Raw genomic sequence first — 144179 nt, 5'->3', positions numbered from 1 at the left:
GAAGGGGCACTCCTGCAATTTTAAAAATTGCCTAAGTAACCCCGTTGGCATTCCCCGGTCGGGGCGCCTCAGGCAGCAAGCAATAAACTTGTCCCACCGGAAAGCCCGGTGGCAAGGCCTGGGAGGGTGGACCTCCTAGGTATTACCCAGGCGGCGTACCTCAGTCCAACAGGTGCTGGGCCGGGAACCGGCCCAGCACCTGTTGGTCTGAGTGTCAAGTGACGAATCCTTGACGAGTACTACCCTGTCTCCCTGCAGCCGAAGCCGCTAGGAGACCTTCCCCATCAGACTCCTAATGGGGATATGAGACGAATGGATTCATCAATCATTTTTATAACCAACGGCTGTGCTAAACAACCAATGAAAACGTTTCATAATTATTATAAAAATTGTCGAATTTTGGATTCAATCAGTTTGCCGTTTACTACGTCACGGACCGCATTTAATTCTTGGCCACCATCTTGGTTACTGATCTGAACTACGCCGCCATCTTTGTTCAACACAATATCTCAGAACTTAAGAGTTTAACTACGCCACAGACCGCATTTGATTTTTGGCCGCCATCTTGGTTACTGATCTGAACTACGCCGCCATCTTTGTTCAACACAATATCTCAGAACTTAAGAGGTTAACTACGCCACGGACCGCATTTGATTCTTGGCCGCCATCTTGGTTACTGATCTGAACTACGCCGCCATCTTTGTTCAACACAATGTCTCAAAACTTAACAACAATCATTAGTATTTTTAGCACGTGATCGTGGTATATTTCCGGGAGTGACAGGTTATGTGTCTGTTTCTGCCGACCAGCATGTATTTATTGCAATAACAAAGGAGCGGTGATTAGCAACCGCAACAATCTATCTATTCTCTCTCTCTCTCTCTCTCTCTCTCTCTCTCTCTCTCTCTCTCTCTCTCTCTCTCTCTCTGCACAAATGGACTATCGCTTTGATGTTTTATGTGGCTATCTCTCTTCTTAAATAAACGGTTCTTATAAACTTACATTAGCCTCCGAGTGTTTATATACAAACGAACAAGGACCTGGGTTCACAACGAGAACATGGGTGTCTAAAAGATTTATACACAGGTATTTGAATGTTGGGGAGTCGGATGATTAAAACAATCTCCTTCTCCTGCAAAGAAAAGAAAAGTAAAACAACCAAATAAAATGAGATAAAGGGTTAGTAAGGCTTTTCCGACCTTCACTAATTATAGACCTTTCGGTCTTTTCCGGTTTCTCAGTACTGAAAACAAAAGAGTAAATCTCTACTTGGGAGTGGAGTTTTAAGTGGAAATAGAAAAAACAGATCAGAGATGAGGAATGGATTATGTCCTTGCGTGAGCCTTTTCTAGTCTCACACAAAAACACGCGTTCACATCTCAAGCCATATTACTTGTCATATACATACGCGCGCACATCCACACACGCACATATATTCACGTTCGCGTACATACACTCACATTCACGTGTATACACACACACGCTAACGTATGCACAAGTACGCACACATGGACAACGTCACTTCCCTTTCAAAGGAAATCCACACATGCGCAAAAGACCACCCGAAACAATTATAAAAGCAAGAGCAATAAGCAGCATCTTTCCAGCCGCCTCCCTTTCGGAGGCGCGCGCCCGTGCCTCACGCCACTTTCTACTATGTGGGGCAAAAAGCTAACAAACAGTACGTACATTTTATACGCTTTCTCTCTCTATGAACTGGATTGACATTCTCACTCTTTCTCTCTCTCTATCTACAACTTGTGCCGGAGAACACCTCCGCGTAGCTGACTGCTAACATAGCGCACAGCTTAACCCTCTATCTTTTTCTTTGTCTACACGCTGGACTATCATTCCCATTTCTACTATATTACTCACTTCTTTTCCCACGCGCGAACAAACGATAGTGACCCGAACGTGAGATGAACACACATTTCCTTTTCCTTCTATACTACAAGTCTCGCAACAAACGATGGTTACACCCGAACGCGGACATGAACACGTGTTATATCTAAAACATTCATTCTTTCAACAGTAAATAAACGACACATTTATCTTATTCAGCAATTGAGTTTTTGTTTCCTTCATTCCATTAGTTTCATTATTTTCTTTTGTAACGGGATTGGGATATATATATATATATATATATATATATATATATATATATATATATATATATATATATATATATATATATATATATATATATCCTAGTCCTCTCCTCTACATCCTCTACTCCAGATAATAAAAAATGAGTTGGAGAGGATGATGATAAAACAAATAAGCGAAATGGAGATATTGGAGAATTTCTAATACCAGAAAAAAAATAATAAAATAAAGAAATAAAGTTGGGACAGGATTCATTTTCTCAATTTGCTAAGAGTCTATTTCGAGCAGAGGAGGTTCCAGAAAGACTTGGGATCGTGTGTACAATGCCTAGACAGGGAACATGTACTTGTATCTGGCTCGTTGTTTTTTTTTTTTTTTTTAATGCACAAACCCATTATGTGTACCCATATGTTGCGTAGAACGCTTTAGGATACAATATTTTCTATCACGCCTAATTTAAGTCTTAAGCTGCTGCTTAGAAAATTAAATCAGAAGCTTAGTGTTAGAAGATCGTAACAAATATTTTGAAAAATGATTTATTATAATGTTTTGAAAAATAATATATTGGGGAACATGATTACAATAAATAAGTAGGGTATAATAACGACCCTGAAAAAATTTAAAACATCTGATACAAAAGGGGGTTCTAAAGCGGTTTAAAAATTGACTTGACACCGGTACGAGGAGACAACACAAACCGAAATGAAATCGCTTCAGATGAAAAAACTCGATAACACAATTCTCAGCAGTAACACACTTAGAAAATGTTTCAATCAAATTATTACCCTACAAAATAGTAATATCGGCCGTGAAAAGAAGAACTTTAAGTATCTGACGAGTGTTCTAAAAATGTTTCAAAATTAATTAACATTTAATACACAAGGAGACGATATGAAACGAGCGTAAAGTAAAAAAGTACCTATTTACTATGCCTCCCCACGGGACAGAGTTAGACACCAGGGTCGTTTTTTAACGTGGAGAAAAGGTACAAAAATAAAAATTGTCTCAGTCGTGAAGGATTTCTCCTCCACCGAAAGAGAACAAGAAAATGAAGTGCAGCATCTGAAGAACAGATACTACACTTTGATCTTGGCCTGAAGGCCAAGACTGATTGTAAACAAAAAAATAAAAAAGTATTTCAAGGTTTTTTGAAAATAGTCTGTTATTAAATTAATTATTACCCTACAATGAAGTAGGGTTTCAAAAATAAGTCTAATTAATGCAACAGGTTTGAACGATGATGGAAACCAGAGAGACGTGACTTTCTACACCGAGCGCACACTTACTTATTATAACTCTTCATACAACAACCGCTTGGCTTACATTTTCTATTCATCACAATTAATAATTAAATATTGCGTACAAATAATTTCTTACTGAACTACACAATTTGGGTTTATATTAGAGGTTAGTTAATTGAATAAATTTTGAGAAATACGTTATAATGATTAAAATAAATTAAATTTTTCTCTCTCATACCGCTAGTTAGAATAATGACCTTCACCTTTAATTCGAAAAAAGATAGGGATTGTCAATGCAACACGATTTGAATACGAGTGAGTCACACGTGATTTCGAGCAGTTGTCATAGCAACCGAGGGGTGGGATCTTTTAGCAAGCAAAGGGTCTTCTGTCCTTAAAAATCAGCCGGCAACCCTTTGCCGGAAAAATCTCCCAGAATTACCTCCTTTTTGAAAAGAGGTAGGTTTATTGCTGGTCGCCTGGGGCGCCTCTGTCGGGATGTGTCGACGGTTTCGTTGTTCGCTCATTTTTGAGTGCCAGTGAGAGAGAGAGAGAGAGAGAGAGAGGGAGAGGGTGCCCAATTCTATAGTCAGGGCCGGGTCAGGTAAGGGTAAGGGGTTACGACAGGCATCTTAGTCCTGGATTGGAATGAGATTTGATGAAGGGCAGGTTTTTGCATTTTAATGTATATAACTTCAAGTTTTGTTTTAAAGGTTTGTGTTAGTCCTTGTTTGGATTTGACACTGTATTTTCTGAGTAAAATATGGGTTTATGAGGACATTAAGTATTTTGTTCAGAAAATAGATTTGGGGTCATAACTTACGTATGATGAGTTGTAAGGGGGAGTTGGGTTTTTTTTTTTTTTTTTTACACAGTGATCACCACTTATCAAGGCCCGGAAGCCACTCAGGGATAAGGGTTATTGCAAGTACATTACGTTAGTGAGGAGATTTGATGAAGTGTTTAATTAGGGGGGCGGTTCATTAGGAATTTGTTAACATTAGACTTGAAGACATCCAAGTTGTAGTCCGGAGGGAAGCAGGCAGACGGAACAGAGTTCCACAGGCGTGCAGTTCTAAGAAAGAAGCTTTGTTCATGAAATCCGCGTTTTGATTTAGGCACAGATATAGAGTGGGGGAAATTTTTCACAGTGGATTCAGCTAGACGGGTGTTTTTCGTGAAAGATTGGCGAGGGGGGACCAGGGATTGGAGTTCAGACGAGCATCTGCCATGAAAATAACGATAAAACAAGGATAGGCTCGCAACGTCTCTTCTGTAGGAGAGGGGTTGCAGGGTAGAGAAAAGGGCATCCCCCACTAAACCACGAAGTCTATTTTGTACTTTGTCAAGGCAGGATAGGCTGTTTTTGGCAGCTCCTGCCCAGATATGGCAACAGTATTCCATCCTTGGCCGTGTATTTGTGTATTTTTAAGTTCCTTATAAATAACCATGTTTGAAGTCGCCGATAATTTGGGGAAGTTGGCAGTTTCCGATTTGGGGCATTATTGGCAGTGGTAAGTTTCGGCCTCCTAAAGCATGACGGTGACTGGGGCATAGGTCGAAACTCCTTTCCCTAACAAGAAAAAAAAAAAAAAACAAATAAAAAGCATCAGTAAATAGCAATAACTTGGGAACAAATTCTTAAACTTAAAATAATAAATTTTATTTAACTAGAAATAATTTATTTTTATGGGAGATATGTAAATTGTATTCTAATCCTGAATATTCACGATCTTCCATGAGCATGAAATTATGAAGATCCACTAATAACGCGGAGAAATGTGCACTTTTTATAAGACAAAAGTTCAGACTCATCCATCATTCAAGTGAAAAAAGAATATTTACATAATTGTAAGGGTACAACTGGAAATCTTTCTTGACTGAGGAAATCGTTATGATCAACATATTTTATGAATGAAGTGTACCAGGAGTTTTTGCACACAAAAAAAAACATTCATCCATTGTTGTTTTCATGAGCTTCATTAGTACAGGGATTGAGTAATTTGTCCATTTGTAGCCTGAACTTAACATTCTTAGCAGAGTAGTTTTTACGTCCTGTGATGGAGCACAACACATGTGATAATTTCGAACAGCGGCGAAGAAGCCTGCAAAAAACTGTCTGATAATCACGGAAACGTTATCTGGACGGGTTTGTTTTTAGCACGTCGGCCCTTTTATATTGGCTTTCTAGAATATTCTGACTCATTCACTGTCTACATACGCAAATAGACAAAAACATAGTCTCATGGATTTGTGTGTAAAAAAGATTGCAATAAAATTGCACTTCTACATGCCGACAGAACTGTGTGAGCAAAACCAAATTGTTCCTTAAACGAATAAATTCCGGCCAAAAAGATTCTTTTGATTAGGTGAAGAGCAACATCTATAGCAACATTTCAAAGGCCAGCAATGATCGAGATCTTTCTGACTCTCTCTTTTCTAATCTTGAGAACGTGGTGCAATAGGGAAAAAAGTGTCTGATTAATTTTAATGCATCTTAAACCAAGCTTCTCTCATTTTTTTTTTTTACATGGGGGACACCACTTATCAAGGCCCAGGAGCCACTCGGGGATAAGGGTTATTGTGTGTACAGTAATCAATGGGATAGTATCGTAGTAATAGTATTGGGGATTTGATAAGGTGTCATTACTTAAGGAGGCGGTTCATCAGGAATTTGTTTGTGTTGGACTTGAAGACATTTCATTTCATTTCATCATAATCACTCTGACCACCATCACGCCCCGATTGAAATGAATGGCTCTCAGCTTGGGCAAGCTCCATGTCTTGACAAGCTTCTAGGACTAACCTTCACTCCTAATCTGAAATAAAACACATACATCAAATCTGTTGCCAAGATAGCTGGAAAAATGGTGGGATCACTCTACCACTCCAGTAAGTATCTCACTTCCGATGCAATCCTCTATTTACATAAGAGCCAGCTACATCCTACAATAGAGTACTGTTGCCACATCTGGGCAGGAGCCGCTCGGCATGCCCTATCCAGCCTTGATAACATTCAAAATCGATTTCGAAACATAGTAGATCATGCCATTGTCTCTTCCCTGTAACTTCTTTTCCACAGAAGAGATGTTGCAAGCCTGTGTCTGCTTTATCGTTATTTTCATGTCAGGTGCTCAACAACTCTAATCTATGGTTCCCCCTTGCCAAACTTTCACAAAAAATACTCGACTAACTACAACCACTACAAACGATTTCTCCCACTCTCTATCTGTGCCTAAATCTAAATGTAGATTCTATGAACAAAGTTTCTTTACCAGAAATGCCTGCCAGTAGAACACTGTTCCACTGACCTATTTCAAAGTTGAATACAACAGGCTAGCCTTCAAATCCAATATAAACAAATTCTTGTTGAGCTGTCACCATAAATAATCAAATTTTACCCCATTTACATCATTAACGATTACTACACTACCATCTTACATTCATTAACCCTTATCCTTGAGTTGCCTTTGGCCCTTGATATGTGGCGACGCCCAAGTAAAAAGAAAATGAATAAGAAATTCAGAAATAATAAAAGTAGGTATAAAATATAAAGTATAAGGCAACAACCTTTGAAAAATGAAAATCAAAAAATAATGAAAAATATTAAAATTATAAATAATATAACTAGGAAAAAGGAGATACGTATACGAGATGAAAGAGTTTTTATCTATGGAACAACGTTTGTGATATTTACACAAAAGAAGAATGTTGGTCCGTAAGGGCTCCCCAACCCACTGTTAAGTGTAGACCTCCCACTGTTTTTTCAGGTAATCCAAAAACAAGTAAGTCGGTCTCCAAATGGTAGTGGGAGCAAAGTCGGATGTCAAAAATAAGAGAGATCGGGTTGGGGTGTGGGAATGCATGGTATCCTCCAAGACAAGGTTGGGGTGTGGGAATGCATGGTATCCTCTAAGACAAGGTTGGGGTGTGGGAATGCATGGTATCCTCCAAGACAAGGTTGGGGTGTGGGAATGCATGGTATCCTCTAAGACAAGGTTGGGGTGTGGGAATGCATGGTATCCTCTAAGACAAGGTTGGGGTGTGGGAATGCATGGTATCCTCCAAGACAAGGTTGGGGTGTGGGAATGCATGGTATCCTCTAAGACAAGGTTGGGATGTGGGAATGCATGGTATCCTCTAAGACAAGGTTGGGATGTGGGAATGCATGGTATCCTCCAAGACAAGGTTGGGGTGTGGGAATGCATGGTATCCTCCAAGACAAGGTTGGGGTGTGGGAATGCATGGTATCCTCCAAGACAAGGTTGGGGTGTGGGAATGCATGGTATCCTCTAAGACAAGGTTGGGGTGTGGGAATGCATTGTATCCTCCAAGACAAGGTTGGGGTGTGGGAATGCATGGTATCCTCTAAGACAAGGTTGGGGTGTGGGAATGCATGGTATCCTCTAAGACAAGGTTGGGGTGTGGGAATGCATGGTATCCTCCAAGACAAGGTTGGGGTGTGGGAATGCATGGTATCCTCTAAGACAAGGTTGGGGTGTGGGAATGCATGGTGTCCTCCAAGACAAGGTTGGGGTGTGGGAATGCATGGTATCCTCTAAGACAAGGTTGGGGTGTGGGAATGCATGGTATCCTCCAAGACAAGGTTGGGGTGTGGGAATGCATGGTATCCTCCAAGACAAGGTTGGGGTGTGGGAATGCATGGTATCCTCTAAGACAAGGTTGGGGTGTGGGAATGCATGGTATCCTCTAAGACGAGGTTGGGGTGTGGAAATGCATGGTATCCTCTAAGACAAGGTTGGGGTGTGGGAATGCATGGTATCCTCTAAGACAAGGTTGGGGTGTGGGAATGCATGGTATCCTCTAAGACAAGGTTGGGGTGTGGGAATGCATGGTATCCTCCAAGACAAGGTTGGGGTGTGGGAATGCATGGTATCCTCCAAGACAAGGTTGGGGTGTGGGAATGCATGGTATCCTCCAAGACAAGGTTGGGGTGTGGGAATGCATGGTATCCTCCAAGACAACAAGAGTGATCAAGAACAAAATAAAATGTGCAGAGTGGCCATCTTTGGAGGTTCTCTCATACCAAAAAATGAAACCGGTTCTAAACTGGTCATTACTTTCTATCCTCGGTCTTTCCATCCTCTTTGAGCTTTCACGACTTTGGTATAGCGCCAGTCTATACAGGCACTACAATTTTATTTTTATTTTGGGGGAAGGGTAGTTTACTTACAATTTTGCAGTTTCAGTTTTCTTGATTCCATGTGGGGTTCCGCTATCTTTTTATTTTGCTTCTATAACAGTTTCTATCTGGTATTTGTAGCTCATGTGGGTTAGTTTCCACATTCAAGTATTTTCCTTAAGATTCTAACCGTTTTGAACATTACCGTCTGTTGTTTACTCTCAGTCTCTCCCCATTGATTCCAATTTCTCATAGTCTTTTATCCATGCTCTTTGGTACTGTTCCTAGTGTTCCTACAATTATTTTTATTGTATTGATTTTCTCCATGTTGCATATTCTTTTTAGTTTTCTGGCAAGTTCTACATATTTGTTTTGTGTTTCTGCCTTCAATCTTTACCCGATTGTCTGCTAGAACAGTAAAATCTACAATTTGAGAGTCTCTTTCCTTATTGTTAATTGTGATGTCTGGTTTCCTTGCTTGGATGAGTTTATCTGTTTGTATCGCCATGTCCCAAAGGATTTTGTGGTTTTCGTTTTCCAGTACTGTCTTCGGTTTGTGCTTGTACCATTTGTCCGCATGTTTGAAGTGCAGTCATTTGCAGAACACCCAGTGTACTCACTTCTCCATGCAGTCACGCCTGCCCGTGTATTCTTTTTGAGTGTCTTCCTGGAGTTTACCATATTTGAGCTTTAATGTGGTTAGTTTTAATTGCATTGTTCTGTGCAGCTGTCAGTAGAGATTCTGTTTCTCTCTTCATGTGTTATTTTCTGTCCACGTTTTTTCGTGATTCTCTTCTGTTGTCATTCTTATGAATCGTCCGCGTAGCTCTTTCTCTTCCCACTTTTCTTTTCTTGTCTTTTCGTTCCTTGTTTCATCGCTTCCTGTATTGTATCTCTTGATGGTGTCCCTGGCTGGGGTGATCATTTTTTCTGTGTTCTGAGTTTTTCCAAACATGTTTGTGCCTTCTACAAATTCTTTTACACTTATTAGTCCTTTTCCCCTTCATTCCTTTCCACATCATCTTTCGGGTGTAATGCATTGTGTGTTAAATTATCAATGACTGTCAGTTTGCTAAGTGTTATCTTCCATGTGTTATACTATGGGACTCTAAAAAGGAATCTGTTGTGTAATGTGTATGTGAATATATTCCATAACGACGTACATGTCGAATAGTTGAGTTTTATATTTTATCTGTATATTCATGTACGTGTAATACGTGTATGTATATACGTCGTATCGTTTAGTTGATCGTCTATTGTGTATATTTAAACGTTTATGCAACAGTTTTAACAGGAAACGATTTATGTGGACGTATCAAAACAGTTGTAGACAAACAGTTCTTTTTAACAGGTGTAAATTACACAACACATACCTGAATTATTTACGAACATTTATTTTCATGATCCGGCCAGTATTTTCAGAGATTACACGTTTTTACATCTTGGCTGCCTGAAATGACACCGCTCTCTGCACAACGAAGAGACCCTTTTTAAGTCGTCCGTTCTCTCTGATGTCCAGCTAACAACTGTGTAGAATCTCCCCAAATCTACATTTTATCACGTGTCTCATTACATCTCTTCATTACGTGTCTCAGGCCAACAGCTGATGTAACCCCAATCTAGTTATTTGTTTATGCAAACCAAAATCATCTTTACATCTATTTTCAATTTTCACATTCCTTTTGCGATATTATTATATTATATGACAATAATTTTGCCCCAATTTGTTTATTTTTCTAATCATAATATTGATCCAGCGACCCATCGTCGCTCGAATCAACTAGTAATAATAATAATAATAATAATAATAATAATAATAATAATAATAATAATATTTTTACCCTTGGCCCTGCTTGCCACTGTTAACACAGATACTACGCTATGATTACAGCCCAAAGGGTCACAATATTACACATGTACCATATTTTCTTAAAGGTCGTATATCCTTTGTTCTCTAGGATAAATATTTAAAGTTATCTGCTCTTTGTTTCTTTCATTTGTTATAAATTTCTGTAAGGGGGGGGGCTACTTGCTTATATCTCTGTCCCTAATGTGAATAAAATGATTGCCTTGTGCATGTGTTGAAGAAAAATACGTCTATGTGGTTTTATTGAATTTATCTTCCGTTCTGAAGTGTCAAGTCTATTTAAAACAAGGTATGCTTTCATTTGATTGACTCTTGACTTTATAATAAATTATCACAGGTTATAAACCTAGACAACATCTCAAAGATAATAAACCATGTAGGACTTTAATTTTGGCCATCCTGAATCTTCGGTTGCGGTAGAAGTTTTGTAACCTGTAATAGCTATAGAAGCAAAACTTAGTAATCTAGTGTCAGTGAATGGTACAAATTATGCCAATTGGAAAATACAATGCAAAATGGCATTAATTAAAGATGGCTTGTAGAGTATTGTGAACTAAACAGAGGTTGTTCCTGAAAGAGGGACAGATGTGAATTCATATGCAAAATATTTATCAAGAAGGGGTGGTGCTTTAGCAACGATTATGCTCTCAGTGGAACTGCCACTGCTGTATCTAATTGAAGAATCCTGATGATGATGCAGTTGTGTGAAAGAAATTGGCTGATCAATTTCAAAAGAAAACGTGAGCTAACAAATTAGTGTTGAGGAGACAATTGTATTCTACTAAATTAAAAGAGGGGGACTCTGTTTACAAACAAATCAAACTGATGATGGAAATATTTGATAAGTTAGAAGTCTCATTGGTGATTCAATTGATGAGGAGGATAGAGTTGTGAATCTCCTGGCTACTCGACCAGATTCTTATAATATATTGGTGGCAGCACTCGAAGCAAGTCAGGATGTTCCCAAATGAGTGTTAATGACTGTATGAAGAAACCAAGGCTAAAGAAACGGAGAATAATGGTGCAGAATTGAAAGCAATACGTCAAAGCATCACATCAGCAAAAGGAGGCCCAAGTGTTATCGCTGTGGATAAAATGGATACATTAAACGTGACTATCGATTGTTTGGTGAAAATACAAAAGAGAGTCTCGAGTAGAATTATCCAAAAAAGGATATTTTCTTCACTAAGAAAATGTAGGATGACTTAAGCGACTCTAGGCTTTCGGGTAAATTTGAATACGTGTGTTAGAGAATGGATCAAAAGAGAGAGAGGGGGAGGTGTGTAAATTAGATTGAAACACGTTGACCGGAAGTCAGGATCAGCTGATCAGATTGTGTGTGAGTCACGTGATCAGGTTAGCTGAATCATGGAGATTTGGTTTGGGCTTATAAGGCGACGGACGCCATCAGAGACGTCTCTTCCCCTTCACTGGGGGGGGGACGCTGACGTGTGTAGAAACGAGACCAAGAGTACCACACAAGCCAGAGATTCACTTTCCATCTTCTGCGAGACACCTGGAAAGTGAAATAAAAACTATAAAACAAATTCATCGTATTAGAGTGAATGAACCTTCGTCCAAAACAGGTACCAGGTCTCCCCTCCAAGACACGAGATGTTCCAGATGGACCAACATCCAAGACGCAGAAAGTATGTTGAAAAATACATGTACCACACACACACACACACACACACACACACACACACACACACACACACACAACGGCATATGAACATATTATTTAATAGCCTGGACCACTAGACAATCACACACGATCCTCTTTATGATACAACAAATATATAATATACGTCATCTCTTCTAATCCCTTATTAGAGATAACAACGCAACACGTGTTCCCCGCCTAACTGTGGAACATGCAGTTCCGCCAAGTGTAACTTAATCTTAAGCCTCTTAGCTAACCGAGTGAGTGCTCCATCCCTCCCCGACTAGGAAGCCTTCAAGATCCCCACCTCCTCCTAACTCCAATTTTTTCTTTTCACCCCTCCCTCTAAATTTCACCGATCTTGGAGAGAAAGAAATCAATCACTAACCGCCCCCCCCATCTCTCACCTGCAAAATTTTCTTTTATCCATTTCGTCCCATCTAGAGGGCATCCCCACTTAGAGATTGTCCCGCAGGAGCGGAGGTTCGTCTACGAACCAAAGTGGAATGGGCAGTCTATCAACCAGACGGGGTTGGGAGGGTCCTACTAACCACTTTTGTATTTTTTCTTCCCCCACCTTCGACACAAATGAATTATTGTATTACCTTTATTGTTATCTTTTTTGTTTTTACACGTTAATAAAAAATGTTTTAAACAATTGGGTGCTAAGTAGGACGTCCCTCAGTACGAAAGGGTAAATGCGGTATTATGGTGGAAGATGATACTAGCTAAGAGAAACTTTTGTTTAGTTCTGGAGTGACAAGGATGACCAACGACTCCCATTTTTTCCCTCTTTTGAGTGGCCTTGTGCCTAAGTTTTTTGTTCAGTTTAATATCTCACAGGGTAGTATCTGTTCTTTAGATGATACACTTCCATTTTTTGTTCTCTTTCGATGGAGGAGGAGAAATCCTTCACGACTGAGACAATTTTAAATTTTTGTTCCTTTTCTCCACGTTAAAAAACGACCCTGGTGTCTAACTCTGTCCCGTGGGAGGGGGCATTGTAAACAGGGATTATTTTGTTATAATTTTTATACATTCTGCATTGTTGTCTGATGATAAAAAGAGCAAATCGATTGTGGATTCTGGTGCTACGTGTCACATGTGTTATGATGTGAAGAAATTCATTAATTACACAAAATTGGATCTAGCAGAGCGAATAATTCTTGGTGACGAATTCCTAGTCGACGTATTAAGAATAGAAACAACAGATAAAAGTGAGTGTATCAGATGGGAAACACCAAAGATGCAGGTTGTATGAGACTCTGCATGCATGCAGCAGTCCTGCTGTTTCTTTAACAGTTTTGGAGACCACAGTTCTCCAAATTGTAGAGCCGTGGTAATCTCGGGAAGACAAGTAAATATGGTAGTTCCTGTTGCTTTCCATTTTGATTTGGGGATGTATCTTCCTCCATGTTAAACCTGCCTCCAGATATCAACCTGGAAATTTCTACGACTCGGTGCGGTACATACAGCACCTAGCCTTTCTAAACGGTCACCCATCTGGTACTGGCCAGGCTCATTGTTTCTTTTTTTTTTTTTTTTACACGTAGGTCACCACTTATCAAGGCTCGGAAGCCACTCAGGGATAAGGGTTATTGCAAGTACAGTACGTGGAGATTTGATGAAGTGTTTACTTAAGGGGGCGGTTCATTAGGAATTTGTTAACGTTGGACTTGAACACATCCAAGTTGTAGTCAGGTGGGAAGCAGGCAGACGGAACAGAGTTCCACAGGCGTGCAGTTCTAAGAAAGAAGCTTTGTTCATGGAATCCACGTTTTGATTTAGGCACAGATAAAGAGTGGGGGAAATTTTTCACAGTGGATTCAGCTAGACGGGTGTTTTGAAAGATTGGCGAGGGGGGACCAGAGATTGGAGTTCAGACGAGCATCTGCCATGGGAATAACGATAAAACAAGGATAGATCGCAACGTCTCTTCTGTGAGAGAGAGGTTGCAGGGTAGAGAAAAGGGCATCACCCACTAAGCCACGAAGTCTATTAAGGCTCATTATTGCTTAACATAATTTATTAAGTGTTTATAAAACGACTGGAATCTAGAAAGGCACATTTACTGAGTCAAGTTGTTAACTTCTGGATGACAAGCAGAAAACAGTAACGAGAGGCTAAAAAATTGTAGAGAAATACATGAAGCAGCCATACAGTAACTACATGATCAACAGTGGAGATGTAGCGCAGCTGTTTTGGCGGCCTTGAAGCAAGGAATTTATAGAAGCTAGTCAGAGATCAACTAGTAACTAAGCATGACTATGATGTAACCATGCTGTTGATATAGTTGAGGAAAGAGGGGAAGGAAGGGAATTCCAGAGATAATCAGTTCAAAGAAAGAAGCTATAAAAGCAAAAATTTTTCCAGCCTCTACAGTGAAAGGGTGTGATTTTGCTGCAGAATCGTTGATGGGATACAAGTGCAGCAAGTTCATCAGAACATAATCCATAAGAGTACTTGCAAAAGAAGCACAAGGATGCACCACTAAGGCGATGTAAGAGATGCTGGATTTGGTTAGGTTTGCACTCTGTAAAAGAGAGAGAAAGCAATGATTCGGGCATCAGGTCAGATGTGGCAACAACACTCCACGCACAAGCGAATGGTGGTTTCAATTTACAACAGTATTTAACTAAGAAAGTTATTAACAAAAATTTACAGAAGAAAAATGTGTGAAGATTTGACTTGCATTTTTACTATAAACTCAAACTATGAGAGTCGTTTCAAAAGTAAAGCTTCTTAATTTTTTAACTCAAAAAGTTGGCAAGCTACGAAGATGGCACCATTAAAACGAGCAACCGTTTGTGCTCCAGAATTAATTTTTCTACATAGTCACCACCATTCTCAACGCCTTTTTTGCCAGGAATTCGATGATACTGCTCTGTTTCCGATGTACAACAGGGGTTGCTTTCTTAGAGTTTCATACCATCAATATCTGCAACAAAGTGATTAAACTTTCAGGTCATAAATGCATAAGTTCAGTCATCATAACAATGCAATTTTCAGTCCCGTCTGATCCATCTGGGCAATATAAAAAAATAGGAAGCATTACTTTTGGAACGCCCCTCGTATTATCTAAAATCCTTATGCTTCCTGAGTTATCACTTACTAAGGCCCAGGGGCCACTTGAGGGCAGGGGCTTAAGAGATCGTCGATTAGATGATGATCGCCACCTCAGAAGGAAACAATGATGAGAAAGGAGAGAAGATCAATTAAGAGGAAAGAAACTTTGTTCATGGAAGTTCCATTTAACCTTTGGTAAAGAGAGAGAGAAAAAATTTATTTGTTGTCATTGTTGTTGTTGAGCTTCATTCACTCATTTTCACAGGTATCAGATGATTATTGTTGGCATTCGTTTCCCCGATATCTTTCTAGTTAGAATTCTTTCTAGAAAGACATTGTGTAGTAACAGGCAGGACCATGTGAAGGTTGCCAACATTCCTAATTGAAAGTATTTCTGTGGAACGAACAGGATTTGAACTACGTTGTCAGTCTTTGTCGTTAACCACCTAGTCACCGTAACCCCTGCACTTGTTGTGGTAAAAGCTAGAAGAGTTCTCGTTGTGAATGTTCTGTCAGTAAAAGTAAAAAAAAAAAACACCTAATGAAAGTCTGTCATGCTTAAGTTGGAAATATCATTTTATTGGCCAATCATAAATCACATTTAATTTTGAAATACAATTTTCAGAAGTCTGCCATGCTTAAGTTTGAAATATGATTTTCATTGGCCGGTCATGCTTAAGTTTGAAATATGATTTTCATTGGCCGATCATAAATCACACTTAGTTTAAATATAATTTTCATCGCTTAACGTGTAGATTAAATTGACGCATCTTAAAAATGAATCAATTCTTATTTACTTTTGAAAACTTCTTAATTGTTATAAGATTTTCTTCTTAAATAAAATATACACCATTCATGTTTCGTACTTCTATGAGCAATGGAAGCTTAATCGCACACTAAATAAAATAAATCCACTGTTGCTTACAATTAAGCATTTTTACTTTTGTGCATTAACTTAATCCCATTTGTGTTTAGTTTTTTGGTAACTTTCAATTCTTTCCTCATTTTTTTCTCTCTTTTTTTTCTGTGTTCTTGAAATAATCATAAATCAACGATAAAAGTTACCTCAGTGAAGTGTGCCTTTTCAAGTCAAGCCTAAAAAACGTTAAATAGCCTTAGTCCTTGCCTCAGATAAGCTTTTCTTTATTCAAAAATTTGTGTTGACTTTTTGATAACAAATGCTGGCAAGTGCGCCTTTCTTATTATTCTGTGCTAGCAGTAAGACTCGGCATTGCCTAAATCTAAACGCAAATTCTATGAACAATGCTTCTTTCCCAGAACTGCCCGTCTGTGAAACACTATTCCGCTGACCTGCTTGAATACAACATAGTAACCTTCAAGTCCAATGTAAACAAGTTCTTGTTAAGCCGTCTCGATAAATAATCAAATTATACCCAATTTACACCATTAATGATTAGTAAGCTAACACCTTACATTCATTAACTCTTGTCCTTGAGTGGGGTTTGGGTCTTAATAAGTGGTGACTCCTAAGTATAAAAAAAAAAAATAACAAACTGTTTCTTTTGCAGCATGTCCATAAAACCACCATTCACCATGCACTGAATATTGGTCGTTACCAAAGCTGAGCTGGTGCATCTACCACTTCTGTTTCCCATTTAGACAGAGTCTGAAAAAGAGTCTCCACTCTATAAGTTCCATACTATTGGCCAGGCTCCAACACTTGTCTCATCGCCGCAATGTTGCATCTCTGCACCTGTTTTGCAAATACATTAATGGAATATGCTCTGATGAACTTGTAGCACTTGTGCCCCCCCATCGACGTACAGGTGCTGTATGTTTTTTTTGTTTTTTTTACATAGGCATCACCACTTATCAAGGCCCAGGGGCCACTCGAGGATAAGGGTGAAAGATTGTATAGTAGTCAATTGGACAATATAGTAATTGTCAGTAATGGAAATTCAGTAAATTTGTTAACTTAAGGGGAACGGCTTATCAAGAACTTGTTTACATCGGACTTGAAGACAATCAGATTGTAGTCAGTTGGAAAGCAGGAAAACGAAAGACAATTCCACAGGTACGCAGTTCTAAAAAAGAAGCTTTGTTTATGGAATCTACGTTTAGGTTTAGGCACAGATAAAGAGTGGGGGGAATTATTGATAGTGTTTTCAGTTAAACAAGTGTTTCTTGTGAAAGTCTGGCGAGTGGGGGGGGCATAGACTGCAGCTCAGTCGAGCACTTGTCATGAAAATAACGATAAAGCAAAGACAAACTCGCTACATCTCTTCTGTGAGAAAGAGGTTGCAGGGAAGAAAAAAGGACATCTGCTATGAGGCTATGAAGTCTATTTTGAACTCTATCAAAGCAGGATAAGTCCTTTCTAGCAGCTTCTGCCCAGATGTGGCAACAGTACTCCATCCTTGAACAAACTTGGCTCTTATATAGATAGAGAATTGCATCAGCAGTGAGATATCTACTGGATCGATAGAAGGATCCCATCATTTTTCCAGCGGCCTTGGCAACAGATTTGATGTACGTGTTCCATTTCGGATCAGGAGTAAAGATCAAGCCCAGAAACTTGTCAAAATATGAGGCCTCCCCAAGACGAGAGCCATTCATTTCAATTGATGCCAAAAGAGGATCAGAGCGTTGATGATGTAAACATAGAAGCTTGGTTTTAGATGCATTAAAAGTAACCAGCCACTCCTTTCCCCATTGTACCACATGCTCAAGATCAGAAGAGAGAGAATCGGAGAGGACTTGGTCTTTTATGGTCTTAGATGTGCTACCATAGATGGTAGTGTCATCGGCATAAATGTCTACAAATGATGTAAGGATGTGATTTGTAAGATCATTAATGTAAATCAGGAAAAGAGTTGGGCCCAGGATGGACCCCTGAGGGATTCCAGCATTAATACTGTGAGCTTCTGATTTCTGCCCATCAACCACTACTCTTATGAACCTATGAGAGAGAAATGATTTGATAATTGAGAAGACATTTCCAACTATATCATAGCTGGAGATCTTGTGAAGTAAACCTTTTTGCCATACCCTATCAAAGGCTTTTGATATGTCAAGAGCAATTGCCCTAGAAAGGTTGCCTCCATCGAGAGATTTGCTAATCCTATGAGATATAACTGTAAGCACATCTGCTGTAGATCTAGCAGAATGGAAACCATATTGTGTGTCACTAAGAAGGTTATTTTTGCTGAGGTGGTTGATTACTTCTCTATTTAACACAGATTCCAGCAACTTACTCATGACGCACAGGAGACTTATTGGCATGTACTAAGAGGGGGATGACCGATCACCTGAATTCTTAAATACAGGGCAAACTGATGAGATTTTCCAGGGTGACGGGAAACAATTCTCCGTTTATCTCGACATTGTTTCCAGTCAATCTTGGAAAGTAATTAATTATAGTCATTCATTGTTTAGCAACATCATCACTGGCCATGGTGCCTGCTGCTTCCGGGGAATCCAGCTCTCTCCTGCGGCTTTCAGCAACTCCAGATCACTCATGGAGCTCTAACGCTTCCAGGCACCAACTCCTGTGGCCACTGACATTCAGCTTCCAACTCCTGCAGTCCACTAACATCCGTCTACCTGTTCCGGCGCTCATTGGCATCCAGCTTCCCATTCCAGCACCCACTGACGTTCAGCTACCTATTTAAGTGCCTACTGGCGTTCGGCTACCAGTTTCTACCTCAAGGACATGAACATTTCAACCTATTTATTTTAATCTAGGTTTGAAATAATAGTCCTCTGTTTTTGTTTAGCTTATAAAAAAATGAAGTTTTTGACTCTTTGTTGTTTGAAAACAGTTGTAAAAAGTTTTTGACTTGTAATGGGGTATATATTTAATTGCTTTTTTTATTTAATTGTTTTTGCTGGTTTCATATCTCTTTATTCTTTATTCTTATACTCATTCTTGTTTAGGTTTTGCTTTTTCTTGCCAATTGTCTGGCATCCAGACATAAAGAAATATAATGAATCCAGGTGTCTGTCTGCCACCTCCACCTTACCTCCTCCTCCTCCTCCTCCTCGTCCCCCCCCCGGTAGGTAGATTTTAGGATGCTTTTGTGGAATGATGTTGTTGCAATATTTTGGACTTGTAATGGGGGTATATATTTAATTGCTGCCCACATCAGCAATATTTGGCACAAGGCCGGAAAGTGGGAACCCCGCAGGCTCCCCTAAAGAAGGGGCACTCCTGCAATTTTAAAAATTGCCTGAGTAACCCCGTTGGCATTCCCCGGTCGGGGTGCCTCAGGCAGCAAGCAATAAACTTGTCCCACCGGAAAGCCCGGTGGCAAGGCCTGGGAGGGTGGACCTCCTAGGTATTACCCAGGCGGCGTACCTCAGTTCAACAGGTGCTGGGCCGGGAACCGGCCCAGCACCTGTTGGGCTGAGTGTCAAGTGACGAATCCTTGACGAGTACTACCCTGTCTCCCTGCAGCCGAAGCCGCTAGGAGACCTTCCCCATCAGACTCCTAATGGGGGTATGAGACGAATGGATTCATCAATCATTTTTATAACCAACGGCTGTGCTAAACAACCAATGAAAACGTTTCATAATTATTATAAAAATTGTCGAATTTTGGATTCAATCAGTTTGCCGTTTACTACGTCACGGACCGCATTTAATTCTTGGCCACCATCTTGGTTACTGATCTGAACTACGCCGCCATCTTTGTTCAACACAATATCTCAGAACTTAAGAGTTTAACTACGCCACGGACCGCATTTGATTCTTGGCCGCCATCTTGGTTACTGATCTGAACTACGCCGCCATCTTTGTTCAACACAATATCTCAGAACTTAAGAGGTTAACTACGCCACGGACCGCATTTGATTCTTCGCCGCCAACTTGGTTACTGATCTGAACTACGCCGCCATCTTTGTTCAACACAATGTCTCAAAACTTAACAACAATCATTAGTATTTTTAGCACGTGATCGTGGTATATTTCCGGGAGTGACAGGTTATGTGTCTGTTTCTGCCGACCAGCATGTATTTATTGCAATAACAAAGGAGCGGTGATTAGCAACCGCAACAATCTATCTATTCTCTCTCTCTCTCTCTCTTTCTCTCTCTCTCTCTCTCTCTCTCTCTCATTCTCTGCACAAATGGACTATCGCTTTGATGTTTTATGTGGCTATCTCTCTTCTTAAATAAACGGTTCTTATAAACTTACATTAGCCTCCGAGTGTTTATATACAAACGAACAAGGACCTGGGTTCACAACGAGAACATGGGTGTCTAAAAGATTTATACACAGGTATTTGAATGTTGGGGAGTCGGATGATTAAAACAATCTCCTTCTCCTGCAAAGAAAAGAAAAGTAAAACAACCAAATAAAATGAGATAAAGGGTTAGTAAGGCTTTTCCGACCTTCACTAATTATAGACCTTTCGGTCTTTTCCGGTTTCTCAGTACTGAAAACAAAAGAGTAAATCTCTACTTGGGAGTGGAGTTTTAAGTGGAAATAGAAAAAACAGATCAGAGATGAGGAATGGATTATGTCCTTGCGTGAGCCTTTTCTAGTCTCACACAAAAACACGCGTTCACATCTCAAGCCATATTACTTGTCATATACATACGCGCGTACATCCACACACGCACATATATTCACGTTCGCGTACATACACTCACATTCACGTGTATACACACACACGCTAACGTATGCACATGTACGCACACATGGACAACGTCACTTCCCTTTCAAAGGAAATCCACACATGCGCAAAAGACCACCCGAAACAATTATAAAAGCAAGAGCAATAAGCAGCATCTTTCCAGCCGCCTCCCTTTCGGAGGCGCGCGCCCGTGCCTCACGCCACTTTCTACTATGTGGGGCAAAAAGCTAACAAACAGTACGTACATTTTATACGCTTTCTCTCTCTATGAACTGGATTGACATTCTCACTCTTTCTCTCTCTCTATCTACAACTTGTGCCGCAAAACACCTCCGCGTAGCTGACTGCTAACATGGCGCACAGCTTAACCCTCTATCTTTTTCTTTGTCTACACGCTGGACTATCATTCCCATTTCTACTACATCACTCACTTCTTTTCCCACGCGCAAACAAACGATAGTGACCCGAACGTGAGATGAACACACATTTCCTTTTCCTTCTATACTACAAGTCTCGCAACAAACGATGGTTACACCCGAACGCGGACATGAACACGTGTTATATCTAAAACATTCATTCTTTCAACAGTAAATAAACGACACATTTATCTTATCCAGCAATTGAGTTTTTGTTTCCTTCATTCCATTAGTTTCATTATTTTCTTTTGTAACGGGATTGGGATATATATATATATATATATATATATATATATATATATATATATATATATATATATATATATATATATATATATATATATATATATATCCTAGTCCTCTCCTCTACATCCTCTACTCCAGATAATAAAAAATGAGTTGGAGAGGATGATGATAAAACAAATAAGCGAAACGGAGATATTGGAGAATGTCTAATACCAGAAAAAAAAATAATAAAATAAAGAAATAAAGTTGGGACAGGATTCATTTTCTCAATTTGCTAAGAGTCTATTTCGAGCAGAGGAGGTTCCAGAAAGACTTGGGATCGTGTGTATAATGCCTAGACAGGGAACATGTACTTGTATCTGGCTCGTTGTTTTTTTTTTTTTTTTAATGCACAAACCCATTATGTGTACCCATATGTTGCGTAGAACGCTTTAGGATACAATATTTTCTATCACGCTTAATTTAAGTCTTAAGCTGCTGCTTAGAAAATTAAATCAGAAGCTTAGTGTTAGAAGATCGTAACAAATATTTTGAAAAATGATTTATTATAATGTTTTGAAAAATAATATATTGGGGAACATGATTACAATAAATAAGTAGGGTATAATAACGACCCTGAAAAAATTTAAAACATCTGATACAAAAGGGGGTTCTAAAGCGGTTTAAAAATTGACTTGACACCGGTACGAGGAGACAACACAAACCGAAATGAAATCGCTTCAGATGAAAAAACTCGATAACACAATTCTCAGCAGTAACACACTTAGAAAATGTTTCAATCAAATTATTACCCTACAAAATAGTAATATTTCAATCAAATTACATTTTTATTTTAATCATTATAACGTATTATAACGTATTACCCTACAAAATAGTAATATCGGCCGTGAAAAGAAGAACTTTAAGTATCTGACGAGTGTTCTAACAATGTTTCAAAATTAACATTTAATACACAAGGAGACGATATGAAACGAGCGTAAAGTAAAAAAGTATTTCAAGGTTTTTTGAAAATAGTCTGTTATTAAATTAATTATTACCCTACAATGAAGTAGGGTTTCAAAAATAAGTCTAATTAAGATTATGTATTTTATTGCTTAATAAAAAAATCTTGAAAATCCAATTAACAAAAAATTCCTTAAACAACAAAATTAGGCACAAGGCCCTACTCAAAGTTTGGGAGGGGAAGGGTTCAGGGTCTTTGTGACTAAAGTGATTAAAAAGGTAATGAATGTAGACTTTGGAGTCTTACTCTTGACTGGCAACATTTACCAAAATACCTCATTCACTCTATGGATCTTAAACTAACTAATAAATCCCCAGCGTTTAAGAATGAAAACTATATTTACAATTGATGAACAGTTGTCTGTGTGTTTGTGTATGCATTTTTTTTTTTTTTTTTTTTTTTTTTTTTTTTTTTTTTTTTAATATGGTGTGTGTGTGCATGTGTGAAAAATAAAGTTCAATTTCATTAGAAATAAAAAGTTTTTGAATTAAGAGAAAGATTGTTCGTGGAGTGGGGAAAAAACTAAAAAGTGTTCGTATGAAAAACAAACAATAAGTCCTACAGAGTTGTTAGTGAGACCCCCCTGTCCTAATCTAGGTGACTAGACCCCCCACTGTTTTCCGGGGAACCGAAAACAAGCAGGGCATCCCTAATTGGGGATTGGGGAAAATATCTTAATGGCAGTGGGAGAAGACAAAGCAACGGGTGGAGGAGGGTTGGAAGGTGACCTCTGAGTAGGGGAGTGACCGGGGATGTTGAAAAAACAAGGATGTGGCACAAAGGGGATGGGCAGACTCAGAGGTTCTCTAGTACCAAAAAATAAAATCAGGAGCAGGATCTCATTTATACCACCAGTCAAGAGTCTTCTTAAGTTTTTCTTAGCTAGAACCTAAGCGGGGTGGGTTCCGAAGGCCCCAGCACCGCCCGTGCCATGCTTAAGGAGGGAACACGTATTGAAACTTGACTCCTCGACGGATGCACAAGCTAGTGCTGTGCACCCACCTCTTGTCGAAATCCGTTCTAGGCAACCTCCTCCAATCGCATCTGATCTTCACCTTAAGCTGATGTTTAAAGTAAACGATCAGATCACGATCTGGAACAGATGTCCCTTCGTGGACCAACTTGAGGCGCGTGATCCAAATCACCATGCGCGCTACTGCCAGGATCGCCAGGAAAACCATTCTTTCCTCCCTGGGGAACGGCGGCTCCATGTTGTACACAAAAAACCCTTCGTCGAGATCGAGCGGACATTCGGCATCGATGCGAGCCGTCACCCCCTCGACGTACTCCAATAAGGGCTGGATCCGGCTGCAACTAAAAAACGCGTGCCCGATCGTTTCGGGCTCGCGTTCGTCACAGCGCGGACAGAAGCCACTTGAGGTTTGAACGATGATGGAAACCAGAGAGACGTGACTTTCTACACCGAGCGCACACTTACTTATTATAACTCTTCATACAACAACCGCTTGGCTTACATTTTCTATTCATCACAATTAATAATTAAATATTGCGTACGAATAATTTCTTACTGAACTACACAATTTTGGTTTATATTAGACGTTAGTTAATTGAATAAATTTTGAGAAATACGTTATAATGATTAAAATAAATTAATTTTTTCTCTCTCATACCGCTAGTTAGAATAATGACCTTCACCTTTAATTCGAAAAAAGATAGGGATTGTCAGTGCAACACGATTTGAATACGAGTGAGTCACACGTGATTTCGAGCAGTTGTCATAGCAACCGAGGGGTGGGATCTTTTAGCAAGCAAAGGGTCTTCTGTCCTTAAAAATCAGCCGGCAACCCTTTGCCGGAAAAATCTCCCAGAATTACCTCCTTTTTGAAAAGAGGTAGGTTTATTGCTGGTCGTCTGGGGCGCCTCTGTCGGGATGTGTCGACGGTTTCGTTGTTCGCTCATTTTTGAGTGCCAGTGAGAGAGAGAGAGAGAGAGAGAGAGAGAGAGAGAGAGAGAGAGAGAGAGAGAGAGAGAGAGAGAGAGAGGGGGTGCCCAATTCTATAGTCAGGGCCGGGTCAGGTAAGGGTAAGGGGTTACGACAGGCATCTTAGTCTTGGATTGGAATGAGATTTGATGAAGGGCAGGTGTTTGCGTTTTAATGTATATAGCTTCAAGTTTTGTTTTAAAGGTTTGTGTTAGTCCTTGTTTGGATTTGACACTGTATTTTCTGAGTAAAATATGGGTTTATGAGGTCATTAAGTATTTTGTTCAGAAAATAGATTTGGGGTCATAACTTACGTATGATGAGTTGTAAGGGGGAGTTTTTTTTTTTTTTTTTTTACACAGTGATCACCACTTATCAAGGCCCGGAAGCCACTCAGGGATAAGGGTTATTGCAAGTACATTACGTTAGTGAGGAGATTTGATGAAGTGTTTAATTAGGGGGGCGGTTCATTAGGAATTTGTTAACATTAGACTTGAAGACATCCAAGTTGTAGTCCGGAGGGAAGCAGGCAGACGGAACAGAGTTCCACAGGCGTGCAGTTCTAAGAAAGAAGCTTTGTTCATGAAATCCGCGTTTTGATTTAGGCACAGATATAGAGTGGGGGAAATTTTTCACAGTGGATTCAGCTAGACGGGTGTTTTTTGTGAAAGATTGGCGAGGGGGGACCAGTGATTGGAGTTCAGACGAGCACCTGCCATGAAAATAACGATAAAACAAGGATAGGCTCGCAACGTCTCTTCTGTGGGAGAGGGGTTGCAGGGTAGAGAAAAGGGCATCCCCCACTAAACCACGAAGTCTATTTTGTACTCTGTCAAGGCATGATAGGCTGTTTTTGGCAGCTCCTGCCCAGATATGGCAACAGTATTCCATCCTTGGCCGTGTATTTGTGTATTTTTAAGTTCCTTATAAATAACCATGTTTGAAGTCGCCGATAATTTGGGGAAGTTGGCAGTTTCCGATTTGGGGCATTATTGGCAGTGGTAAGTTTCGGCCTCCTAAAGCATGACGGTGACTGGGGCATAGGTCGAAACTCCTTTCCCTAACAAGAAAAAAAAAAACAAATAAAAAGCATCAGTAAATAGCAATAACTTGGGAACAAATTCTTAAACTTAAAATAATAAATTTTATTTAACTAGAAATAATTTATTTTTATGGGAGATATGTAAATTGTATTCTAATCCTGAATATTCACGATCTTCCATGAGCATGAAATTATGAAGATCCACTAATAACGCGGAGAAATGTGCACTTTTTATAAGACAAAAGTTCAGACTCATCCATCATTCAAGTGAAAAAAGAATATTTACATAATTGTAAGGGTACAACTGGAAATCTTTCTTGACTGAGGAAATCGTTATGATCAACATATTTTATGAATGAAGTGTACCAGGAGTTTTTTGCACACAAAAAAAAAACATTCATCCATTGTTGTTTTCATGAGCTTCATTAGTACAGGGATTGAGTAATTTGTCCATTTGTAGCCTGAACTTAACATTCTTAGCAGAGTAGTTTTTACGTCCTGTGATGGAGCCCAACACATGTGATAATTTCGATCAGCGGCGAAGAAGCCTGCAAAAAACTGTCTGATAATCACGGAAACGTTATCTGGACGGGTTTGTTTTTAGCACGTCGGCCCTTTTATATTGGCTTTCTAGAATATTCTGACTCATTCACTGTCTACATACGCAAATAGACAAAAACATAGTCTCATGGATTTGTGTGTAAAAAAGATTGCAATAAAATTGCACTTCTACATGCCGACAGAACTGTGTGGGCAAAACCAAATTGTTCCTTAAACGAATAAATTCCGGCCAAACAGATTCTTTTGATTAGGTGAAGAGCAACATCTATAGCAACATTTCAAAGGCCAGCAATGATCGAGATCTTTCTGACTCTCTCTTTTCTAATCTTGAGAACGTGGTGCAATAGGGAAAAAAGTGTCTGGTTAATTTTAATGCATCTTAAACCAAGCTTCTCTCATTTTTTTTTTTTTTACATGGGGGACACCACTTATCAAGGCCCAGGAGCCACTCGGGGATAAGGGTTATTGTGTGTACAGTAATCAATGGGATAGTATCGTAGTAATAGTATTGGGGATTTGATAAGGTGTCATTACTTAAGGAGGCGGTTCATCAGGAATTTGTTTGTGTTGGACTTGAAGACATTTCATTTCATTTCATCATAATCACTCTGACCACCATCACGCCCCGATTGAAATGAATGGCTCTCAGCTTGGGCAAGCTCCATGTCTTTACAAGCTTCTAGGACTAACCTTCACTCCTAATCTGAAATAAAACACATACATCAAATCTGTTGCCAAGATAGCTGGAAAAATGATTGGATCACTCTACCACTCCAGTAAGTATCTCACTTCTGATGCAATTCTCTATTTACATAAGAGCCAGCTACATCCTACAATGGAGTACTGTTGCCACATCTGGGCAGGAGCCGCTCGGCATGCCCTATCCAGCCTTGATAACATTCAAAATGGATTTCGAAACATAGTAGATGATGCCATTGTCTCTTCCCTGTAACTTCTTTTCCACAGAAGAGATGTTGCAAGCCTGTGTCTGCTTTATCGTTATTTTCATGTCAGGTGCTCAACAACTCTAATCTATGGTTCCCCCTTGCCAAACTTTCACAAAAAATACTCGACTAACTACAACCACTACAAACGATTTCTCCCACTCTCTATCTGTGCCTAAATCTAAATGTAGATTCTATGAACAAAGTTTCTTTACCAGAAATGCCTGCCAGTAGAACACTGTTCCACTGACCTATTTCAAAGTTGAATACAACAGGCTAGCATTCAAATCCAATATAAACAAATTCTTGTTGAGCTGTCCCCATAAATAATCAAATTTTACCCCATTTACATCAGTAACGATTACTACACTACCATCTTACATTCATTAACCCTTATCCTTGAGTTGCCTTTGGCCCTTGATATGTGGCGACGCCCAAGTAAAAAGAAAATGAATAAGAAATTCAGAAATAATAAAAGTCGGCATAAAATATAAAGTATAAGGAAACAACCTTTGAAAAATGAAAATCAAAAATAATGAAAAATATTAAAATTATAAATAATATAACTAGGAAAAAGGAGATAAGCATACGAGATGAAAGAGATTTTATCTATGGAACAACGTTTGTGATATTTACACAAAAGAAAAATGTTGGTCCGTAAGGGCTCCCCAACCCACTGTTAAGTGTAGACCTCCCACTGTGTTTTCAGGTAATCCAAAAACAAGTAAGTCGGTCTTCAAATGGTGGTGGGAGCAAAGTCGGATGTCAAAAATAAGAGAGATCGGGTTGGGGTGTGGGAATGCATGGTATCCTCTAAGACAAGGTTGGGGTGTGGGAATGCATGGTATCCTCTAAGACAAATTGGGGTGTGCGAATGCATGGTATCCTCCAAGACAAGGTTGGGGTGTGGGAATGCATGGTATCCTCTAAGACAAGGTTGGGGTGTGGGAATGCATGGTATCCTCCAAGACAAGGTTGGGGTGTGGGAATGCATGGTATCCTCTAAGACAAGGTTGGGGTGTGGGAATGCATGGTATCCTCTAAGACAAGGTTGGGGTGTGGGAATGCATGGTATCCTCTAAGACCAGGTTGGGGTGTGGGAATGCATGGTATCCTCTAAGACAAGGTTGGGGTGTGGGAATGCATGGTATCCTCCAAGACAAGGTTGGGGTGTGGGAATGCATGGTATCCTCTGAGATAAGGTTGGGGTGTGGGAATGCATGGTATCCTCTAAGACAAGGTTGGGGTGTGGGAATGCATGGTATCCTCTAAGACAAGGTTGGGGTGTTGGAATGCATGGTATCCTCTAAGACAAGGTTGGGGTGTGGGAATGCATGGTATCCTCCAAGACAAGGTTGAGGTGTGGGAATGCATGGTATCCTCCAAGACAAGGTTGGGGTGTGGGAATGCATGGTATCCTCTAAGACAAGGTTGGGGTGTGGGAATGCATGGTATCCTCTAAGACAAGGTTGGGGTGTGGGAATGCATGGTATCCTCTAAGACAAGGTTGGGGTGTGGGAATGGATGGTATCCTCTAAGACAAAGTGTGGGTGTGGGAATGCATGGTATCCTCTAAGACAAGGTTGGGGTGTGGGAATGCATGGTATCCTCTAAGACAAGGTTGGGGTGTGGGAATGCATGGTATGCTCTAAGACAAGGTTGGGGTGTGGGAATGCATGGTATCCTCCAAGACAAAGTTGGGGTGTGGGAATGCATGGTATCCTCTAAGACAAGGTTGGGGTGTGGGAATGCATGGTATCCTCTAAGACAAGGTTGGGGTGTGGGAATGCATAGTATCCTCCAAGAAAAGGTTGGGGTGTGGGAATGCATGGTATCCTCTAAGACAAGGTTGGGGTGTGGGAATGCATGGTATCCTCCAAGACAAGGTTGGGGTGTGGGAATGCATGGTATCCTCTAAGACAAGGTTGGGGTGTGGGAATGCATGGTATCCTCTAAGACAAGGTTGGGGTGTGGGTATGCATGGTATCCTCCAAGACAAGGTTGGGGTGTGGGAATGCATGGTATCCTCTGAGACAAGGTTGCGGTGTAGGAATGCATGGTATCCTCTAAGACAAGGTTGGGGTGTGGGAATGCATGGTATCCTCCAAGACAAGGTTGGGGTGTGGGAATGCATGGTATGCTCTAAGATAAGGTTGGGGTGTGGGAATGCATGGTATCCTCCAAGACAAGGTTGGGGTGTGGGAATGCATGGTATACTCTAAGACAAGGTTGGGGTGTGGGAATGCATGGTATCCTCTAAGACAAGGTTGGGGTGTGGGAATGCATGGTATCCTCCAAGAAAAGGTTGGGGTGTGGGAATGCATGGTATCCTCTAAGACAAGGTTGGGGTGTGGGGAAGCCATGGTATCCTCCAAGACAAGGTTGGGGTGTGGGAATGCATGGTATCCTCTAAGACAAGGTTGGGGTGTGGGAATGCATGGTATCCTCTAAGACAAGGTTGGGGTGTGGGAATGCATGGTATCCTCTAAGACAAGGTTGGGGTGTTGGAATGCATGGTATTCTCTAAGACAAGGTTGGGGTGTAGGAATGCATGGTATCCTCTAAGACAAGGTTGGGGTGTGGGAATGCATGGTATCCTCCAAGACAAGGTTGGGGTGTGGGAATGCATGGTATCCTCTAAGACAAGGTTGGGGTGTGGGAATGCATGGTATCCTCTAAGACAAATTGGGGTGTGGGAATGCATGGTATCCTCTAAGACAAGGTTGGGGTGTGGGAATGCATGGTATCCTCTAAGACAAGGTTGGTGTGTGGGAATGCATGGTATCCTCCAAGAAAAGGTTGGGGTGTGGGAATGCATGATATCCTCTAAGACAAGGTTGGGGTGTGGGAATACATGGTATCCTCTAAGACAAGGTTGGGGTGTGGGAATGCATGGTATCCTCTAAGACAAGGTTGGGGTGTGGGAATGCATGGTATCCTCTAAGACAAGGTTGGGGTGTGGGAATGGATGGTATCCTCTAAGACAAAGTTGGGGTGTGGGAATGCATGGTATCCTCCAAGACAAGGTTGGGGTGTGGGAATGCATGGTATCCTCTAAGACAAGGTTGGGGTGTGGGAATGCATGGTATGCTCTAAGACAAGGTTGGGGTGTGGGAATGCATGGTATCCTCCAAGACAAGGTTGGGGTGTGGGAATGCATGGTATCCTCTAAGACAAGGTTGGGGTGTGGGAATGCATGGTATCCTCTAAGACAAGGTTGGGGTGTGGGAATGCATGGTATCCTCCAAGAAAAGGTTGGGGTGTGGGAATGCAGGGTATGCTCTAAGACAAGGTTGGGGTGTGGGAATGCATGGTATCCTCCAAGACAAGGTTGGGGTGTGGGAATGCATGGTATCCTCTAAGACAAGGTTGGGGTGTGGGAATGCATGGTATCCTCCAAGACAAGGTTGGGGTGTGTGAATGCATGGTATCCTCTAAGACAAGGTTGGGGTGTAGGAATGCATGGTATCCTCTAAGACAAGGTTGCGGTGTGGGAATGCATGGTATCCTCCAAGACAAGGTTGGTGTGTGGGAATGCATGGTATCCTCTAAGACAAGGTTGGGGTGTGGGAATGCATGGTATCCTCCAAGACAAGGTTGGGGTGTGGGAATGCATGGTATCCTCTAAGACAAGGTTGGGGTGTGGGAATGCATGGTATCCTCTAAGACAAGGTTGGGGTGTGGGAATGCATGGTATCCTCCAAGAAAAGGTTGGGGTGTGGGAATGCATGGTATCCTCTAAGACAAGGTTGGGGTGTGGGGAAGCCATGGTATCCTCCAAGACAAGGTTGGGATGTGGGAATGCATGGTATCCTCTAAGACAAGGTTGGGGTGTGGGAATGCATGGTATCCTCTAAGACAAGGTTGGGGTGTGGGAATGCATGGTATCCTCTAAGACAATGTTGGGGTGTGGGAATGCATGGTATCCTCTAAGACAAGGTTGGGGTGTAGGAATGCATGGTATCCTCTAAGACAAGGTTGGGGAGTGGGAATGCATGGTATCCTCCAAGACAAGGTTGGGGTGTTGGAATGCATGGTATCCTCCAAGACAAGGTTGGGGTTTGGGAATGCATGGTATCCTCTAAGACAAGGTTGGGGTGTGGGAATGCATGGTATCCTCTAAGACAAGGTTGGGGTGTGGGAATGCATGGTATCCTCTAAGACAAGGTTGGGGTGTGGGAATGCATGGTATCCTCCAAGACAAGGTTGGGGTGTGGGAATGCATGGTATCCTCTAAGACAAGGTTGGGGTGTGGGAATGCATGGTATCCTCTAAGACCAGGTTGGGGTGTGGGAATGCATGGTATCCTCCAAGACAAGGTTGGGGTGTGGGAATGAATGGTATCCTCCAAGACAAGGTTGGGGTGTGGGAATGCATGGTATCCTCTAAGACAAGGTTGGGGTGTGGGAATGCATGGTATCCTCCAAGACAAGGTTGGGGTGTGGGTATGCATGGTATCCTCTAAGACAAGGTTGGGGTGTGGGAATGCATGGTATCCTCTAAGACAAGGTTGGGGTGTGGGAATGCATGGTATCCTCTAAGACAAGGTTGGTGTGTGGGAATGCATGGTATCCTCCAAGACAAGGTTGGGGTGTGGGAATGCATGGTATCCTCTAAGAAAAGGTTGGGGTGTGGGAATGCATGGTATCCTCTGAGACAAGGTTGGGGTGTGGGAATGCATGGTATCCTCTAAGACAAGGTTGGGGTGTGGGAATGCATAGTATCCTCTAAGACAAGGTTGTGGTGTGGGAATGCATGGTATCCTCTAAGACAAGGTTGGGGTGTGGGAATGCATGGTATCCTCCAAGACAAGGTTGGGGTGTGGGAATGCATGGTATCCTCCAAGACAAGGTTGGGGTGTGGGAATGCATGGTATCCTCTAAGACAAGGTTGGGGTGTGGGAATGCATGGTATCCTCTAAGACAAGGTTGGGGTGTGGGAATGCATGGTATCCTCCAAGACAAGGTTGGGGTGTGGGAATGCATGGTATCCTCTAAGACAAGGTTGGGGTGTGGGAATGCATGGTATCCTCCAAGACAAGGTTGGGGTGTGGGAATGCATGGTATCCTCTAAGACAAGGTTGGGGTGTGGGGAAGCCATGGTATCCTCCAAGACAAGGTTGGGGTGTGGGAATGCATGGTATCCTCCAAGACAAGGTTGGGGTGTGGGAATGCATGGTATCCTCTAAGACAAGGTTGGGGTGTGGGAATGCATGGTATCCTCTAAGACAAGGTTGGGGTGTGGGAATGCATGGTATCCTCCAAGACAATGTTGGGGTGTGGGAATGCATGATATCCTCCAAGACAAGGTTGTGGTGTGGGAATGCATGGTATCCTCTAAGACAAGGTTGGGGTGTGGGAATGCATGGTATCCTCCAAGAAAAGGTTGGGGTGTGGGAATGCATGGTATCCTCTAAGACAAGGTTGGGGTGTGGGAATGCATGGTATCCTCCAAGACAAGGTTGGGGTGTGGGAATGCATGGTATCCTCTAAGACAAGGTTGGGTTGTGGGAATGCATGGTATCCTCTAAGACAAGGTTGGGGTGTGGGAATGCATGGTATCCTCGAAGACAAGGTTGGGGTGTGGGAATGCATGGTATCCTCCAAAACAAGGTTGGGGTGTGGGAATGCATGGTATCCTCTAAGACAAGGTTGGGGTGTGGGAATGCATGGTATCCTCTAAGACAAGGTTGGGGTGTGGGAATGCATGGTATCCTCCAAGACAAGGTTGGGGTGTGGGAATGCATGGTATCCTCTAAGACGAGGTTGGGGTGTGGGAATGCATGGTATCCTCTAAGACCAGGTTGGGGTGTGGGAATGCATGGTATCCTCCAAGACAAGGTTGGGGTGTGGGAATGAATGGTATTCTCCAAGACAAGGTTGGGGTGTGGGAATGCATGGTATCCTCTAAGACAAGGTTGGGGTGTGGGAATGCATGGTATCCTCCAAGACAAGGTTGGGGTGTGGGTATGCATGGTATCCTCTAAGACAAGGTTGGGGTGTGGGAATGCATTGTATCCTCTAAGACAATGTTGGGGTGTGGAAATGCATGGTATCCTCTAAGACAAAGTTGGGGTGTGGGAATGCATGGTATCGTCTAAGACAAGGTTGGTGTGTGGGAATGCATGGTATCCTCTAAGACAAGGTTGGGGTGTGGGAATGCATGGTATCCTCCAAGACAAGGTTGGGGTGTGGGAATGCATGGTATCCTCTAAGACAAGGTGAAGGTGTGGGAATGCATGGTATCCTCCAAGACAAGGTTGAGGTGTGGGAATGCATGGTATCCTCCAAGACAACAAGAGTGATCAAGAACAAAATAAAATGTGCAGAGTGGCCATCTTTGGAGGTTCTCTAATACCAAAAAATGAAACCGGTTCTAAACTGGTCATTACTTTCTATCCTCGGTCTTTCCATCCTGTTTGAGCTTTCACGACTTTGGTATAGCGCCAGTCTATACAGGCACTACAATTTTATTTTTATTTTGGGGGAAGGGTAGTTTACTTACAATTTTGCAGTTTCAGTTTTCTTGATTCCATGTGGGGTTCCGCTATCTTTTTATTTTGCCTCTATAACAGTTTCTATCTGGTATTTGTAGCTCATGTGGGTTAGTTTCCACATTCAAGTATTTTCCTTAAGATTCTAACCGTTTTGAACATTACCGTCTGTTGTTTACTCTCAGTCTCTCCCCATTGATTCCAATTTCTCATAGTCTTTTATCCATGCTCTTTGGTACTGTTCCTAGTGCTCCTACAATTATTTTTATTGTATTGATTTTCTCCATGTTGCATATTCTTTTTAGTTTTCTGGCAAGTTCTACATATTTGTTTTGTGTTTCTGCCTTCAATCTTTACCCGATGGTCTGCTAGAACAGTAAAATCTACAATTTGAGAGTCTCTTTCCTTATTGTTAATTGTGATGTCTGGTTTCCTTGCTTGGATGAGTTTATCTGTTTGTATCGCCATGTCCCAAAGGATTTTGTGGTTTTCGTTTTCCAGTACTGTCTTCGGTTTGTGCTTGTACCATTTGTCCGCATGTTTGAAGTGCAGTCATTTGCAGAACACCCAGTGTACTCACTTCTCCATGCAGTCACGCCTGCCCGTGTATTCTTTTTGAGTGTCTTCCTGGAGTTTACCATATTTGAGCTTTAATGTGGTTAGTTTTAATTGCATTGTTCTGTGCAGCTGTCAGTAGAGATTCTGTTTCTCTCTTCATGTGTTATTTTCTGTCCACGTTTTTTCGTGATTCTCTTCTGTTGTCATTCCTATGAATCGTCCGCGTAGCTCTTTCTCTTCCCACTTTTCTTTTCTTGTCTTTTCGTTCCTTGTTTCATCGCTTCCTGTATTGTATCTCTTGATGGTGTCCCTGGCTGGGGTGATCATTTTTTCTGTGTTCTGAGTTTTTCCAAACATGTTTGTGCCTTCTACAAATTCTTTTACACTTATTAGTCCTTTTCCCCTTCATTCCTTTCCACATCATCTTTCGGGTGTAATGCATTGTGTGTTGAATTATCAATGACTGTCAGTTTGCTAAGTGTTATCTTCCATGTGTTATACTATGGGACTCTAAAAAGGAATCTGTTGTGTAATGTGTATGTGAATATATTCCATAACGACGTACATGTCGAATAGTTGAGTTTTATATTTTATCTGTATATTCATGTACGTGTAATACGTGTATGTATATACGTCGTATCGTTTAGTTGATCGTCTATTGTGTATATTTAAACGTTTATGCAACAGTTTTAACATGAAACGATTTACGTGGACGTATCAAAACAGTTGTAGACAAACAGTTCTTTTTAACAGGTGTAAATAACACAACACATACCTGATTTATTTACGAACATTTATTTTCATGATCCGGCCAGTATTTTCAGAGATTACACGTTTTTACATCTTGGCTGCCTGAAATGACGCCGCTCTCTGCACAACGAAGAGACCCTTTTTAAGTCGTCCGTTCTCTCTGATGTCCAGCTAACAACTGTGTAGAATCTCCCCAAATCTACATTTTATCACGTGTCTCATTACATCTCTTCATTACGTGTCTCAGGCCAACAGCTGATGTAACCCCAATCTAGTTATTTGTTTATGCAAACCAAAATCATCTTTACATCTATTTTCAATTTTCACATTCCTTTTGCGATATTATTATATTATATGACAATAATTTTGCCCCAATTTGTTTATTTTCCTAATCATAATATTGATCCAGCGACCCATCGTCGCTCGAATCAACTAGTAATAATAATAATAATAATAATAATAATAATAATAATAATAATAATATTTTTACCCTTGGCCCTGCTTGCCACTGTTAACACAGATATTACGCTATGATTACAGCCCAAAGGGTCACAATATTACACATGTACCATATTTTCTTAAAGGTCGTATATCCTTTGTTCTATAGGATAAATATTTAAAGTTATCTGCTCTTTGTTTCTTTCATTTGTTATAAATTTCTGTAAGGGGGGGGGCTACTTGCTTATATCTCTGTCCCTAATGTGAATAAAATGATTGCCTTGTGCATGTGTTGAAGAAAAATACGTCTATGTGGTTTTATTGAATTTATCTTCCGTTCTGAAGTGTCAAGTCTATTTAAAACAAGGTATGCTTTCATTTGATTGACTCTTGACTTTATAATAAATTATCACAGGTTATAAACCTAGACAACATCTCAAAGATAATAAACCATGTAGGACTTTAATTTTGGCCATCCTGAATCTTCGGTTGCGGTAGAAGTTTTGTAACCTGTAATAGCTATAGAAGCAAAACTTAGTAATCTAGTGTCAGTGAATGGTACAAATTATGCCAATTGGAAAATACAATGCAAAATGGCATTAATTAAAGATGGCTTGTAGAGTATTGTGAACTAAACAGAGGTTGTTCCTGAAAGAGGGACAGATGTGAATTCATATGCAAAATATTTATCAAGAAGGGGTGGTGCTTTAGCAACGATTATGCTCTCAGTGGAACTGCCACTGCTGTATCTAATTGAAGAATCCTGATGATGATGCAGTTGTGTGAAAGAAATTGGCTGATCAATTTCAAAAGAAAACGTGAGCTAACAAATTAGTGTTGAGGAGACAATTGTATTCTACTAAATTAAAAGAGGGGGACTCTGTTTACAAACAAATCAAACTGATGATGGAAATATTTGGTAAGTTAGAAGTCTCATTGGCGATTCAATTGATGAGGAGGATAGAGTTGTGAATCTCCTGGCTACTCGACCAGATTCTTATAATATATTGGTGGCAGCACTCGAAGCAAGTCAGGATGTTCCCAAATGAGTGTTAATGACTGTATGAAGAAACCAAGGCTAAAGAAACGGAGAATAATGGTGCAGAATTGAAAGCAATACGTCAAAGCATCACATCAGCAAAAGGAGGCCCAAGTGTTATCGCTGTGGATAAAACGGATACATTAAACGTGACTATCGATTGTTTGGTGAAAATACAAAAGAGAGTCTCGAGTAGAATTATCCAAAAAAGGATATTTTCTTCACTAAGAAAATGTAGGATGACTTAAGCGACTCTAGGCTTTCGGGTAAATTTGAATACGTGTGTTAGAGAATGGATCAAAAGAGAGAGAGGGGGAGGTGTGTAAATTAGATTGAGACACGTTGACCGGAAGTCAGGATCAGCTGATCAGATTGCGTGTGAGTCACGTGATCAGGTTAGCTGAATCATGGAGATTTGGTTTGGGCTTATAAGGCGACGGACGCCATCAGAGACGTCTCTTCCCCTTCACTGGGGGGGGGGACGCTGACGTGTGTAGAAACGAGACCAAGAGTACCACACAAGCCAGAGATTCACTTTCCATCTTCTGCGAGACACCTGGAAAGTGAAATAAAAACTATAAAACAAATTCATCATGTTGGAGTGAATGAACCTTCATCCAAAACAGGTACCAGGTCTCCCCTCCAAGACACGAGATGTTCCAGATGGACCAACATCCTAGACGTAGAAGGTATGTTGAAAAATACATGTACCACACACACACACACACACACACACACAAACACACACACAACGGCATATGAACATATTATTTAATAGACTGGACCACTAGACAATCACACACGATCCTCTTTATGATACAACAAATATATAATATACGTCATCTCTTCTAATCCCTTATTAGAGATAACAACGCAACACGTGTTCCCCGCCTAACTGTGGAACATGCAGTTCCGCCAAGTGTAACTTAATCTTAAGCCTCTTAGCTAACCGAGTGAGTGCTCCATCCCTCCCCGACTAGGAAGCCTTCAAGATCCCCACCTCCTCCTAACTCCAATTTTTTCTTTTCACCCCTCCCTCTAAATTTCACCGATCTTGGAGAGAAAGAAATCAATCACTAACCGCCCCCCCCATCTCTCACCTGCAAAATTTTCTTTTATCCATTTCGTCCCATCTAGAGGGCATCCCCACTTAGAGATTGTCCCGCAGGAGCGGAGGTTCGTCTACGAACCAAAGTGGAATGGGCAGTCTATCAACCAGACGGGGTTGGGAGGGTCCTACTAACCACTTTTGTATTTTTTCTTCCCCCACCTTCGACACAAATGAATTATTGTATTACCTTTATTGTTATCTTTTTTGTTTTTACACGTTAATAAAAAATGTTTTAAACAATTGGGTGCTAAGTAGGACGTCCCTCAGTACGAAAGGGTAAATGCGGTATTATGGTGGAAGATGATACTAGCTAAGAGAAACTTTTGTTTAGTTCTGGAGTGACAAGGATGACCAACGACTCCCATTTTTTCCCTCTTTTGAGTGGCCTTGTGCCTAAGTTTTTTGTTCAGTTTAATATCTCACAGGGTAGTATCTGTTCTTTAGATGATACACTTCCATTTTTTGTTCTCTTTCGATGGAGGAGGAGAAATCCTTCACGACTGAGACAATTTTAAATTTTTGTTCCTTTTCTCCACGTTAAAAAACGACCCTGGTGTCTAACTCTGTCCCGTGGGAGGGGGCATTGTAAACAGGAATTATTTTGTTATAATTTTTATACATTCTGCATTGTTGTCTGATGATAAAAAGAGCAAATCGATTGTGGATTCTGGTGCTACGTGTCACATGTGTTATGATGTGAAGAAATTCATTAATTACACAAAATTGGATCTAGCAGAGCGAATAATTCTTGGTGACGAATTCCTAGTCGACGTATTAAGAATAGAAACAACAGATAAAAGTGAGTGTATCAGATGGGAAACACCAAAGATGCAGGTTGTATGAGACTCTGCATGCATGCAGCAGTCCTGCTGTTTCTTTAACAGTTTTGGAGACCACAGTTCTCCAAATTGTAGAGCCGTGGTAATCTCGGGAAGACAAGTAAATATGGTAGTTCCTGTTGCTTTCCATTTTGATTTGGGGATGTATCTTCCTCCATGTTAAACCTGCCTCCAGATATCAACCTGGAAATTTCTACGACTCGATGCGGTACATACAGCACCTAGCCTTTCTAAACGGTCACCCATCTGGTACTGGCCAGGCTCATTGTTTCTTTTTTTTTTTTTTTTACACGTAGGTCACCACTTATCAAGGCTCGGAAGCCACTCAGGGATAAGGGTTATTGCAAGTACAGTACGTGGAGATTTGATGAAGTGTTTACTTAAGGGGGCGGTTCATTAGGAATTTGTTAACGTTGGACTTGAACACATCCAAGTTGTAGTCAGGTGGGAAGCAGGCAGACGGAACAGAGTTCCACAGGCGTGCAGTTCTAAGAAAGAAGCTTTGTTCATGGAATCCACGTTTTGATTTAGACACAGATATAGAGTGGGGGAAATTTTTCACAGTGGATTCAGCTAAACGGGTGTTTTTCGTGAAAGATTGGCGAGGGGGGACCAGAGATTGGAGTTCAGACGAGCACCTGCCATGGGAATAACGATAAAACAAGGATAGGATCGCAACGTCTCTTCTGTGAGAGAGAGGTTGCAGGGTAGAGAAAAGGGCATCCCCCACTAAGCCACGAAGTCTATTAAGGCTCATTGTTGCTTAACTTATAATTTATTAAGTGTTTCTAAAACGACTGGAATCTAGAAAGGCATATTTACTGAGTCAAGTTGTTAACTTCTGGATGACAAGCAGAAAACAGTAACAAGAAGTTAAAAAATTGTAGAGAAATACATGAAGCAGCCATAAAGTAACTACATGATCAACAGTGGAGATGTAGCGCAGCTGTTTTGGCGGCCTTGAAGCAAAGAATTTATAGAAGCTAGTCAGAGATCAACTAGTAACTAAGCATGACTATGATGTAACCATGGATATCAGCATTTTCGAGCCATGCTTGGATGGAAGACATCACCGTTCCTCGTTTCAACAAAACTTTTTGGAATTATACATGGCGATGTTTGTGGAAGCATAGAAGCAAACTCACTTGGTAGAGCTGAATATTTTGTCACAGTTATTGACGATGAATCAAGATTTGTGTGGATAGACGTGCGCAAGCGCAAGAGAGATGTTTTTAAAAAAGTGCAAGGAATGGAAAACTATGGCGGAGAAATCCACTGGAAATAATGTTAAGACTCTAAACACTGATAAAAATGGGAAGTACACTAAAAAAAAAAAAGAAAGAATTTTAAGATTATTTAAAGAAAGTGGACATACGACATGAATAGACTGTTCTTAAAAAATCAAAGCAAAATGGAGTAATTGAAAGAATTAGCCGAACATTGGTGAAAACAGTGCGAGCAATTTTGTCAGATTCGAAGCTGCTAAAGAAATTTGGAGCAGAAGTTTTATTCACTGTTTCATATTTTTCGAAACCGGAAGCAACAAATTCAGGTATGATGCCATGTAGAGAATGTAAAAGCAAATGGGAACAATTTACGCATTTTTGGATGATTTTGTCTACATGCCAAAGGATGAAAGATTTAAAATGGATTCTAAAGAAAAGAAAATATATATTCCTTGGATATGGTATTGAAGTTAAGTGATGTAGACCCTATGATACAACTGAATCTAAAGCATTTCATAACAGAGATGCAATCTTTAAGGAATCAGATTCAATAACTGAACATGGGGGGGGGGAAAGACGTTGTAAACCAATCTCCAATAGAAATTGAATATCAAGACTGCTGTGACGAATCACAGGAGGTGACAAAACTGTGAAGATAATAAAAGAATTTAAAAAAAAAAAAAAAGCTTCAGATAGGTATGGTAAATGGGTCTATGTGAAATGACAACGAAAGAAGCATTTTCCAATCCTGAGAAAAATTAATGAATGAAAGCAATGGAAAGTGAAATTTCTTCTTTATATACTAACTAGCAGGCCACCTGGCATTGCCCGGTCGTAAAATACGCTTAAATATGATATTTTGATTAATGCAGATTTCGTATTTATTATTTATTATACTAGCAAGGGGTACCCGGCGTTGCCCGGGTGTTTGGAGGTGTGGGGGGGAGTAAGTATGAGGATCGAACCCGAACCGTTGAGGTAAAGTTGTAAATTAAAGTGTGAAAAAAAAAAAAAACGTGCGACGTTAATCATTGCCCCACCTCGACATGCTAACGGAAACACCTTTGAATTTATTTAATTACTTGGATTTAGCAGGTGCTCGTTTTAATGAGTTAATGAGGTCAAGTTTGACTGCGGGGTAGTATTCATTTACTGTTGAACGCTTTTTCCCCCCTCCCCCAAGATGTTATAGGAAAAAGACTAACCTACATGCGACGAGCGACAAATATTGAATATTTATCTTCCCGAAATCGAGCAAATTAAATAGACAGGCGAGCTTCGTTGTTAACTGTGAGATATTACGATTTATATGTGATATAAAAAGTTTTTAAAAGTTGTGAAGCGAGCGACCGCTTCTCTGAAAGAAGCCTTTTGTAGACACACAGAAAAAGTGAACACACATACATACATGCATACATACATACATTTTCGCTTTTATATATACAGACTAGCGAGGGGTACCCGGCGTTGCCCGGGTGTTTGGAGGTGTGGAGGGGGGGGGGTAAAAAAAAAGTAAGTATGAGAATCGAACCCGAACCATTGAGGCAAAGTTGTAAATTAAAGTGTGAAAAAAAAACGTGCGACGTTAATCATTGCCCCACCGCGAGATGCTAACGGAAACATGTTTGAATTTATTTAATTACTTGGATTTAGCAGGTGCCCGTTTTAATGAAGTCAAGTTTGACTGCGGGATTTCATTTACTGCTGAATGCTCCCCCCCCAAGATGTTATAGGAAAAAGACTAACCCACATGCGGCGAGCGACAAATATTGAATATTTATCTTCCCGAAATCGAGCAAATTAAATAAATAGGCGAGTTTCGTTGTTAACTGTGAGATATTACGATTTATATATGATATAAAAAGTTTTTAAAAGTTGTGAAGCGAGAGACCGCTTCTCTGAAAAAAGCCTTTTGTAGACATACAGAAAAAGCGAACACACATACATACATTTTCGCTTTTATATTTATAGATAGATAGATTATACTGTATAGTAATGATTTAAAAAAAAAATTTTCATGACTCGTGTGCCACCATCGAGAATCGAAATAAAAACATTTAGCTTAGGATTTACTTTTTCCTGACGTTAATGCCTGAGCTATGAAGACATGCTTGCTGCCAGGCTAAAAATTAAAATATGAACCAATAGCTATTGCGTTACGCATGCATATTAAATCATTACACTTTTAACTCATAAATATATTCGTTTTATTTATTGATTTAAAGAATATTTTGCTAGAAATGATAATTATTTTTGTGTCATTTATTTTTTAATAATATAAATCTTGACAGATTTTATTTCGAATGGAATATTTTTATTAACAGTAAATTATACAGATTGATGTAAAAAGTGGATTTTCATAGAGCCCGACTAGTTATTATTATTATTATTAGTAGTAGTAGTAGTAGTAGTAGTAGTAGTAGTAGTAGTAGCAGCAGTAGCAGTAGTAGTAGTATCAGATATTATTATTAGTAGTAGTAGTATCAGATATTATTATTATTATTTATATAATAAGCTAAGGTATCTCATGTTCGTACATGCCTTATCATCTTTCACACACATTAAAATAATGGTGATTAGTGATTTAAAAAATTGATGACTTTACTCATTTTGAAATGAATTGTTCCAAAATCAAATTATGTCGTCTCATCAACTAAAACAGTACAATTTTCAATAAATATTGATTGAAGAATATATAACTGATAATTATTTTTTTTCTTGTAACAAGACAGAAAATATGGTGTTTATAAATAATTAAATTGCGACAATTTTACATGAATAAAAAGACATATAATAGAACCCCGGGATACGGTGGTCCAACGCTACGTTTTTCCGGCTCCTAGTTTCGGTATTTGCCCCGCCTTACAGTGTTATTTATAATGCTATTTGATTATATACATGGGCATTACATACTGTACTGTATTTTGTGAATAATTTTTAATGCCGTATCCCGGGATTCTATTGTATTGATTTTATTTATTGATTTAAAGAATATTTTGCTGAAAATAGCAATTGTTTTTTGTGTCATTTATTTTTTGATAATATAAATTTTGACAGACATTATTTCGAAAGGAATATTACTATTAGTAGACTTTTCATATGGGGCCCATATTATCATTATTATTATTAGTAGTAGTAGTAGTAGTAGTAGTAGTAGTAGTAGTAGTAGTATCAGATATTCTTTGCTGCATGGGTCAACTAGTGCTGTAATTAAACACGATGCAAACTAATCAAAATCTATTTACAGTCGTGTTTAAATTAATAACACTATTATTTTTCTTTCCTTAACATAGAGAAAGAAAAGGCGAGAATTATTTTCAAAATCTAATTTGTTAACCGGCAGTGGGTTTGTTTGTTGTCAAACAAATCAAGATGGATTTTATTCAAACAATTCCGTAGCTTGACATTACCCCCCAAGACGGAAAACACAAATCTATCATACAACGATCCAACAGTTGAGAAGCTTCAATATTTAAGCTTCATTAAAAGAATGTTTAGAATGACAACAAAGATTGTTCGCAATAAAACAAGACATTCTGATTGAAATTACAATTATTGCTTTGTTCCATTTTTTTTTTCTTGTTATAAATTATTCTTTTGGACCAAATCTATTTGCAGCACCCCATCTATGAGTGCAAGTCCATGGTCCAACCTAATTTTTTTTTTTTAATACACTGCATGGACGTTAAATTGTAATTAAATCAAAGTAAATATTAATTATTATTATTATTATTATTATTATTATTATTATCATTATTATTATTATTATTATTATTATTATTATTATTATTATTATTATTATTTACTCACTAGAAGTAGTCATACAAGCCATCATCAAAGATTTCTCTTTGAGAACAACTTATGGTGTTCTCTGGAGTCTCTCCAGATTTCCAGTACTCTCGACCTCTTTCGATAACCTTTGCAAAAGAATTTGCGTTATCGTAACAGCCACTTACCATTGATTTCTTTTTGGCAGCGACCTTTGGTCTTCACTGGAATTTGGGTGGCAAAAAGCCTTCCCAAGGTTCCCAGTCCTCTTTGTACTCATCCAGCGGAGGTCTGACTAGTGCTTTCTATCCTCGGTCTTTTCATCCTCTTTGTTCTCCCTCATTTATTTAGTATGGTGCCAATTTGTAGTGCCATACACACATACAAGAAAAAAAAAGGGGTCGGAACGTAGGGCCCTATTGTGGTACCCTACAATTATTTCATGCTTCTATGTGATGTTCCTTTGTGTTTTACACCTGTGTGTCCAGTTTGTGTCTGTAATTCATGTGTGGTCTCCGCATTCTAGGGTTTTCCTTGATATTTCTGCAGTTTTCATTATTGCTATCCATTGTATCTTTTCAGCCATTCCTCTGATTCCAATCTCTCCTATTCTTTTTTTTTTTTTTTTGGTTACACCGTTTGTATATCCATGTCCCATAGAATCTTGTGACTTTTTCCAGTACTGTTGCCGGTTTGTATTTGTACCAGTTGTCTGAGTGTTCAAGATGCAATTGTTTGTATAAATGCCAGTGTACTACTTCCCCACTTAATAGTGTCTATTTTTATTGGGGGGGGGCTAATTTGTTGCATTCACTTATTATGTGGTTTATTGTTTCGTCTCTTTTTCCACAGAGTCTGTATTTGCTGTTTTCTTATTTTGTCGATCCTTGCTTTGATGTTGTTGGTTGTAATCGCATTATCTTGTGCAGCTGTTATTAGGGATTCAGTTTCCCTGTTTAGGTTTCCTTTTTGTAGCCATTTCTAAGTGTTTCCATTAGTCTCATGTTTTGTAATTCTTATGAATCGTCCATGTAGTTGTTTCTCTTCCAATTTTCTTCCTTCTTTTTCTATCTTGTTTGTTTCTTCAGTCTCTCTTACTGTGGTAATTATTCTTTCGGTGTTCTGTATTATGTATTTTTCTAATTCTTTTTTGTGTTATTTATGCAGTCTTCTATACACACCAGCACTCTTCATCTGTCATTCTTTTTCACATAGAGTTGGTCAGTATCATCCTTTGGGTGTAGTGCATTATGTATCGTCATGAGTTTTGTGGTCTTCTAGTCGAGATTCCTCAGTTTTTCTTTGGCCCATCTTATGTTATGTTGTCGTATCATAAAGGATTGAGTGTTTGATTATCTTATCAGAGTTAATGTCGTTGTGTGTGTGACATGCATTTTCACATACCTTCTGCGTCTTGTTCGTCCACCTGGAACATCTCATCTGGGAGGGAGACTGGTACCTGTTTTTGTGGACGAAGATTTATTTCACTCCAAGAAAAGAAATTGGTTCTATAGTTTTTTTATTCACCTTCCAGATCGATCGCAGAAGAATGGAAAGTGAATTTGGCCTGTGTAGTTTCTTCTTCTAGGTCTTATTTCTACCACGTCAGCATTCGCCCCCCCCCCCTCAGTGAAGGGGAGGGGACAATGGTGAAGCCGTCCGCTCTCTTCCAAGTCCAATCTGATCACATGACTCACACGCAATCCGATCAGCTGATCCCGACTTCCGGTCAATGTGTCTACACTATAACTCACACTCCTCCCCCCTCTCTCTCTCTCTCTCTCTCTCTTGATCCATTCTATAACGCTTATAAACGGTCCAGAGTATCTTATTAGTGACACTGCTTATGTGTTTATTTCTTTAATTAGATTTCTGCTATATAATTTAATTTCGAAGAGTTTCCTTGTTCTTCTGAGGTATTCTTTTCCAATTTTCTCTTTCATTTCTGTTGGTTTGATAGTGTCTACTTCCAGAACGCCCAAGTATTTGTAGTTATCATGTTCACCTAGTGCCCTCATTTATTAGGTGATATCATACATTCTTTGCTTCCAGTTCTACCTCTCTCATGATCAGCAGGGCACACGTTTCCATACCGAATTTGGATATCCTAGATGAAGATTCTGGTTTTGTTTATAAGTTTCTCTAGTTCTGTCTTTGTTTTTGCAAACAGTTTCAGGTCATCCATGTACATTAGATGGTTCATTCTTTCATTTGTATCAGTGAACTTGTATCCGGCTTGGTATTTTCTCAGTATATTGTTCAGGGGCATCATGGCAATGATGAACAGTAATGGTGATAGGGAATCACCTTGGAAGATCCCTCTTTGTATTTTAATCTCAGTTATGTGTTGTTCATCAGCTGTCAGTTCAAGTCTTCATGTTCTCATTGTATTTTCTATCGAATCGATTATTTTGTCTGGTATTTTGTATATTCTTAAGCATTCCATGCTTGCGGGATTCTGTCATACACTTTCTTGTAGCCGAACCAATTCCATGGCTAAGTTCTTTTTTTTTACTTTTTACCTCCTTTAGGATCCTTCGGTTTATGTATAATAGGTCGTGTGTTCCTCTTTTTCCTTTTTGGCATCCTGTTCCTCTGGGAGTAGTCTGTGGTTATGAATGGAATGATAAATTTGTTCTCTCAGTTGTGTAGTTAGTATTTTCCACATTGTAGGTAAGTAGGTTATAAGCCTGTAATTGCTTAAGATGGTTTCTTTTTCTGCATCATTTTGCACTAATGTGGTTCTACCTTTGGTCATCCATCCTGGTACATGTGCTTCGTGGATTCATCTTCTCAGGTGCTGAACTAATCTTTCATATAGTGTTGTGAATTTCATAAACCAGTAAGCATGTATTCCCTCATGATCTGGTGCTCTCCAGGTTGCCATTTTTCATAGAGTTGTTTTGAGGGTTTCTTTCCTGCTTTCATTCTCTGTTCTTTTTCTGATTTGCTTTGACTCTTCTTTCATTTCTTTCAGCCATTTTGCTTTTCTATTATGATCCTTTCACTCTTCCCATATCTGACTCCAGTAGCATTTTGTTTTCTGTCGGGTCCGATTGTTCTGTTTTTGTTTTTCCTCCATTTATATTTTGGTAGAATTGTTTTTCATTATTTTTAAAGCTCCTGTTTTGCTTGCACTGTTCCAATTTGTATTTATACGGTCTTAATCTCCTTACTTTTTCTGTTATCTTTTACTTTAATTCTTCCTGTTTCTTGTTTAGCCTCTTCTTGCATCATTTTATAGAAGTCTTCATCTTGTTTATTGTTTTGACTTCTTTTTTAAGTTGTTGATCTGAGTTTCCAGGCTCATTTCGCATCGAAGTTTTGTCGGTCCATTTTCTTTCCCTGTTCTTATTTCTGCTTTAACCTTCATACTTACTGTCTTGACACCTGCGTAAATTAAATTGTTTAAGTCTGTTGGAATGCATGGGAGGAGCTTGCTCACGTTCTTTGTTTCTGCTTTTAATTTCTTCCATTCTTGGTTCCTCAAGGATGGAAGCTTTGTTTTTTTTTTCGTTTGTAAGTTGTATGACGTTCTCTACTTCCGCTGCTTCATTCTCGTTAAGTTCCATTGTTTCATAGGTGTCAGTCTCCATTTTTATTCTGAGTTTTGTTGACCTTCTGTATCTGGAGTTTCTATGGGTGGGGTACTAGTGGGTGGGAGGTATTTTTTTGACTGTTCTATCATTTGTCTTTTGTTGTATTTCCATTAGTTCTAGATTTGAAAGCCTACATCTCCTGAGAATAAGTTTCACTTGGTCCGCAATTATTTGTTCTGTCGTATGGTAGTCGCTAGGCATGCCCTATAATTCTTTCATCCAATTCCGGTATCCTTGATCTTTGGGGCGACTTCCATTATAACATTCCATTATCAGTTAGTTCTCCTCTCTTGTCCATTTCTTTCTTCTGATTTTAGCCTACGTTGGTTAATTTGGTTCGCATGTGCTAGATTTGTATTATTTTGGTACCTGAAATTAGTTACCTGTTCTGTGTTTGTGATACTCATGTTTCTGAAATTAGAAGAGGAGCCAATATTCGCAGGATAACAACCAAATCCCCCATGCTGGCCTCCGAGGGAGCACCTGCCATTCATGACACCCAGATCTTTCTTCTGGGTCCCACATAGCGTATTATTGATAGCTTGCATATTTCATGGTGCAGTGTTTATTGCAACACCAAGCCCAGAATTGTTTTACTTGCTGTTCTGTAACAGGAATAGTGTTTTCCTCCCACCTAGATGTGAGGAGCACTATTACACATACATAAAGGACATGCACACACATGAAAAAAAAAAAAAATTAAAAAATAAAGAGGCATATTAATATCTACTTGATATAAATTGGTAACCCTGCTCTGGTCTTAAGGAAGGATTGGACATTAGGTTCTCCTCCAATTTTTACATGGGAAGTAAATATATGTAGTCTGCATAACAATTAAAGTTTGAATTTGTATAAACTACACTCCAAAAAATAATATTGAAAAGTAAAAATAAATAAATGCTGCCCAGAAATGATACTACGTGTACAGAGTCATCTAATATATCATTGATATCTGTTACGGCTTGCTCCAACTCAAGCGACAAACAGGGTTGGTTAATAAAACGTTCGACAATAAAACAAACATTTAAATGCAAAGAAATCAGTTTCAGTAATGAAAAATTCACCTCGCTCGTGCTTATGAATTTGAAAAGAATGGCAGGTAAGGATTCCAGTCACGTGATGAAAGGGGGGAGGGCTGTAAGACTAAAAGCACCCGGTTTTATCATCATCATCATCATCATCATCATCATCATCATCATCGTCATTATTATTATTATTATCATCATTATCGGCTCACATGGAGCTTTCACACAAGTCAACAAACGATCTGATTGGAAACCTGTGGTATTCTCTGGAAGCTGAGTGACAACAAGTCTCCCCAGACGTCCAGCTCTCTCCACCTCCTTCGATAGCATTTGCAAATGAATTTGCATCATCGCAACAGTCGCTTACCATTGATTTCTCGCTGGTAGTGGCCATTGGTTTATACTGGAATTTGAGTGGCACTCAGCCTCCCTAAGGTCCCAGTTCTCTTTGCGCTTGTCCAGTGGAGGTCTGGTTGGCGCTCGCTCCTCAGTCTTTCAGTCCTTATTGACTCTTCTCGGCCCTTTGGTATCATTTTTGGGGGAGGGGGGATCGGGGATGAAACAATGGGGGGATGCATGATGGGGGGGTGTAGAACTTGTAAATATGCAGTTTCGGTGTTCTTCATTCCCTGTAACGCTTATTCATTATATTGTCTTGTATTATTCTCCGTATTCAAGGGTTTTCCTTAATATTTCAGTCGTTTTCATAATCGTTAGTCTTTGTCCTTTTGCAGTTATTCCTCTGATTCCAATTTCTGACATTCTTTTTTTGAAGTTTTTCGGAATTGTTCCTAGTGCTCCTACTATTATCCGTACTATTTGGATTTTCTTCATCATCCAAATCCCTTTTAACTCTCTGGCTGGCTCTGTATATTTGCTTCGTTTCTCCTTTTCTTTCATACTCACCCTGTGGTCAGCTGGGGCTGTAAAGTCCACGATTTGACAGGATTTTTCTTTCTTGTTAATTATTACGACATCTGGTCTTCTTGCTTGGATGGGTTTGTCCGTCTGTATGTCCATGTCCCATAGGATTTTGTGGTTCTCGTTTTCGAGTGCTGTTGCAGGTTTATGCTTGTACCATTTGTCTGTACGCTCAAAATGTAGTCGTTTACACAATTCCCAGTGTACCACTCTCCCCACTTGGTCATGCCTGTTTTTGTATTCCTTTTGGCCAAGTTTGCTGCATATTTTACTCCAGTAGAGTTTTGTTTCTGTCGGATTTGGTTGTTCTGTTTTTGTTTTTCCTCCGTTCACATTTTGGTAGAATTGGCTTTCATTAGTTTCAAATGTTCTGTTTTGTTTGCATTGTTCAGATTTATATCTATATCGTCTCAATCTCGCTTCTTTTGCTTTTATTTTTTGGTCCAGTTCTTCATGTTTCTTGTTTAGCCTCTCCCTGTCAGTCACATTGCTTTCTTCCTGTTGATCATTTTGGTTTCTTTTTTATGTTTGTGTATTTGGGTTTCCATCTTATTTCCCATCCAGGTTTTGTCGGTCCGCTTGTCCCCTGTTGTTTTTCTGATTTAAGTTTCATACTTACCATTTTGGCGCCTGCGTAAATCAGGTTGTTTATGTATGTGATTGTATTTGTTGGGATATGTGGGAGGAGTTTGTTAACATTCTCTGTTTCAGTTTTTAATCTCTTCTGCTCTTGCTTCTTTAACGATGGGTGCTTTGTTTTTTCTTCGTTCATCATCAGTATTATTTTGTTTATTTCATTTGCTTCGTTCTCTGTTAGTTCTCTTTCATTGTTCTCAGTTTCCACGTTTGTAGACTTCGTTCTTTGTTGGTCCTCAGCCTTTGGCGTTTTTACTTGTGAGGCTTCAACTTGTGGGGTTGCTCTACGTGTGGTTCCGTTGGGGAGGGGGGGGGTGCTTCTTGTTCAGTTCAATCATTTATTTTTCACTGGATTTCTGTTAGTTCTAGTTTAGAGAGCCAGTCTTTCTTGAGTATCAGTCTTGCTTGGTGCGCAATTCTTTGTTCTGTCGTATGGAAGTCACTGGATAGGTCCCATAGTTCTTTCATCCGTTTCCGGTAACCTCCATACCTATATTTAGGATGGCTTCTATAGTAGCATTCCATTACGAATCTGTTCTCCTTTGTTGTCCATTTCTTTCGTCGGTTGTTTTTCTTTTGATGGTTATCATGACTGTGTTGTGTTTGTTCGGTATCATTTTGTTCCCTGAAATTAGAGGCTATACTTACCTGTTCAGCGTCCATGTTATTTGAGTTTCTGAAACTAGAAAGTTGTCCAACATTCGCAGGATGACGACCGGGTCCCCCATGCTGGCCATCGAAGGAGCACCTGCCGATCATGACACCCAGATCTTTTTTCTGGATCCCAAGGTTTGGATTATTTGTAATTGACATTTTTCATGATTTGGTGTTTGTGGCAACACCGAGCCCAGAATTGTGGTTCTGATGCAGGGATAGTGTAAAGCTCCTGTGTATCCAAGAGGTATCGTGCACTATCACACACATTATTATTATCATCATCATCATCATCATCATTATCATCATGATTATTATTATCATCATCATCATTATCATCATGATTATTATTATTATTATTATTATTATCATCATCATCATCATCATGATTATTATTATTATCATTATCATCATCATCATTATGATTATTATTTTTATTATTTTTATTATTATTATCATCATTATCATCATCATCATCATGATTATTATTTTTATTATTATTATCATCATCATCATTATGATTATTATTATTATCATCATCATCATCATTATTATTCTCATCATCATCATTATTATTATCATTATTATTATTATTATTATTATTATTGTTATTCACATTTTGTATCTGGCTGTTACTATTACCGATTTTATACTGATAGGCGGATCATAACAAATGAATATAGGTTATCAGCATCTTCTTTTCTCAGTCTTCCAGCATTTTCCACAAGATTCTGGCATTTCCCAACAAGGCAGTCTTTTGAAGTACTCCAACATTGCAATGGATCACAATTTTCTAAATCTCTTTGTCAAATCCTTTTCTTGCACTCCCCGGTACTCCCATCATAATAGGTACAACTTCTTCCTTCTTCAACTTCTGCAATCTTTTTATCTCCCTTTTGGTTATACTTCGACCTTCTCTTTATCATTTTCCTCCACATTCACATCAACTGACATTGCTATATCAATAATTATTACCTTGTGTTCCTTTTTTCCAACAAGATTAAATCTGGTTTCCTTGCTTCAATCAAATTATCACCTTGGATATTCATATCCCACAATAATTTCACATAATCACTCTCCCTCCCACCCATTCTGGAACATTCTCGTGCCATTTTTCATTGCATTCCAACCCTCTTTTCTTATATATAAACCGATGGACCTTTCTCTCAATATTATCATGCCATTTCTTTTAAGCTAAATTCTCACAACTACTGACAAGTTGTTGTACATTCTCACCTTTCTGTCCACACATTCATTCCGCCGTTTTATCAACGTGATACTTTACATAAACTGACTTTCTTGTGCTTTTTGTCCTTCCTTGATCTGATGTTTGGATTTTCAACGAATGGCTAGATCTGCGAGAGATAAAGCTTCTGCAAGGCCTACAACAACACGCTCCTTTTCACTAGCTGTCAATTAACCCTTTCTAGGCATTTTGGGAGATCTGCAATAAAGTGATGTACACTTAAAATTGCCAGAAAATAGAAAAATTAGCATAATTTTCAAAATATTTGTTCAAATTCCACAAAAATCAAGGAAATAAGACATCTTGTTATGCTTTTCCAGTGTACAAAATTTCACTTCTCTGCATTTCATAGCAATTTCAAAATTAAAAAAATATTGACCTGCAATAAAGCGATACACAGGGTTTATATATAATTCACCTGTCATCCTGTTTTATGAAAGATGGAAGTGGAAGCTAAGATGCAAGCAAGCAAGAAAGCAAGCAAGGTCCACAGAGTTTTATAATTATTTATTATGTTTATTTATTTTTAAATCGGCATTTTGAATGGTCTCTCAGCCGTTTTTATATTCCTTCGATTACAACGCTTTCAAATAGAGGAGATACTTCCAGAATGATATGTGAGAGCTTATTCTACAAGAAATTTATTTTCTCTCTCGTTACTTCAAGTTGAATGGTTTTATAAAAAAAAAAAAAATGAACCTCTTGTTTCACACTTATAGCCGCACTTCGCCCTTGAAAAGCAGGAGTACGATACCCGATGCAGGACCAAAGCAGGACCAAAGCAGAGAACCGACTTTTGTGTCCTTCTAGACAGGCCCTAACCAGTACAGATTTCAACAATTGCCATGCTATCACACACACACACACACACACACACACAAACACACACGCACGCACACACACACACGCACGCACGTGTGCACACACACACGCGTAACACACACACGCATGCACGCAACACACACACACACACACACACACAAATCAGTTGAACTAAACAGTTCAATTAATACAAAACGATTTAACTATTATCAACCAACATTGGATTGATTTATCATTTCGATAACAAAAGGCAACATTTACACACGATAATTTGTATTTTTATAAAGAAAACTTTGTTAAAAATCTAAAATTACCTTTTTGCTATTACAATGTCTGAACAAACCAAATGTTCAGTTACGAACAATTCCACTAAATCGGTATAAGTCAGCTTCTTGTATGTTCATGCTGCTCATAGGGGGAGGGGGTATGAGTGACTGGCGCACGACCACTTTTGTTTTGCCAGGAGGAACACATTTGTCTTTATTCTGTAAAGTTTGCTTTGAAAAGAGCGCTCAAAGCTATTGAGTTTATGCCAGACTGGAATAGGAGCCAGGTTCAAATGAAAAGAAGAAAACCATCAAAGTTGGTATGAAGCACCCTCTCAGCCATTAGAGCTGAAAGGGAGAAAAAGACCAAATATCAAGGTCTCAGGTATGATATGAAAAGAAACTGGAATCTTAGAGAAATATCAATCATACCAGTTATTAGATGTGCGTATGAAGAAGAACTTGAAGTCCTACCTAACTAATATTCCTGGTGAACCAAGTGCAAAAGAGACCCAGACAATTGCACTTAAGTGAATAACGAGGATACTAAAAAGAGCTCTCGGCTGGTTTCAATAAAAAGCAGGGCAATGTTGGCAGCTGGTTTGGCTGCCAATACCCAACGTTACAATCTTCAAAGAAAGAAAATTTTAAAAAATAAATAAATAAAAATTATAATAATCTATTCACAACTAATAATCAATAAAATAAAAAGCAGTTTTTTTTTTTTTTTTTTTTTTTAGGGGGGGGGTTCTTTTCAAATCAGCCAATCAAAATTCTCAGAAATCAAAGACCCATTTCCTGGGGTTAACACTTGATCTCTTTATGAGATTTTTTTTTGTTTTTTAAATTTTGTTTTTATTACATTTTCATTTTGCTATAAAATACATAGATGTTATTTATTTGTTTTTGTTTTTGGTACTTTTTGAATGAATGCAATTATTTATATGAAAGTGCATTTTTATCTAAATGCAAGATGGGAATAATTTTCTCTTTTATCAATTTGGTATCCCAAATGGGGAGCGGCATATATATTGTTTATAGAATATATTTATCCACTGACATGTGTTTTGTCATCTACGACTCATCAGATTCAGCCACTCTGATATGTCGTAGACGATAAATCAGTCAGTGCCATCAGTGTCAGTGGATAATTATATTTTAAAAATAAAAGATTCATAGATATTCGAATATTCTATTTAAATTCACCTTTACATCTCAAACACTGAGTTAGTAAAGAACTTGAGAACATTATTATGGTTTTTTGGTCTTACTGGATTCCAGGACAAGAATTCAGCTAATCTAGAACGCAACTTGAAGTAACATCGCTTGGATAAAGTTCCCCATTCCTCGTAAAAGTCAGTGTGGATTAGGCATATCGGGATCAGTTTGGGTCGTGAATACGAAATGTGCTTCAGAATATTTAGTCAAGGATTACTTGAAGTAAAAAGTATCCTCATGCCAGGTTGTCTTGAGACCTTAGATACTCAAGGTTAGCGGCTAGTAGACATTCAAGTCCTCTCAAGTTGTATGTGTGTATGTATGTATGTCCAGCAAAAAACTAAAAGACGACAAAAAAGTTGGTATTTTCTTGATTGGCATTGCCCCAGACGAACAATATCTAGCCTAATGGTAAAACAAATAATATTTCCCAACAACAAAGGAAAAAGTTTTGAATGTTGGAGCTGTGCGGGTTCAGACTTAAGAAAAAAATTGCCCTTTTAAAGACCAACTTTGTGCCAAATGTGGTTTAGTCGGACACCGAGCTTCCCAGTGCCGAACTAAACAAAACAAAGACAAAAATTTTAGTCTAAAGTAAATGTGGTGTTGTCAAAAGAAGTGAGACAAGGAAGTAAAAAGAAATTTGTCAATACCAAAATAAATGGTCACATAGTGAAACTACTTTTGGATACAGGTAGCGATATTTCAATTATCGACGAAGTGACCTGGAAGAGGATTGGGTGTCCAAAACTAGAAAAAAACATTTAAAATTGCCAAAGGAGTGTCCGGCGAGAGATTAAAATTCATGGGAGAATTTAATTGCAGTGTATCCCTTGGATCGAAAACTTTTTCTACAAACGTGCCAGTTGTTCCACGTATAAATTCTTGCCTTTTTGGAATTGATTGGATCGTTTTGGTTGATTTATGGGAGCTACCCATAAATTCATTTTGTAACAGTGAGTGTAGCTGAAAAGAAAAATTCCAAACAAAATGAGGATTTTCTTACGGTCTTAAAAAGTGAATTCCCCAGGGTTTTTTCTGAGGGGTTTGGTATGTGTAGTAAGACCGAAGTGAATTTTAAACTAAAGCAAAATGTGAAACCTGTTTTTAAGCCAAAAAGAAACGTGCTTTTTTCTTCAAAAGAAGATATTGAAATTGAACTGCAGAGACTGCAGGAAAATAGTGTAGTCGAAAAAATTGACTATTCTGAGTGGGCAAGCCCCACTGTATATGTTCAAAAGAAAAATAAGAGTATTCGAGTATGTACAGATTTTTCTACAGGACTCAATGACTGTCTTATGGATCATAATCATCCACTCCCATCCATAAAAATAGGAATTAAATTTTTATTAAAATAGATTTTAAATTTTCAATTAAAATAGAAATTAAATTTTTAATTAAAATAGAAATTAAAATAGAAATTAAATTTATAAATAAAAACTAACATTTAAAAGTTTGTATTACATCCAAACTAAAAAAGCGCATACGCACAACAATGTATGTAAAATACACCTCGCTAATGACAAAAAGTCAACGGAAGAAATGAAGAGAAAGATAGTAAGGAACAAGTTTTTAAAAAATACAAACATACGACAGTGAAAGCATACATAATTATCATCATTATTGTCGTACAAAACAGTTTTTGTTCAATAAAAACGGGAAAAAGTTATAGACCATTGACTTAGAATGAGAAGTTTATGCCAGATTGATGACTGAATGTATGGTTAAATTTGTGCTAATTTTTACTAATTAACTGTGCATCGAATGTATACCATAATACTTAGTTCGCTGCACCTTGTCATAACAAAAGTCCATAGAAAAATTCAGCCAGATCGCTCCAGTAGTTTCTGAGAAAAAGTGGAATGGACAGACTGCGTCATTATGACATGTACTCAGTGTGACCCTTGTCAAAATCCACACTAGCTAACTGTTACATGCAACCAAACCCTGGTCACTGCACTCTTTAGTTCTGTCCCCTTTCTAGATAACTCTCCTACAAAAGAGGAGTCTGTCAGACAAAATAATATAGATTAGACTCGGTTAGTGTTCAGGAGAGCTGGATAAACATACAATGTTACAAGTAAATTTCTCATGGTTGGCATGTAAGAGTTTTACACAATGTTCTTATCATTAATAAGAGTTTGATTTTTGTAACATTTTCAATAATAAAAGAAATGTTCTTTATATGTGCATCTTTTTTATTCTCACTTCTTTTATAGTCGTTCCTTTTTTTTCTTTTTTTTTCCGCATGCGATTTTCGCTTTTTTTTTTTTTCATGGGTTGATAAAAATAACGAGAGATGTTCATTGAGAGTTTCTCAACGATTTTATTTTTGGAAAGAATTGATTCAGGAGTGAGAGAAAGGTGAGGGTAGAGATAGTGAGAGAGAGGGAGAGAGAGAGAGTAACGTTCTCTTAAGCAATTAATTATGTAGTTAATTTCTTAATTTAACTGAAATCGTGGTATGTGGACATGTGTGAGGCCAATGTAACATTTCACATTTAGCGATTACCAAAGTTTTCTTTCTACATTATTGATGATATCTCTTTCACGGGACTTCCACGAGGAGACCCACATTATTGATGGTCTCTGTTAAATGGCTTCCACAGACAGACTGATTTGAAAAACTTTGCTTCAACTCAAAAACTGTAACACTATTTATCATCTTGACTCATATCTGTGTTTAGTCTATGCCATTTAGCTTCTATTTTACATGTCAGTCATCTTTGATTCAATCCTGCGAATGATTCTGTTTTGTAGATTTGGGTCATTATAACATGTACTCAGTGTGACCCTTGTCAAAATCCACACTAGCTAACTGTTACATGCAACCAAACCCTGGTCACTGCACTCTTTAGTTCTGTCCCCTTTCTAGATAACTCTCCATAGAAAAGAGGAGAATTACTTATTGTAAGATGGCTGCTCAATAAAGTTGCTACTACACTCAGCTCTGTGTCGTCTACATTCCTATACTAATGCATGAACGTAATATGGTAACAGTGGTGTTTATGGAATTCATACCAGATTGTCAAATAATGTATAAGCAGTATGCCTTTTGATTTTAACTTCTGTATTTGCTGTTCTTCTTCTAACCGGTCGCTCCCACGTGGATATATTAATGACATTTGCAAGTAAATCTCTATCAGATGCTGAACAAAGATATGCACAGATTGAGAAGGAGATGCTGCAGTTTTATATGGTCTCGAAAAATTTCTCCACTATACCTATGGAAGAGAAGTGGTAAAAATTTCTCCACTATACCTATGGAAGAGAAGTGGTAAAAATTTCTCCACTATACTTATGGAAGAGAAGTGGTAAAAATTTCTCCACTATACCTATGGAAGAGAAGTGGTAAAAATTTCTCCACTATACCTATGGAAGAGAAGTGGTAGTCTTGACTAACCACAAGCCCTTTGTCTCAATCAGTAAAAGGGTCTCATCAAAGGCACCGAAACAGCTACAGAACCTCCTGCTACGTGCCCAGCGATACAACTATACACTCTAATAAAAGACAGGAAAAGATGTTGCTGTCACGAGCACCCACAAACAAGTCAGAGTTGCAAGAAATAGCGTCAGTGAAAAATCTGACAATGCAAACAATACAAGACTTGCAGAGATTTGCAGAGATTTGCCACAAGATAGTTGAAGATTCCAACATAAGATCACTGGCAGAAGTAATCACTAAAGGATGGCCAGATGATAAGAAAAGCCTAATTTGATCAAACTGTTTTTTCGATTACAGATGAACTCATTGTGCAAAATGAACTAATACTTTCTTGTTATCGGCATCTACTGCTCCTGCCACATCCAAAGAAATAAAGTTAAATATACTCTTGGAAAGGGCTAAATATTATTGTAAAGTTAATTTTGAGAAAATAACACTGAATCCAGATAGTTATCTTATAAGTTTTTGCCACGAAAGCAACTATTTTTTATATAAAAAATATTCAATGATTCCGAAAGACATCAGAGTAAAACGCTGTATCATTGTCTATGCTCCCTCGACTGATCCGTGCTCCAGCAAACTCTCATTCAACACTCTTGTAATGATGCTTGCTGTTTCCACCTGTTCTATATAGAGCACTGCCGGGGAACGCCAAGTATTCTGGTTATTATTATTTGGATTTATCAGACTACCGTTCTTGAGTGTGAGTTTCACGTTTTGGTTGATGTAACCTCCGACCTTCTTCAGGTATATCTTGTCGGGAATGTTTCTGTCAAACTCGGGAATTTGAACACAAGGATCCATGGCACAGTGGTTATAGTAGCTGGATAGTGACAATTGGTATGAAGGGTTGCCCCTACATTGACCAAGGTCTTATATGTGGCTCGCCCCCACATATGGTCTTTGCTTGCAGTATCTGTCGGAACAGATACTACACTTTGATCTTAGCCAAAAGGACAACCCTGAGTAGAACAAATGGTCCTAATAAAGCATTAAATTATTTCCTACTGCCTACGTGTAAACATATTAAAGTACATAATGTTCATAAGACAACAGAGGTAATGTCTATAAACAAAAGTAATAAAGTCATCTTATAACGTTCGATCTCAATGCTTGTGTGGCGTGACCGCCTAAGGGAGCGATATCGCTCCCCATTGGGGAGAATAAGACCCTCTAAAACACTGAGTACGGCCGGTAATTATGCTGATATTGTCTGTTAAGCGTTAAACAACGTACGGGTAACCTATCTGAAGGGATGAATTTATTGTGCTTTTGTAAAACAGACACATTTTATTGTTTGAGAAAAATGTCATTTGGAAAACTATAACGGAAACTTGGCTCGGCAAAACGTCTGGCTTCTGAGTGCGAGACGTCAAAGTATTAACTTTTTGAGGCATGTGAGTGAATTTGAGTTCTGATCCCAAATTTGCAAGCCTTGCAGGTTTGCGTACACGCAAGGATTCAGGACTTTCCCGAATAACATGTTGAGTTCTGATTGGTCTGGGGAACAGCTTACCCTACCTCATCACCTTTCAATATAAGCAAATGCCTGGGCCAAAAGTAGCAGATTGGAGGCGAGAACATTCACCCCAAAAAAACACCACCCTCCCCCTCTTTTTCATCATGGTCGCCATCGTGGAAAGCAGAAAATAAACTTGCGGACTGTTTTCTGGTGTAAACGAACTGAACAATATGTATGTATGCAAATGCCTATTATTTCATAAATTAACTTTTAGTAGACTAGAAACCCCTGTGTTTGTTTTCTTTTGATCTGCATGAGAAGCTAATTGAATTTCAGTGAACGCCAGCATCGGGAACCGACAATGAGGTCTGCAACGCGAAAGAATCCTGTAAAGGACTCCCGGAAAAAGATGATCACAGCCATTGTGGTTCGATATGGTCAGAGACCACATCTGCTGACCTGCGGTGGGAGTTTATACTTGTTCAGCACGAGATTAACATCATTATTGTAGCATCAAACTGTCATATTGATATGGCTATAATCATTTTCCTTGACCACGTTACATATGCAACCATCATGCTGCCAATCCCTATAACACACAACTAGCCGTACTTATTGAATCACATCATACAACGTCCTTCTGATTTGAAAACCTATTATTTCACTAGAATCGCATCTCATTATGCTACCTCCATACTTTCTGCATTGACCCTCTTTGCATGTAATCCTCAGCCAAACAACAATACGTAGCAGACAAAACATCTTTTCATTTCTTTATGCCCTTTTGGGATTTAATTTCCTCTTGTAAACACTAGGTTGACAAGCCAAAAACCCAATACTGCTACTCCTAATAGTCCGAGCAACTTTGCTGTCAAGCCAAACTTGTTAAAATGACTTACAAGTTTGGGTACAGGCACAGCAGTTTCATCAACTATCACCAATATGACCTTGAATTCAAAGCTCAACCAACTAAAACAATAGATCTATTCCTCGTATCTGATAAACTGGTACCTCAACAGATATCTTACAACATCTATATGTTAATAGGATATCGTGTGTGTTATTTTGTGTGTCATGATTACATCGTTTTTCTTCAGAGTAATAATTAATTTTTATAACCTTCCATTTTTTGTAAGAAATTATTTTATCAAGAATTCTTCAGAAGTTTTGGTTTTGGTTTCGAATATAGCTGAAGATTTTTTTTTATATTTTTTTTTTCTTCATAAGTTTTGGTTTCAGTTTCGATTCAAGCTGATGCACCCAAGTCATATGAATATATTTTTTTATTTTAGAAATCACAACGTTATAATATATAAGAATCGATAGAAAATTGACTCTACAATAATTATATACAAAATCTGCTTAAATTAAAATATATTTAAGTGTATTTTACGACCAGGCTATGCCAGGCATCCCTGATAGCTTAGATAAATACTTTTACATTTTTAACAAAAAAGCTACAATAATATCAGGACGTCTCCATTTATGTTGACCATCCATAGAATGCCAATATCAATATATTGCATATGAAAGAGTCTGCTGTGGAATTTCCAGAGGTTTTGCTAGTGTTTAAAGAAAATAATACATTCCTGTTAATTTCTGTATAAACCTAGTTTGTACTTTCATCTAACAATGTAAGAAACAGAAATACTGTACTGGAAAATGTTTTTGAATTTTAACTTATTTTGAAGAGTTTTATTTTTTAGATTTTGTGCAACCATAAGTCGTAATGAAGAAAGATCTGAATTTTCAAAGTTCTTCCGATTGGGCTTTTCTGGTTTTATGTTTTTAACAATGTGATAAAAAAAAAAAAATACTTAAAAAATTAAGGCCAAATAAAATCCTATCAAAGAAAGAAAGTAACACGTTTTGTTATGCGTATAAACTTAGTCTGTACTTTCATCTAACAACGTAAAAAAAACAGAAATATCAAAAAAAGGAAGAATTTAATTAAAGAATTCTAACCCTTAAAATGTAACAAAGCTGTATTTTCTATTTTAGTCTTGTAACATAATGAAATTGTATTCCGATATTTTTATTTTGTTTTGAATTTGTCCGTGTTTTGATTGAGTGAAACAAAAGTGCCAAATCTCTATGGCTGTCTGCAGATGTCTAAAATCATTGTATATTTTGAAGGAAGCGATTTGGCAATTTCGTTTTGTTTTGAAGTTGTTGGTGTTATGGTCGAGTGAACTAATAGTTTTTTTTGCATAGGCATCCCCACTTATCAAGGCCCAGAGGCCACTAGAGGATAAGGGTTAAAGAGTGTACAGTAGAAATTGGACGATATAGTAACCGTTAGAAATGGAGATTCGGTAAATTTGTTAACTTATATGGAACGGCTCATCAAAAACTTGTTTACGTTAGAATTGAACACAACCATATTGTAGTCAGCTGGAAAACAGGAAAACGGAAGACAATTCCATAGGCGTGCAGTTCTAAGAAAGAAGCTTTGTTCATGGAATTTATGTTTAGGTTTAGGCACAGATAAAGAGTAGGGGAAATTAGTGATAGTGTTTTCTGCTAGACAGGTGTTTCTTGTGAAAGTTTGGCGAGGGGGGACCATAGAATGGAGCTCAGCAGTTGGTGAATCTGTACAATAATCTGCAATCATTGCATGTTCTGAAGGAAGCGAAGAGATCCGGTAGATACTATATCGATTTGTTTAGGGTTCTGTATAATAGGTGTGTTTTGTTTATAATTAGTGTACACATATAAGCAGGAATTATTAGTAAGTTTATTTCATTTTAAAATTGAAGCTAAGAAATTCATATTAATAGGATGATATAAAAACAGTGCGCATTCATGTTATTTGTACACAAAGTCGGCCATATTGGTGGTAGCTGAGGTGTGTGTGTTTTTTTATAATTCGCTATTCCTAAAACTAAGTGTACGTTATTTTAATATGTAGTGTGAACTGGTTCGGTTGATGTAAACTGTTAATCCAATAAACCATGAAGAATCAGGGAGCGTTTGTTAAATGAATTTGTAACCGTAATGTATTAATTATTAATATGTAGAAAGGCAAATAATAAACCAGCTACATGCATAGAATGTAAGGGAATATTAAAAGTAAGTGGTGATTTGGGGTTATAGAAGACGAGAGATTTGCATAAGAGTGAAAGCTTATGTTACTCTCTCTGTGGGATTACATATTTGAGAAAGTGCGTCCACCAGGAAAGAAAATAGGAATTGTTAAACAGGGACAAAATGTATGTATTGTGGGCTAGAAACAGGCTTTAGTAGTAAGTGTACATAAAAAATGTTTATTTATCTTATAATGTCAGGAGAAAAATCATTTATATATATATATAAGATGGAAACTATTTTTCCTTTGGCACATCTGACATATATAAGTGATAGGACGATTCTAAAATTTTTCCCGATTTCGATACAATAATCGATTTTGTTAAATTCCTGATTGCAATACAAGGACAGATTCCAATTCTTTTAAAATTTCTTAACGTTTAAATGAAGATTCGATGCTTTTTAAAATGTTCAAATGACTGTACTCGCCATGTAATGTTCACATATATTTTGCAAAACATAAAAATACACTTGAGGGGGGAATTTATTTTACCAATGTAGATCTTTCTAAATATTGTCCTCTAATGTTTCCTTGTAATTGATTGAAAATTGTGAGTAGATTTCATTTTCTTTTTAAGAAAACAAATCTCATTTGCATTTGGTTGTTGTTAATGCCATTTGAAATTTTCATATACGAGGGGCGTGCAATAAATAATGCCCCTGACCCACTACCCATAGCAGTAGAGCAACAAAACTAGGCACAGTTATTAGTCTTTCTCTACATAGGAACCACCCAGAGTTAAGCATTCTCCCATTGTTTGATGCAGCTCTGGAGACCATTTTTGTAGAACACCCCAGGTTGGTCCTCCAGAAATCAAGGCTGCATCATCTGGGAAACGCTTTCCTTTCAAAAACAACTTCATGGCTGGGAAGAGGTGAAAGTCAGAGGGTGCAAGGTTAAGAGAGTAGGGAGGATGGGGTAGGATTTCATAACCACATACCCTTTGCCAGGAAATCTGTCATCACTACTCCGTCCTGGTCCCAGAAGACTGTGAGCATGACCTTGCCAGCGGAGGGTTGCATCCTTGCCTTCTTTGGAGGTGGTGAGTCCAAGTGCTTCCACTGCATTGACTGGTTTTTGGTCTCTGGATCATAGTGATGAACTCAGCTTCTTGGCACATCTCCAAATTCATCCTTGAGCACTCGACGTATTCTCACTTCTGGAATGGTGTGAGCAACTTGGGAATCCATCTGGCAGACACCTTATACATATGCAAATGGTCATGAATGATAGTTTCCACAGACCCTGTACTAATCTTGACATCTTGGGCTATTTTGCGAATAATAATGCGCTGATCTTCCAAAATGGCAGCCTCAACTTGACGGAGAGATGCCTCATCAATGGCAGAAGGGATGGGGGGGGGGCGACCAGGTCTGGGAGCTGTTTCCACAGACTTTCGGCCATGTTTGAATTCACGATGCCAAGGTCATATGATGGGGCATTATCACCATAAGTTTCCTTCATTTCATCAAAAGTCTCCTGTGGTGTTCGTCCTTTCAAATACAAAAACCGAATCACTGCTCGACATTCAACAGGCTCCATTTCACACCTGACTCAGTTCAAACACCTGTAACACAGAAACCACAATTAGTTCAGAGCTGTAATTTGCTACATAACCCGTAGAGATATAAATCATTGCACATGCAAAATTTCAGCTAGATCAGACAATTGAAAGTGGGTCAGGGGCATTACTTATTGCACGCCCCTCATATGATTCAAAAGAAGTGACGATTAGTATGCAAAGTAAGAAAACAGTTTAGGAACAGAATAGTTAACAAAGCCCGTCCCATGTCATGAGTTTATACATAAGATTACTATATGTAACACATTCTTAACATTAGGACAGGTCTCTGTTAGCCATTCTTTACCTTTCCTCTATGAAGAAATGTTCACGTTTGTTCCACATTTATAAAGATTTAGCTATTAGATTGATTTGCGTTACTGTACAAAGAAAAACAAGATACAAATAATAGATTAACACCTTAAGTTAAATCACTCTCCAAAAATGAGATTCTACTTTCTTTTGACAGAAAGAAAAAAAAAAACAATTATTTTTAAATTTTAAGTAGGAAATCAGTTTCACACATAAATTTAACATAAAATGATTATCATTTCCGGCCCATTGCAACTTTTTAATCTTGTCTAATCACTCACGAATTGAAACAAAATACTGGTAGAACATAATATTTTCACTTGATGATATCTATTTGATGTGTTTCTAACAGCATTTGTTTCATTTTTGATTTGGCACAGTTTCCAAGAGTCCTTGTGAAGAGTTTATGGCCAATCATTTTTTTTTTATCTAATTCAATAGAGTGAACGCTAAGTTTGTTTTGAACTAAAAACACAATTTAAGTTTAAACACAAATAAACTTATCCAAATAAGTCTTGCCTTTGGTAAGATTTATTTGCTGCATATTTGTTTTTCATCTCTTTTTTGTTCTGTTAGTTACAATAACAATTGCTTGAATCTCATTCTTCTTTGTCTAAGTTTAAATTTCATTTTTAATTCAGAAAACTTCTAAAAGCTTTGTGTATTTTATCCAAGATTTTGATAAACTCATTGTGAGATTTTTATCCATAATTTTTCACTTGTATATAAAGTGAAGAAGTACCATATTATTTCAGAAACCGATGACAGACAATGACAACGTCCAGATGCCGCCAACAAAATTGAAAAATCTTGTCCAAAGCATTTTGAATCTTTTAATAATCAAGTGTGAACTCCCTGAAATATTTAGCGAACATATACGAAAAGGTTTACAAAAAGGTGTTTACAATAATGTACAAATAGATTACATTCTGAGAATCAATGTTAAATCTCGAAGTGGGATTTATAACTCATTCAGTGGCATTTAGTCTTATCTTGTAAATGAACGACTTCTAATAAATAAATTTGTTTCATTTTTTTTTTTTTTTTGTCAAGAAAAAAAATGAAAAGAACCATTTTGGAATCGGAAATTAGGTTCAAATTTTCCCCAGATTCAGATACCCCAAAAAGTTCTGATTCCGATTAATTGCCCGAACACTATAGCAATGGCTAGCAGTTAGAGATTAGTCAACTAAAGCCGTATAGTAAAATTTAGTACAATGAATTTATTTGGAAGCCATTGAATGGCATTTGATATTATTATCACTTTTTTTGAGTATCATTTCTCTTATATGAAAGTTAAAAATCCTCACATCCTAACCACAAATCAGATTAAACATTCACATTCATACATTAAAGTTGTGTATTTATTTTTCAAAAATATATCTCACGTGCATCTTATAAACCAGAGGTCAGCAACTTTTTGGAGAGTGAAGGTCAAACAGCTATGTACAGTCATAGAGGAGGGCCATGTTATTAAATATGTAAATAAATTTTCTAGGTGTTTAAAGAAAACAAGGATTCAATATAATTGAAGTTATACAATACCACTTGTTTTGCTACAGGAATAACAAAAAAATAAATAAATAAATAAAATACAGATTTAGAAAAAAAAATCCTTATTTCACTGCATGAATAAAAAATAAAACAATCACAATCAACAAAAAAGCAAATTTCTTGATGCAAATGAAATATACTTAGCAACGGGAAATGCTTTAATGAAACTTGTTTCTGCTTATTGTGTGATAACTTCTTCACATCAGGTGAAATATTTGTCGAAGACAGGATCAAAACATCATCCAGGTGGTCGTCACGCAATCTTGTTCTCAAATGACTTTCAGTAAATTTCATGTTGAAAAAAAGTTGTTCACAAGCATATATACTTCCAAATAACGACAGCATCAGTTTTGCATTAATCATGATGTTTTTATATTTTGTTTGGCAAAATATATTTTAGAACTCGGCAGTGGATTCAAAATGAAATTTCAATTTAAAAGATTTGCTGCAATTCAATTAAATCGAACAGATATTCCTCTGCCGCTTGCTCCACACATTTCGTAAAGCGTGCCAAATAACTCAAACAGAATCCTATATTTACAGAAGTCAGCAAAACGAGAGAAAAATAACTCTTCTCAGATATGTAACAGACCTCACAAAGATGTCTGGTATTATATCTCTCATGTGATTTTGCAGGTTTGGGAAATTAAAGTAGTTTCCTTTTTGAAGCTGTGATTCCCATAGTCAAAGCTTTCTCTCAAAAGCAGTAATTTGACCAAACATCTTAAATGCAACCCTTTTCTTTCCTTGAAGCTCAAGATTCAGTCTTCATGTGAGTTGTGATGTTCACTAAAAAGTTAACCTGACAACCCATTGTAGATCTTGAAAGTGAGAATTATCTTGTTCCTTGCTCTCTAAAAACATGGAAATCTCTTCTCTCAATACATATACTTGTTCTAGCAATTTTCTGCTGGTAAGCCATCAAACATTGGAAAAATATGTAAAGTCTCCATGCTCTGTTTAAAGAATTCTGGAAACTAGTCCTTAAAATTCAGTGATTTTGCACACAAAGCTTCTTGATGAATAATGCAATGAAGTTTTATTATTTTTATGTCAACGTTTTAATATAGTTTTGCAGCAACGCAACAAAGCCCTTTTTATCTCCAACCATTGCTGGTGCTCCATCTGTGATTACTGCAGAAAGTTTTGATTTCGGTAATCCATTTTATTATGATTTGCAAAATACCTGCTCCAGTGCTAGTGTCTTTCATAATAATCAATTTCAGAAATTCTCCCATAATATCAAATGTTGGTATTACACCACTCACAAGCACTGCAAGTTGACAAATATCTTCATATCTGTGGTTCTATTGATAGCAATGGAATAATATTCCAGATTGTTTAAAATGCTCTCCAAGACTTGACATTTGCTGCCAGCTCTTCAATACACCTTGTTACTGTTTTTGCCGACAAGCTGATAGCAGAAATTCCCTTTTTTCTGTACAATATCCGCTACCTTTAACAATAATTCTTTGAAGAACTCTCCATCAGTGAAAGGTTTCATTCTTTCTGCAATTAGTTTCGACACCTCGTAGCCAGCGCGACGGTTTTGGCCACTTTCAACTTTTCTAGTAAAAAAGGATGATTACTTTGTTAAATTATTTCTCAATCGTGCAATTTCTTGTTCTCGTTTTTTTTCCAGTAAAACTGTTACAATGATTATGACGAGTTTCATAATGCCGTTTAATATTTGAAACTTTTTTCACAGCAATGGTTTCTTGACAAACACATTTTGTGAAATGCTCAATGAAAACAGTTATTATCCAGGTATCATTAAAAGTTTGCCACTCCAAATTCACTTTTCTCTTAGCTTCTATGGGCTTGTTTTGGTTCAGACAAAAAAGATTTCTGGAAGAGTAAAAGAACAAAATGTATGGCAATCTCCTGGGAAAAAGGATTTTTTTTTAAAAATTTCAACACGATATATTCAGACCCTCAACTGTCACTTTGGTTTGATTTGCCTATATTTAGATTGAACCCAGGGTAAGATGGCGGGCCGGACAAAATTCACTTGCGAGCCAGATGTGGTCCGTGGGCCGGGAGTTGTTGACCCCCGTTATAAACCATCAAATATATTGACCTTTTTGTTGGGTTTTTTAAATTATGATAAAAAGAAAACAAAACTTTTTTGAGAGGAAAAAAAGTGTTTTAATTCAGAAATAAAAATTTCGATATTCCAATGTTATTTACAATGAAGAATTAAAAGACTTGAAGAATATTTTATTTCTTTATAGGTACAAACTGGCAGCAAAGACAATGTCTCTCTTGATTTTCCGGATTCCTGGATAAAAGAAAAAAAAAAGAAAAGAAAAGGCAAAAATTATATAAAAAGTAATTTTCAAAAATTTTATTTATTTTATTTTTTTTCACCTCAATAAACATTGGGATTTCTCTACTGAAGCATTTTCGGGTGGGGGTGGGGTCAAAATGTATCTAATGTAAATATTAATTTTGTTTTTATTTTTTAAAAATATTGAATTCATGATTACAGTCTAAAGTATTTATTTTCGATGAGATTTTTAAACGAATCTTAGGTGCTTCTTTATTATTAGCCACAATTGAAAATCACATTTCAAATAAAAACACTTTGATGCTGAAATAAGTATCTTCACCAAAAATTAGAAAAAAAAAAGTGATCAAGTAGAGATTATTTAGAACTTTATAAAAATAAACATCGTTCTTATTGTATTTTCTCATTTTGCAATTGTTCGGAAGTTGATGTAAAATCAGTCTTTCGTTTAAGCAAGTAAAAACGAACAAGGAAATACGATAAAACTACGATTTACAATAAAATTTTGCTTGTAATTTATTTTCCACTTATCTTTTTTTCCTAATTTTTAGTGAGAATATTTATTTCTGCAGGATACGTAAGAACATCAAAATGTTTTTACTCAGAATGTGAATTTCAATTGTTAAAGAAGCACTGAATCTTAATTTACTAGAAGTTATATTGAGGAGTTACAGATAAGGGGGGGGGGTAACTAACAAACAGAGGTAAGAAAATAAGATTTTTATATAATTGCTATATATTTAAAAAAAAAAATCAGAAGAACCAAACGATTCATTGTTCACTGCACCTTCATTCATAAAGAAACTGCTTATTCATGTTTCCATGTTTATACACAGTTTTGAACTCGCACCAATTTAGTAAATTATTGAATTATTAAATAGTAAATGCCAAAAATTAATCTTTGGAATAAACTATATATTTGTATGATAAAAATATTGGTTATAGTCAGGTAACATACTTCCTAACGAAAAGAAAAAAAGAAAATGCTTACCGTCTGAGAATTTGGCTTCCAATTCTGTATTACCAATGGCTTTTGAAGCTTGGCACATTTGCCGTAGCATTTCTTCCAATCTGCGCATAATTCGAATCACGTTTCCTTTTTGGAGGAAAAAAAAAAAAAAGAAAATATTTTAGAAATGGAAACCAGTTACATTCTTAAGATCACATTTTAATGTATTTGCAATCAGCCAAGAACACTCATTCAAGAGAAATCCAAGGAACGGAAATGTGATCAAGTCTATTATGATCTCAAACCACAACCAGACTTTTACCTGTTGATATTTTAAGCAATGTGAAATTGGAAACCAATTAAAAAAAACACACACACAGATGATTATGTATTGATTACAAAATTATATTAATTATAAAATGTTGCTTTTAATCAACTGATTTATTTCCACCAGTCATGTATCATGTGACAAGCTCAGATTCTTTCTCTTCTCTTAACAATTGTTCCTTTCAGACATTTTTCGAAATGTGAAATTGGAGACCAGAACATAAAAAGACTTCACATAATTATTTACGGCTTACAGGTGGAGGGAGGAAATATACTAATTCAAATTTTTGATTATATAGTTTTTTTTTAGGAGAGATGAGGGTCTTAATTAAAAAATTAATGACTACTTCACAAAAAAGAAAAAAAAAAAAAGAAAATTGCCACATTTTGTTTAGTAAAATTAATAACTGCAAAACAAATATTTTACAGATATTTTTTTTTATATTCTATCTCGGGCAACACCAGGACACTGCTCCTGTTAGTTATAAAATGTTTCTTTTGACCAATTGATTTATTTCCCCCAGTAATGTGTAATATTTTTATTGGGTGACAAACAGATTCTCTATCTTTTTTCATTTAAGATCACTTTTCTTTTGTTCGGGGGGGGGGGGGGCAGAGGTCACGTCAGGGTTCAGCAAGTCAACTGTCTTCAAATTTCACTCTGTACAATTTTGTCTAATCACCTACTTCCCAGTTTTATTTGGCCAGTTAATCTTTCTGCGATCCAAGATATCCATTCTCCTGCAATGGTTTAGTTGGTTGGTTGTTTTTGTTTCATGGCATATCAACCTGTTTTAGGTTATTTAATGCCAAATCCAAAGATTTTGAAGAAAATTTTTTTAATAGAATATATTTGTTGTTTTCAAGTCGGTTTCTATTTAACCCATAGTTGGGACCCTAACAGGTACTACCACTCCGGGTCAGAGTGGACCTGGGAGCAATGGCAATTAAAGGGTGGCTCTACACTCCCCAAAGCCCGCAAGCTGGAGCCTCACCATCGGATATAGTTTAAGGTCATGTCCAAAAGGATGAATGCTCTGCATGAACATATCAGTATAACCGATTCATCCTTAGTATAATCACTATCCTGAGCAAATATAGAGCTTTCAGCAAATCCTTTTTAATGTGTAACATTGCAGATCGATATATAATCATGAACCTGTTATTATGCTGAAACTGATGAAAGAGAATTGGGTAAGGGTCCTGATTCACTTTTGAATTTCATTATGTGTATAATCAGATCGAAGAATACCGCTTTCCTTACTTTCTCTCCCAATAAACAAGAACGGCTCCATTATTAATGCATACCTATTTAATCTGCAGGTTAAGTGATAAAAAAAAGTATTAAGGAATAAATCATTAAAAAAAAATGAAGAGATTTACTGGTTTTGTTGATCCAAACAAAAAAAAAAAGCTCTTTTTTTTTTAAAGATTTATTTCTGCATTTAATTTGTTTTTCCTTTTGTCTCCATGATATTTTATGATACATTTATCCACATTCCTTCAATACACATCAAGAATGATGGAAATAAAATTTCAAACTGAATGTAGTGCAACCAACAAAACATCTAAAGATAAATAAAAATGTTACCTTCAAAAATATCAGTCATTTTGCAAATTTGAGCAAATTCCGCCCCATTACACCAAGCGTTAACCACATCCATCACATTAGGTTTAAAAGAGTCGACGTATTGTTCTTCATCCATTTCAATTTTTGCTTCTTTGCTCACTCTTGCTATTCTTCGAGCCGTATCCTATAAAAAGTTTTTTTTTTCAAAATAAACAAATTAGTTTGATCATTGACTGACAGGCATTTATTCAAATAAAAACACAGACATGGTTCAATAAAATTTAGCCAGAAAAAAGTTTTGTTGACAAAAACATCTGATCTTGTGATTGCTATATGCAGTGACATTAAAACTTTTAATGTAGTGAAAGTGCTTGACATGATAATCCTTGGTAAGTACCATAAATAGGATTCTAATTATATTTTATGCCGAAAAGTAATATTTTAAGTTTTAGTGAAACCAAACAAGATTTTTGTTTTTTAAGTTTAAGATTAGCAGGGCTACCTGGCACTGCCTGATACATGCATAAGAGTAAATTTAGAATGAAACCAATTTAGTTTGAAATTTCATACAGATTCCTAAGTATGAAAAAGCTGCACCTGAAAGGATGAGGTTACATTGGTCGAAACATGAGAAAAATGTTCAGATTCTGCACATAACTGGGAAAATGCACCCCTTTACATATGGACACATCTAAAACTACTTAATCAATTTACATGATTTTTGGAATATGATATTTTTGTTTTGTCATTTACATATATAAAAGCGAAAATGTATGTATGTGTGTTTGCTTTTTCTGTATGTCTACAAAAGGCTTCTTTCAGAGAAGCGGTCGCTCGCCTAACAACTTTTTAAAACTTTTTATAGCACATATAAATCGTAATATCTCATAGTTAACAACGAAGCTCGCCTGTCTATTTAATTTGCTCGATTTCGGGAAGATAAATATTCAACATTTGTCGCTCGCCGCATGTGGGTTAGTCTTTTTCCGATAACATCTTCGGGGGAAAAAAAAAAAAAAAAAAGTGTTCAGCAGAAAATACTATCCCGCAGTCAAACTTGACCTCATTAACTCATTAAAACGGACACCTGCTAAATCCAAGTAATTAAATAAATTCAAACGTGTTTCCGTTAGCATGTCGAGGTGGGGCAATCGTTAACGTCGCACGTTTTTTGTTTTTTTTCACATTTTAATTTACAACTTTGCCTCAAGGGTTCAGGTTCGATCCTCATACTTACTTTTTTTTTTTTTTTAACCCCCACCCCCGGAGTTTCCAAACACACCTCCAAACACCCGGGCAACGCCGGGTACCCCTCGCTAGTTGGTACATACATCATACTGATTTTTCTTTATTTTTGTTTTTTTTTTGTGTTCATTGTAAAACATTCATCCTAGGTGAATTGAAACGGCTTCCTCCAAGGGAATATTAAATTCAGAGGTGGTACTCAGTCCCATTTTTTTTTAATATAGGTGAAATTCTGGGCGAGAAGCAAAATAGCATTGAATATTTTTGACTTACATTTTTGTTTCATTTCACATTCAACTTATAATTAGAATAAGGATATAAGCAGGATAAAAATCGTTAATGATGCAGAGCTTTTAAAAGAAAAAAAGGTCTAACATGAAAGATTTATCATTTTTATTTTAGAAATAAAAATTATTTAGAAACAAAAATCAACTTGACTATTGTTCTTTTAAATAAAAAAGAAAAAAAATAATTTCTTCATGAGAATAAATATTTCTTTTACTTAAAAAGATTTAAACTATGTAACTCGATTAGTTAATAAATAGGTTGGAAAAAAAATGCAATCATTAAAGAATTATTCAAAACGAGTTAAAATGAATTTTAGCTTTGTTTGATTGCAAAGCGCAGCACGCACTCATACAAGATTTCTTATTGCTTATTTAGAATTACATTTATTAAAAAAACAAAATTATAGAAAATCTTTTATGATGTATGTAATCATGGAACAAAGATGTCATATTCCAAAAACCAAGTAAATTGACCAAGTATTGTTTTTTTAACAGAAAAAATCCAATTTACCAAGCGAGACAGTAACTTTTGCTCAGCCATGTTTTTGATTCAGCATAAGGGGGAGACAACTCAATTTGATGTATTAAGAGCCTTATAATGAACACATTTAGTATTAGAAATGTTAAAAATTGCTATTGTCTTAAAAAAAAAAAAACTGATTGATCAATTTGCGTGATTTTTGGAATATGACATCTGTTCTCAAAGGATTAGAAAAATAAAAATAAAATATAAAGACTTTTCTGTATTTCTGTTTTTTTTTTTTTTTAAAGTAATTCTTATGCATATTTCGGTGGTTGTTAAAAAAGAATAGACTGATTGATTTTTTTTTTTTAAATATATGGTTTTAAGCAAAAACAGTATTACATAACTTAACTGTCATGCCAAAAATAGTAATATATTAAAAAAAATATGTACAAAAATAGTAATATATAAAAAAAAATAAATATAAAAAAATATACAAAAATAGTAATATATTCAAAAAAATAAATATAAAAAATATACAAAAATAGCAATATATTAAAAAAATAAATATAAAAAAATATACAAAAATAGTAATATATTCAAAAATTACGAAAAACCGTAGATTAGAAAGTTATTTAAAGTTAAAAGTAATTTTTATGGAAAATTGGATAAAATTGCATTTTTCTTACACAGTATAAAGTAGACAGTAGTTGTCTACATGCAGGGGACATAACTCCGAAACGAATATTTTAGATTATTTGTGTCATGGCTGCAACATTTGTTGTCTAGATCAATAGACTTTTTTTTTTCTTTTTTTTAAACTAAAAACACAAAAGCAGTTGTTCTACTTGATGAATTTTCATAATTTTTAGATATATTACTATTTTCGACATGACAAGCACTGCATATTTTATGGCCTTGTAGGCCAATAATAATTTAAAAAAACACACTGGTATAATTAACACTAATAAAGACCATGTCACCGTCAAAAATTTTCGGGCAGTTTACATAAAATGCCTGAAGGAGCCAAACAAAAGTTTTGTGATTTTTTAATCTGGTCAATTTTTTCTGTTATTATAAAGATAATTCAATAAAAACTAAATTGAAAAATGAAAACTATTTTTTTTTTTTTGTTACGAAAGAAAATAAAATGAATAATTATAGGACAATTTTTACGAAACTTTAAGAATATTCAAATTAAGAAAAAAAACACTCATTGTAAGGTAAGTTTCATGAATAAATGTTTATTTTTTAAATAAGAAACCACTGATGAAAAGATTTTTCGATTTTTTTGTTCAAAAACAATTTTTTTTTCCATAATAAAACAATAATAGTTGATAAATGTTTTAAATGGCATTGGCTCCTGTGATTTCATTGGTTTACAGTTTTGGCTCCTTTTAATGTTTTACGTAAACTGGCTAGAACATTCCAACAATACTACAATCCTTATTCTGCAAATGAAAAAGTGTATTAGCAAAAATATGTTACACGAATACATGTGATGATACTGGGAGCATAACCGACACAAATCCGTTAATTCTTTCCCACTTGCAAAAAATGGTGTCAAAAGGTCAGAAGAGTCAAGCCAGAGCCCCTAAAAGTGGACTCTGGTCTTTTAAAAATTGCCTGAGGAGCCTCATCAACATTCCCCAGTCAGGACATCTCAGGCAGTAAGCAATAAACTTATTCCACCTTAAAGAAGACGAAGGATAAGATCTGATAAGGTGAATATATTAAGACTACCTAAAATGAATACGTCAGCCCACCAGATAAAAGGCCATCAAAATGACCCAGTTTCTGCTTGACTGATTGAGATCAGAATCTCGACTGGTACGTATCAGCGACTGAGTGTGTGATGCAAATCGCCACCCACAACGTATTAGGTGTGATTGTATTTATTGCCTTTGGGTAAATTTGGGTAAGTCCATTATTCCTGAAATAGGCATATGAGCTTACCCTATAACAGCACATTTATAACAATTCACTTTTCCTTACCTGCATAATTCGAAGTGGTCCGCCAAGAACTTCTGTGAGTTTAGGGGTTTCTGAGGATTTTTCCTGGCAAACAAAACAGCTGAGAAGGGCACAAGTTTGCTGGACCGTCAAATTAGTAAAGACACCGTTAAATAAAAGTTCAGTTAGAAGCAGTTCTTGTCCACTGGAAAGAAGAATTTTTTTTTTTAATAAAATAATTTTTAAAAGGTCTTTTTTGTACTGTTTTTTCCAAAGAAATAATTTTATAATTTTTAAGGGAGAAAAAAAAAAAAAAAAAAAAAAAATCAAATTTACAAATCTTTTGCAAAACTTTTTTTTAGAGTTTTCATTTGTCCAATTTTTATGTAAGTTCTTGCTTTGCATTTTAAATAAATATATAAAAATAATATTATATATTATTTATTTTTAACTATAAAGATAAGGATAACTGTCCGCATAAAAAAAATGAATACACAAGGTAAAAACAAGTAAAAATCTAATCGTACCTCCTAACAAATGTAGTAGTGAATTTGAAAAAATTAAAATTACAGAAAAAAAATAATTAAAAAATAGAACATTCTATTCATTTTTATACTTAAATTTAATATAAAAATTATTTTAATTACATCAATGAGTGAAAAAAAAATCCATAAAATGTGGATTGTTTAAACAAATCCTGTTATCACATTAAAACTTTGAGAAATCGTCTGCTCTTATGTTTACAAAATCAATTTATCATTAAAGAGAAATAATACCAATAAAAAAACATGAGTAAGACTAAGAGAAAGAAATAGAGAAATAGAATATAGAGTAAAGGAAAGGAAAAAGAAAAGTGTAAAAAAAAGCAAGAGTGGAAATAGAAAAATGTACTTTAATAGAAAATAGAAAACAAAGGCAAATATATGATTAAAGAAAATCTCACCAGATAAAAGTTGAATATTTTTACATTTAAATTGTTTATAATAATCATCTATTTAATTTAACATCCGTTTTATATGCTGACATATGTAAGACAGCTTTTAAAAGTTCAAGTTAACATATGTCTAGTCAGGTTTATTTAACACACTTTTCTCTCAAATCCATCCTTATTAGTTCCTCACACGTTTTCCTTGGCTATCCTCTGCCAACTGACTTAACTCAACTGTTCTGCATTTAACCCCAAAGCTCTTATCCATTCTTTTCATGTGACCATATCAACAAAGTTTCCTGTTAAGCACACATTTCCCTATACGATGTAAATTTAATCTTCCTCCGAGGTCAGCAGATCTGTTTATATTTAATACTTACATCACACATCCATTGTATCATTCTCATATAATTGTATTCATGCAACGCATGTCTTTAATCCTCACTGGCCAGGCTTCACTTCCATACATCATTAAATTGCATATTCATAAATGATACACCAGAATAGCGTATTTCTCAAATCAAAATAGGTGATATTTTGGTACGCAAATTGTAATTAAAATGGAAACAAAAGCGCCAACTGACCTGTCAATTTCACACGCTACCCTGCCTTTCATTTCAATTACATCAGAAGAAGTGGCATAGCCAAGTCGTCTTAAAACACGTTTACGACATTTCAGTTCATCCATTTGCAGCAGAGATTTCTTCCTTTTTAGTTCGACTTTGATGCTTTTGATGTCTTGGCCAATCTGCAAAATGAATGGAGGAAAGAAAAAATTATGCTTTAAGAAAAACAAGCGAAAAAATATACAAGGATGGATTTTTAAGTGAAATAAATGATCCATTCAGCATTCTCCTTATTATCTATATTATATTTGTCTTGGTTTGTCTACTTTTTCTTAGAAACTACAGAGCCGATCTGGATGAAATTTTGTATGTACCTTTGTTATGATAAGGCGCAGCAAACTAATTATTATGGTATCCATTTGATGCATTAATAATGATTAGTATTCAATGCCGAAACAAGTATAAATTAAACCATATTTTTATCATCAACTTGGCATAAAGCATTCATTATAAGTCAATGGTATATAACTTTTACACATTCGTTTTCTGACATCACTATTTTTAGTTTATTTAATGACAAAAATAAAGCTTCTGTACACAGTTAATTGAATACAAGTTGCTATTTATATTTATAACAAGAGAAATTGTGAGCTAATATCTTATAATTGAACATTATAGGTTCAATTGATTGGTTGGTTTTTAACATATCAATCCTGAAAGATTATTTGTAATAGTATTTGCTTATATTGTTTTTTTTTTAACGTATATTTGTAGGAATATTTGGGGAAATGGGTAAAGACATTTTTTCGGTTTTCCAAATTTCCTTGAAAAGTTCTGTAACTTATAGACCTTCTTGACCACTGATTGCCATGGCTAATGATACACTGCCTAAAAGTACTTCCCTCAAGCTCCTAGGGTTAACATTCACAGACAACATAAATTGGAACAAATACATTGAGGCAATTGCCAAGGCTGCTACGAGAAAGGTGGGTTCTCTCTACCATGCTAAGAGGCTACTCACACCTAAGAGTATCCTGTATCTTTACAAGGCCACGGTTCGTCCATGCATGGAGTATTGTTGCCACATCTGGGCTGGTGCATCTGCCACTAGTCTCTTGCTCCAGGACAGGGTTAAAAAAAAAAAAAAACCCTAATAGGGCCTGAACTATCAACTAAACTCAGTCTATCCCATCGCTGAAACGTGGCATCCTTGTGCCTGTTTTATAAGTATTTCAATGACAAGTATTCTGATGAACTCTGAACACTAGTACCCCCGACGTCAATACCTTCAACAAACCTGACAAGCAGCAAAATCCCACCTTACGCTGTAGACATCCCTAGGCCTATTACTCGAATAGCTTTTTCCCTCCAACTGCTGCACTTTGGTATTCCCTCTCAGACCCCTGTTTCCCAGACTGTACTGACATGCAGAAATTGAAGTGTAATGTGAACAGGTATCTCACTGCCCAATTCCATATATAGTACCCACAAATCTTAAGATTTGTTTCAAACCCTTAAAATGCTTGGTTTTTGTTCAGAATTTCCCCTATATTAAAAAAAAAAATAAAATAAAAAGTCTATATAATGTATATACCCATTGTGGAACGAAAATGTTTTATTAAAAAAAAATCACAAATATTGATCAAGTAGTTTTATTTTTACCAAAGAAAATCAAATTTTATGAGTAAATGAAAAGAGACTGCCTCTCATAGCCATCTTGAAGAAATAAGGAAAGATGATTTAACAATAACTCAATAACTCAAACTAGCAATGCTTATTACCATTCGCTTAAAATCTTTTAAAAATGCCGCATCTACGAATGCTGTGTTCTGAGTACTACTGCATGGAGCAGAGGCTTAGACCATGTATGTTCGTCACAAGATTATATGCTACCGACATATCATGGGCATCAATTGGTGGGATAGATCACCAACGAAGAGGTGTAAGACGTGCTGGCAGCTGCTCCTTGTTCCAGACACTCAAGATATGACGATCGCGCTGGCTTGGACACCTGCGCAGAATGCCTGATGGCTGTCTCCCTAAGGATATCCTCTACAGCGAACTGGCAAATGGATCAAGAAGCCGCGGTCGCCAGGTGCTGTGCTTTAAAGATGTGGCCAAACGGGATCTGATCGCTCTTGGCATCGATGTGAATGTGTGGGAGGAGCTAGCCGAAGATAGACCAGCATGGTGAAGGACTTGAGCACCTTTGGTTCGAGAGGCTGACGCAGAAAAGACAAAACTAGTGACTACGTTTACTGTTGTTTGCATTAATCTTTCATAGATTGCTTGCCATTATTATTATTATTATCTTTTTGTTCTGTCACAGAACATTTTTTCTGTATTTTTGTTTTTTAATATAGGAAGAATTCTGGATAACCACAAAATGCTTTTAGTGACACTGGAGTTATACACTCACTTTTAAATACAAAAAAAAAAAAAAAAAAAAAAAAAAAAAAAAAAAAAAAAAAAAGAATAGTTTGGTAAAATGAAGTAGGAAACATTTTTTTTCACAAACCTTGGCTTTGCGCTCATAAAGCGAATATAATTCCTGGAGTTGTGGATCCTTGTGCAGAGGGTGTGAATAAAGTCGGTGTTCAAAAGCTTCAGTTTTCTGCAAGGAGGGAAAAATATATTGAAATATAAAATCATGTTCAGAAATTTTGTTTATCACTGCATCTACTTTGTAGATCCCAGAACTCTTTAATTTATTGCTTTCTTTCTATGCTCTTTGTTCTCATTAATTTTTTTATAATTCTCAAATTTAATTATGAAAATTAAATCCACAAGAATGCATTTTGGTTTCTTCATATACAAAGTCATTTTAATAGGTGACAAAAAAAAAAATGAATTGCTTTCTAGCCCTTTGAAGTTCAAAAAGAATTTAAAAATGTTTAAACTGTCGCATAAAAAATCATTTCTTGAATTAAAATTATCAAATTCTCATGTACGAGGTGCCTTAAATAAGTTTCCAGACTTCTTTTGTATGGCCACTTTTATTGATAGTACACACGAAACTCCAGCCCCCTTTAAAGTAATCTCCTCCGGCTGCAATGCACTTCTTGTACCATTCCAACAACTTCTGGAAGGTGCCATGGAAGTCCTCTTGTGTGAGTGTGTCAATGACTCTTGTCACAGCCTCTCCATCTTCCCAATTATCTCATAACAACAGCCGCTAAGGTTTTCCATGAGCTTATGAAATAACCAATAGTCACAGGGAGCAAGGTCTCGACTATACGGAGGATGAGGAACTGTCTTAATTCTCATCTAGGTCAAAGTCTGTGACTTTCTTAAAGCACCCTTGGGACAAACTTTACACAAATGTTACGCATCTTCAGTTCCTTGCGAATAATTGTGTGTACAGTTCCCACACCGACATCAAACTTAGCACTTATTGTCTCTATAGACACACAATGGTCCTTATCATTGAAATTATTTAAGTGGCCAATCAACTCTAGTGTTCTGACTTCCTTACTCCTCCCACACCACTATTATCCCTCACAGACTCTCTGCCTTCCTTGAATCTTTTATGCCACTCAAAAACTGATGATTCATGCAAGATGGTGTAAAAGTAGTGCGAAGCATTCCATACATTTCTGTATCATTTTTTCCAAGTTTAAAACAGAATTTTATCGCATATCGTTTTTCTAAAGTGTCTTCACACCCAGATTTCATTTTTGAAATTCACCAGCTGTGACAATCAGGCTTTAGTAGAGTGTATTCCAATTCCTGCTGTAGCTGTTCATTTGAAACACAAATCATAAAAATTGGTCAGTCATCTCATAAGATGTATAGCAATAAGACACTGAATTTTCAAGAGTCTACAAAAATTTTTAAATGTCTGTACAAAAAGTCTGGAAACTTATTGAAGACACCTCATATTATTTGAAAGGTTGAAAGTTTTAGAATGCAATAATTTTATAAAATCACCTCAACATAATTGATGATAGTTTTATAACGATTGAGTTCAATTAAAAATTAAATGATCAAACAATATAATAAATAAATTTAATTTTCAAAATCCTTGGAACAAACATGAAAGTAAAAAGACTTCTGGGCAATGTAGAGATGTCGAGCTAATTCTGAATAAAACTTAAAGGAATCATTAGTTAAAAAAACAAAAAAAAAACTGACTTTATGAGCAAGTTATGGTTTGTCATAATTCAAACATTTCAAAAGATTTAAAATCAAAAAGTGCAGATAGAACCTTTTTAATAGAGTATTTATAATATTCACAAAACAAAAACAAAAAAAAACACTCAAGTAGCTACAACCACTATATACAATTCTCCCCATGCTCTATCTGTGCCTAAATTTAAATGCAGATTCCATGAACAAATCTTTTCCAGAACTGCCCACCTGTGGAACACTGTTCTGCTGGCCTGCTTCCCGGTTGAATACAACATAGTAGCCTTCAGATCCAATGTAAACAAGTTCTTGTTGAGTCGTCCCCATAATAAAATTCTACCCAATTTACACTATTAAAGATTACTAAACTACCACCTTACATTCATTAATCCTTATCCTCGAGTCCCCCTTAAGCCTTGATAAGTAGTGACTCCCAAGTTAAAAAAAAAAGAAACAAAAAAAAGTCAGGTGACAAGATGTCTTGTGGAGAGAGAAGCAAAACTCACCTTGATTACTTCTTTCAAGCCTTTTTCTCTGATTCCCATGTCATCAATTGGATCCAAGAGTGGCAGCAAACCAGAAAACCTACGTGAAACTTCCTGGGAAATTAAATTAAAATTTTTTAAATAATGGACATATTTTGCTTATCTATTCTATAAGATAATCTACATTAATATGACTGATTTGTCAGTTTATATGTTCACTATTAATGTAAGGTATTACATCGAGGAATGTGAAATTTGGTAGGAATATTTTGCTACTTAAGCAGATTTTCCTGATGTTATACAAATTTATCTTTTGCAATCTCTGAAGTATTTTGTTTATACTTTTGTTTTTTTTTGTTTTTTTTGTTATTTGAAGATAAAGTTTTTACCTCATTAACAAGATTTAGTCGCTACGTAAATGACACAATTATATATTCTCCAAATAGGAACAGATTGAAACTGAAACTGAAAAAAATTTTAATTTCTATAAGAACATTATTTTTATCATATTGTGTATGGTTTGCTTTTGCAGTTAAAATCATTGCACTTCAAGCATTGTATGTAAACACGCTGCAAGCCAAACTAATAACTGAATAAAATCATATGCCTGTGAAAACAGGCTTTTTATCCGAGCAGACATCATCTTATTTGCATATGAGTAACAAAATTTCACGTTACTTCATGAATAGAGCTATGACGGAAATATTTTTTTTTTTCTCTCAAGTATATATCCAACACAAGTTAGACACAGTAAATCACTATCTAAAAACATAGATATTAATTCATATATACTCGAGAGTCAAAATAATGAAAAGAATATTCTCTTGTTGTTATAGTCCTATTCATGAAACCTGTCAGCATATTATTAGGCCCTGCCACCATTGTTTTTCTTTTTTGCTGTAATTAAACTTTACACGCTACACAAACTCGCCCAGAAATTTTAAGCAAGTCCCTACCGCACTCATTACTTACAAGTGACAACAAGGCATTTTATTACAGCAAGATGTATTTTAAGTTCTTATTAAAGCAGTTTCTTGATTGCTTTGAAATATTTTGGGAGTCTGACTTCATACACTGAAGAGGTTTAAGATGTCTCTGCAGTATGAATCAATCTTAGGATAAATATCCCAACTTTTTTTTTTTTTTTTTACTAAAGTTGCATTATTTTCAGTTAGATTTATAGTGAAACATCTTATACCCTTCATTCTTTTTTTTTTTTTTACTTAACCAATTAAAAATTAATTAAATCTCTTGTGTACTTAGTCATTTTATGATTGAGTAGGTGGGAGAGTCTTGGAGTGAATAAATGAAAATTCTTATTTACCTGAATAGATTTCAGTACACTTAGTCGGCTGTCGGGTGATCGTAAATCTTTCGGTATATAAAGTCGAACAGAACTAATAGATTGAATCAAGTGTACCAAAATCGGAACAACCTGCGAATGAAGAAAGAAACGAAAAAAAATTATTTACACGGAAAAAAAAAAAAGATTAAGGATGGGGGAGGGGTAAGCAAAAAGAGAAAAGTGTGAAAAAAAGCATGAAAAACATTTGAAAATAAAACCAAAAGATTAAGCAAAGGAGACATAACAAAGAGATAAGAGTGGCAGAAAAAAAGAAAAAGGGGGCTCTTATCCATAATCCCCTTTATATTTAAAAACAAAAATAAAGAAAATATATGATGTACATACCTGTGACTAAACGAAAATATCATATTCAAAAAATATGTAAATTGATCAAGTATTATTTTTATACAGAAAATCATTTTTAAGCAATTAATGGAAATTTGTAGGCATTGACATAATTCTTGTAAGTTTGAATTATTGCTGAGTTATCTTTGTGTTTTGTTTTTTTTAAAGATTTTCAAAATGGCGGAAAACTGTATTTACTCCAAATTTTATTCTCTTTATTTACTCATAAAATTTGATTTTCTTATTTAAAGAATAAAACTAATCACTTTACATGATTTTTGGAATACAATAATTCCTGTGTCACAGTTACATATATCATAGATTTTTCTTAATTTTTGTTTTTCTTTTAAGATGGGGGAATTCTGGAGAAAAACCAAAACAGGAAATAATAGAAAAAGAAAAAAAAGACACAAATAACTGAAGAAAAGACAAAATAAAATAAGCAAAAAAGAAAAATATTTTTAAGCGTATGTATCTAATTTGAACTAACCTGCATTTCTCCTTTCTTGCCTTGCGGACATGGTTTTATTGCTGCACTACTGCTGGCATGTGCAGTTTCAGGGCTCAGGTGAATCAGAACCTCACAAACATATTGAACTTCACCATCAGACTTTTAAAAGAAAAAAATAAAACGCAATGAGAAATTATGCCATAACGATATCTTAGCTCTCAAAGTGTGTTATATATCAATGTTAGTGACACATTCCCACTTTTCTAGATACATAAATTATATTAAATTTTGGAAAAATTGAAAAAAAAATTTTTCTTTTGAATAATCAAATTTATATATTTTGTATTGTCCCTCTTGTTTTTTTATAAACCTCAAGTTTTGATAGCTTTTTACTTTTACATATGAATTCCGTATTGTTTCTCTCCATGCAAAGTCTCTCCTTAACCCTCACTGGCCAGGTTCCATTTCTCTTAGACTAGACTTGGAAGTTCAGAAAGAAAAAAAAAAAAAAAAGTTGCGTTCAAATTGTAGATTGATAAAATTAACATGAAAATGGAACTTAGCTAAGGTTAATGCACAGTTAGTCATAGTTGGAGAAAGTGATTTTTTTTTTTTTCTTCCATTCTAAATTCCTAAAAATTTACAGACTACAAAGAAAACGCTAACCTAAGCTGCAGAGAAACATAACCAGAATGAAGAAAACTGTTGGAAAAATGTAAATAAAAATTCCACAGGTTACTCAATTCATTTTTGGAATACGAAGAAAGAACTACAAATAGAATGTGAACTTAGCATAGACAATTCCATCGATTAGGCCAATCAAGGTTTACCCCGATCACTTCAAGTGAATCATTACATATTTTCATTAAAAATATTCTAGAAATGTTTTTGTTTCAAAATTTTCTAGATGAGTATTGATAATTTGGATTATTCAGACTTCTATTTTCAATTTGGTTCACAAATTTTCATCCAATATTATCTCTGACCTTTTTCAGATGCCTCTAGTTGGAACTTGGAAACTTGTATGGTATTTCTATTAGGTTGACAAGAAAGCTCTTGCGGAATTTTTAATCTTGATTTCAAATGATGTATTTTCGAACAAGTTTTTGTTATAATATCTTCACATTATATATCATTTGAAAGAGCGTTTTTCGCTATCGTCTTCTTTTCAGAATGTTGCATACAAAATGGAAAAAAAAGCAAATTTGCACAATTTTCTTTTTTCAATTTAAGCTAGGCCGAAAAGCTGCTGAAACAGCTTGCGATATCAACAAAGTGTTTGACTTATGACCCACAACTGAACACACAGCACAATGGTGGTTTAAGAAATTTTGTGGCAGTGATGAGTCTTGAAAATGATGAGCATAGTGGTCGGCTTTCGGATGTTGACAACAATCAATTAAATAGCCTTAGTCGAAACCAATCCATGCACAACTGTTTGAGAACTTGCTTCTGAATTAGACGTAGCATATACAATTATTTTTAACCACTTGAGAGAGGTTGGAAAGGAAAAAAAAAAATTGATAAATGATTGCCTCACAAATTGAACGACAACAAAAGAAATGCCGTTACACAACAAGAACGATTCGTTTCTCGACCAGGTTGTGACTTGCAATGAAAAGTGGGCTGTTTACGACAATCAGTGACACTTAGTTCAATGGTTAGATGTCAACAAAGCTACATGACATTTCCCAAAGCTAGAGTTGCACCAAAAGAAGGTCATGCTGTTTGATGGTCTGCGACCAGTCTCATCCATTAGTTTTTTGAATGCAGGCGAAACCATTACAGCGGTGAAGTACTGTCAACAAATGGATAAAATGCATTAGTCAACAGAAAAGGCCCAATTCTCCTCCATGACAATGCCTGACTGCACATTGCTAAACTGACCCTGCAGAAGTTGAACAAATTGGGCTACAAAACTGCCTCATCTACAATACTTTTCAGACCTCTCACCTACCGAATACTACTTTTTCAAGGATCTCGACAACTTTCTGCATGAGAAATGCTTAAAAAATCCAAGTGATACCAAAAACACCTTCAGCAACTTTATCGTCACAAGATTTTTACATTACTGGCATAAGTACACTTGTTTTGCGTTAGCAAAAGTGTGTTGATTCTGACGGTGCTTATTTTGATCAACAAATTTTTGTTTGAGCCGAGATATGTTCATCTGAATGTAAAAGTTAAAAACTGCAAGAACTTTCTTATCAACCTGATAATTGAAACTTATTTAATGCACAGGAAAGGGGAGGGTAGATTGTTCATATTCTGCCAGTTATGACAAGATGTAAATGTTAATTTGTAATTTTTACTAATTAACACTTGTGATAAGAATTAAACATTCAACCTCTAGAAAATTGTCAATTGGAATTGATTGTTAACCAATATTATTGTTAGGACATATGTTTACGTGAACAATTCTAGTATGAATTTTGGCAGTCTTAAACAATCTTGTTTAGTTATGTGGCATTAGTGATTAGAATTATATTTTTAGCTTTTAGCCTGATGATTTTTTGCAGGAACAAACCGAGCATGCGGGGTTCCCCTCCACAAATGAACAAGTCTGGAAAGAGAATTTCAAAAGTGACCAAGATATAAAAGAGGACTGCTTTGTCATGGAAGTTGAATGCTGTGACGGTGAAACATACCTTGTGCGATGAATGTTATGCAAAGAAACTTTATTTTCCTTGATGCGCATTGCCATGATACGCTGAAGGTGATTATGATGAATCGACAAAAGGAAAACTTGCTACGCGCTGGTGGAATCCTTGGACCGAATGCTGTAAATTTATCATCAAAGGAAACGATGGCACTGACATTGGGCATGTCGATCATGATGAAGCTGTATGTTGGGAGTGTTGACTGCAGTGAGCCAAGTTATGTCTGTGATTGATGTGAAAAGTTGGATTTGAAAGGTTCTGAATAAAATAAATTTACTTTCACCATGACTAATATTTGTGTAAAATTTCAAAAAATCCAAGGCGTGGTTATTGCGAAAAATGTGAAACAAATGAATGGGCGTGAATTATCAGGCCCAATCCTTCCTTTGTCGAGGGACGAATGAAACATGGATGCTTCTATGTATCTTACTTGTCATAGATATATTTTTATACTACTACTATTATATAAATTTTGTTCCCAAGTTTGAAAAGATGCACCCGATATAGATCTGAGATGACATTAGCCAAAACGTTAAAAAAAAAAAATAACAAAGATGAGAATAATAATCCAAAGAAAATTGTTTTACTTTTTAAAATAGAACATCTTTAGAGGAGAGTTGGTAAAATTTTTAAATTCGACAAAATAAATAAACTGCCGAATAAATAAAATTAAAAGATCAAAAACAAATATTACTTACTTTACCCTGATTGGCTTTCTTCTGTACATTGACAACTGCACCCCATCCAAAATCGTCTTCTCCATTTTTCACCTGAAAACATAAATGCTATTTTCAACCAACAGTTTTCTAATCAAAAGAAATATCTTTATTATTTTTTGCAACAATGTTGGTTCACTGTCATGTCAACCATCATTGAATCATTTTATACATAATGATTATGTACATCTTGTATAGTATTGTTAATTTTCTTTTTATCAGTGATAGTAGTAGTGTTGGAACACCACCTTTGTATTCAAAGTGATAGAGTTTCCTTTCTTGCATGCAAACGCCTGCATTATGTCACCCTCTTTTTATATATATATATATATATACACACACTTGTTGTAAAATATGGCTAAATATGATGTTTTAATTTAGGGATATTTCGTACATATTAAAATAGAGTAAAAACAAGTACTGTGGTTAGAGTGGTTAGAATATGAAGTTCATGTTTCTTAGGAAATCGTCGATATTTTTATTTGGACGTAAACTAAGAAACATGAACTTCAAGGTGAAGACGCTAACTTAATCATATAAGAAAAAATCAACAACAAAATAAATATATAAAAAATATATAAACAAAAAAAAAAAAAAAAAAAAAAACAGTAAAATTCTCTATGGTTTCATAACGTAATGGATTAGACATCGGGGTGTAAGGTAAATTCCTAAATACAGTCAAGCTACGCTGAAGAGGAGTAGGGCCCCGAAACATGCATGTCCATAGATTACGGTTTTAAAAATAAAAAATATTATTTGTTTACACCCAAATAAAAATATGGACGATTTTCTAAGAAACAAGAACTTCGCTAAGTTAATCGTATATCGTTAAAAAAAATTTTTTTTTAAATCAACAACAAAATATATATATATATATATATATATATATATACTCGGGGTTTTTTTTATATTCAAAAGTAATGGACTAATGAATTCAACGAGGTTGTTAGATAGTGCTCAATAAAAAGAGCTGATAATACTTGTTTATTGTTATATAAACATGCTCACATCCCGCTGCTACAAATAGCCACTTGTTTCAATCAAACAACAGATATCATCAGGCAGCGACTTGACTATTCAAAAGTTCAATGAATAAACTATATTATTCATTGAACTTTTGAATAGTCAAGTCGCTGCCTGATGATATCTGTTGATTGAAACAAGTGGCTATTTGTAGCAGCGGGATGTGAGCATGTTTATATAACAATAAACAAGTATATATATATATATATATATATATATATATATACATACACACACACACACACACACAGAGTAATATATAGTAATAATAATTAATAATAGTGATATTTACAACAAGAAATAAAAATAGATTTAAGACTCCTAAAATTCATGCTAGAATTGAATTGTCCGCAAGGACTCATGGTACAGTGGTTAGAGTACTTGAAAAAAAAAAAAAAAAAAAAATCGATTGTAAAAGTGATATTCTCCTGAAGGTTGAAGGTTTAATTCTCAGTGTGGACAATCGAAAAATACAACTGCGAATTACTTAGGACCTCTATCCAATCATGGCTGACAGAACGAGAGCATGCTACCTCTGTGAAGTAAATAGAATTCCGTCCAAATACCTGAGTTCGACAAAATACACCTGAGGAAGGTCGGAAGTTACACCGACCAAAACGTTGTGAAACTCACACTCAAGATGAGAACAATAGTCCAATGAATCCAAATAATAGATATATCTACAATCTCAAAGAATACACAAATTTAATTCACCTAATTTTATAAAGATTTCTTATTAGTTTAGTTTAACTAAAGGTTCAATCGAAAAAAAGAAAATGTTATTTATTGTAACATTCATTAGGATAACTGCCACACCTTGATGAGCCTTCCAGGTTGCAGAAACGGTAAAATGTACTCTGGTTTTGTAATGAAGGACTTCAATTCATTGGCCAACGCATCCAATTGTTGGCGAATTTTGTAATAAGCGGAAATTTGGTCTTCATTTGGAATGGACAAACTGCTGAAGTCTTTCTCCCATTTTCGCAAACCTGAAAGGAACAAGAAAAATTAGTTATACTAAAATAAATTCAATATTAAAAGAAAAATCTGCTTTGCATTTTATGAACAGAATTTTGGTTTTTATCCAGAATTATTCCTATACATATTTAAAAAAAAAAAAAAAAAAAAAAAAAAAAAAAAAATCTGTATGATGTGTGTGTCTGAAAAAAAAAAAAAAAAAAAAAAGCATATTCCAAAAATCACAAATTGATCAGGTAGTTTTATTTTTAAACAAAATCAAATTTTATGTATATCAGAGAAATGACCATCTCACTCGCCATTTGGGGGGGGGGGAAGGAATCTAAAACAAGGAAGATAACTCAACAATAGTTCCAACTTGCGAGATTTATATTGTAATTGCTTTCCTATTAATCACTTAAAAATGATTATCTTTCTAAATATTAAACTACTCGATCAATTTATGTGATTTTTGGTACATGATATTTTTGTATTGTCATGGGTACGTACATCTTACATATTTTTCTTTTATCTTTTAATATAGTTCCCTATAGTAGAAAAACAAAAATAAAGAAAAATCTGTAAGATTCTGAACAAGGAACAAATTTTCTCATCAGATGTATTCAAAGAAAGAAGAGGTATTTGGTAACATCCAAAGAAATTCACTTTTTTAAAGAAAAAAATAAATTTAAAATATTTTCAAAAAATGATTAAAACTTAGCAAATTTTAAATTTAATTAAAACTTTAATTTATAAGTTGGATGCTTGTACAGTTTAATAAAGATATTAAAAAATGAAAATATTTTTTAAAAAGTCATATTGTACATACCCATTATGGAATTAAGTTCTCAAAAAAAAGTTTCACTTAATTTGATCAAGTAGTTTTTTTTTACAGAGGAAAAACAATTCGTTATGACACCGAGCAAAACGTAGCCATATTTCGATTTTTAGACCACAAGGAGGAAGAGAAGCTATTATTTAACATGGCGAAGAGGTGTTGGTGCTTTAGACGGAGTTATCTCCCCAGTGACGCCCCCCTCCCTTTCTCGTGATCTAAAAATTCAAATCTTCAGCTCGCTGTCATAAAAAATTGTTTTTCTGCTGTAAAAAAAAAAAAAAAAATAATAATAATCAAGTGAAATTTTTTTCGGAAAACTTCATTCCATAATGGATATGTATAATATAACCTTTTCAATATTTTCATTTTTTAATGTCGTTATTAAACTATACAAGTACCGTAAATTGATTTAGAACGTTAAATTTAACTACATAGTGATAATTGAATTTTACAAAAATACAATATTTATTTATACTCTTGTTTACAGGTAGAATTTAAAATAAACGATCACATTTTAGAATTTTAAAATGCAATAATTTCTTTCATAAATTTAGAAATGAATACATCTGCTAATTAAGTCCATTAAAATAGTCAAAATATTTCTACAAGAATCGAAGCTAATGAAAAACACTTTTTGTTTTAAATACAATGTTTAATAATCTAAAGATGTTGCTAGTAAAAAAAAAAAAAAAAATCAAGAAAAAAATAAGGGAAAAGGAAGTCCTTTTGTTTATGAAAAGATATCTATACAAAATATGAAACCTTGCAAAAAAAATTCTATTAAAAACATTTTTTTTATATAAATTGGGTGGGGGGGGGATTTTTTTACTGTGAAATACTTACGTTCAAGGTATTGAGGAATTGAAGCATAATTTTGAAATTGGTAAAACGATCGCTCCAACATGTACTCGGGATTAATTTCCTCAACTCTAAGCAGATTAAGAACCATATTATACGTCAAGTGGAATGCACTGTTCAAAGGGTCTGGTTCTCCCTTGAATAAAATAGAGGAAAGGAGAAAGAATTCCAAAGTGATTATTTTGAATCAAATTCAATAATTTCAAGCATGTGAGCGTGGATGAATATGTCGAATGCTCCTTTGTAATGGTCAAGTGATTTTTATCCAAATCGTGTCATGACTATCTAACAATCTGAGATTTTATTCTTCAAACTGAACTGCATAAAAACATTCAGACAAACATTGCTGAAAGGAACATAAACAACTGAACACCTTTTAAGTATATTAAACTAGAGTACTCAAGGAAATAAGGAATAAATGGCTGCAACACAATAGTTACTGAGAAAAAGAATTGAGCACTCTAGGCAGTTGATAATAAAGATGCAAGCCTATATAAAGCATTATAATTTCCCTTTTATAACAAAGGCAATAGTGCAGGGTGAGAAATCCAGATGACGGTCAGATTCCGAATCTTGACTCGGATCTACTGATGCTATTTCACCCATAGCAAGTGGAGAAGGAGATGGATTCATAATACATTTTTTTGCATATGACACGTTGAGCTGATAACTAGTGCAAATTCCGTATTTGGAATGAAGATATTTCGACAATTAATCTGATTTTAGCTTTTCTACATTTTACAATAGGTCCCTACTTTTTGCAAAAAAAAAAAACATCTATATTTTAAAAAAACAAATTACATTACATTGAAAAGTTTTGTTTTGTAGTTTTTTTGTTTTTTTTTAAATATCAACTCCTCACCATGATTAATTCTGTCCCTGTTGACCCATTCCATATTTGGAATGAAGACATTTCAACAACAGATCTGAGTTTACTTTATCTACAACAGGTTTTTACAATTGCATAAAAAGCCAATAAGTACTTAATTTTAGTTTAATGGACAGAATTCCAGTTTTCTTTAACAATACTTTTACTTACAAGTAACATGGTTGCCCAGCGTGCATGAACAGCAAAATAGAAAAGTTGCAAAGTGTGCGCAACATCTTTCTTTGAAAAATATAATTTTTACCTCTCTATCCTTTTCGCTTGCAACTGGAAAATTTGCTGATAAATTGATTAATTAGAAAAAAGACAATCACCATATGGGAGATTGAACCAGCTACCTTTGGAAGAGGAAGGGTCATAAGAATATAAAATTTACAAGCAGTCCTCATTTGCATTTACATTCTGGTTAGGGTAGATGGCAATGTTAGATTTTTGCAGTTCTTGTAGGGAAGTGCCGAGGTCGCCTTATATACCGCACACAATAATCACAAATGGTAACCCATCTGGAACTGACCAGGCTCAACATCGTTTAACTTAGGCGATCTAATTAGAAATTGTGTGTTAATGTGATTATAGCGTACCATTCACAAATTACATAACATTAATAAAGTTGTTTTTGTTTTAATGATGACCAATCCCCACTCTGATTAATTCTGAAAAGAATGATAAAAAAAAAAGTGGCTATATTTTGTCTGAAGCAGTAGTGAACAAAAATACTGTTTTGTGGGAGAGTCTTGTGTAGTTTTTGCCTTTTAGTTAAACAAAAAAAATTTTCCTTTATATAATATTTTTTTTTTTAATCTATATTGAATGTTTCCTTTAGCTTAAAATAAAATAAATGGTTTTTGTCCAGAATTCCCCCTATATTTAAAAAAATAAATAAAATAAAAAATCTATAATGTGCATACCCATGGCATACTCCAAAAATCATGTAAATTGATCAAGTAATTTTATTTTCGAATATAAAAATTGCCATCTTGAATAAACAAAAGGAGATAATTCAATTCGAACTCCTGAGACTTTTTTGAAAAATTTGTTTTCAGCCATGTAATGGCTATGATTTACCATTAATCACTTAAAAATCATAAAAAAATTAAATTCTATATAAAAAAATATCTACTTGATTAATTTATGATTTTTTTTGGAATATGATCTTTCTGTATTTTTTTTTAATTTAGAAAGATTTCTGGACAAGAACAAAGTAAAATTTTAAATTAAAAAGGATAAGAGAATATGATTTCAGTTGCTTCCTGCTTAACTCACCTGAACAATCGTCTTTGCTGCGGCAGGACTCATTTTTTCATCAACCATCAAGATAACAATTCCACGGTCATCAATACCACGACGACCGGCTCGTCCGCTCATCTGAATGTACTCGCCTGAAGTAATCTTTAAAATAATAATAAAAGAATGTCAATATTGGTATTTCCTCACACAGAAGAAATGTTTATTTTTTGTTAAATGAAAATTTTATTTTCAATCTTTAACATTACATAAACTTCCTTATGATTTCAGATAAGTTTGACCAAACAAAAATCAATAACAGTTTTGAATTTTTGAGATGAGGCTAATTGTTTATATTACTTGTTTTGATTGGACTATTGTTCTCATTTTGGGTATTATTTGTGCAAGATTACGGTTGGTGTAACCTTTGATGCAAGATGGAGAGTTAGACGATCCAAAGAAGCAACACATACGCCAAAAAAAACAAAAAGAAAAATTACTAAAACCAAACATAGAAACCAACAGCATATGGGAACCTTGAATTGTAGGAAAAACAAAAATTTGTACAACCCTTCTTTAAAATTTCAATGATAAAACAGAGATTGAACTTTATTAGAGTTGCCTCCCCTTTGCCAACCAAATTTTTTTCAGATACAAAACCACGAAAAAAAAAAACAAAAAAAAAATCCCAAAATACCAAACCGTCTATGGAGCCAGTAATTTTTATCCTTTGTTTCCTAACCAACATGCCTGATGAAGATCGAAGGCTACACCGACCAAAACATTGCACAAATAACGCTCAAGATGAGAAAAATAGTCCAATCAAAACAATTAATATAAAAAAAAAAAATCAATAACATGTTCATTGATCCTTTTGTTTTATTTTTCATTTCTTTTAATTTGTTTCTTTAATAACACGTTTGCGTACAAGTAAATGTAAGAACGGAAATGGATGAAAAGCTAAAATGTAAAGAAAGTTATGGTCGAACTCTTCAACTTTTTCAGAATTTTGTTACTTTGAGACAAAGGGAGAACAGGATGGAGCAGGTGCTAGAATGATTGTAATTGTTAAGATTGAATAAAGTTCAAGGAACTTTTGCCATTACTAACCAGCATAGCGTTATCACTATCAACCAAGGAAAGCGTTTATCAAGCAATGTGTGACGTATGAAAATGAAAATTGGCCAGTGAGGGTTGAGGACGTGTTGCATGGAGAGAAATGTTGCAAGAATGATACAATGCATGTGTATTGTGTATCTTAAAGACAAGCTTAGATTTGATAAGCTCAGAGGAAGATTAAATCTGGACAGTATAGGGAGATGGGTGCAGCAAAGTAGAATTCGGTGTTATGGCTACATTAAAAAAAATGGATGAGAGTTCCTGGACGCGTCGATGTAGAACAGTTGAAGGAGCAGGGTCAGTTGAAAGAAGATGGCCAAGGAAAATATGGGTTGGTTGGTATATTTAACGGCATCTCGACCTTGATTGTCATTTAATGGCTTCATGTTTTTATTTCAATCTTTATGGTTGAAATCAAGATGATGGACTTCTTTGGTAAGAACTTGGGTCGTTATTTATATATCCATTGTATACAACTTCAGATTTTTTTGTATAGTTCAGTTTTTGTTTTTTTTTAGGAAGGAAATGATGTCTTTTGTATCACTGTTTTCGAAGACTTCTTTCATATTTCCTGCTTTAATATAAAATGTTGTCTGATTTGTTCGTTTTCATTACACTTTACCAGTATATGCTTTGTGGTAAGAGGAGTTGAACAATTTGTGCACTTTGGCTTATCATCTTGAGTGAGAAGGTATGTACGAGTCTTGTATGACCAATTCGCAGTTTGATCAGTAAGACTTCTTCCTTGCAGGACCCATGGCAATCCCGCCTACACTCTTCAAGTGTGGGTTTTATATCATATATTATTATTAGTGTTTTCGTTTCACTGACTTTGCCATTTTTTTAAATGTATATTTGTTGATTAAGGGTTTAATGTCTGTGTATGGGATCCTGTGACCATCAAGGTCCAACTTCAGTGCCTCCTTAGCCATAGCATCGGCCTTTTTATTGCCCCTGATTCCCATGTGGCTAGGGATCCAGATGAATATTGTTTTCTTTTGGTCGGTAATGAGATTTATTTTGTTTAGGAGTTTGATAATTATGGGGTTCTCTTGTTTACTATTTTTTATGGCTGTTAAAACGAATAAAGAGTCAGAGAATATAATGAATTTTTCTGAGTTTTCTTCAGCAATGATATCCAGTGCTAAATCTATGGATCTGGTTTCAGCACTAAATATAGAGGCTTCATTCGGAAGTCGTTTGCTAATTGTTGTAGGTAACTGCACATCCAACTCTATCATTATCCTTCGAGCCATCTGTGTATATGTGTGTATAGTTAGAGTAGCATAGCTTGAACTTTTCAAGTTCTTGAAATATGGCAGGATTTGTTTTTTATTTTTTATTTTCATTTAAGTTGAGCATTACATCTGGTTGTCTCATAGTCCATGGTGGGCTTTCAGATATTATAGAATGGTGGATATTTGTTATTGGAATTTGACATTCTTCTATGCTGGTTTCCATTTGAAGTCCGAAGGTTTTTATGGCTTTTTCTTTTCTGTTAAATAGGTTTCTATGGTTGGGGTCAAAGCTACATTGATAAGTAGGGTTTGTTGGGCAAGACTTTAGTTTCAAGTAGTATTGTAAACCAAGTTTTTCCCGTCTGAGCTTTAAGGGTGCTTTGTGGGCTTCTGCATATAGACTTTCTTTGGGGGATGTTCTATATGCTCCCAAGGTTAGTGTTAGTCCCTTATGGTGAATGGAGTCAAGGATATTTATGTCTTGCTGTCCCATAGATGAAGTAGCCATAACCCAGTTTTCAGCAGATTAGAGTCCTGTATAGTTTTAGGAGCGTTTGTTGGTTTGCTCCCCAGTCTGTGTTGAGACAACTCTTAATAATTGCAGTGCTTTGTGACATTTCTGCTTTAAATATCTCAGATGAGGAATAAAATTCAATTTTTTGTCAAAAATGATCTCTAGGTATTTATATTGATCAGTAATATCAATTTTTTGGCCATCAAGTTTGAAGGTTCGATCATTGTGCATTTTTTTAATATTACAGAAGTGCATGCACTTCGTTTTTGACTTGAAAAATTTAAGACCATTTTTTGTGACCCACCGGTTTATTTTGTTTAGGTTCAGCTGCAAAATTCGTTTTTTTTGTGTCAGGAATGTCTTTATGGACTTCCAGTTTCTTTTCCTGAACATTGCCGTGGTTTTTCTCTACTTGGGTGTTCGTCTTCATTTTTTCCTTTCTTCGATGGACCATCTTTTTGTCCCTTATTCTGTCCCTTTGGTTTGTCATTGGACCGTTGTGTAGATCTGCTTCGAGACCTTTGTTTAGGTTCATGTTCTGGGAAGGATTTTTCCATTGGGGATGTCACCTGGGAGGGTCCCTCATTTTGTTTGTGTTGCTTGCTCTATTTTCATTTTCTGTTTGGCCCAATCTGGCTCTTGGAGAAATCTTGGTCTTGTGTGATAGTTTGTGTCCAATTTCATCACAAAAGCTTTCAGTTCTTTTAATAGAGATCTTAGTTCTGTTATGATGGGTGGGAGTTCGTTGGTTTTTATTTCTGAAAGTTTGTTGATGATGGGGTCAAACTTTTGGCCTTGATGGGTGTTAGTTACAGTGTTTTTTTTTTTTTGTCATTTCCGAGTATGTTGGGATGGTGGATTTATACATTTTCCTGGCTTCTAGAAAAAAGATATTTTTGGTATATTTTATTTTAGTGATTTGTTTTTCATTTTGCCAGGTTTTGCACTCTCTTTAATTGGCTGAGTGTCCTTCCTTGCAATTGGTGCCGGTTGGTTTTTCTTTGCAGTCTTTTTCTTCATGATCTGTTCCGCTCTTACTACATCTTCCGCATACCGGGGTTAGGGTGCATCGATCTTTATGGTGACCAAACTTTTGACAATTGAAGCACTTGAGTGGTCCTGGTATGTATGTTTCCACCTTGACCATCGTGTACCCAATTTTTATTTCTGGTGAGAGTTTGGTTGAGTTAAAGGTTAATACATACGTGTTGGTGTGTATCATTTGGCCATTTCTTTTCATGATCATTCTCCTCACATCTGACACATTTTGCTTTGTTAGGTTGGTTTTAATTTCTTCTATGGTACACTGTGAGAGTTCTTCACACCTCACTACTCCTCTAGAGGTGTTCAGGAATTTGTGTGGGTAAATTTTTTTTTATTCCATCGAAAGTTGTCCAGTTTAGGAGTCTTTCGGATTGAGCTTCTTTATCCACTTGGACCAATAATGTGCCATTGGTTATTTTTTTTACTGAAACAGGTTTCAGGCTTTTCAGAGTATTTTCGATTTTAAATGATGAAATTTTGGTAAAGGATTCTTTATTAGTAGGTTCTATCACTATGTATTTAGGGTAGGTTAGACTAGGGTAATTTCCTTGTTTTTGTATCTGTTTTGCTTGTGGTTTTGACATCTGAGTCAGATGTCTGAGACATCAGAGCGAGTTCATTTTTTTTATTTTCTCCATATTATCATTATTTTTATTTTAGTTTGCTGACCCTGGGCTCCGCCACCCTCCACAGAGTTCAATTTTCATTGGGAATTTACGAAAGGGGAGTTCCCATTCGCCTTGGTTGAGACGGGGATACCTTAGCATATTCATATTTCGGGAAAGTTTCCTCGCAGCTACTTATCTTCTTTTTGTTCTGGAACAATTTTTATTTTAGTCCAAGACAAATCCGATGTGTATGGAGTAAGCTTTTAGTTCTCAAATATGAATGACCTTCAGTTACTGTTTTCCACCATATTTTGGGGTATAGTTGTTAGTGGGATTGGTATGGGAATATTAGTGGTTAATTGCAGGCTTGGTATGGGCTATATATGGTGGGGCTTGTCATGACCAGCCGATTGACCGGATTGGGCCCCTCCGACTACCAATCTAGCCCAGTATAAGGCCAAAGTGGAGTGTTGCACCCAATACCTTTATTTTCCCTACGTATCAGGTACTCAGTCACCAGGATCCTTTTCCCAGGTATCACGGGTCGCCACCCACGGCCAACAGGTGGCCTCATTGGGAGACTTTTACTCTCTGCAGTGGGGCAGTCGGCATATTCTAAAGCCTCACTGACAGGGTGAGGTTGGGAAGTAGGGGAGGGCTGTTATTTTTGTTTTTGCAGAACATAATTAAGTTTTACAAAAGAGAATAGAAAAACAAAAAGGAACATCAATGTAGGTGCATTTCGTCTCAGGAAGCCAATAGACAGCCTGATCTGGTAGTACCAAGAAAATATGGGAAGAAGTAATAAGGACTTGAGGTGAAGGTGAATAAATACCTGACCAGAGATAGGTTTGTTTCGAAGTCAACATCTAAAAGCTGTCCAACACGGATGTTAAACCAAATATGATGACGAGTTAAAATCTTTTTTTTTTAAATTGTTTAAACACCTTATCAGGATATTTTGTTTTTTTTTGTTTAACGGCATATCAACCCTTTGTGAGTTATTTAATGTCGAATCCAGTTATTTTGGGAATTATATTCGATGTTGTATTCAGTTATTTTATATGAGATTTTTATTCTTCAAGCTCCTTGTATTTTCAATCATTAGTTCGTAGCTTTTGATTTGGTTGTTTTATAGTGGATTTTGTCATTTTTGTTCTCTGTCTTGCAGAATATGATTGGGTTTTGCAATGAGAGGGGGAAAAGGGTTACAGTATTATTAAGTCCTGTATTATGAATGTAGTTATATTGTTGATAGTGTTTTATATTCAAATTGTCCTCATTCTTAAGGAAGGTTTCTTGGAGATAAATAACCAAAGGATTAAATATGGTTTGCAACAATAAAATTTCATTGTAATTTGCCTTCACGGCAATTCCATTGGATCTTCTTGTAATTCATGAGGATTTTTTTTTGGTTTGAGGAGTAACTTCAGTTTCCATGTCTTCTAATTCCGTAAATCTATTTGTAGTAGTAGTAGTGGCATCTGTTTGTGGTAATTTCTTTATATTATTTTGTTTTTTGGTAGATGTATTTTATGTTTGTTTTTCAAGTGTGTTTTTTTCACCGCGGATAAGACGTATTGGTGACCTGTGTGGTCTTTCTTTTAACTGATTTTGTTTTTCCTTAGTTTCGTCTTTTCCAGCATCTGCACGACATATTGGTGATTTTTGTGGTCTTTCTTTTGATCGACTTTGTTTTCTTGGATGTTCTGATTTTGGTTGAGAATTTGTTTTATTGATAACATTACTTGATGATTTAATGGGATGATTAATTTTTGATGAAATGTTTGTTTTGATTTCATTTATAAATTTGGGCCAGTCGTTTGGTCCCAATTGTAACAATTCGTTTATTAGTATTTCGTATTTGGAGTCTTGGTTAGTGATGTTGGATGAAATACAACTTGGTGACTTGAGAGTACGTCTTTTCCTTCATGTATCCATCTACTATTTTCCTGGCTTCGACACTACTTCCTTTTTTTTTTATTGACACTACTTCCTTTTCTTTCTTCCAGATTCTGCTTGCTCTAGTATAAGCAGGATGATTTTCTCCACAATTTGCACATTTGCAATCAAGATTGCAGTCATTGACAGTGTGATCTGGATTTCTCTGGCCACATCTGCCATACACTGCTCGTCCCCTACATGCATACTCATGGTGCCCAAACTTCTGGCATTTAAAGCACCGAAGTGGGTTTGATATAAAGGGTTCAACTTTTTCAACGTTGAACCCAATTTTGATTTCTTTTGGGATAGTGGGTCTATCGAACTGCATAATGTAAGTGTTCATATGTATAGTCTGATTCTCATTTTTTATTGTAATTCTTTTAACGTTTATTACTCCTTGGTTTTTAAGTTCTTTTGTTATCTCTTCAGTAGTGTACATTGAAAGGTCTTTCGATTTTACTACACCTTTGGATGTATTCAGATTCTTGTGTGGATAAGTTTTGATATTTATGTTGTGGAAAGTTTTCATTCCTAGGAGAAAAGTGGCATGGTTTTCTCTTTCCACTTCCACCAGTAGGGTTTTATTTTTTAAAGTTTTTATATTTTTGGGGGTAATATATGTCGATATAATTTTATGTATAATAAACGATGAGAAGTAAGTTATTTTGGTTTCTTCGATGGATTCCAATACAATAAATTTTGAGGATGTTTGATATAGTTCATTATCTGAACTATCCAAGTTGACGTGTTGGCGCTTGGAGTTTTTATACTTGGCCATATATATATATATATATATATATATAATTCTTAAATTCATTGTTTATGCTCCCCACCCACCTCGGAGTCCAATATTGGGGCATGTTAAGAGGGAAACCCATTCGCCTTGTTATGCCAGAACTACATAAACAGTATACATGTTCCAAATGGGAGCCATGAGCACCCATAATCCTTTAGTTACACAATCCAAGTCATTTGTGGTAACTTCCGGCACTATACATCCATGTCATGACTTTAATCATTTGGCACATTTGACCCTAGCCACTGCCTTCTAACACATGGAAAATAGGGAAAAATATTTATATAGTTTATAGTGGTACAGGGTAGGACTGTATTTGTTACGGTCTAGAGGAAATTGATAGAAAAGTAGATGTGTTAGGGCTTGATGTAACTAGCCGATTGATCGGATCGGGCCCCTCCGACCACCCATCTAGCCTTGTACAAGGCCAAAGTGGAGTGTTGCAACTGATATCTTTAATTTCCCTAGATATCAGTTGCTCAGCCACCAGGATCCTTTTCCGAGTCGCTACCCACGGCCAACAGGGGGGTCCTCTTTGAGAGGCTTTTACTCTCTGCAGGGGGACAGTGTGTATTCTAATGCCCCACCGACGGGGTTGGGAAGTAGGGAAGGAAAAAAAGGAAGGGGAAGGCGGCTGTTGTTTTTGTTTTTGCAGAATACAAGTTTTACAAAAGAGAATAGAAAACAAAAACAGAAGTTTAATGTAGGCGCATTTCGTCTCAGGAAGCCACTAGACAGCCTGATCTGTCACCAGTTATCAGGATATTCAATAAGCATTTTTTTCTATATAATAGATGAATAATCTGAGGATTCATGACCGCATCGCAACTACTCAATGCGTAAACAATTTTAGTTTTATTATTAATAATTTCAACTTTGATAATAAAAGACATACGAAAAGAAATAAAAAAGATCAATAAGCAGAAGTTCTTGTTTAATAAAATTTTTTTAATGAAACTATATATCTATAAAAGTGAAATTGTTTGTGTCTGTGTGTGTACATTTCTCTACCAAATTACTTTGTCAATTTTCAGTCTACAGACTCGAGATTTAACATAAGGGGTATTGAGATTTAGGAAAATCTTTTTAATCGGTTTTCAACCAGAAATTTGGCTGTCAAGGGGTCAAAGTTGAACGATTTGACCCTTGAAAACTATCAAACTTTTCCGCCAATTTTGGGTCTAAACACTTGAAATTTTAGATGTAGGTTCCTTGGACATGGATCAAACTTTTTAACTTTATTTGAGCCCAAAACAAATGTTATGGGGTCAAAATTAGGGTCACAGTTAAAAAAAATTGACCTCTCAGCCAATTTCTGGTCTAAACATTTGAAATTTTACATAAAGTATATTCACACATAGGGCAAGCATTTTAATCGGTTTTTGTAACTAGTTTTGTAAGTAGTGAGAAATGCCTTAAATAATTCAATTATTTTTCTAACAAAATTTCTTTAGTTTTCCCCACAAGAAATTTATTCTTTAAATTTCCTCCAACATATACAAACCTTGTAAATACTGAAAAGGTTAAAATCTCATTGACTTACCCATCTGAAGTCTTTTCCATCAAATTTACGTGCAGTAGTAAATAGTACAGTTCTTGCAGGCATGTTCAAACCCATGGCAAATGTTTCCGTGGCAAACAGAGCCTAAAAACATGAAAAGGATAGAATGAATAAAAAAATATGGTAGATAAAAAAAATTAACCTGGTAAACTATAGAATAGAAATATTTGAGAATGATCTTAACAGCATTAATTTTTTTCATGATGATTAGTGAAATACAAAGATTTTGATAAGTAATGTGCAGATGATTTCGAATTGAATATTTCATTTCTAGTTAATTCATTGGATTTGTAAATATTCGAGGTGGTTGGTTCATTTTCAAATTTGTTGAATTTTTTTTTGATGCATTCGAATTGTTAACTGTTGCGTCTTTTGAAGAAGATTCTTTTGCATCATATCTAATTTAATTATCATATCCAATATATATTTGAAAAAACATCCAGATTAAAACTAGGTAACTTCCCAATATGAGGAAAATGAAAACCTGATCCCAGCCAAAATAAAAAAAAAAAACAGGTGAATTCGAGGTCAAGTTAACCCTTGCCTAATAAACGCGCATCCACTGGCTATGATAAATGGGTGTGTAAATAACAAAGAATCTGATTGGCTGACTAGCAAAACTAGTACCACAGAAATATATAAAAAATATGAGGCAACATTGATTCCATGGAATGACCTGATAAATGCTCACGAAGATGAAATACAGAAAATTTTGTATAGCTTAATTGCCATATATATTCTCCAAACTTATCTTTAGTTGACCTTTGACAACTAAATATTTTCGTTCATTAGCCAAATAGAAAAGTTACTAGCCAAACCCACATGATTTTTAGAATATGACATCTTCGTTCTGTGACGAGTATGTACATCATAAATGATTTTTCTGGCTTTTTTTTTTTTTTTTTTAAATCAGTGTAATTCTAAATATACAACAAATTTTATGTTGATACTTGAAGATATAAATAAACATTCTTTCTTCAGATATTTTTTTAAACAGCCTTTGTTAAAAAAAAAAAAAGTATGTTTCTATTAATCTTTTATTGTTTAAATAACTTAACTTTGTTCATTTTATATAAATAAAAGAAAAAAGTTGAAAAGATATTTTTCATCCAGTAGTGAGCTTTGGAAGATTGTCGGTGAAAGAAATACAATTGCCAAAAGATAAGAGTTTCATTATTTCTAGTCGCCAATTTGAAAAATCACTTGCAAATGCAACTTTCACTTGCAATGTAGAACCCTGTATATACATATACACACACACACACATTATATATATATATATATATATATATATATATATATTTCTCAAATGCAATATTTCTATACCTGTCATTGGAAACTATACTCATCTAATCAGCATTAATAGAATTTAATTACTTCTCATTATAACTCCTGGTAGCCTAAGGGTTAAACACTTGCTCACAAAGTCAAGGATAACTTTGTGACTTGGTTTGAATCCCTCGGCTACCAATAATTATCACTTCCTATACTGATGAGAACATAAATTTGAAACATGTTTCTGTAGATTTAAAATTAATATTTCAAAATATCATATACACACTATCAATATATATATATATATATATTGATATATTAGTGATGGGACGATTCCAATATTTTTCTCGATTCCGATACAATTACTAATTCCGCTTCTTTATAAATTTCTAATTATTTAACTATAAGATTCTTATTTTCCCCGATTTTCGTAGAAACACATGTTAAATGTGTTAATGACATTTTCCTAAACATGAAAAAACACTTGTGGAGAGTGATCTATCGATTTTAGCTTTACTGGTATTTTAAAAATCAATCAATATTTATTATTTTATCATTATTTACCAGCAATGGAAGATTTTAGTTTAAACAAAATCAAATAAAAAAAGACAAAAGAATTGTTTTGGCATCGGAAAACAAGCATCAATTTTTCCAATTCTTGATTCCGATTAATTGTCCTAACACTAATAGAAAAGACTTAAAAGAAAAAAATTCAACACAAACTTAGACCAATCTCCTTATAAATTAAAAACGCAGGATTGAAATAAATTTATGAGATTGGTATAAGTTTGTGTTAGATTTTTTCTTTTAACCCTTATTTATTTTCTGTTCCACATTGAGCTCTCATACTTGAGATTTCCTAAGGCACGTATCTGATCCTTTTGGAGCAACACACTATGTATATTATATTAAAATGATGAGGAATAAAAGTTATATAGGACTTTATCAATTCATCAGATCAATAAAGATGGAAATGAGACGATAGTGGAAAATAGATTCTTATTGATTTCATGATTTAATAAAGTTCTATGTAACTTTTTTCCCTCATCTTCTTAATCTAATTTACAAATTGCTCCTCTTAACTAGGCAGAGCTTTTATTATCTTGATAGATTTGCTTTAATAAAGATAATATTCTTCTTTAGGTCTATTGTTTTATACACACACATATATATATATATATATATATATATATATATAGCTATTCAAACACGTCTGATTGAACAGAAGTTTTTTTGTTTTGGATATCTTTTCAATTCGCTGAGCGGTCTTTTTTATTTCAGCTGGCATGCTGTATATTATGGCACCCAAAAGTTGTTCAGGCATATTCTTCTCAAGTGCTTTCTATCAAAAAGATGCCAAAAAAAAATTGAAAAAAAAAGAATAACTGACATGTTCATCAGACGTGCTTGAATAATGACTTACTGCCAAAATATACAAATTTTTATATATATATATTCAAGCACATCTGATGAACATGGCAGTTATATATATATATATATATATATATATATATATATATATATATATATATATATATAAAAGTGAAAGTGTCTGTCTGTCTGTCTGTGTGTGTACATTTCTATACACAATAACTCTGTCAATTTTTAGTCTACAGACTCGAAATTTGATATACATAGTACTGAGATTTGGGGAAATCGATGTGATCGATTTTTGGCCAGAAATTTGGCGATTATGGGGTCAAAGTTCAACGATTTGACCTTTGAGAACTCTACCAAACTCTACACACTTGAAATTTTAGATATAGGTTCCTTGGACATGGATCTAACTTAATAACTTGATTTGGGCCAAAAACAAAACAAATTTTAAGGGGTCATAATAGGGGTCAAAGTTAAAATAAAATTGACCGCTTTTTTTTTTTTTTTTGCTCAACATACACCTCCAAATACCCGGGCAATGCTGGGCACACATGCTAGTATATATATATAAAGAATAGTTTAGGTTCAAAAAATAAACCATTCAAGATATTTCCAGGAGATCAAATAATACAAAATTTATTTTTTTTAACAAATCAGATCTTATAAATCTTCCAGGATATATTTACATACAGTAGATAAAAAAAAGCTCAATGATTAACAGGTTAAATTAAATGGAGCTTTCATTTTCTAATTCATTAATTATAATAAAATTTTACATAATTAAAATTTTATTATAGTTAAGCTGCAAAAATTAACACTTATTGTTTATCCACACGTGTTTATTTTTCAAAGCTGAAATATTTAAAATTTTAATTATGTCATCGTATATAAAAAAAAACTTAAAATTTCTTACAGTACTTTTATATGAAGTTAGTTTTTTCCCCCAGGTAATGCTCGGCATTCCTGTTGGTACTTTTCTTTTAATCATGTAATACTAACAAATAAGCAAAGCAGTATTCACTATCAATATCAAATTCACAAGCAGTCCCAGTTGTACGCATATCCCAACCAGATGAGATGATGTTGGATGTTTGCAGTTTTTGCTGGAAAGTGTCAACATTCTCTTACATACAGCACTTGGTATTCCAAAACAGTCACCCATCTAGTACTGACCAGATTCAATGTGATTATGCTATATACATTCATCCACATACAGTGCTGTTTTGCTGTATCACAGCTCATGTGCAGTTAGACCAGCAACTACCTCAAGCCAGGATTGAAACTTAACTGCCTATGTGACAGTCAGTGCTTCTTACTGTTACGCTATTTGACTGCTGCTAAGATGGGTATATATATATGCAAAGATGGGTATGCGAAATTACAATGTTTAAACATTATATATGTTTATTTTTTTTTTATTAACGTTTTATCTATTTGGTTATATATGTTTCGGCTGTTGGATCATGTTTATGATCCAACAACGTCGTCAGACCTTACAGAAAACCTGTAAGGTCTGACGAGGCTATTGGATTGTAAACATGGTCCAACATCTGAAAAGGTCTGACGAGGCTGTTGGATCGTGAACATGGTCCAATATCCGAAACATATGTAACCAAACAGATAAAACGGTAATAAAAAATAAAACACATATTTGCTCTGCAATAGTATTGAGCACTCTTAAGGTTTTTACTAATTACCAGTTTTACTATATATATATATATATATATATATATAAGTAATTACATCTAACAAAAATGTGATCTTTTTGAAGATAAAATAATCTAGAAAAATACTTACCTTAATTAAACCCTCAGCAAAGAGAATCTCAATTGTTTCTTTTAAAAGCGGTAAAAGTCCACCATGATGAATGCCAATGCCTTTCTTAAGCAATGGAAGGACATTTTCAACCTAAAAAACAAAAAAAAAGACAATTTATTCTACATAACATATCAGCATTATAAGAAAATTTAAGTAGCAAAATGAATTAATGCATTAAACATCAAAGAAAATGTAATCAAATCTAACAAACGTTTGTTTTCACCGACTAGCATGTTAATATCATAAAGGTTTCTAGGTCTAATGCATGCAAATTGTTGCATTAAAATAGATGTTCATTTTAAACTTTTAAAATAAGATCTTAATGAAATGAAGTTTTATGATTATTTTTAGCTCAAAAATAAAAAGCCAAAACAAAAGGTCAAATATCTTTTTGCATATTTTACTTTAATATTAGAATGGTCACTAGAAAAGTGGAAAATTCAAGGTTTTAAATTTTATTGTATCAGTATTATTTGTTTTTTCGATCTTGAAATTATTTGAAATTAAAATTATGGATGAAACAGCAAAAAACGTTCAGCGGTGTTAAATTTTTTTCAATGATTACAAAGTATCAATTTGATAAAGTTGTTGCAACTTTGAGACAAGAAGGTCCTGAAGCAACTACTACTCGCCAAAAAGGTAGATAATAAAACATGCATTTCTCGCTTTTATAAAAAAAAAATCATTTGACAAATTCAGATTTTCCAAGCAACCACTCTGTAATTTAACTTTCAGTTTAATATGAAGGAAATATCAGTAAGATACATTTTATACATAAACAGTATTGGATAATTCATGCACACAGAGAAATACTCTAAGCCTGGTATCATGGTAGTTATGCAAAGTTGCAAGCGAAGGAGAGATGAACTTAAAAACACTTTTCTTTTTATCTATATATTAATGCGCTAGCGTGTGTTTTATTTTTATGTCATGCTTACATCTTTTTTCTTCAGAGTGACTGTCGTCTAATTGTTATGACCTTCCATTTCTTGTAACAAATAATTTGACCAATAATTCTTCATAAGTTTTGGTTTCGGTTCAAGCTGAGGCACCAAAGTCATATAGATATTGTTTTTTTATATTTTTGAAATCTCAACTTTATAATATAAGAATTGATAGAAAATTGATTTTATAATAATATATATGAAATTTGCATAAATTAAAATATCATATTTAAACGTATTTTACAACCAGGATACACCGGGCATCCCTGATAGCTTAGATAAATATTTGTGCACTTTTAAAAAAAAGAGCTACAACAATATCAGTGCATCTCCATTTACACTGAACATCCACAGAATGCCAACATCAATATATTACATATGAAAGAGTTTGCTGTGGAATTTCGATAGGTCCCTCTAGTATATATATTCATTATATATATATTCATTATATATATATATATATATATATATATATATATATATATATATTGTATTGGTAGTAATTATTTGTTTGTTCAAAACAAAATATATAAGTGCGTCCACCAAAAGAGTGCTCAATGTTTAGACAGAGCCAAAATAAGTGAATTTAGTTTACAAACAAATGGCTACACATAAGCATACATGTTTCAGCGAAAACCCAGTACGGGAATCGCTTCGTCAGGCCAAGGACACATCTACAGAGATGTCCTTGGCCTGACGAATATATATATATAATGAATATATATAGAATGAATATATGGATTTACATAACAAAAATATATTTCAATGGATTTATAATATTTTCATCAACAAAGTGTTAACAAAAAAAATAAAAAAGTAACAAAAAACTCAATTATAAACAAAAACTTACCTGTGGTAGTTTTTTGTCACTGTCAGACAAACTATCAATAGCATTGTTGAAAACTTCCTCCACAAGTTTTTTATCTTCAGCTACAGAAAATAAAAAAAAAAGGGGGGAAAAATTAAAAACTCATTTTCTATTATATAAAGAGTAGTTGTGCGTGGGTGTATGTGTCCAGCTAAAAGTAAAAAATTACAAAACAAACACCCACAAAGTAGATATATTCTGGGTCAACATTGCTCTGGATCAATAATATCTCAAATTAAAACAAAAATTCTTTCTTTGGAGATCAACTAGCCTAGATTTCATCAGGATTCATTTTTTTTCAGCCATCTCCAGTGTGTTTTATATGTATATATATATATATATATATATATATATATAAAAGTGACCTTATCTGTTGGTGTGCGGAATGGTCTACCAAGCTACTGTCAATTTTTGGTCTACAGACTTCAAACTTGATATATAGGAGATTCAGATCTGTGGAACAAATTCCAATTTGATTTTTAGTTGATACCGAATAAAAATTTTTAAAAATTGGAACTTGGCAGGCATAAGCTGACTAAATGTATCTTCTACACGTGCAAAAATGCATTTATACGTTTAACAACATTATTTTTCAAGTTTTGAAATGCATATGGACTTAGCTCAGATGGTAACAAATAATACTGGAGACTACATGTTTTAGTTTCGATTCTAGCTGATGGTACTCAAGTCATTTCTTTTTTTTTAACTTTGTAAATTGCTACTATGTATTAGGTACAATATAATAATCAATAGAGTATTGGTTCTGTAATAAAAAATATGAAATGTGCATAAATTAAAATATCACCTGTATTATTTTACCTTTCATGGCTTTTTGAATTATAACTATGTTTCTAAAAGGATTATAAGCATCTCATGCTCAGCTTTCACTTTTTTTCTTCTTTTCATAAAAGTTCAATAAAGAAAAAAAAAGAAAAAGAAAAAAAAGAAAAAGAAAAAAGAAAAAAAAGAAAAAAAGATAAAGAAAAAGAAAAAAGAAAAAGAAAAAAAGAAAAAAAAGAAAAGAAAAAGAAAAAGAAAAAAAAGAGAAAAAAAGAGAAAAAAAGAGAAAAAAGAAAAAAAGGAAAAAGAAAAAAAGGAAAAAAAAAGAAAAAGAAAAAAAGGGGAAAAAAAGAAACATTTATGAAACAGAAAATTAACATAAAAAAAGGAAAATACCTGAATTAAAATCCAGTTTTGTCAGCTGAAGTGCATACGCCTCACAATCTTTCTTGCTGAAGCTGAACACAATGACGGGGGCAAAATTTCGCTCCATTATCATTTTGACAATTTTATAACAATTTGAATTATCTGGAAAGAAAAATTTAAGAAAATAGCATGTACCAAAAATCACATAAACTGATCAAGTCATTTTATTTTTTTATAAATAAAATCATTTTTTACCGATTAATGGAAATTCATAGGCATTATAATGACGTACAAGGCCGATTTAAAACTATTTCTGAAGAGCTATTTTAAAGAGGAGTTAATCAGTGATGTGTTTCAAAATGGCAGCATGAGATCATAAAAATATTTAAAACAAAATTACATAATTTATGAGATTTTTGGTGCATGATTTTCTTTCTGTCACAAGTACGTACATCATTTGAAGTCATTACAAAACTCTAAGAATGTACACATGCAATAAGGTCTTACAATCTGACCAGTTGACTAAATAAAATTTTTAACCTTATATACATTTTTATTTTAGCATTTCATAGACATGGAAATATAGCTGTAAATTACTATTAAATTTCTTTATAGCATGCATTTATCTAAATAGGGGGTGGGTGGGGGTGGGGGGTGGGGGGATAGCGGAGCCGAACAACTATCCGAGAGTTGACAAAATAAGATTCACAAAAGAACCGCTCTCATTCGAACCCGGAATCCATCCAATACAAAGAAAAGAGAGATATGCAAATTGCGGTACTGTCGAGATTAAAAGTGACTGCATATAGGAACTTTTTTTGAGAGAGAGATTGAACGTAATCTCGTTGACGCAATCAAACATAATTGTGATTTTGTGAATACGACTGTCGATTGCGTGGGCGACAATAAATGAGCGAGGAAAAGTTCTGAACCCTTTTCTTGTCTTAAAACTGATATACAAGTACTGCCTGTGAAAAATCATTAAAATTAGAAAAACTATTAATTTATTAACAATTAATAATTTAATTATTAATTGTTAATAATTTTATTATTAATTGTTAATAATTAAATTATTAACAATTAATAATTTAATTATTGTTAATTTCTGTATTATAGATGAGTATACCAATACTGTAAACATGTCTTCAGAGAGAAAAGTATGCCTGTATCTCTTAAGGGTCAACTAACTTCCAAATGCTAATGTATCCAGTATAGTTTCTTTTTAATTCTAATCCTGTAACGGTTGGTAAGAAAGAAAGGCAGACGACAAAAGAGATGGGAGGACATCACAAAATGGGCAGGTTTAAAGTTGAGCAACATCTTGAAGAAATCTGAGGACAAAGAGAGGAATGAAAAGAGGTGGTTGCTTGATCATCTGTTGCACTCAACTTCATTTGCATCTATGCAATCTGTATATGTTTACTATCAAACACAAAATATTAGTCTGGGGGACCAAGAAAAGTCTGTCACAAAACCCATGTGTAAGAGATTAACAGGGATAACCGACATTGCCTGGGGCAAAAGTGTAACATATCTATTAAAACTTCCATCTCTCTCTCTCTCCCATTTCCTCCTCCTAATCCCCTTCTTCTCTGCTTCAGCCCATTCCTCTTTCCAGACATACACACACATACACAACTACCCACATGTAGATTCATCAACGAATAAGTCAGCATTAGGGAATCTTCTTAAAAAAGTTTCTTCTGTTTAGTTAGTGCCTGGAAAAGAGACCCTTCCCTCCACAAAATCTGCACCAGTTTAGAGTAAAAGAATATTAATATTTTTCTAAATTTTAGATATCATTCATCCAGGGTAATGCCAATTAAGAAATTACCAAATTTTGGGGCGTTTGTTTTGTCATTTTTGTAAGTGTAGATCTGGGCTTACTCACAAATGGATTAAAAAAAATAGCTGACCTACAAGTAAATGGCCAGTGCAGGTTTTGTCACTCAGCAATTGAGAGCTCAAGCCACCTGAGGTCTGGATGCCCAATCTTAATAGCAGATGATCTTTATACTGTCCGTCACAACAAAGTATGCAAAGACTTCATTTGTGGAGAGATGCAACTTAACAACTCGTCAAACATCTGGGAACATGAATCATTATCGATAACATCAAACCGGAAGGTTACAGTGTTCTATGACAAAGACATACAGGCGGGCAGATACATAAAAGACAAAATCATTAAACCAGACATTGTAATATAGTTAGCTCCAGGACGGAGCACCTTGACCTCTTAAAACTATCCAAAGTAAAATAATAAAAATAAAACAATTGCCCAGACTTAGTTTGTTTAGTGTATATATATATATATATATATATATATATATATATATAATAAAACATGTTAAAAAGCACTTTGAAAAAGAGTTAAAAACATATTTAATGTGAAAGAAAACACTTAAGTGGATAGTCCTTAATCCGCGGAGTTTCGAAGAAATACTTTCCTTCTCATCAGAGGGTAGGAATTAGCAAAATGTGGGATCGGATTTTGTATACAAAAGTATTTGATGAAACTGCAAGTAAGTCAAAGATCATACTTGATAACATTTTATTTTATATATGAATAAAATGGAAATTTAACCAATTTTCTTGGATTCTGCATTTTTGCATTTTACCGTCATTGGATATTTTACCCTTTACCAAACTATCCATTCATGTGAAATCACTCTTTTCTTCACCTTATTCCCTCTGCTTCACTTTGTTATCAAGAAAGATCTATGACTTACTTGTAGTTTCATTAAATACTTTTGCAAGCAAAATCCAATCCCGCATTTTGCTAAATCCTACCCGCCGATGAGAAGGAAAGTATTTCTTTGAAACTCTGCGGATTAAGGACTATCCACTTATTTAGCGTTTCCTTTTTAAAATTAAATATGTTTTTAACTCTTTTTCAAAGTGTTTTTTAACTATTTGTTCTTATTATAAGCTATCTCCTATTTGGTTTTATCAAGCTTTTACATCTGATTGAGATTACTTTATAAATATTAATTCTTTAATATTTATAATATACTTTAGTTTTACCATCTTGGATCATTTTGGTAAACTAAACTGTAATTCTTATTTCATTATATATATATATATATATATATATATATATATATATATATATATATATATATATATATATATATATATACTGTTTATTTTTACATAAATAGTAATATGTTGCTACACAGTCATAAGCAGGTTTTGATCAACTAGTTACCAGTAACTAGAGACCTCTTCAGGCGATACAGCTTATACAAAAGCAAAGTTTGCAATATATATATATATATATACAGAAATTCAGGGAATCAGCTGTTTTATTGGCGTGACGTATGAACAAAAATGGACAAAGGAAAGTCTTATCTGTTTTGTTATTTTATTTAACTTCGTATATTCATTTATTTTTCAAGATGATCACAATACAAATCAGTGAACATGAACTTAACACGACAACAGCTTGTTTCCTGCATTACTATAGCTTTCTTATAATCCTCCATATCTATTTACCAGCAATGCTTCAAGCAAATTATCTTTCTCTCTCATATATATATATATATATATATTATATATATATATATATATATATATACAGGGTCTAATTAGGCCGTTTCTTAGTGTTTTGTCCGAATGAAATGAAACTTTGGTCATAACTAGTTTATTATATTCAAAACATCACATCAAAACACTAGGGTCTTTGGCCTTTTTTTCTTCATTCTACACCATATATTCTAGATGGCCTCTTATTTTTTGGGGGTCACCCTATATATATATATATATATATATATATACACACACATACATGATAAAAGGTGGTTCCATTTGTAAAAGTTGAGATATTCATTTACCAAAATTCAAAATACGAACAGACAAGCAAACAGAAAAAGCTGCTTATATTATAAATGGATTGAAAGCACTAAAGAGAGAGGACATACAAACCTTTAATAGCACCTTTTCGGCCCCTATTACCCATGTCTCCTCTGGCATTACCACCAGCATCCTGTAAGACTTGCATGGCAGTGCTGAAATTTTCCTCTCTGAATTCACCCTGAATGAATATAATCAATATTTAATATATCAGTTACAAATGGCATTAAACAATGGTGACATTTTTATATGCTTTAGTTATGCTGGTAAGTTTTTTTTTAAATAGTGAATATGCTTTAGTTATGCTAGTAAGTTTTTTTTAAATAGTGAATCCTTGGAATTCACTAGTGGTGATTCGAATTTTCAAATTCTGTAGTAATAAACATATATATATTATTAAAAAGTTATGTGGTTTCTCGATTTTCTCTGTACACAAATAGAAATGTGATTGGTTGACATTAAAAAAAAAAAAAAAAAATTTAATGGTACCGCAACAAATATTTTACAAAATCTATCTATTAATAGGATAGCATGCGTGTAATTTATTTTGTACGTCACGTTTACGTCAGAGTGAATTGTTATGACTTCCATTTCTTATAATAAATAATTTTACCAAGAATTCCTCATAAGTTTTGGTTTCGGTTATCGCTGATGACACTCCAGTAATCTATTTTTTTTAATAAATAATTTAATCAAGAAGTATTCATAAGTTTTAGTTTTGTTTATAGCTGAAAGAACTCAAGTTATATTTTTTTCTTTCTTTCTTTCTTCATAAGTTTTGGTTTCGGTTTCAATTCAAGCTGATGCACCCAAGTCATATGGATATATTTTTTTTTTTTTTTTAAATCACAACTTTATAATATAGAAGAATCGATAGAAAATTGACTCTATAATAATATATACAAAATCTGCATGAATTAAAATATCATATTTAAGCTACACCAGGCATCCCTGCTAGCTTAGATAAATACTTTTGCAGTTTTAACAAAGAGCTACAATAATATCAGAGCATCTCCATTTATGCTGAACATCCATAAACTGCAAACATCAATATATTACAGATGAAAGAATCCGCTGTGGAATTTCTACAGGTCTCGCTAGTGTTTTATAAATTTAAAGAAATTAACATAAGCTAAAAAAAAAAATTAAAAAACATTACGTAAATATTTTTGTGCTAATTTTTCAAGTGAAACATGGCAGCAAAACTTATGAATATACTTCTGTTACATCAAAACTTCAGAAAAAAAGAGCAGAAAAAATTTTCATAAAAATTAAGATAATTTACTAGTCAGAGTCCACAAATTGAACAACATACATGTCAAGCCAGTGTGTTGTAGAAGCTAATCTCCCCTTTTTTTTTTCTTGTCATTTGGAATTTGCGGATACTGAATAGCAAAATAATTTTATTCCTTATTATAATTCTGCTCACTTATTTTCCATCCTTTTTTTTCACTTGATCCATTCATAAGTTTTCCTGTTATTTTGAACTACATTTCATTTAAACATCGATAAAAATGAACACCATATATTTTTTTAAATGAATGACTTTTTTTTTTAATAATTTGTTAAAAAAGCATCAGCTTAAAGTCAATGTTTTTTTCTTAAAAAATATTTTTAATTCCTTTTGTCAATAAAAACGATACATTGATTCATAGTTACTTACTCTCTCATGCAAATATTAAGTCACATATTTTTTCCATAACATCTTGCAAATATTTTTCTTTGTACTAGTCATAAAGTGGTAAAAGCTAGATAAAGATGGAAATTGACATACTCAGGTACTGTACCAAAACTGCTCAAAGAACGCATACAAGGTAGAGAAAACAACAGGTAAAATAATTTCCCTGTCACCCAATTCACTGTCATCAGTTACATTACGGCTGATATTAAGTTTTTATTTTTTTAATTAACTAGTGGGGGTGCCCGGCGTGTTTGGAGGTGTGTGCGTGTTGAGGTAAAAAAAAAAAAAAGTTTAAAAATGTAGGCAGGCAGGCTCAAAGGGGGAACTTTGGCGGCATCAAAATGAATAGCAATTGTCTGACATGAAGGGTTTCCCCCCACACTGATCAAAGCTAATTACTTTCAAGATGTCCCAGCACGAAAAGCCAGGCGATGTACCTTCGCTCCGATTAGGTTCGCTTTATTTATACGAAAAAGACCAACAAACATGCAAAAGGATGGAATAGCGTTAATTTTATAAAAGTCGATGTAAATAAATGTAGATACAACGTCCGTTCGCAAATCGTAGATATTATAATCTAGAGAGTATATAAAAAGTTCTTAAAAATAGTAACGTCGTCGAGAGAGGGCCTCCCCCCCTCCAGCCTTTCTTGGACATACAAAAATGTGCGCGCCACTTTTGCCCTTTATATAGATGAGTCACCACTTATCAAGGCCACAATCTACTTGAGGATAAGGATTACAATGGTCAGTTGAATGCTGATGAATAATGATAGGTTGAAAATCTCTATATGAGCCATTCAAAAATACAGTCAACTCAGAAAACAGCGATTCTTTTATCTTTGTCAAAAACATTGGAGCTAGAATGCGAGGACTAAAAAACAAAATATGGAGAAAGCAAACATTTTAAAGCCGCCAATAGTAAACCAGTGGTCCATTTTCTACTCTCCATAATTTTGAGGATACTTTAACACATGAATGAAGGCAGTGCTTGCATTACTACGAAAGTTTCTATACAAGTAAAATGCCTTTCGTATTTAATGCGTGTAATTTTTTTTTTATGGAAATCGCTCCAGACAATACATGAAGCCACTTGATGTAAGGAGCTAAAAAAAAAAAAAAATCACATCAAGGTCAAAAAATAGTCAATGATAAGTGTTAAATGGATAGATCCTGGCCTAGAAAACAGCAATCCTTCCCCTTTTGTCAGAAACATTGCACATTAAATGTGAGGACTAAAAGACAAAAATTAAGCAAGTTATGAGGTTGCAGAAAATGAAGCTATGGTATGCTTTCTATTCTTCATAATGAATAGTTTATTGAGTTATAAAATTTATCTGTGAGTTAACCATATATAACAGTTGTTGAAAGATATTTTCAAGACACAATATTATAATTTAATTTTTTTACCATTTAATAAATAGCTTCATGTATCTTAGCAACATTTTTTTATCAGTAAGTCAGCTCCGGTGTGTCTGCTACCAAAAGCAGTGACAAGGCAAATCAGTTCCTTCACTTTTTCCTCTCACACCTATATCTCCTCTGTACATCATGATTTTTTGGGGTCTTATTTTAATTAAGAATTATTGAAATTAGTTTGTTTTTTTTAAGAATTTTTTTTTTTTTTTTTTTATGGGTGTCACCATTTATCAAGGCCCAGAGGCCACTCGAGGATAAGGGTTAATAGGTATACATTAGTCATTGTGATTTTAGCATAGTAAACAGTGGGAATTTTGTAACTTGGATTACTTAGGGGGACGATTCAATTAGAACTTGTTCACATTGGACTTTTTCTTTTTTTTTTTTTTTTTTTTCATAGGTATCAACACATTATCAAGGCCAAGAGGCCACTCAAGGATAAGGGTTAAAGAGTGTACAGTAGAAATTGGACAATATAATAATCATTATTAATGAAACTTTGTTAAATTTGATAATTATATGGAACGGCTCATCAAGAACTTATTTACGTTAGACTTGAACACAACCATATTGTAGTCAGCCGGAAAGCAGGAAAACGGAAGATAATTCCAAAGGCGTGCAGTTCTAATAAAAAAGCTTTGTTCATGGAATCTACGTTTAGGTTTAGGCACAGATAAAGAGTGGGGGGAGTTATTGATAGTGTTTACAGCTAGACGAGTGTTTCTCGTGAAAGTTTTGCGAAGGGGGACCATAGATTGAAGCTCAGTCGAACACTTTCCATGAAAATAACGACACATCAGAGACAGACTCGAAACATCTCTTCTGCAAGATAGAGGTTGCAAGGAAGAGAAAAGGACATCTCCTACGAGGCTACGAAGTCTATTTTGAACTCTATCAAGGCAGGACAAGTCCTTTCTAGCAGCTCCTGTCCAGATGTGGCAACAGTATTCCATCCTTGGACGTACCTGGCTCTTATATAGATAGAGAATTGCATCAGCAGTGAGATATCTACCGGATCGATAGAAAGATCCCACCATTTTTCCAGCGGCCTTGGCAACAGATTTGATGTACGTGTTCCATTTAAGATCAGGAGTAATGGTCAAGCCCAGAAGCTTGTCAGAACTTGAGGCCTCCTGAAGACGAGCGCCATTCATTTCAATTGATGCCAGATGTGGATCAGAATGTTGATGATGTATAGAGAGAAGCTTGGTTTTAGATGCATTAAAAGTAACCAGCCACTCCTTTCCCCATTGTACTACATGCTCAAGATCAGAGGAGAGAGAATTGGAGAGAACTTGGTCGTTTACTGTCTTAGATGTGCTACCATAAATGGTAGTGTCGTCAGCATAAATGTCTACAAATGATGTAAGGATGTGATTTGGAAGATCATTAATGTAGATCAGAAAAAGAGTTGGGCCCAGGATGGACCCCTGAGGGACACCGGCATTAATACTGTGGGCTTCTGATTTTTGCCCCTCAACTACTACTCTTATGAACCTATCAGAAAGAAATGATTTAATAATTAAGACATTTCCAGCTATACCATAGCTAGAGATCTTATGAAGTAAACCTTTATGCCATACCCTATCAAAGGCCTTAGATATGTCAAGAGCAATTGCCCTAGAAAGGTTGCCTCCATCGAGAGATTTGCTAATCCTATGAGATATAACTGTAAGCACATCTGCTGTAGATCTAGCAGAACGGAAACCATATTGAGTGTCACTAAGAAGGTTATTTTTGTTGAGATGGTTGATTACTTCTGTATTTAACACAAATTCCAGCAACTTACTCATGACGCACAGGAGACTTATTGGTCTGTACTGAGAGGGGGATGAGCGATCACCTGAATTCTTAAATACAGGGCATACTGATGAAATTTTCCAGGGAGATGGGAAACTATTCTCCTTAAGACAACGTTTAAATAGTTTTGCAAGTATGGGCGCTAGTTCAGGTTGAAGTCTTTTTGAGTACTATAATTGGAATACCGTCCGGGCCAGTTGCTTTACTGGAATCAAGGTTTTTGATTAGCTTGGCAACATCACGTACAGATATACGTATATCACAGTGTGTTTTCTGATACAGGAGGAAATATTGGGGGTTGGCGGCCTTGATCGCAAAAGGTAGAATTAGCTGCAAAGTTCTTGACAAAAAGTTTGGCTTTGTCTGATGCTGACGAGATTACCTCAGGTCCATTGATGATAGTTGGGATGGAGCACACGCTTCTGTTCAGAATTCTGTTTGGTATTTGCCAAAACTGGTGGGAACCAAGCTGCTGCTCAGCTACTTTGGACTTAACAGATTGAGCATACAACTCTCTTGCGTTCTTTATTACTTTCTTACAATGGTTGCTGGCAGTCCTGAAAGCGGCTTTAGTTTCCATACATCTATTACGTTGGAAACAGTGGAAAAAGTAATTTCTGTGCGCAATGGCAGCAGCACATTCTGGAGAGAACCATGGCTGGCTGTTAGGTTTTTGCTGAAACTTTTTTGAGGGTATGACACGGTCAATACCTACAATTAACCATTCCGTCAGATCTAATACTATAGAGGACACATCCTTTTTAAATATGGAATGCAGAGGTAGATCAGTTATAAATGTACGGAAGCTATCCCAGTCAGCCTTAGTGTATCGATATACTGTACGATGGAGAGGTACATCTGGGGACTTATTACATTTCATTTTTATCTTAATTGATACAACAGAGTGGTCGGAAGATCCAAGAGGCGACAGAACAGAAACTGAACATTAGTTCAGGGCAAGTTGTGAGAAAAAGGTCTAGTAGGCTCGCATACTGGCCGTCATTGTCGGGCACACGGGTGGGTTCCTGAACAATCTGAGTGAGGTCATAAGCAATGGAGAAATCATGACAGAACCTCCCCTCATCATCGGTCTTGTTTGAGTGGGTCAACCATTCGACGTTGTGAACATTGAAGTCTCCACATACGTGAATGTTAGCTGAAGGATAAGCAGATAGGACTTGGTCAATTTTCTCAGATATGCTTTTAAAGATAGTAACTCCGCTGTTGTGAGGGCGATAGAGAGTAAATATAAATGCCGTAGTGTGAGCTAAAGCAACCCGGAAGCACATATAGGGTAAGTTAGGATCTTCCCTGGAGATGTCCCTACCACATGGAAAGCTATCTTTAATATAGGCACATATTCCATGCCCATGGCGATCTTGGGGGTCAGATTTAGAAGTTAAGTTAGAGTATCCTTTAATTGCGAACTCTTCTAGGGAAATAGCCTGTCCAATGCCAGTTTCACTTAAAAATAAAAGGTCTGGTTTAGTCTCCTGTAATTGGGTTTCAACCTCTGGAAGGTTAGAACGTAGACCCCTGATGTTGGAGAAGGAGACATGGTAGTAGGGGTCTACGTTGGAAGTTGGAGAACCAGGTTTAATCGTGTATTTTTTCTTGAAACTTGTCATGATGAAATTTTGGAATTTGTGGACTAGGTCGTCAGATTAAATTAAAAACACTTTTTTATTACTTTTTATTGTATATTTTTCAATAATGTTCTCTTAGCTTTTATTTCAAAAGCACAATAAGTAGATTAGCTGACCATAACCTTTTTCTCATATTCTTCTTGCATAAAAAAAAAATAAAATAATAAATAAAAACTGAAATATTTTTAACATATCAAAAATTCTAAATTTGAACTACTCAAGCACTTTGGCAGAAATACCCGACTTAAAACACTGGTGCAAGGATATCCCTCTTAGTGCTGAGAAGCCAGTAGATCTCATCAGGTTATCCATCTAGAAGAAGAAAACCTGATAGTAATTGTCTGTATTTTTGAGATGAGGTGTTTTCATTGATTGAGATTGTCGGACTGACTTCCTCATCTTGTTTGTTAACGTCACAATGTTTCGGCCATTTTGCCCTCCGGCCTTCATCAGGTGTTTTGTATCAAACTGGGGAACCGTTTGTTAGGAGTCTCGAACCCAACCCTTTATTATTATTACGGGGGTACCGTGTTCGGACTCCAGCTAGGCTCTGGGACATAGTTGCTGATTCTCTGTTTTGAATGTTACTTTTTCACTGCCTTCGTTCAGGATTGAACTCAGCACCTTTGGGTAACTGTAAACTTTGATACAACGTCTAAGACCACTCAGCCATATGTCACTTGAACACCTGATGATGGCCGGAGGGCAAAACGGCCGAAACGTTGTGACATTAACAAGCAAGATGAGGAAGTCACTCCGACAATCTCAATCGATGAAGGAAAACTGATGTTTAACATGTGTTACTGATCTCATATGTCATAGCACCAAATAAACACGGAAAGGTTGAGAATCTTCCTAGAGTTAGTGATGCAAACAGATTAGATGTCATTGGAAGATACTTACATTTTCATCTACGACAAGATGAATACCATCTCCACCAGCCGGGAATATATAGTGTTGCAATGGCGTCGGCCGATAATCTGTGTACACCACATGACAAGGCTGAAAATAATAAAAATTAATTTATTCTAGAAATTGTAAATATTAAAAATATTGCAATGGGATCCAATGAAAACAAGCATCAAATATATTTTGGGGTAACAACAGGATTTTTAGGTGTAGAGATTTGGTCGTTTTGTTTTATAGCATAACAACACGTTTTGGGTTATTTAATGCTGAATCCAGTACTTTTGGAAAATATTTTTATGTTTCAAGTTCTTGATATTTTCACATATTTATTCATATCGTTTTGTTTGGTTGGTTGTTTTATGGCATTCTAACCTTTTTTTCAAATCCAGTAATTTTGGAAAGTTCTTTATATCTTGGAATATTTATTCATGTTTTTTGTAGAGGAAAATTTTTGTTTTTATTTCTGACTTTGCGAAACATTATTGCAAAGGGGGAAAAAAAACAGTGTCTACATTTTAAATCGAGAAACAGCTATCTTCAGACAGCCTGATCTGGTAGCACCAGCCAAACTTAGAGGATTAGAGAATTTCTTGATCGTCTGGAAAAAAAAAAAAAATGCCTCATTCATCGTATTCTGTTTTATATGCTGCAATAGGTTGAATGGCTTTTAGAAATTGATTTCCAAACGAACCTATCTCTGTCCATCTCTCTATCCCCGTTTCTCTCAAATCGATCATTATCTCTTCCTCCAATGTTCTCCTTGGTTAAAAAATAAAAGTACCTTTTCATCTTCTTATGACCCATGTCTTATGGGATTTAAGAGACATCTCTATTTTTTACTATTAAAAGTAACCATAGAAATTTTCTTACAAGTAAAAGAGGTATGACTAAAACTAAATAAGGTCTTAACAGCATTGCTAAAACTATTCTCATCAAGTCAGTCTCCCTCTTGGCCACAGGTAAGCAGTGTCATCTATGGGTTTCCATATTGAATTCATATCTATGCTAGGTCTACTGATCATGTTGAAGCAATTTAGCATATGGAGAGAAGTGTTGCTCCATCGACCCTAATGAGAAGGGCTTTGTTATTTTCACATAATTTGTATAAGTTTTTAAAATATATTAAACTTTGCATAGTTAATATTTTTTTGTTGCAATACATGTGCTAAGATCATAAATAAAAGGAGAAACGTGTAAAAAGAAGAAGACTAACAAACTACTACTTCTCCAATATTAGTTCCACCATTTTCTTTCTCTTCCAATAAAATTAAAACTACAATTAAATTTGCCATTCAACATACACTTTTGTGTAAAGAAAATAAATAAAAAAAATAAAATACCTGTTTGTGAAGATGACAAATCCACTCAGCAAATTGACGGGCATTTGGAATTGTGGCAGAAAGAAACACGTAATGAACATTATCCGGCAGTAAGATAATCGTCTCCTCCCATACAACACCTCTCTCTAAATGCAATGATATAAAAAAAATAACATTAGGTTGGAAAATAAAAATTTCTAAAATAAACCTATATATAATATATATATATATTAGCGGCTTAGCAAGGCCACAGGGGAGACAACCGAAGCAGCAAAACTGAAGCTAGCCTGCAGGATACTATATATGTAAATAAAATTGGGCATATTTTATCAGTTTGAAAATATAGGTTCTTTACCAATTTTCATAAAATTTTAACCATAGAATAGTATTATAATCTTAAAAAAATCTGCAAATTTTTATGTAGTTTCATTCCATAGAACCAAAGACATGAGCATTTAAATATTCAATTTGGCTACCAGTATAGATATATTCATGTATAGATATACCATCCTTTTTTGGCAATTTATAAGTTCCAAACCTCAGCGACTATGGATTAGAATTTAACAAATGAAGGCTCGTTGGAAAGGTAATGACCTGAATTGTGTAGTGGGCTATGTGACAGTTGCCCGTAAGGGGATCATCCAGAGACTATTTTTGGCACATTTTTTACAGCCATAAAATGTTTCAATAAAAGTCATTTGTTTTTCTAGTTTTGCATATGAATTACAAAATATCTGATATTCCCCCCCCCCCAAACCTCTGGCCTTGATGGAGGAAAGACTAAAACTTGCTACTATGGTTTCAAATGATCTGAAATAACAGCAAGGAGAGACTTGATTCCAAATATTTCTCATATGTTATATCTCCCCTCTTTGGTTTACATACATAAAGTAAATTTCAGTGTATAAAGATTATTTGCTACTGGAGATATTCATAATCATACCCTATTTTCAAAAGAGGGGAGATATAACATACGAAAAATATTTGGAATCAAGTCTCCCCTTACTGTTATTTCAGATCATTTAAAACCATAGCAGCAAGTTTTAGTCTTCCCTCTATCAAGGCCAGAGATTTTGGGGAAATACGTTGCTGCATGAGCATGTTTTGGTCAAGCAGTTACAAGTAACTAGAGACCTCTTCAGGCGATACTGCAGTATCTAGCATAAAAGGTCACTAGCACTTGTAACTGACTGAACGATACATGCTCATGAATGTGTAGTTACATATAAATGCAAAACAAATCAAATCTATATCTTGCCTTACTTCGGTATTGAGCACTTTTGTATGAACCTCGTTAAAAATTCATTAGTTGCTTCACCGCTGGTAAATATCAACTTGGAATAATCGTCTCTACTCTTATATTAAAAGGAACTGTGTGTGTGTGTGTGTGTGTGTGTGTGCGTGTGTGTGCATGAGTACATTCCCTATAGACTCAAAAATGGTTGGATCGATTTTTATGAAATTTCAAACAAAGGTACTTTATATGCTTGGCAATGTTCTCAGATAGGTTTTGTATCGGAATGTCATCGATAATCAAAATAATTCAATGAAAGAACGAACAGGCGATTTTGATCAAAGTTAACATCTTACACAGCCTAACATCACAAGTGCATTTGAGAAGTTTTATCAACACAATCAGTAAAGCCAGGCATATAAAATCAACAATAGGTTCTTTGATATGACAAGGGTACGTTCAAAATGAATATTTGTTTAGAGCACAATTGAAGCATGATACTTGACTTTTGCATTTTAAACTTTAATGCAAGCCACTATATATAAACAATTTTATAAAATCAACAGTAGGTTTACTACAGTAGCAATGTAAACTACAATGTATTGTGAACTAAGTCACTACGAGAGGCATATGAAGCTTCCTCTAGGTGTACTGTGATTGGTCCCCAATTAGAGCAGGCAATCAACTGATTCTGATGATAATAAAAATATGGGAGTATGAAATATTCATTGATCATCATTCAATCCCGGGCAACATCAGATCACCCTGCTAGTTATATATATATAAGTTTAAGTGCATTGACAAAAAAAATTTTTTTTTTAAATGCTTAATACACATGTACAGCTATTATAAGTGAAATTATATAGACAGCAGGAAAACCCTACGTGGATTAATCAACGTTTTGACAATATTACTCATCAGGAACTCAACAATATATATATGTGCGTGCGTGGTAACAGTGCAGAGATACAGAGGAATAAACGGCCATGGTTAGCATGTGCCTGCTGTAAACAATTCAGTACAAGACAATTATGCAAATTTCGGCATCGTTGAGAGTTCAAAATGGTTGAATAAAAGGAAACAGATTTTTTGATTGAGAGTTTTTTGGGGGGTACGCCACGTTGTTCACACGTTTTGCTGTTGAAGAAGAAAAAAGGACTGCTGCTTATGCGAACGTCTTTGTCATTAATGTAGAAGAAAAAATAATCTGGCTAGAGTATGTGTTCTTTCAACTCAAAATAATTTACGTAACTGAAATAGGAATTAATTACCTAAATACATCTTTACAGTCATGAAAATATATCTTTCATTATATAAAATATTTTAGTTCTTGAATGTGCATTCATTTATGTGTAGCAAAATTATCTGCATATTATCAACCTGATCAAATTTTTTTTAATAAAAAAAAAACAAAAAAAAAAAAACGGATAAAACAATACTTAATAAATGTTCTAAAGTTATAATCTTTAGGGAAATTATAGACAAACACATAAATGTTTTTTTTTTTTATATTTTAGTTTGATTTATACATTTTCTTTGTATACCTTTGCTTAATATTTCCAGAGTAATCAGACGGCTTAAAAGACTGAACAGATTAAAATCTTACCTTTGTCTCTCATATAATGAATTTCATCAAAAACCACCCAGGCAACTTCTCGCATTATCTCAGATCCTCTGTACAACATGCTTCGTAAAATCTTAAAAGAAAAAAAAATTTGTAATTCATAAAAAAAAAATAGAATTGTGAAACGAATTATTTCAAATTTTTATATTTCAAAATATAATTTGGATAATTGCAACTACTGTTCTAATCTTGGTTATTATTCTTCCAACATTTAATCTAAAATAACCTCTAAAATTCCTCAGGTCCAATTAAACTTGTGGGGCAATGGATAAAGTGCTAAGTTATAATCGATTGCAAGTGATATTCTTCTTGAGGTTGAAGGTTCAATCCTTAGTATAGGGGATACTAAAAACATAATTAAGAATTCTTTTATTAAAACAGTTTTTTTCATTTGTGAAAAGAATTTAATAGTTTTCTCTTGAATCATTTAAATATAAACTTTTCACTTTCTGTAGTTTTAAGTTTTGCTCATTCATTCTATAATTGTCTTAAGTTTATCTGGACTTCATATGTTGACCATGTGATTGGCAATCATCATACCATTTTCATTATTAGCTTCAAATCTGATGCAGGGAGAAATATGAATATTCAATGGAAAAAATAATATGAATATGCAATTGAAAAAAATGAATAGTAAATGGTAAAAACATGTGAATATTCAATTGAAAAAAAAAAAATGTGATTATTCAAAGAATTTTTTTTCCTTGAATAGTCACATTTTTTTTTTCAATTAAATATTCACATGTTTTTACTATTTAATGAAAGCTAAAATCAAGACATGTCCCAACTTGAGGTGCCACGGCTGCATAAGAAGTTAGCACAAAAAAAAAAAACTTTTTTGTTAAACAACTTCAATCAGTTTCAAGTAAATCAAAATCAAGAGAACGCCATGCATGAGAAGGAGCCATTCTTTGATTAAACAATTCATCTAATTCTTCTACCCCCCCCAATAATTTTCAAAGAGAGAACTGTCATAAAAGGAAAAACCTGCTAATAACTAGGACATTAGTGATTATTTCAGCATAACACATTTGAAGGATGTTCTTAATGTTACAAGCATAATACTAAATAGATTTTAACTAAAAATAGTTCCTCATTTACTAATATTTATAATTAGTAACATAATATTAATATTTATTACATGTACACAATTTTTCATTGTATTATGTTCAGGCCACTAAATTGGTGTTTTACACACAATTAATGGATTATTACAAATTTGCAGTTGATTAAACTGATAGCAGTTGGATTATCAAGTTTCCTCTCTCATGGATTAAAACAAATGCCAAAAACAAACTTTCAGTTGCCAGAAAACTGGTGCTGCACCTGTAATTTGTAAAATTAGGAATCTTACCTCAGTGGTCATAACTAAACAACTGGCAGTAGGATTGATGGTAACGTCTCCAGTCATGAGACCAACATCTTGAAATTCTTCAAACAATTCTCTGTATTTCTGGTTGCTGAGAGCTTTGATGGGAGAAGTGTAAATGACTCGTTGCTTTTTCTGAAGAGACATTGCAATGGCATAACTGAAAATAGAAAAAAAAATTTTTTTAATAAAATTCAGAGAACAATCGACTAAAAACTATTAAATCCCATTTTTTTATATACACTCACCTACCTATAAAATGTTTCAAATTATCTATATATATAAAAGCGAAAATGTGTGTGTATGCATATTCGCTTTTTGTGTATGTTTGCAAAAGGCTTTTTTCGTCGGCCTTCTTGGTCGGCTCACTCCTTAAAACTTTTTATATCACGTCTAAATCGTAATATCTACGACTTAAGAACAGGGGTCGCATGTGCATTTAATTTGCTCGACTTTTACCAACTTGCCGCGTCTTTGAAAAGCGGGGCAAACAGTAACTGGTTTGTAGTGCAAAACTAGGTAAAACATCACGCGACTTAACTTTCTCGCACCTGTTAATTTCGCTTTATAAACATTAATTTAAGACACTTATCAATACCTCTCCCCTTATGGCCGAGATGGTTAGGTGGCTGGCTTTTTTTCCCTTTCGTTTCCACCTTCGCGTCAAGGCTTCGAGATTCAATTCTACCTTCCTACTAAAGCTTTTTTTGTTTGTTTTACACTTCCAAACACCCGGGCAACGCCGGGTACCTCCCACTAGTTATTTATTAAAAAAAAAAAAAACTTGTGATGCAAGTATGTCCTAACAGAATCAAAAATTAAAATTTTATTGTTTGTAATAATTATAAACTATTGAGAAGAATTGCACCCAATTTAGCATGAATTGGTATTCCGGATATCATAAATACTTATTACCGTACATTTTATTTTGTAACTAAATTACTTTTTTTTTTATTGTTACAAGCAGGCTGCCCGGCGTTTCCTGATCGTAAAATATGCATAGATATTATATTTTAATTCATAGAGAAACTGACACATGCGCATATGAGTATTGTTTTTCTAAACAGTTCACTTCTTGCAAATAAAAAAAAAAGAATACTCGAGCTGAGATTGAAACTAAAACCTAAAGACAGTGAGTCAAGTACAATAACCATTAGACCAGCTTGACACAATCTTTAAAAGGTTTTATTCAAACTACTTATTCTTAAAAGTAATCTGTAATGTGAACTATTCACACATGCGCATTCGTAAAACAGTTAACAATCATAAAAATCCTATTTAACACATTAGCAGCCCCCCCCCCCGATGAAAATGAATTAAAAAGTTTTCCATGTATCTGAATATCCTATATACCAAATTTCAAATTTGTAGATCAAAAATTCGTTGAGTATATAGGTTGAGAAGTGTCTTCACACACACATTCTCATTTTTACAGATATATCGATTTTACACTATTTCATTTCCATTTTAATAAATGAGTAATAATAGAAATTAAAGCGTAATTATCAAAGTTTTTTTTTTTTTTTTTTTTTTTTTTTTTACACAGTGATCACCACTTATCAAGGCCCGGAAGCCACTCAGGGATAAGGGTTATTGCAAGTACATTACGTTAGTGTGGAGATTTGATGAAGTGTTTACTTAAGGGGGCGGTTCATTAGGAATTTGTTAACGTTGGACTTGAACACATCCAAGTTGTAGTCAGGTGGGAAGTAGGCAGACGGAACAGAGTTCCACAGGCGTGCAGTTCTAAGAAAGAAGCTTTGTTCATGGAATCCGCTTTTTGATTTAGGCACAAATATAGAGTGGGGGAAATTTTTCACAGTGGATTCAGCTAGACGGGTGTTTTTCGTGAAAGATTGGCGAGGGGGGACCAGAGATTGGAGTTCAGACGAGCACCTGCCATGGAAATAACGATAAAACAAGGATAGGCTCGCAACGTCTCTTCTGTGGGAGAGAGGTTGCAGGGTAGAGAAAAGGGCATCCCCCACTAAGCCACAAAGTCTATTTTGTACTCTGTCAAGGCAGGATAGGCTGTTTTTAGCAGCTCCTGCCCAGATATGGCAACAGTATTCCATCCTTGGACGTACTTGGCTTTTAGTTATGTAGGCACAAAGCGATCACGCAATTTTAATAATTAAATTTTAAGAATAAAAATACGAGTGATACTTTCCATGATTATAATCAAACTTGTACAAGAAAAAATGTTGCAAATACATGCCCACTAACGGCATCCACAAATAAAAATAAAGAAAAATCTTAATGGTGTACATACCTCTGATGGAAAAAAAATATTCTACATCAAAAATCATGTAAATTGATCAGAATTTTTATTTTATAAATAAAACTAAGAAAATCAAATTTTATGGTTAAGCAACTATCAACCATCTTTCGCTGCCATTTTGCAAATAGTTTAAAAGACAAAGGAGATGATTTCAAATAATTCAAACTTGATTTTAGAAAACCATTCTTAATTTGGGGATGGGGAGGCATTGGAAAACTCAAATTCCTAATTGATTAACTCTCCCTTTAAAACACTTCAGAAATAGAGTTCAAAATCAGTTTTGTACACCATCGTAATGCCTACTAATTCCCATTAATCACTTAATGATTTTTTTTTTACACATAACTACTTGAACAATTTACATAATTTTTGGTATATGATATTTTTCTTTCCATACATCAAATGTTTTTCCTGGAGAAAGGAGTACAAAAATAAATTACTGATTTATAGAGAATCTTGCACATTAATCATCTTCTCATACGAAATGCATATATGTAAAAGAAAATGCAAATGACACAAAAAAAACTTACACGGCGACAACAGTTTTCCCTGCAGACGTATGGGCTGAAACAAGCACGGATTGATTATTTTCCAAACACAACAAAGCCTCTTTTTGGAAAGGATCAAGAATAAATGGAAACTCTTGAACAGGTTTTTCTGGTGGAGGTTTCAAAGGAACAAATTCTTCATCGGGAGGAACAGCTACCTGAAATTGAGAACAAGATTTTTTTTATTAAACATATTGTAATATTTAAATTTTCAGGGTTCAATGAATTGCCTTGATTTTGTATTTTTTTTTTTTTTTTTTTTTTTTTTTTTTAACGTGATTGGCAGAGCTGTGGAACTTTTTTATCTATTAAATATTTTGGATTAAATTTGTGTACCAGATCAGATGACAGATTTTTCTCCCTTGTCAAAACATAGGTGTGTGAAGTTTGCATCAGAGACATGCTCTTTGCTGACGATGCCACAGTTGTGGCACACATCCAGCAGGCACTGTTGTTGTAAGGATTTCAGAACATGAATATGTCTGAGGCAATACTGGAAAAGGAATATTATATCAGCTATATTGGTGTGCCTTATGTAGTTTCTAACTTTTAGCTGAACACACATGGACATGGACAACTGCTTTTCAAATAGATAATTCAGATGGTTTAGAGATTAAATTTTTTAATTTTTTTTTGAGTGCACAGTGAACGAGGCATAAAAAAAAAAATGACAAAGTTCAGCATTTGCCCCCTCTCCAATTTAGCCCCAAAAGTCCCCAAGGGCATCAAATCCTGGTGAAAATGAACAAACGGTGTAGTTTTAGGTTTTAATATATATAAATTTGAGTTCTGCAACATACAAAAAAAGAAATGACTAAGTCCATCATTTGCACCTTCCATTTAGTCCCAAAAGTCTTCTAGGCCTTAACATATTTAAATTTGAGTTCAGCACCATGCAAAACTGCTAAATAGACATACACAGAAAAAATTTTGGACAAATATGGTTAAATAGTCTTAAAAATAGTGTTTTTATTAGCCCTAAAAGAGCCCCTGTGGCACACCCTGGAATTATTGCAAAGTATAAACAAACAAAATTATATAGAAATCAATTAGTTACAACTTTTCAGAAAGTTTTATAAAAATCCAAGGCATCAATTTTTTTTTAAATAAGCACAAAAGTGTCAATTTTAGCCATTTTAACCTGAAAGGCACCCCTAGGGGCAACCGGAGTTTTCCCAAAACATCCATTCTGTTACTTTTTTACTCATATCATGTTTAATGTTTGTGCAAAATTTCAAAAAATTCCAAGGCGTAGTTATTAAAAAGAGTGCAGAAAAACAAACGAATGAACGGACAAGGGTGAATTTACAGGTCCACCCTCCTTTTGTGAGGGGACCAAAAAAAGTTATATTTTTTAAAATTTTATTTACCTCATGGGTGCAAGACTCCAACGTTTCTACTTTATGGACCTGTATCCGAGGCATAACTTCTGGGGCCAATCTACAAAATAAATTAATCTTAATGACAAATATTGTCATGAATACAAATTTTTAGATTGTGTAAAAATAAAAACAATAAAAGCCCGTGCAGCAATCGACACGCACAAGTTAGGCTTTACATAGTTCTATTAATATAAAGTTAGGTATATGCATATGTTTGTATTTGTATGCAAAAGATTACTTTCTAAACTAAATGATCATTATTAATTTTTCGACAGAACTTCTAGATAAGTGAGTAATGTGGGCCATATTTAGTTTAATCTGGTACAAAGAGAGGCAGAAATCATTAGTGAAAAATTTTAGCAATAGATATTAAATAACAAATATTAGCATATTTAGATTATTTTGAACGGTTTAGGAACATATGGACACAACCTCTTTTGAAAATTCGAATATTTTAGATTTGCTCCATAATCATTTCGATATCAATTAAGCAAAATTTGCTGAATTTCAAGTTCTTCTTAAGACTCCCTAAGCATAAATTTTAAGACATTTTCAAGAATCAGAATCATGTAATAAATTTTTATCAAAATTGGAATGATTCTACAGGATGGAACAATAAAATTGTCGCCGTAAAGAAAACAACACTACAGCTTTATTTTAAAACTTTTATTGAAAAAAATCAATTCAGGTAACTTGATTATGTAACAGAGCTGACACTTATTCAATGTAGCCACCTTCAGCTTCATTCACCGTCTTGATACAAGTCCAGAACTGAGAGCATGCCTTTTCCACAAGCAACAGTGGGAGCTCGGCGAATACTCAGAGGATATGGGGCGATCAGGTTGGTGTTGTGAGAGGTCATGTTGGCGATGTGCTTCATGTATGACCAAACAAAGTAGTCCAGCGGGTTCAAGTCGAGGAAGGAGGGGGCCAGAGAGAAGGGTACAAAGTTGTAGCACTCCTTCTGAAGCCAACCTGGGTCTCTTTGAACTTGTAGGCTGGCGCAGATTATTGCTGCCATACCCAGGGTCTGTCAGTGGTCATCTGATTGCATCAGGGGATCACCACACTCTTCAGCACGTCCAGGTACATCTTGGTGCTGACTTTCAAGCCAACTTTGAAGATGTGAGGTGGCATGATGTGGCCCTCACTTGAAACCATACCAAAGTCCATAAACATGGCCGGAAACTTTGTTTTCATCACCCTGGGCATGTTCCTGTTATTCGTGGCAATCCAAGAATGCTGGCAATGGTTCTGTTGTCATAACTTGGATTGGTAGAGAGAACGAGTTGTACAGCGGCACATCTCCACTCTCTTCCGTTGAACATCGTGTCACTTTCAAACATGATAGAAGGTTCCTATCGCTCCTGGGGTTTGTATACAACTGCACAACTAGTAGATGGTTTGTAACAAAAAAAAAAAAAAAGAAAAGAAAACCGGTTTTATTCAAACAGAAATAGAATCATGTCATCTTTTCTAGGGCGACAATTTTATGGTTCCACACTGGATAAGGTTTAGTAGCATTATATTTGGATTTTAATATGAGAGACATAAGAGTGGCACAAAACTTTTGTTTGAAGAATTAACTTTACCAGGACGAATATTCTAGCTCACAGTATTGATTTAATATTCCAAGAAATTGGATTGAAAGTAAAATGTGTGCAACATAAGTATTTTTCTGCAAACAGTTGTTTACCCAGCATTATTTTCAGACATACACAGATTTAAACTTACGTGATATCATCATCAGTTTTGTGTTTCTTTGAAGGCGTATCATCCTTGCTGTCAGGTGCCTCTCGCTTCTGTAACATACTGCGGAGTAAGTCTTCAGCTCTAAAATTACACAAAAAAAAACAAAAAAAAAAACGAACAAATAAATACATGTTTTTCTGAAGCATAACATTGTTATGTTAATACATAACAGTTTAAAATGAATACATAAGTCTTCAGCTCTAAAATTACACACACACAAAAAAAAAATGAATAAATACATAAGTTGTTTCTGAAGCATAACATTGTTTATTGGTAGACTAATTGTTTTTCTAAGATCAGAGTGTAATATTAATTGGATACCTGGCCCTGATGAATAAAAAACGATTTTATTTAATTCAATAAGAAAAATTGGGAGGATGAGGAGATGGAGTTTGTTTTACTTCTGATGAAAATTATTAAAAAAAAAAATTAGTAAATTAGAGTGATATTTTATAAAAACTAATAGCAGCATTTATCCAGGATTGTCTGATTAATGACATATGATCGAATGGTACACATAGTAATATATTAAAACAAATTTAAAAAATTGTTTTAATTTTCCATTATTTTCAATAAATATTCTATTAATAGTAAACGAAAATAAAAAATAATTCAATGTGTATTTATTAAAGTTATGCATAGGCAAGAAACACACATACACAAGATCCTGTCTGATAGTTTTATTAATAGAGATTACTTTTTACTAAAAATTACATATTTATCCAAATAAACTTCACCACGAGTTAAAAAATTAAAGCCATAATGCAGGGCTTTTTATTATTATTATTTAAATCAATTTGAGAGGTTGGCAATTGTTAGGCACAATAATTAAATGGACTTAAAAATCAATGGATCAGAAATAATTTCCACATTATCCAATAAAGCCAAACTCTTGCAGAAATCAATCTTGAATCAACTTCCACCATTTGCAATCAGGACTGCCTACCACCTAAATTTTCCCCTATAACTGTAAAACACTGAACGACATCTGTATATCTGTTCGGGATGTTGATAAACATGTCAAGAATTTTTATGCTAACAACGCAATTCATCATGACAATATTCCAATCATAGTGAAGTTGCAACCAAAAACTAGTTCCTGTTCTTACAAAACTGTTAACTCATTGCTTAAAGGAGTAACATTACCTGTCAGCTTAGAACAGGATTTCCCAAAGTGGGCTCCACAGAGCTCTGGGGCTCTGTGAGTGAGGTTGAAGGGCTCTCTAGAAGCCCTTTCTTAAAGACTACAAAATGCTTTATATGGAAAAATAAAATGGCTGCAGACATTTAATTATTGATGTTTTTTACTGGAAAGAGATGTGATACACAACTACAGGTGTAAAGAGTTTCAGGATTGCTCATGAAAAAAAAATTTAAAAATATAATTTTTGAGTAATTAAAAACAAAACAAAAAAAAATGGTTGTAAACATTATCATGAGTGTTAAAACTTGAAATTAATGTTTTTCATATTTATTTTAGAAATTATCTTGTTAGTGCTTCATGAAAAACCTTTGTCCTGCTCAGGGGCTCCATAGTGTCATAAAGTTTGGTAAATCCTACCCTAGAAAACTGTCAGTCTTCCAAGTGTTAAAAAAGGCAGGAAATCGGTCTTCTGCATCTTAGTACAGACCAATCAGTCTCCTGTCAGTTATGAGTAAATCGGTTTTAAATCGGTGATAAGTCAAAAAGTAAAAACTGGAATTATCTTTACAATAATCATGATGAAAACATGCCTATCATTAACCCTAAGTTCAAGGTGATGATCGCAAATGCGTGGATCAGGATCAATACCTTAAATACAGTTTTGCCTCATAATTCAGGTAGCAAAGGTTAAAAATGCTGGATTATTCAAAATCGATACCAGAAATTATGTGCGACTTAATGTTACAGATGTGGCGGTCGAGATCCTAAAATATACCTCACTGCTTCCAAATAATTTATTTATAAATTCGCAGAGTTATCTCCCCTATTTTGGGGCAGTTAAACTGTTAGTTTTTTTTTTTTTTGTTAATACATGTCACGTATGCAATTATTTAAAAAAATTTTTTAACAGAAGTTTAACTTGCGCTGCAAATTAAACCCTCTCCACACATTTTTTTTCTTTTTGGAGAGAGCAAAATTAGACACAAGGTCAGTTGACAAAGTCACTAAATCACGGTATGAGTGGATTATGAGAAAAAAAGATTGTGTAGGTATTAAAAATGTTTTTTTTTTTTGTTGTTAAATATTATTATGCGAGGAATCTTTTAGAGTTAAAATCAACTGAGAAATCCACATTTTGTATTGAAAAATATACAATTTAAATATGTAAACATTGGGTATAGAATAAGTTATCCAATATAGTCGTCTCATTTGGGATGTATTGGATAACATTCTTTACCTAATGTTTACATATTTAAAGTGTGTATTTCTCAATTGATTTTAACTCCAAAAGATTCCTCATATATTTAACAAAATCAAAAAGAATTTCAATGACTACACAGAAATTGTTTTTTCTCACAAAGATTTAGTGACTTTGTTGATCAGTTTTTATGTGATGGATATCCAACTTCCCAAAAGAAACACTCTGGATGGAGAAAAATAAAAATTACCTCAGTCCAGAAGAAGTTTTTTCTTAAATCGAGGGCACAGATATTATACTTTTATCATAGTCTGAAAAGCTGCGTTCAGAAAGTTATAATTAAAATGTAACCAACTTATTATTAATTTGTATTTAAGCCACCTAGATTATTTAGCATTCTCATGTAACTGTTGTCTCCCTGATTTCACTTCTCGCTTATATGCCCCTATTCCGAATTCGTGGCAGTGGGTAAACATCAATAGACTTTTTTCGTTTTGTACTAAAATGGTTATAAACAATGTTTGCTTTTTTTTTTTTTTTTAAGTTTAACCTATTTCAAACTGATATAAATTATTGAACAGCAAAAGTAATTAAAACAAAATCATTTTTCTTATTTCGAATTATTTAATCAAGTAAAAATTTTATTTTGTTTTTTACTTGATTACTCAATTTATAAAGTTATTTTTTTTCATATTTTCAAGTAAATTTCAGTTTTTACAATATTTTTGTTTATTAAATTTAGGTAATTTGCTAGAATAATTGTTTGAATTTAGTAATCAAGTTAAAAAGAAAAAATGAAATTTTGGTACTTTGATCAGTGCTGAATTGCTGAAATAACATTATTACTTAAAAAGCCAATCTTAACATTGGTAGAGGGGTGTGTTGTACCTATTCTGTACTTTAACCTTACAATTTAATAAAAACAAATATTATAAAACTTTAATTAAACTAGAAAATACTATTAAAAAAATAGCGTAGATCAAAAAGTGCACTAGCACCGACATTTTTACTTGATAAAATAATTCAAAATAGAAAAAAAAAATTTTTTTTTATTTAATTACTTTTATCGTACAATAATTTTTATCAGTTTAAAATAGGTTAAATTTAAATAAACATTGACCGTTTTGGTACAAAACAAACAAGTTCACTGATGGCGGCCCGCTGCTACGAATTCTGAATAGGGGCATGTGAGCGAGAAAAAGCGAAAGTAGAATCAAGGTGATATAAGCTACACATGAGAACCAGTAACCACATTATGGGTTTGTATTACTGTACACAGATTCGAAAAAGTTGTCAAAAAAAAAACAAATATATAACAAATGAATGTTATCAAAGGCAAGGTAAGTTACTTTTCTACCTAACTGGATGTTTTAGTGTTTTTATTTAATGTAACATGTTTATCCAGCTCGAAAAACAGTGTTTATCGATGTATTAGAAAATTTAAAATGGCGTCCGGGCGGTCCGACTCTCTCTTTGACACGGTAAGTTTGGGAAAAGGAGTTAAAAATAAAAAATATGCAAAATACTGTTAAAAACCCATCGAATATATGTCAGCCTATGTTACGCCTACGGTAACATATATTGAGCGAGTTTCTAACAGTATTTTGTCTAGTTTTTTTTATTTATAACTCCTTTTCCCAAACTTACCGTATCAAAGAGGGAGTCGGGCGCCATTTTAAATTTTCCAATACATCGGTAAACACTATGTTTTTCGAGCTGAATAAGCATGTTACATTAAATAAAAACACTAGAAAATTATTTGTTTTGAATCTATGTGTATAGTAATACAAACCCCCACATTATTTAGAAAGCCATTCTTAACACGGAGAAGGGAGGGGTTTTGTAACTATTCTGTACTAATAATTTAATAAAATAAAAGATATCGTAAAACTTATTTAAAAAATAGCGCGATACAAGACAAGCACCAACTTGAGTTATCGTTCTTTCTCAGCTGGTTCTTTCTTGACTTTAAAGAGGACTATATTTTTCGGCCTTGCTCTTATTTCGACGGCTTACATGTGCAATGAAACTTCCGACAACTTAATGCTTTTTTAGTTTTTGTTTATATTTTTTTCAGTAAAAATAAGTTTAATATTTTTTTATAAGTTTTTGTTAGAAGAAAAAATATAAAATATTTTGGGGGTATTTCTTTACGACCTGCCCCAGCGTAGTATAAACTGCCCTAACCACCCCATGTTAAGAACGGCTTTCGGAATAAACACCCCCTGCCCCTGACCTCCCCATGTTAACAACGGTTTTCTATATTGGGGGGGGGGTTATTCCGAAAGCCGTTCTTAACATGGGGAGGTTGGGGGTGTTTATAATACGCTGGGCTGGGGCCCGTCGTAAAAATTTACCTATTTTTTTTTTTTTTTTTAAGTAAAACTTTTTTTTTTTTTTTGGTTTATTTATATCAGCCATCTTTTATTTCCTGGTCGATGTTTTTTTTTTTCCTGCATTGTGCTTGTATCTTTAACCTTGCAGTAAATTAATGTTATATATAACATGGTTTTAAGTTTAAAAAAAACAAAAAAAACGTTAATGCATTGAAGCCCTTCTTCCAAGAATTATTTTGTTTCAGCCGACTGACCCCCCTCTCCACGCTTAAAAAACAATATACACACTAAAGACTTAGAAAATAAATATTGTAATCAAAATACATGATTATACAGTATTACTTATATACAAGTAGATTATTTATTATATTATCCTAAATATAAAGTTTTTTTTTATGTAAACAATATATACTAGAAGTAAATAATCGAATAAAAAGAGCAATTATTGGCTGATGTCCACAAGGATTTAAACGATACACGTGTGTGGTATGAAATTCGTATTAAACATCGATGCGGCAAGAGAATTTACCAAACAAATGGGAGATTACCTTTTGTTATCCTTATGCTGATCATTGTCTTCTCTAGCTGGTTGAACGATCTCATTAGAATTATCAGGCTGGCATTCAAAAACGTCGAAGAGTTCTTCTCCAAAAGTATCGGCCATGATGGAAATGAAGAAAAAAGAAAATTACATGATGCGAAGCGCCCTCTATAAAACCAAGTTCGATAACTCTTGCACTTTTTTTTTTTTAAACTTTTAAAACTATTATAGAACTCACTCAAAATAATTTTTCTTTATTTGGGTTTGTTTCAAATTTTCAGTTTATTTTAAATACAAAATAATGGTAACTTTTTACTGTTAGACCAAGCTTCATCTATCTATGTTTTTTTCCTTTTTTTTTTTTTTTCTCACGTTCACCCCCTAACAAGTCATATCGCCACTTGGACATTAGGGGTTACTAAATTGGGACCATGTCTTGGAAAGATAAAGAAGATGTTGGTTTACGGTACATTTAAACTTCTGCATATCAGTACAGTAAGGGAAGCAGGCAACAGGAAGAGAATTTCAAAGTCTAGCTGTTCAAGGGAAGAGACGATTAGAGTAGAAAGCTTTCTGACATTTATGCACCTCAACAGTGAAGGGGTGAGATTTTGTTGCTCAGCGGGTTTGTCGGTGGCACAAGTGCAACGAGTTCATCAGAGCACATTCCATTAAAATACTTATAAAACAGACACAGATATGCAACATTGCAGTGATGGGACAGGGGTTAGAGCTTAGTTGACAAAGTGGGACCTATTAGATTGGAGACTCTTTTTTGGACCCTATCCAAGAGCGAGAGACTAGACCAGCCCAGGTGTGGCAACAATACTCCATGCATGGGCGAATGGTGGCTTTGTAGTGGTACAGGATACTCTCAAGTGTGAGTAGTCTGGAACCTACCTTCTTGCAGCAGCCTTTGCAATGTCCTCAGTGTATTTGTTCCAGTTCATATTGCTCCTGAATGTTAATCTGAGGAGTTTGAAGGAAAAATTTTCAAGTTGAGTGTTATTTGTTATTATTGGTGGTTGGGGAGGCGTCTTGTAATTGTTAAAGGAGAGCAGCTTGGTCTTATTAGTATTATATGTTACCATCCATTTACGGCCTCATTCCACTACGGTCTGAAGGTCATTTTCTAAGGATTCTGCCATTGTCTTAGATTTATTTACATCCGTTCTTCCCTCATGCATGTTATCGAGTGTTGTATCATCAGCAAATATACCCATCTCGGATATAACATTATGAGGGAGGTCGTTAATGAATGTCAGCAATAATAGCGGTCTAAGGATTGATCCCTGAGGCACTCTCGCATTAATATTCTGCTGTTTGGATGTACGTCCATCAATGACAACCTGGATGGTCCTATTGCCTAAGAAGGGTTTAATTATATTTAGTATACATTCAGTTGTATTTACTTATTAAAGATCACACACATGGTTTTGTTTGGTAGGAAGAAATTCAACAGACTCCTTGACTATTTAATAATAAAAGCATAATATTTATTTATTAATATATTAATAATGCTATTGTAGATTCCAAACTGGGAGCAAACTCAGATTGAAAAATAGTGTTTTGGGGAGTTTTTTTTAAGTTTAATTATATTTATAAACAAATCGCTACCCACTTATCTTCAACCATAATTGAGATGTGGGCTTTATCTTCTGATCTTATGTAATATTAGTAATAAATAAATTTTAAAAAAAGAGCCATTCCTTTCTTTGCTCCATCTGCACCCTAAAATAACCTATTGAAAAATTCAACACATTTCAAATAGTATTTTCAAATAAATCCCTATTTACCTACCTCCCCACTGCATGGTACAAAATAAGTCACCCACTTTTGGTTACAGTAATATAATTATGATCAACATTAGAATATTATCATATCTTGATTTAAATCTCTATATATATAATATATAAAATATATAAATATCTATATATATAATATTTAAATCTCTATATATATAATATATAAAATATATAAGATATAAAATAGTGCAAAAGTCTTCCGTTTGGAGAATTCATTTTATCCGGCCTAGGACAGGTATCTCCTAGTTGATATTGTGATAGATTCAAAATTAATGTGCAAGACAAACAGGGATAGGAATATTTACTGAACTAACATAAGCTACCCCTTTTCTTCCGTTATTCAACTTACTCTTTCCTCTTCTTTCCTTTTCACTTCTTCCATGGCAGTTTGTTGTCAAATTTTTACGTCAAGATGCAATTTGGATGAATGGTAAAAAGCAAATCGTTTGAATAGCTACCCATTTTCATGTTCCGCTTAGTTGGGATTTGCTCTCTTAGTCGCTTTCAGACAAGGTTCAAAAGAAAGTCGCCAATCTGATAGGCCCTGAACTGGCATCTAAGCTTCAGCCTCTGTCCCATCAACGAAATGTTGCATCCCTCTGCCTGTTCTACAAGTATTTTAATGGTGAATGCTCTGACGAACTGCAGACACTTCTGCCCCCACGACGTAGACACCCTCGACAAACCCGACAGGCAGCTACATCCCAACCCCACACAGTAGAGATCCCGAGATGTAAAAGATCTTTCTACTCCAGTAGTTTCTTCCCCAGAACCGCTAGACTCTGGAATTCTATTCCAAGTTCCTGCTTCCCCAACTGTACTGACATGCAGAAGTTCAAGTACAACGTGAACCGACATCTTGCTGCCCAAATCCCAACATAGTGCCCCAGTAGTTGCTGCCCCTGACAGTAGCCCCCTACACCAAAGTGGCAATGCGCCTTGTTTGGAGTGAAAATGTAATAAAAAAAAAAGATACTGGAGTAGTTGGGGTTTTGTGACTATCACATGTGCCCCATGTTGTATCAGAATAGTTTCATGAAAAAAGGCTTGAGGTGATGTGGCCTAGAAAACTGTTCACTTTTTGTAGTTGGGTTTACCAAACAGACTTAGCGACCCCAAAGGAAAAGTAGAAAACAGCCAATCAACAACAATAACAAGATTTATTGAAACACGTTGGTGTTACAATAATATGTGTAAAAAAACAAAAAACTTGAAAAAAAAAATATGTGTAAAAAAAAAAAAACTTGAAAAAAGAAAATATGTGTAAAAATATGTGTAAGAAAAAAAAAAAACTTGAAAAAAAAAAATATGTGTAAAAAAAAAAAAAAAACTTGAAAAAAAAAATAAAGTTGAATACCGGAGATAGGGGGAGAATATAGTTGACTGGTGGAAAGTTTTTGATAGTCAACAAATGGCAGACCTGAGTTGTCGGCAAGTGTTCGAATCATAATAAAGAAGGTAACCATTTTCTGAAAACTTAGCAAAACTCATTTTTCTGCAAATTGTCTTCAATAACAGCTTTCATTAAGAATTAATTTTCTACACTATCATTTTTCGTAATTTTTGGATATGTTCATTACTGCGACATAACAATTAAGTAGAATTGGTTTTACTTACAATTTAATATGTCAAATTTCTTTCAAATAACACCACATTTTTTATGCTCAAAATTGCCTGCATCAAATTGCTGACTGCTAAGACACTGTATCTAAAATTTTCCAAAGCTACACCTGATATCCCCCTTCAAACACATGCAACGGACTTTGCATGAGATGTAGTGCATCTGTGCACTATACTGATTTCATTATTATATTATTTTAAATTATTCAGTTTAATTTTTAGTGTAGGGGTGCATTTTACTGTTTCAATTTAACATATATCGATCCATTATAATGTGTTTTTACCAAGAACGATGTGATTATCTCCCTTGGACTATGTCTATTTTACTGGACGAAAACATGCTTTTAACCGTTAAAAAAAATGGACATACTAAAAAGGATCGCCACATACAGGATAAATGAATAAAGAATATCAAAACTATATGTCTATGATGAATTTATAATATTTAAGGATTTCTGCAAGTGATTTTGTATTTTAAAAAATTTATTCTTTTCTCATTTAAACAAACAAAAACTAATAATTCCTTTATTATTAAAAAAATAATTCTTTATCAAAATTGTTTTTAATTCCTTCATTATTATTTTTTAAAATTCTTTTATTATTAAAAATATTTAATTCCTTTATTATTAAAAAATGTTTAATTATCTTATTATTAAAAATTTTTGATAATTTTATTATTAAAAACACTTTCAGATCCCTTATTATTAAAAAAAATAATTTCCTTATAATTTAAAAAATAATTCTTTTATTATCAAAAATTATTGAAAATTCCTTCATTATTTTTTAAATTCCTTTATTATTAAAAAAAGGTTTAATTTGTGCAGTCACACACACACACACACACACACACACACACACACACACACACACACACTTGCGCGCAAATAAACAAACCTGTATTCATTTCAATTTTCCCTGCGCATTTTGCAAAAAAATATGTTTTGTCAGCAACGGCACAATTTCAAATACGCGCACACACTTTTCTCAAATAACAAAAGTAAAATGAACATATTTTTGGCGTACGTAGTTGAAAGCACCATCATGTGACACAAGTAACCAATGAGAAAATTGAGAAGATTGTCTTTTTAACGCTTTTCCAAAAACCAAAATACCAGCAGTAGCAATCGTGTTCTGGAGCCGCTCCGCTCAAAATGTATAAAATTGTCGTCTACTGCAAAATTTCAGCTTTTTCCCTCTCAGCTCGCTTCGATGACACAACAAGAACATGCCTCTCGTGTTCACAACATCGTGATTGCCAATACCGCCAACACTGCCATACACACGCCACGTGGACACTCAAAAATCACTTATGCACACACGCATTCATTCCGCACGTCTTCTAAATTAATAACAACAAATTACTCTCTTCTCAAATTACTTTCCTCGTGGGACTCTTTAAGTACGGCAAACTTCGCCAGATAAACACAAACTTTAAATTAATCTTATTATTTTCACACAGGATTTTAACCTTCCAAACTCATTAATTCCATGAAGGACTTTCACCTAACATTTTAATCATAATGACTTCGAAAGAACTCTCACCAATTGGACCTTTGTGTAATCACCTTATTGTTTTTGTTAAAGAATAAATGCGGTGCATTTCAATTAGAAGGAGGTGTCATTTTGTTTTATTCCTTTTTTTTATTATTTTGTTTGGAGCAAAGAAATTTAATTTTACTTAAACTTCTGAACCCCTACAAATTCTCTTATTATTTAAAAGTTTAATTTCTTTATGATTACAAAAACTTTTCTAATTTATTTTATTATTAAAAGAAAAATAATTCATTCATTATTAAAGAAAGTTTTCTTTTTTTTTTTTTTATATATGGGGGTCACCACTTATCAAGGCCCGAAGGCCACTCAGGGATAAGGGTTATTGCGTGTACAATAATCAATGAGATAGTATTGTAGTAATCATTAGTATTGGGGGTTTTGATAGAGTGTCTTACTTAAGGGGGCGGTTTGTCAGGAGTTTATTTATGTTGGACTTGAAGACATCCAAGTTGTAGTCAGGTGGGAAACAGGCAAGCAGCAGAGAGTTCCACTGGCGTGCAGTTCTAAGAAGGCCAAGAGAGGGAGGAGGGATAAAAAATGGACAAGAGAAAGATGGATAAATAAAAACCTGGCCAGCGATGGGTTACTTTGAAAGTCAATTTCTTAAAGCCATCAAATGCATATCAGCATGTCAAACAAATATTATACTACTACTATTATTATTATTGTTGCTGCTCATGCTGCTGCTGATGATAATGATGATGATCTTTGTAAATTTCTATCTATCTATCTATCTATCTATCTATAAAAGGAATTTGTGTGTGAGTTCCTTCCCTATGGACTCCGAAACGATTGGATTGATTTTTGTGAAATTTCACATGGAGTTACTTTATGTGTCTGGCAGTATTCTCTGGAATCCAATATCAGTTTCTGAAGATCTGCTAGTGCTTGTTTTAGTGGAACCAGATCTGTTTTAGATGTTCTCAACAACACTAATTTATTTGATGCTTGTGTATATTCACACAGATCAAATATGGCAGTTGCATACAAATTCTCCACTAGCACAAACAAATATTGGTTCTTTTTCGTTATTGTAGCAAAATTCTAAAATTGAAATATTAAATCTCAAGTGAAAACAATTATATCTACTGAATTGGCATGTCACAGTAATGAACACATCCAAAAATTACAAAAAACAATAAAGCAGGGAATTAATTATTAACAAAAATAGTTTTCGAAAACAATTAGCAGACATTGAGTTTTGCATAAAAAACGGAGAGTTCTAATTTTAACAAAAGGGAGATAAATATTTTCTGAAAACTGAAAATCTTTGGCCAATTTAGTAAAACTTAATTTTTACTAATTGTCTTTGAAAAATGTTTTCATTCATAATTAATTTTCTACCTTATCGTTTTTCATAATTTTTGGGTATTTTCGTGATTGCAACATGACAATTCAGTAAATATCATTGGCTTCACTAGAAATTAAATGTTTCAATTTTTGAATTTCACTACAATAATAGAGAATAACCTGGATTTTATGGCTTTAATTTAAAAGACTTATGTAAAAGAAGAACAGGGGAGATAAGTCAGTCTGTAATTTCTCCTAAAAATGGAAAATGTGTTCTGTGCTTATGGAGTATTGGAAACATATGATTGAACTGATTTATATTTTTTATTAAAATTCTACTCATAATTTTCCATAATTTTTTGTGTAGGTACTAACTTTTGCCTGATTCATAAATATATCAAAGGGTTTTCTTGTCAATTTATTTTAAACTGCCATATTTCACCTGTGAATGTCTACCAAAAAGCATAATTTATTTAATTGCAGAATGTTTTGTTTACAGAGCTCTATTACAATATTGCTTAGTATTTTTCTGAAAAAGGAGGTGAATTTTAAATGTCATTTACAGTTTCTGGTGGGAAAGACTTTTCTTTTTTGTGACAATAAAGTTCTTTTTAAAAAATATATAAATATTGTAAATCAACATTATTTCAAAATAAAATTTATTACATTAATTTGTCTAAACATCTGTTGGTGAAAACTTCTATCTACTATATAAAACTGTTTTTTTAAATTACTAAGTTTAAAGAAATTATCTCCCTTGCCCTACAAATATCGCTACAATAGACTGGCGCATGTGATTGGTACTTTGACTCCTGCTAAGTATTTAGAAGCTGTTGTTAAACATGTAAGATTAAAAAATGAAAAATATTCTGTGTTAATTGTAGCTTGCACATCCCCAAGTCATCATTTGAAGGTCATTAATCATATTTTTTGTTGTGTGCATAACTTACAACATAATGTCAGTTTATGAGGTCTCACTTTTTTAGGGTTTATTCATAGGTGGACAGATGTATCTGAAGAGGACTGGTGGATATATTATATACAGGGTGTTTCAAAAGTCTTGGGAACATTACAAATGCGTATATCTCATTATGTTCCCAAGACTTTTGAAACACCCTGTATATCCTCCAGTCGTACAAGATAGGAAAAATGAATTGGATTGAGAAAGAAATGAACAACGCGTTTATTGAAATAAACGAACTAAAATTTATTTCATGAAGAAACAAATGAAAGAAAAGGGTACAGCACGTGTTTAGTTTGGCGTGCGTCTCTCGCTGTTAACTGGTGAGAAGGAAAGTCTATTGTTGTAGAGAGGGAGAGAGTGAGAAAGTCAATCCTGGCCATGGAGAGAGAAAGTGTGTAAGGTGTACGTACTGTCTGTTGGCTCTTGCCCCACACATAGTAGTAGGGGACGTGAGGCGCGCAGGCGCGCGCCCTGAAAAAGAGCCGAATCGAAAAGAAGGAAACAGCTTAGGTCTCTTGCTTTTGTAGTTGTTTCCGGTGGTCTTTTGCGCATGTGTGTGTACGTGTGTGCGTACATGTGTGCATGTTAGCGTGTGTGTGTATGCACGTGAATGTGAGTATATGCATGTGAATGTGAATATATGTACATGTGTGTACGTGTGCACGTATGTTTGTGTGCGCATATGTGTATGACAAGAAAAATGGCTTGAGATGTGAACGCGTGTTTTGTGTGAGACTAGAACAGGCTTGCACATATCCATCTAATTGTATGTTGTGGTGTTCTGAAATAGAATATACGACACTTCTACAGAATTGGGACGAGATTTTGTAGTCAATAAATGGAGTGTTCAGATAAAAACAATGGTTTCAACTGATATTTTTGTCAATTCTAATAAATTACAATGGTAGCTTCCAAATTATGCAGTCGAAATTACCTGAATATTACTGAATTATTAAAAAACAACTTTAATCGTGTTAACAGGTGAAAAATTTGCGCCATCTTGCTTAAATCAAAACGGAAAATTACCTCCCTTTTAAACTCTCCTGTGTCTTACGATCGTTTTCATTAAATTCTACTTTTTATTTTCTTTAATAAATGATTTTCTACCTTATCGCTTATAATTTTTTGATATAATCATCTTTAAAAATATGAGGAATATGTAGATATCATTGTTTCTATGTGAAATTCAGTATTACGATTTCGAAACTTTGTCCCAATAGTGTAGAAGCGCCGAATATGCTTATTACGAGACAAAATTCAGTGTTTATTCAGTTTTACCACTGTAGTGTAACGAAGAC

The 144179-nt window shown here is 35.1% G+C and overlaps 1 protein-coding gene and 1 pseudogene across 1 annotated transcript; both read right to left on the bottom strand.

The window, feature by feature from the left end:
* Positions 1-3003: 3003 nt before the first annotated feature.
* On the bottom strand, positions 3004-3219 carry LOC145293555 (U2 spliceosomal RNA; annotated as a pseudogene).
* A 63773-nt stretch (positions 3220-66992) lies between these two features.
* On the bottom strand, positions 66993-135830 carry LOC145293284 (exosome RNA helicase MTR4-like). The gene is made up of 26 exons (XM_080139886.1): positions 135656-135830; positions 130412-130510; positions 128666-128735; positions 127278-127453; positions 124452-124626; positions 123080-123170; positions 120261-120385; positions 118915-119013; positions 111539-111647; positions 107645-107776; positions 106451-106530; positions 104636-104746; positions 100169-100270; positions 91402-91527; positions 89238-89388; positions 87416-87588; positions 85559-85630; positions 82240-82359; positions 81384-81494; positions 80081-80173; positions 77965-78060; positions 75465-75628; positions 73995-74157; positions 70026-70188; positions 68150-68254; positions 66993-67149 (listed from the first exon to the last, which is right to left on the bottom strand). Exons 1-26 carry the CDS (start codon positions 135769-135771, stop codon positions 67097-67099), a joined length of 3075 nt encoding a protein of 1024 aa, XP_079996012.1. The 5' UTR covers positions 135772-135830; the 3' UTR covers positions 66993-67096.
* Positions 135831-144179: the final 8349 nt, after the last annotated feature.

This window comes from Euprymna scolopes, chromosome 14 (assembly GCF_053919585.1).
Source record: "Euprymna scolopes isolate OS-2025 chromosome 14, ASM5391958v1, whole genome shotgun sequence".
NCBI classification, from domain to species: domain Eukaryota; kingdom Metazoa; phylum Mollusca; class Cephalopoda; order Sepiida; family Sepiolidae; genus Euprymna; species Euprymna scolopes.
This window is presented reverse-complemented; position numbering and strand designations above follow the sequence as displayed.

Coding starts and splice junctions, on each gene's coding strand:
- LOC145293284 (XM_080139886.1), bottom strand. CDS start 135,771: ATGGCCGATACTTTTGGAGAAGAACTCTTCGACGTTTTTGAATGCCAG. Junction 111,648..118,914: donor ATCTTGTCGTAGATGAAAAT/GTAAGTATCTTC, acceptor ATATTCATTCAG/GGTGAATTCAGAGAGGAAAA. Junction 75,629..77,964: donor TTTATGAGCGCAAAGCCAAG/GTTTGTGAAAAA, acceptor TTCATTTTGCAG/ATTGGCCAAGACATCAAAAG.